Genomic DNA, 125,629 nt, shown 5'->3' on the forward strand with positions numbered 1-125,629 from the left:
CTACTGGAAAGGAAGAGTTGCATTTGTGATGTTTGTTGAAAAGCTGAATGTAGTTGGATGTTATGATACATGATTACAAATGTTGTAGAAATGAAGGGAACCTTTAGTGTTGCATAAAACTCCAGTTTACTCTATTGTTATGGAGGTGTTATCTAAATGAACAGTAAACCCAGGAGCAGACCGATAGATAAAATGCCTGAGTAGGAGTTGAATGACCTTTTTAGAACTGAGTTTGGGACATCAGCTGCTACAATGATTGTTTTATTTTGCTATAAACTTGCCTTGATTCTGTTCATGAAAAGGTTCTGGCTGTGAAAACTCAATGGATTATTACTTTTTTGGAAACTACAATTAAAAGTAGTTTAACATACATTCGTCTTTTAGGTAGCCAGTGCAGTAGAAGGATCAAGACCCTTGGGCTAGAGTAACTCAGGTTTAATTTTACTGTAGTGCTTTCATGTTGAATTTGCTGGTTAAGCGTGGGATGTGTACCAACAAAAGATTGACCATAGTTATGCATGGAAACAAAGTTTAAGCTAAGGCGTGACGAATGTCCAAAATACAAGAGAAATAACTTAGTAGTAAAAGACTGTGGATAATAACCTGTATAGTAATCAGGGAATTAAACTGAGGGCTTGAGCGAATAAGCTTAGACGGTTGAAATTTTGTGACCTTTATCATGGAGCACTGCTGGTCTAATGAATACAGAGAATGTTAGATGCATAACTTAGAGCCTTATTCCCAAGCGGTTTGTTTAAATACCAGCTGAATAACCTTGCACGTGATACAGAAATATACATCTTTTTGGATTGAAGACCAACCACTTGACAACTGAAAACCAAGTAATTTGTATGCAGGTTTCTTTTTTTTGTTTGTTTTGGTTTGTTTTGTTTTTCTTTCTTTCTCCTGGATTAATGACTTCCATTTCAGTAAAGTTCTTGGTTAAGAAAACTCTTGAGATACATGGATGTTACATACTATACCACCTTTGCAGACTAATGTTTCTTTTTTGTGAGATAGACATGCCTCAAAAAATGTCTGCTTCACCTTCTTCAGTAGCATCAGTGTATCAGTTAAAGGACTGAGATGGAGGAACTGTTTCCAGTGAAGCCTAAAGTATTGAACCACATCTTCTGGCTGATCTGAGCATGGTGACATCCTGGCAGCTCTGTTGTTACCTGCAGTGGACCATGGGGTTGGTGCATGTAACCTGCTATCATAGAGGGACTGATCATAAAGCTTTAAGCGGAGACTATGCAAATTTCCAGTTGACTTCACTTTAAAAAGAGGGGTTTATGTCTTGATTTTACTCTTTGGATTTTGGAAGAATGCCAGACTAGTTACTTTTATTTATTCCATTCTGTATAGGTTCCTGTTCCACAGCCACCCCAATGGTATCAGAATGTCTTCCAGACTTCTTGCTGATAAAAAATATTAGAAAACAAGCCTAGCATCTGTCAAATGGGGCTCCCTCTCCATTTCTCTCTACACACCTTTCCTTTGGGGGGAGAAGAAGAGGAGAATAGCATGTGAGTTGTGTGAAATTTTAATTTAAAAAACCCTAATGTGTATGTTTTGTACATAAATTAAGGTTTCTTTTTTTTGTCATCTTGAGTGATGACATACAGAGTAGAAAAAGTTTTTTGATTTTGTTTTTTTTTTTTTCTTTTTCTTTTGGTGAGGCTTAGCTTATAGCTTCTGTCTTATGTGGGAGGGATTTTTGGAGCTGTTTACAGGAAAGTCTCGCCTTCCAAGGCAAAGATTTCATGTTGACAGTGATCTTGCTTTTTTTTTTTTTTTAAAAAAAAAAAAGTACAGCTTTTCAAGGCATTTAGGACCATCAAGGCTGAAGTTCTGTTTGGGGATTTTCTTAATTTTTTTCCTTTTCTTCTGGATGAATTGTTTAGTCATAAGGACTGAGATCTTTTAAACTGTATTGGGTCCTCTGCCAGCTATTTAAGAACAAAGAAATACCTGTGAAGCTCTCAGTGACCTTTTCCAGTGCAGGGTAGTTCTGTTGCATTTTGTGCCCATTTAAGTTTCTTGAATCTCAGTCTAAATTGCAATTTGCTGTAATCTAAGGAGGAGGTGATAAAGGCACATAACTTCTAAAGCTAAGCCCATGGGGATACCTTATGATATACTGGGAGCTGAAGATAAGCAACTGGTGCATGCATAGCCCAGCTGCATGGGGACTGATAAAAGCCTAGCTGTTGGGGAAGCACTAGACCCTTCCTGGTGGTATGTTCTAGACAGGTGGGCAACCACACTGCACAACAGCCCTTGAATAGATGAGCTGCAGCAGTTAATCTGCTTTAGTTGTCACCCTGCTCTGTATGTTGGACTCTCGCTATCACAGCCTGCTGGAGGGAGCAGGGTAGGGTATAAATCCAAATTTTGGAGTAGGGGAAGGTGATAAAGCTATATACACTTCTTCAGAGGAGGAGACCTAAAAGCATATGGGTTTTAAAAAATATGTCCCGCTTCAGTATATTTAGTTATCAGTGCCATACATTAATTATGTTTTATTTCTACTGCATTAATATTGTAGTAGCTTGTTTTATGCCAAGATCCATATCAGCTTACAGCAGCAGAAACTTCTGCAGGAAATTTAGATTTTGCTAGCAATCATATTTTAAGCATGTACATACATGACACCAAACTATCAAAGAGGCTTCTCATCTTGACACTAACATTCAAGGTGAAAGGTGTTGAATTCCTCCTTCCTAAATGAGATGATAGTAATTTTCTGAAAAGAACTTACTAAAATTCTGGTGTTCATATTCTTTTACAAAGGCCCCCACAAAACACAGTATAGCTGCCAGATAGACCCAAAGAGATCTGAAAGAAAAACTTGGAATTCTGTTTAGGTAGGAGAAAAGAAAAGTAAAGGATTCCCCCCCCCCCCCAAAATCAGATTCTGTTTCCTTTAAGAGAAAGCAAGTGATCTACTGGGAAGTATTAATGAGACCAGTTCTTTGGCTTAAGGCTTTTAGGTTTTAATATCGAAGAATGCGTTTTTCAAACTTTAGTTTTTGGTTTAATACTGTTAAATATAAGGGCCTGTGTTCAAGTATTCCATCACTTTTTTTGTATTTCTTTTTCAGGAAAAGTGCAAAATGTTTCAAATTCCTGTTCAAAATCTTGATAATATCAGGAAGGCTCGAAAAAAGGTGAAGGGCATTCTTGTGGATCTTGGGCTTGACAGCTGCAGGGAATTGTTGAAGGTAAAGCATTTGAAATAATGTAAACGAATCTGAAACATAAACCCTTGGAAAATATTTCACTTTTTAGTGTATATATGATACTCCTCTGCCATAGATCTTCATGGTGGGGTCTTTACTGGGAGGATTACTCATGATTGACTACTCGTATGCCAGCGGTGGAATTAGCATTTTAGTACATAACATTGAAAGAAACTCTGTTTCTCAACAGGATGTGTCATAGATGGTGGTGCATATTTTCTGGTAGTAATATTTCAACAAGAGGAAACAGTACAGCTTTAGGAAAAACACCACAGACTAATGAAATGTTATTTGTGTCCTACGCAGCAACTTTTGTGATTCTTTTAAAATCACAAGCGGATGAAGACTTGAGTCTACTCAAGGCATCCTGTCACATATCAAAGGCAAGCCTCTGAAGGATATACAAATTGTCAGTATTTCTGAAAATGGACAAGCAATTAGACTCAATAATCTTGTTGTACACCTTTAAACTTTGTGTCCAGGGAAGAATACCAAACTTACTGAGCTGGGGTTCAGTTCTGCATCTTAAAAAGTATATGCAAATGTACTGGGCAATCAAGATGAACTTAGTACCATTGTTGCTACTTTCAGGAGAAAGTGTTGTGCAACAAGCAGGAGGAATTCACACCATCAGATTGGCAAGCCTAATATCAGAAAAAGTACAAATGCAGTAGTGCAACTCGATGACTAAACACTAGTGGCTTTCAGCCAGCTGGCACACAGGTTTTTTTGGCTGTTTAGTATGTTTGTGAGTTCACGTTGACTGTAGTCAAGAGTTTGGATTAATTCTATATGATAGTACTAAAGTAAGTTAACTCTGTAGGGGTGCTGCTGTGTCTTTTGTGGTGTTTTTTCTGAAACTGTGTAAGTAAATGACTGGAAAAAAACCCACTTAAGATGTACATGCATAAATAATTCTGGAACATTCTTGGTTATTGCAGTTGAATGATGTTTGATACATCTAAATAAATGTTCTAAGAGCTCAAGGAAAAGTGTATTTGTCTAGTAATTTCCATTTTTTTACTGTTTTTATTGTGTTGTGTACTGTTTTGTAATTAAATCTCTAAGTCAGAAACTGTTCTGCCTTGACCCTTCGAAGTAGAAATGTTTTGTTGGTGCTATTTTTTTTTGCTATGAAATTGATTGCGGTCTAACTTTTTGATTGCAGTATGGAGTTTAAGGGTAAATGAGGAATAAGGTGTTTTGTGTTTGGTTGTTTTTTTGGGGGTGGTGTGTGTTTGTTTTGTTTTGCTTAATTTTTAATAAATGGTGGTGGTGGGGAACGCAGCGAACATTTCCGTTCTGGAAAAAGCTCTGTGTGATGTAGGCCAAAAAAATACCATTTGAGGTTTTTGCAAATAATTCTCCCTCGGTCAAGTTCATAACTTCAGTTTGTTTTTTTTCTGGGTAACCTAGGGCTGGTTTTGCTATAACGTTACCAGCAAGAAGAATGGTTTTTAGAACTTAATTTGCAGTTGGCTCGTATGATGATGGTATTTCTTTTTGGTAGAATAGGGTGTGTGATGTTTTAGTAGGTGAGAAGTAGCTTAAGGTTGTTTCCTTTTTCCTCAGCTATTAAGACTGATTTCTGGACATTGTCCTTGTGAGGAGGTTGGACAATTTAGGAAACAGTCTGAAATGATGTGATCCAAACTTGACCTGCCATCTGGTCTTAAAACTGGTCTTAAACTGTTCTAATAAGGCATGATAAGGGACAGTAGTTTGTGAGGAAGGTGAAGGAATTTCACATGTAACTGGTATCTCTTTGTAGCTTGGAGACCAAATGGTTTAGTTTTTAGGGTAAAAGTTGTTAATTGATCTCTGCTAGGAAGAATACATGAGCTTTTTCAGCTAGATTACTAGTTTTATTCTCAGAGTAGTACTTTTAAGTACACTAATATCAGAGGCTTTTGTTTAGTGTAAACTATTTTAGCTTTAACATGTTGTGATCTTTAAGTCTTCATTTAAACTGAGCATTTTATCTTTTTGTTCTGAAAGACACTGATGGTTTTAATAGAGGGGGGAGAACAGTTCCTAGTTTTAAAATGCTTTTCTCTTAAACTTAGAAATACCCTCTACGCATCAGGATTAATCAGGCTTCTCGGAGGGTTTTTATTCCCTTCTTGTTAGCTTTCCCTTCTCCTGTTTTCTTCCCCTTCTCAAAGTGAGAAATGTGGGAAAGGCATAACAAATTAGCCAATCAAAACTTGCTTCTGGGATGTCAGAGTGGATCTCTGTTTAAAGCAAGAGTTCAGAATAGCCATTCGCAGCACTGACCGATTGTAGTGATAAGAATGGTTATCTTTTTTTTATCAGTGAGTACTTCGCTGTAGGAAATTACCATTTCAGCAAAACTATCTAGACTTACTCTTAACACACACCTGGCTTGTGGGAATCTGGTGTTCAAGGTTAGGAGCCTCTGTTGGTGGAAAATACTCAAACCAAAAGCAGAACATATTTGGGGTAGGCCATAAACTTAAAGAAAACTCTTAACTGTGTAATTCACTCCAGTGTGTTCAGCTGAAGAACTGTTAGTAAATCTTGAGTCTCTTTGTCTTCTCTATCAAACATATGTAAGAAAACCATTGTGTTCTCTAAGGCTGTGGGATTTCTCTTGTTCCATGCAACGGTCCTTCCTAAGTTGTTTTTTTTTTTTAAAAGAAGGTTTTGCTGAAAGGCAAATAGGTGACTCATCCAGTGCCTACATGTTGATTAGAATGGAAGGGGTTTGTTTATTGTTGCCCTGAGCTCTTCAGGATTCTCCTTGGGGAAACTTGAAGGTTGAAAAAGGTAGGAAGCTTATTGTAAACTTAGCTACAATTTTTTGAATTCTTGAATAATTTAATTTAAATCAAATTATCACTGGCATGACCTTCTGGCTCACTGTAATCTGTTATACATACAGGGATGCTCACATTTGCATGGTATGGGGAGGAGCCTAGTGCAGACAGCCTGCATTAAGTAGGATTGTGTATTTGTTTGACTGCTAGAGGCTTTGTTTCTTTTTGTTGCTCAGTATATCCTGTGTTGCTTGTAAATTTCACATAAATACTGCGTTGTCTTTTTGACCATGAAGTGGTCAAAAAACTTCTCTTGGAAGATGATCTAATCTTAAATGGTCTTTATTACCTGCTTCTGCTGTTCCAATGAGGTTTGGTGCAGAGGTGAAAACAGCTTACTCTCTCTAAGCATCTTGCAGAATTTTGAGTGAAGAGGGGTTTGTGAAAGGAAAGGAGAATGTGAGGGGACAAGCGATACTAGTTTTCTGAGGGTTAAGCCTGGATTTGTAGCCTCTGTTTCATCTAAAACACTCTAGTGTGCTGTTGAAGCTAGCCTAGGGTCTTCAGAAATGCCTAGCAAACAGGAATCTATTTTATTTTTTTTTTCATTAAGTTTGTGTTTGAATACACGTGGACCTCAGAAAATTGGAGAGGAACTTAGGACTTTTAGAGTAGTAGCTGGCTTTGGCTTGAGGAACATAAACTGCTTTGGTGGGATTGATTAGAAGAATGCTATAAGGGAAGTTGTTTATCCTGTCATGGTTGTTCTGGACACGAGAATATTGTTGCTTTTACAGCTTGAGGAAAAATACTGCTGCTCTTTGAAATAAGCTTCTGGGAATGTCTTTGTTTTTCCAAGTTAAAAGCATAGCAGTGCTATGAAGATTTAATACTAAACTTGTTGCAAAGTAAACCATAGTGGTAAGTTAATAAATGGAAGTAAATAGTGAAATATTACAGATTTAGGAGGAGAAAGGTAGAGGGAGAAAATACATTTCGGTGTTCACTGTGAACTTGGCTAGAAGCAATGGAATTAAAGTGTAATATTTTCACTCCTATATTATTTTCAGTAACGATGAAGTATTCAAAATTCCTACTATTTTGTGAGGCAGTCGTATGAACAAGTATCTGAGGTAAAATAAATCAGAGGGATCAAAAAAGTAATATTTTTGAACTGAGTTTTGAGACCTGTATCCGAATACTGTATGGACTTTCCATTCATCCTCTGTTTGATTGGTTTTTCCTTTTTTTTCTTTTCCCTTGCTCTGTATTGAGACTGTTTTTGTATTCAGAACAGACTGCAAAAGGAGATTATTTCTTGTTTTCTTTTTTCTTTTAGAATCTTAAAAGTTTTGACCCAGGTGAAAAATACTTTTGTAACACTTCATGGAGTGATGTCTCTCCTTGGGAGTCTGTGGGCAAAAGGAAGGTATGTATGTTTGTGTTAGAAATTCTGGGTAGATGTGCATGTGGAGTCACTGAATTTCATCACTTTCAGAAGTCCTGTAAAAGTTTAAATACACCTTTGTTATGGTAAAAAAAAAAAAGCTTTAACATCTGTTTTCTAAGTACTATTAGTCAGGGAATAATCTTTCTTTTCCTCTGTGTTCTTCCCTATAGTGCAGCTGGTTATAAAGACTATATATGCAGTTTGCTGTCTTTAAGGATACAACCTTGAACATAAGTATTTAAGATGTGACACTAATATTCTGCCTTTTTAGCCTAATCTGATATGTAGTCTTAACACGCTCTTGTATACAACATGCTTCTTGTTTCATTGAAAGGGTGAAAATCTAATAGCGTAGATGTGAGTGGATTAAGCCGAAATTACCATTAGCATCTTGGGATAGGGTTGCAGTGGAAAACATATTCCAGTTAGCTTTGTGTATATGAAACAGCTTTTAGTTCTATATAGCTGGAATCTTGTGTGAAGCTAGAATCTAAAAGAAAGGCATGGTTGAGGTAAACAAACCAAAGGAGTTCTATAATTTTGTATTCTAGCAAGTTTCTGAGATGCTATGTAGAGCATAGGAGTATATAGAGAAGAAAAGGTAGTCTTTTCTTAGTCCTGCTGAAGAGTCTTAGGGCTTCCGATTGCTTCCATGAGGAAGGCCTGTCAACAGCATGTAAACAGCGGTGGGTCTGCTCTTTTCATCCTGAATACAAAAATTAATGGTTTAGAATAGTGTGGTGGTGGTTTGCAAGGATTTTTTAATCTTCCTTTGCCATCTTTAAAATAAACTGAGGCTGCCAAGTGCAACAGTTGCATTTTTTAACAAAGCCTCAACAGTCCTTGCCAAACTGGCATTTTAGTAGAAAGTGACCCCTCTTGCCCTTCAGGACCTTTGTCTCCTTTCCTGAACTTGGGTTCACATGTTTAAGGCTGGAGGTTCATGTGAATTTGTGGATGAAAGAGTCAAATGTGACTTGACTAAGTCTGTAGAGACAGATTGCATCGAGCCTCTTAGTGCCACTTGCAGCAAGGCTTACAGTTACGTTCAGTCAAGACTACCTTTACTTTAGGCGAATGGAATAAATCCTGTTCGTGGTGATGACGTGGTTGTTTTTTTATCTGTTCTTTATGCAAGTGGAAAACCTCTTTTATCAGGTCTCCTGGCTCCAGTCAGCATGTTATCTGAGCTCTAGCCTTGCTGATTTTGTCTTTTTTTGGCTTTTCCTGTACCTTCTGACTAAAGAAAGAAATTCAGTGGTGGGAGATCTTCTGTGTTAGATGAACGGGGAGGTTCCCCCTCCTCTCCAGACATGAAACAGGGAAGAGGAGGCTGAAGACAGAGCAAGTGAAGCTTCCTGTCTAAAACTTAAGATGAAGGGTTTAAGGGAGAAAAAATATTCTTTCTTCCACAGTCCTTTAGAAAAAATGATTAGCCATTTCAGTGAAAATGGAAAAGAACTAAAAATCATGCACCAGTGAGGTAATCTTCTTTCATCCCTATTGTCTGCAGAGAGACCTGATCCCTTACCAGAAGGGAGAATACAGATCCTGACTCAGCTAGTCAGCACAACCAGTAGTATCTATATCTGTCAAAAAACCAAGGTTGGAATCTGATGTGATGAACTTCAGTGTAGAGTTTGCAATGTGTTGCTGTGGAACAGATTTGCCAAGCCAAGTCTTTTGGATACTAAACTTTTCTTTAAACAGCCGTGGTTCCTTGATCTATATCATTCACGAATCTTGGCATCATGCTGCCTAGATTTGGGAGAAAAGGAGTTGGTCCTTCAGGATGTTCTATTCCAAAGTTGTTGCCATAAGGGGAAAATAAGTTGTTTGAGTTACATTGGAAACTCAGAAGGCTGGAGAAGATGTATATTTCGATGAGTTGGTGGTTTCTACTGTTGGTACTATTTTTAGGGAGACATTAATAATTTGGAAGAACTTCGGGTTTTGGAGGCTATCGTGTCTTTCTGCTTGTCTCTAGGTTGTGGGGAATGTGAGACTACACAACGGAAAGTGTTACTGCGTTCTGGGGTATGTTCTTTGGAGTGGGACTAATTAAGTTTTCCTAAATGCCTCTAATAGGCCTTTTTGGATTCCATTTGTACAGTTAAAGATTGTGTTGGTCAATCTTCAAGATGCTTCATTTTTCCTGAATGGCTTAGAATTCTTATTTTTGTCAAATTTTCTGTAAAACTGAGATGCCATTAGTAGACTGTAGTAGCACTTGCGAACATAAAAAGCAGCTTAGATGTGTGTGCAAGGAGAACATGCTGACAAAATGATTTTCTAAGGTATCTGTGTGGAAGACCTCTATTTTATACAGAAAATATCAAAGTAGCAGACTTCCACATACTTCTGTTCTGCTGAAACAGATTTTTTTTAATTTATTTGTTGTTGGGGTTTTTTTTTTGAGCTAAGTAGTGGGACTTGAAGATTTGTCCTAATTTGATAGAACTTGAGGAACATAACTTTTTTATTCTTTTGCTGAAGTCTCATGATTTTTACCTCCATCAAAAAATAAATATCTAATAAGGCACAGAACATTATCTTTCCTAGACTTACCAGTGTGCAGGTACTGGGGTGGTTTTGTAGTGGTGTACCGCAATGCTTGTTTGTGTAAGAAATGAAAACATTGTTACTATGGAATAGTAACTTAATTCAGCACTTGGACAACTTGTAGAGTGTTCTCACTGCATCTAACAACAACTGTTCAGGCTTGGCAGCAAGGAAATATTGACTGTGTATTACACTATGGTATAAGTTTATGGGGACAGAAAGACCCAAACCAGAAATGGGGTGGGGGAGGAGTAGAGACTTGTATGGGCCCAGTATTTAAAGGCATATAAACTTTTCTAAGCTTTGGACAACCAGTAAAAATAAGCAGTCGCCTTTCTGTCACCTGACTTCTTCAGAAATAAGGCTAGCGAGGCGCAGCTTTTAATAATGCTCTGTATGCTTCATTAGTTCAGTGGTGTCAGTGGCCTTTCTCTACTCAGTATGCTTTAAAAGTAAGATTGAAGCCTCTCCTAATTTGCTGCAGTAGTGTTTACTGGCAGTTGAGACCAGACACCTAGAGAGTATAAGTAGAGGATAATTCACTGATAACTTCCCAGTGTGCTCTTCATCAGCCTTAGCCAGCCAGTGGCTTTATCTGACCCAGTCTTTTGAATTTGGAGGTTAGATTTTGGTTACCATCAGGAGACTCTTCTAGTACTGCCAGCAGATGACACCTTCATGGCTATATGAGATGATAAAATAACTGCGCAAATTTTTGCTACAGTTCTTCATAACACGTCTGTGACATGTATGTGGGTGATCTAGCTAGGCTGGGTGGAGCTGCTTGTTCCCTTTGGATGGTGTTTCATAAGAGGCAGAAGTCAGTAAGGTGAAAAACACATCTGACAGAACAGACAAGTTCACTAGATGTTTGAGAGTGCAGATTTGTCACCTGGATGTTGCTGTGACTGAATCTGTAGTTTTTGGCAGGAGCCAGGGTTAACTTCCTATGGGAAGTTGATAAGAAAAAAATGGTTGACAAGGCTACCAGTTTTTCAGAAAGAGCAAATAATGTTCATATGGATAGAAAAAGTAATGCTATCAAGTGACATGTAATTGGGGGAGCAAGCCACAGTTTTGTTGAAGATAGGTTTATTTTCATACAGTTAAAGTATTTTTCTCCCTTTAAGTATGTCATCTTTAAGCCTGCTTTTCAAAAACAGAAGAAACTGAGAAGATACATGCTATACATCCAATGAAGGCATTTTTGACAGGTGATAGTGCAGACTTACTTTCAAGCAGATGACAGGGATTTAGGAACTGGCAGTTTCTAAGCGGATGTTTTTGTTTTGTTTGCAGAGATACAGAACAAAGCCGTACTGCTGTAGCTTATGCAAGTTCTCGTCAAAATTGCTTACTTCATTCAAGAATCACTTGCACCGTTACCACGAGGATGAAATGGACCAAGAGCTGGTGGTTCCTTGCCCAAAATGTGCATTTGCTTCTGATCCCAAAATAGTGGGAAAACATATCCGGATGTTTCATTCATCTAATAAAAGAATACAGAACTATACAGTCAGCATTTTGGATGGCATGAAACAATTCAGGAGTGACATCATAAACTTTACATGTCTAAAATGTCACTTTACAGACACATTGTATTACAATATGAAGAAACATGTGCTGATGAACCATTTTCAAAACTTAATAAGTACATATTTTGGCCAGAAACCTCATGAAAGTAAAGAGAATTCTATTGAGCACTACTGTAAAAAATGTAATGCTTCTGCAAACAGCCAAGATTCTTTAATGTATCATGTCTTGACAGCTGAAACACACCGAGACCTGGAGAACAAACTTAGGTCTGTGATTTCAGAACATATTAAGAAACCAGGACTCGTGAAACAAATGCATATTGCTCCAAAGCCTCCCCAAGGTGTGGCAGTGGCTGCTCCATCTGCAGGGCCTGTCGCTGCCCCAGCAGGTTCCGTCACAGCTCCAGCTTGCGTCCAGCTTGCATTTCCACAGAATAATCAAACCCAGAGTGCCGTGCAGCCAACAGCAGTTCAAACCCAGGGTGTTGGGCAGCCAACAGCAGTTCAAGCCCAGGGTGTTGGGCAGCCAACAGCAGTTCAAGCCCAGGGTGTTGGGCAGCCAACAGCAGTTCAAACCCAGGGTGTTGGGCAGCCAACAGGAGTTCAAACCCAGGGTGTTGGGCAGCCAACAGGAGTTCAAAACCAGGGTGTTGGGCAGCCAACAGGAGTTCAAAACACAGTCAGATCACTGACTGTTCCAAGTGCCTCTGGTAGCCTTCCATATGCAACTTCTGCTCCGGTTGTTACCCCATCACATGTTACTCTGGTATCTAGTAATCTTCCTGTAGGCCAAAATAACCTTAATATTCAGCCGTCACCTTCCCAGCCTATCATTGTTTCTCATAGGCTCCCCCTTAATCAGCCTGTGAGGGCTGGAGCTATTCCTCTTAATCATTCTGTTGGGACCATAAATAGAACTGTGGCCCCTGCAGTTCTTCCTCTTAATCAACCTGTCAGGCCTGGGCTCTTTCCTATTAATCAACCCATTGGTACTATAAGTGGTCCAGTTGCAGCTGCAACGCTACCTGTAACTCAACCTGTCAGCCCTGTGAATCGACCGGTTGCACCAGGAGTTCTTTCCGTCAACCAGTCGCTTGGGAATGTGACTGGACCCATTGGTCCCAGGGTCCTTCCTGTGGCGCAGACGGTTGCGTCGGGCGTTCTCCAGTTTAACCAGCCTGTTGCCTCGGGGGTTGTTCCTGTCAGACAGCCTGTCAGACCGGGCTTTCTTCAGTTTAATCAACCTGTTGCCCCAGCAGTTATCCCAGTAAATCAGCCAGTTCAACCTGCAGTTTCTCAAAACACAACTTTTTTGACTGCGGGTTCTATACTTAGGCAGTTGATTCCAACCGGTAAGCAGGTTAATGGGATACCTACGTACACGCTTGCCCCAGTTTCGGTTACTTTGCCTGTACCTCCTGGTGGTGGAGTAGCAACCGTTACGCCACCACACGTGCCCATCCAGCTAATGCAGCCTGGGGCAGTAACTCAGTTGTCGCAGTCACCGGCTAGCGCACCCTCTCCTCCCGTGGTTTTGACGTCTCAGAATATAGCATTACAAGCCTCCCCGCCTGGTCCCGAGACTAGTCAGGCTATCCGGCAGGCTAAGCAGTGGAAGACTTGCCCTGTTTGCAATGAGCTTTTCCCATCAAATGTCTATCAGGTGCACATGGAGGTGGCCCACAAACACGGTGAAGTAAAAATGGAGGAAGTGCTGGAACCTGACAAACTTGCAGCTTGCGCACCCTTTCTAAGGTGGATGACAGAAAAGACGGTCCGGTGTTTCTCCTGTAAATGTTTTCTCTGTGAGGAAGAGCTGATGAAACATCTCTTGATGCATGGCTTAGCTTGCTTGTTTTGCACAGTTACTTTCCATGACTTAAAAAGCCTCGTGGAGCACAATAAAACTACACACAATGGGAAAAAGCAGTTACATGCGGATTATAGCAACAGAGGATTTCAACTAGGTAATGATGCTCAGGGTGACCTTGTATTTCCACACTTTGATTTCAGTACAGCGTTACCAAAAGAAGACATCGGTGAAAGAGAAGTACATTTGGCAGTGCTCGCTGGACTAAATTCAAGGACACTTGTCCCTGTTTACATCAAAGTGAAACCTCAGACAGCAGAAGTGAACAATAGATGCAACAAAAAAGTGTTAACGTGTCCCTTTTGCTTTGGTACGTTTGTTAGTAAAGAAATCTATGAAATGCATTTGAAAGAGCGGCATCATATAATGCCAACTGTACATACAATTTTGAAGTCTCCTGCTTTCAAGTGCATCCACTGTTGTGGTGTGTACACTGGAAATATGACTCTAACAGCTATTGCTGTACATTTGCTCCGTTGTAGAAGTGCTCCCAAAGACAGCAACTCAAGCATGAAGATGCAGCTTGAGCGTACTGAGAAGAAAGAGCTACTGTTTGTGAATGGTGAAAAGCATGACTCTCTGATACTGAAAAGAAAGCAATCGGATTCCTGCTTTGTTGCAGAAGACCAAAGGAATAAGGAACAGCAGCCTCTGAGCTTAAGTACTGGCATAGCTCTAGCTCCAGAAAAAGAAGTGAATTCAGGGGTAGTGCCTTTCAAACGACAAAAGATTAATACTAGAACTGAGCTGAAGAAGCTTCCTTCGAGTGAGGATCTTCGCATTCTAGCAGTAGATCCTAAACAGTATGATCACAATTCGTATGAGGCTCAAAAACAGTTTTTGACAGACTACTTTCACGAGAGGCCATATCCTTCTAAAAAAGAGATGGAATTACTTTCCTCGCTGCTATATGCGTGGAAAATTGATGTTGCAACATTCTTTGGAAAAAGGAGGAATATATGCTTAAAGGCGATAAATAGTCACAAACCATCTGTGCTGCTGGGTTTCAGTATGTCTGAACTAAAAAATATTAAGCACAGTTTGAATATAAAAGATGAACCATTAGATATGTAAACAAGCTTTTTATAACAGCTGAAAGCAATCCATAATTGCATACTTATCGATTTAGCAGTTTATTGTATTACTTGTTTTAACTTGCAGACTGGCCTGTTGAAGGGTGCAGTAGTACAAAAAGTCTCGTTCAGTTGTGACTGTTATTGTGAAAGGCACACGTAGTTGTGTATTTGAAAAAGCTAAAACCTTCAGACTTACACATCTGGAATTTGTTTTAGCTTTTTACTTTTTCTGGAGTAGTGGGTTTTTTTTTGTTTTTTTTTGTTCTGTTTCCCTTTCTTCCCCTCCAGGCTCCCATTACACTTTTTATACCACCGTGGAAAACATTTGTCCTGTTAAAACCAAATTTTATTTTATTTTTCTGCAATGTCATCATCTTTTCTAAACAATAAAATGTGTAATATTGGTTAAAATACTGAGGTAAACTACGTGAAAAACATCTATTTGATTATTTGTGTTTTCAAGTCCTCCTAATTTTTTTAACCTATTTTTGTTCTGTCTACTCAAGAAGTGATTGTAGCCTTTACAGCCATTGCCCCTTCAAATTCCCAATGCACTGGTAGCAATAAAATACATGGCAATCTCTTTTTTTTTTTTCTTAGTCAAAATACCTGTGCCAGTTAAGTCTGGTGACTTGTAGTATCTAACTAGTGTTAACGTGGGGATTGAGGGGCTTGGGGTGCCTACTGAAGTGTTATAATTAACTGACTTCAGATGGTTGTGTTATTACCTGTTAAATAGATCTTGCTAACCAGAAGTGTTTACTCTCTTTGTTGGTGTTGAAGCCTGGTTGTTTAAATACCTGTTGTTCAAAGCTCGGTAGCAGCATCTGGTTTCTTTTTCAAAAATCAAAACTGCTTTGGAGAGTGTCAGATTGTTTTGATACATGGAGTATATGACTTCTGTGCACATCACTTATCTGTAGAAGCCCTATCCAAATATCACCGTAGTTTGGTAAAAAATCTGATCTTTATTTTAAATTGCTGTTGGCTGAGGTAGTAACTGAGCAGTGCCTCCTCCCCAGCAAATTAGATACATGGCTTGAAGTCCTTTGAGTCCGAAATTGTACAGGCTGAAACTGGATGACTGGGTAACATCAAGACTTTAAACTGTTGAGTACCTGAACCAATGATACTCATGTAGTGATTGTTTTTAATTGTCCTGTAGAGAGCATAAGAATAGTATAAAACCCAAGTAGACTATCTGGTTCAATATGAGCTAGCATCTCTATTACAGATTACAGAAAAGCTGTTGGGAAAGTTCACGGAGTTGAACAAACTATAGTACTGGCGGCCACATTGAGGCCTTGTTTAGTACTGTCCGTCCTTTCTGGATATGCTTTGTTTCATCTGGCTTGTCAAACAGTGCCTCTGATATTCATTGATAGCCAGTTATATAATAAATAACCTATAATATGCATTATTTTTTCTTCCTCCTCTTCATCCCCCTCTCCCCACCCTTCTTTCCCAGAAATAAAAAAAAAAAAAAAGAGCAGGCTTTTCTGTCAGTTCACTTGTGCCAGTGTTACACGGAAAGGGTGATATGCCCAAGCTTATTTCTATTTTTTTAGGTAGTAAGCATACTTTTGCCTTGTGCAATAGTTTTTAAAGCAGATACGGAATGTTTTTTGTGCCATTTCTAAAAGGGCATGACATTTTTAGCAGAATTTGGTGACTGTCCACCTGAGGTTCTGTAAGCTGTTTGAAATTCTATTTTGGATACAATCTTGATATTTTCATATTGATCACTTCAAAGAATTTTAATGTATATGTAACGTACAGTTACTTAAACTGAGAGAATCTGCTATTTGGAAAAACCTAGTCATTTAATAGCAGTGTTGAACAAAGATAAGTACCATTTATGGGATTGTCCGCATGCCCCACCCCAAAGAGTGACAGTAAGAAGCAGTGTGTTCTTATAGCCTAATAATAGCTCATTAAAAATAAAAAAAAAGATATTTGGGCATAGCACAGTTCATGAACCAGTTGGAAGGGCTCTGAGTGGGCAAGAGGGATGCTCTATAGAAGCTCTGAAATCTAGGCACTCATCTTCACTCTTAAAACCTCGATACTGTGAGCCTTGTCATCTTTGGGGTAGTTCTGCTGGTATTGGTGAAACTCCAGCAGGGAGGAATTTGGCAGCGTGCATCTGGGGAAGGCTTGCCATGAACGGTTAAAGATTTTTCTTGAGATAACAGCATGGCTTGGAGTGGGGAGCTGGGAAGTCATTTCAGGGTTCATCCGTGCTTGGGGCACCAAGGGAGCAGTCCAGTCTTGCCAGAGTTTTCCTACATAGTGTCCAGTGTTGATGTTGAGCATTTTATTTATTGGACTCTGATTTCACAGTTTCAAATAAATCAGCTTTCTTACTTTCTCTTAGGTGTGTGTGCAAATGATTGCCTATCTCCCCTCCTCCCTGCCCTTTTTAATATATTCAGGGAACTTGATGTGAAAATTTCTTTTGGTGCAAAATAGCTATTAAAAGACACAAAAAGAAAGTAAGACCTAGAACTTAGATCCAGGTGCTTTAGGTAGACCTTAGTGCATTATAGTAATATCTTTTATTATCTCAGATACTGAGAGCTGCATATTTTCCTAGCGACTGATGTTCTTAAGTCTTGGTACTAATTTGCTAGCACTAAATGCCCCTGCTCTCATTAAAAGAGGACTGTAGAAACAAACAAAAACCAGGTGAATTTTGAAATGTGAAAGCAGTGACTGAGACACAGTATGGTCATGGTTTTCAGAAAAGCCCAGGAGCCTGAAAACAGCCAAGTTAAATCAGCGGCTTTAACGAAACTAGGCTTTTGCTGTAGGCTTCTCACCTGTGAAGTCATTTGGTTAGAAAGTGTTAGTCTGGAAAGATACTGCTGCCCCTGTCTAGGGCGATGTGTGGGCAGTAATGTAAATTTCTCTGGTGCTTTTCTAAGGGCAGAGCCCAATGCTACGGGTGGATGCTGTTGGGGAAGACAAATCTAGCAGTGGAGCTGCCCTCTGCAGCAGACTTTCCGAATGCAAGTCCTTAAAGCACGTGGATGAAGCTCTGGTCCACAGTAAAAGAAGTCCAGTTGGGAAGAATACTGGTCGGTTTGCAGGATGATTGTAGCAAGTACTTCGTTCCTTATGGGAACAAAAAAAAAATCCCTGCCATGTGTTCTGCTTCTGAAATGTATTGGTCTGGAGAAGTCTGTGTTTGAGAAATACTTTGTTGTGGTGTCTTGAATTTATAAGCAGAAAAATTGTGCTTGTGAGATAGTGTGATAACCTATTATTTGAATATGTAGTAGGGAGGATTATTACTATAATGTGACTTGGTCATCTTTCTTCTGTATATGTTCATATGCTGGGAGTTCAGTTAATACTGTTTGGTAAACTGACATTGTGGGAGGGGACAGAAACCGAAACACCCTTGTGATTGGTTTTCAGTACCGTATTCTTGGATAGAATGCTACAGTTCACCATTGCATCAACCTTTTTTTTCCCTTCACGGTTTTAAGTTGTTCAGGAAAGCTTAGGGGCTTATCTAAGTAGCTGTTAAATATAATTTTGGGTGTGCAGTTCCCAACAAATTTCTCTATAAAACTGTAATTCTGCTGCAGCTGCCTGTGCCATTTTCAAACATACATTTGTCACGCTTAAGCTGTGGGCACATTTTTCTAGGAAAGATACTTGACGCTAAGTAGCAAAGTACAGATACATGGAGAAAAAAGCTGCAGCCTAAGAGCAAGGGGAAAAAAAAAAGACCAAATAAAACCTCAGAAAATGTGCCTAGCTTGCTTTAAAGGTCAGAAGAATATTCACTCCTTCCTCTGCAAAATGTACATGAAAAGGACAAATTGAGGGTATTCATGAATGAAGCAGAACTTTGTGGTGCTGCATTTAAAGTCTTAACACCTTGCTTGAGTGCCTACGTATCTCGTCTCTCATTTCAGCTGTTCTGACTTTTGACAGGCAAGCCACAGTCGTGACCATTTCTCTTTTTACTTAGGTACCAGCTCCCAAAACACGTACAACATAGGTTTTTTTTGCTTTGAATCTGTCCGAGTTTAACATACTGAGTTAGAGGGAATGTGTGCTTACAGTACTGCCCTGCGTGTTTGAGAAGAGTGTAGGTCTGCAGGCATCAGGAACGCGAACGTGGGCTGGGTGCTCGTCTTCTAATTCCACATAAACTACTGTTTATTAACACAGCATTTGACCTAGTAGGATGTTGAAGAGCACCTTATAATAAAATCAGGGGAATGTAGAGGCCTCAAGTGTCTTTGCAAATATAGTTCTTGCTTTATTTTGGCTGCTCGTCCGTTCAATGGGAGTAATAGCAGTTCTTGCCATCCTAGCATATAATGTGGGCGAGTATCTTCCCGAGACTGGTAGGTGTTTTATGCATCGACCCGCACCAAGTCAGCCGAGTATGGAACAGTTGATGGTCCGTATGTATGATTGAAAGCCATTGGGCATGGACGTTTCTGAAGAAAGATCTGATTAATTGTAGTATCGGAGTCAGTGTCATTTTGGCTTACGATCTGTTTGGAAGTGAAAAAGGTACTGAATTTTGAACAAAGTGAGAAGTCTATAAAGCAGTATTGCTATGCCTCTGCTGCATGCGTATGAGACAGGCTTGCTAAGGAAGACCTCGGCGGCCTTCGGCAACTGGGCTGTAGCGAGCACGGCGCAGTGCACAGATCTATAGTGACTGAAAGGGCTACAGTGAGATTTGGGATGTGTCCTGCTGTGATTGCTGTAGTCTTTGCTGCTCGCTGTTTCTCGCCTGGCCTGCGTCTAACCGGCGTTAGAGCAGCCGTTGTATGAATAACCGAAGAAGAATGCACAGTTATGGATGGGTGGAAAAATGCCAAGACACCAACTCAAGCAGAGTCAAGTAGTATTAATAAATGAGTAGCAGAAGAGAGATTATAGAGAGGCACTGTAGATTTTTAGTTGTTCTTTGCAGAAAAACAGTGAAAGGGGTGGGAAGTTCCCCTGGCAGTTTCCAGTTTCCAGGGCGATGTGGAAGGCTGTCTCTTACGGACTGGCCTTGTTAGCTGTACTGTCACGCTTGTGGTCTGCCAGCAGCGTCACCTTTTAGAAAAGGTGATGCAGAAAGGATGCTGCTGGAGCCTCTGTGAGATGCTCTTTGGCTCGTAAGGACCTCGTTCTGGAACACGCATTGTGGAATCGTTTCCAGGTCGTGAAGGACAAGTGCCCTTAACTTCATTTATTAAATCATCTTGCATAGCAAATACATCGTCACCCACCTGCCACGGGACTGGCATCACGTGCTATGCTGGAGACCGAGGACTGAATTAGAAGTTTTTCGGCGTTCTCAGGACAGTCTCCTCTCCTGAGCTGGGTAGAGAATTAGGATTGCAAGGGCATTACTTACCCCAAAACAGGTAGTTACCTTTGAAAGCATTGGCGGTCTGCTGTGCACGTGAACAGGTTCTGATTAATGCTACGGTGATCCTCGGCAGAGCTAAAAGCATGAGGCGGGCTGGTCAGCAACCATCCCACGTGTAGTGGAGATGGAAGGCTGAGCGTGAGCAGTACAGCCGAATCGAGTCTGTCTTGGCTTCGTTATTTTACAGTAGGAGCTCGTTTTAAGGTAGCTTTTGGGACTGATCTTAATGTTATTAACGAAGCGAAAAGTGCGAGTCTATTAACCAAACCCGTTAATGGAAGAAAAGCTGTCGGGCAGCGCTGGCGTAGAGAAGAGCCAGTGTCACGTTTGAAGAGCTTGGGTGCTGGGACTTAATACAACTCCATCGTGGTTTATAAACGCGCGTGCCTGAAGGTTTAGCCGCGGAGGCGGGTTCGAGGAGGTCCCTGCAGAAGCGAGGAGCGCGACGAGGAGCTGGGGTCCCTGAGCGTCTGCGGGAGCGGGCAGTGCCCTGGGGATTGCTCCTCCGGAGCCCCTCCGAGGCACGAGGTCAAGGTGGCCGGTGCCGCCGTGCCGAAGGGTCCTGGGGCGGCCGGAGGACCACGTCTCCTCGGGCAGAGCAAAGGTCCTTCTTGCGAGCGAGACCTCTGCCACCGGATTCTTCTGATACCGTTTCTGTTCGTTATCAGGTGTGTTAGAAAGCTTGGACCAGAGGCTTTCTAATGCAAATTATTCCAAAATATTATTCTTCTAAGAAATAAAATGTAAAATATATATAAAACTTTAAAATATTCTAATAAAAATTATTCAAAAAATTGCACATGCAATTCTGAATGCTTTAGTTTGGGGGAGGTGGGGATGACCCAGAACAACAGCAAGAAAAAGCTCTTAATAGTCCAAAGGCTCCCGGGGGAACAGAACTTGGCAAAAAGATGCATTTTAAAAAAAAAAAGACATTTTCTCGGAGCAGATGCTTCTGTGTGCTTCCTACTCTCTCTGCTGCCCCTGGGGCAAGGAGGTCAACTGCTCATAGAAATACCTGCAAGTGCTGATGTGGGTTTCGCACTTTCTATCTACTTTCTGTCTGGTTTTGGAGTAGGTGGAAGAGAAGTGGTAACTGTCCACCAGATCGCTCTTATTTGCATAAAGTTTTTTCTTTGTACTGCTTTGTGACCAAACACTGTTAGATCTACTTGTGTTTTTGCTGGCCAGATTTTCATGCTGTAGATGGAGTGTTTGCATCATGCTGAGAAATACAGATTTCTCTTTGGGAAATCTGCAGCCATAAAAACTTTTGATTACAGCGATGTTACTATTAGAAGATGTTTAGCTGCTGGGGCCAGCCCTGTTCCCTCTCTGTGGGTGGAAGGAGATGGTTTTTTTAACGGAATTAGAAGGGCAAAGATCGACACAGACAGTTTTAGACAAAGGAATTCACAAACCCTACAAGCAGACCCAGCTGAGATAGGAGGGGTAAGCTGTGCTGGAAATACTGTGTTGGTGACGAGCCCTGAGCGGGGCGATAAACCCTGCAAGGGAGATTTTTTTTTTTTTTTTCTCTCCTCCATACTGCTAGATAAAAATATGCGATTTTTCCTTGTGTGACAAGTCAGCTTCCCCTCACCTACCCCATGTCCGTGAGGGGTCTGAGCTGCGGTCCCCAACACCGGCGGTGTGCCGTCTGAGACCTCCAGAGGTTGGGTCGGAGGTCCCTGAGAGGAGAGAACGTCTCGAGAACGCGCCTGAAGGATGGGTGGGAGCAATACTGGGGGCTCTTTTAATCTGAGAATCCATGTGCACGTGGTTGGGTGGGGGTTCAGAGCAAGAACAACCCACCGGTGCTGCAACCAGTGCAGGGAGCCCCAGGAATCACACGGAGACCTGCAAGGGAGAAGCAGAGGGTCGGGTCAGGCTCAGTCCGGGGATGTCCGTGCCTCAACTGACATCCTTTTTTCTTTTCGACAGCAGCTGATAGACACTGTGCCCAGGTGGTTGCACCTCAAACAACTCAACGTTGCCGTAACTGGAGCGAGGGGGCAACTGTCCCCTGATGGTCATCAGTGGGGGTGGGATGTTCGCTCCGTGAACTGGGGCTGGATCTCGTGCACCTTGGCTCGTCGCCCATCTTCCCGGTCCTCCCCTTGCCGAGGCCCCCAATATCAGACAAAAAAATGGTGCTGACATCTGCTGGTTATTATTCAGATGGTAATGTCCTAGTTGTACATAATGTCCTTTCTGAATGATGGGCAAAACGGTCCAGCAGCTCGCGACATCGCCAAACACGCTGTGGAAGGTTTAGCTTCTCTCGTCCTTTCTGGTCGGCTCCGGTGGCATCTCCAGCTATAACTTGGGTTTCTTCATTTGCTGGTTTTCCCTCTTCTGAATTAAGGCAATGATGCTGTACTGGGTTTGTGTGGCAAGGTTTTGGTAATGGAGAGGGGGTTATGGGGTGGCTTCAGTGAGAAGCTGCTGGAAGCTTCCCCTGTGTCCAACAGAGCCGATATCAGCTGGTTCTAAGAGGGACCTGCTGCTGGCCAAGGCCGAGCCCATCAGTGACAGCGGTAGCGCCTCTGGGAGAACAGATTTAAGAAGGGAAAAAAAGTTGCTGTGGCACAGAAACGGCAGCCGGAGAGAGGAGTGAGAACGTGTAAGAGAAACAGCCCTGCAGACCCCCAGGTCAGTGCAGAAGGAGGGGGAGGAGATGCTCCAGGCGCCGGAGCAGAGATTCCCCTGCAGCCCGTGGTGATGAAGACCACGGTGAGGCAGGCTGTCCCCCTGCAGCCCAGGGAGCTCCACGGGGGAGCAGATCTCCACCTGCAGCCCAGGGAGGACCCCACGCCGGAGCAGGGGGATGCCCGAAGGAGGCTGTGACCCCGTGGGAAGGACCCACACTGGAGCAGGCTCCTGGCAGGATCTGTGGAGAGAGGAGCCCACGCTGGAGCAGGTTTTCTGGCAGGACTTGTGACCCCGTGGGGGACCCACGCTGGAGCAGTTCATGAAGAACTGCAGCTTGTAGGAAGGACCCACGTTGGAGAAGTTCATGGAGGACTGTCTCCCGTGGGAGGGACCCCACGCTGGAGCAGGGGAAGAGTGTGATGAGTCCTGCCCCTGAAGAGGATGAAGCAGCAGAGACAAGGTGTGATGAACTGACCGTAACCCCCGTTCCCCGTCCCCCTGTGCCACTCGGGGGGTAGATAGAGAATTCAGGAGTGAAGTTGTGCCCGGGAGGAAGGGAGGGGTGGGGGAAGGTGTTTTGAGATCTGGTTTTGTCATTACCCTACTCTGATTTTGATTGGTAATAAATTAAGTTAATTTTCCCCAAGTGGAGTCTGTTTTGCCCGTGACGGTAATTGGTGAGTGATCTGTCCTGTCCTTATCTCGACCCACGAGCCTTTTGTTGTATTTTCTCTGCCCTGTCCAGCTGAGGGGGAAGCGATAGAGCGGCTTTGGTGGGCACCTGTCACCCAGCCAGGGTTAATCCACCAACAGATGCTGAGTTTACTGTAATTTGTGATATTTTCATGTCTGTGCACACGAGTGCCTTCAACAACTGGGTTTTTCTTAAAAAAGTCTTTTAAAATATTCACTTCTTTGTTCTCAAGGGTTGAAACCTTGAGTGTGTCTGTGTATGGGTCTATGCCTGATTAGCTTCTTGAAACGCCCAGTTAAATGAATTTTGTAGATTGCTAGTGACAAAATTGTGCTTATGGATTTGGCTCAGTTCCATGCCAGCAATTTAATACATCCCTACATGTCCATGATATCAGGTATGCTTCTCAAAAAACATTCAAAAGCGACATGCCAGTTTAGATACTGGAAAATTACATTCTTGGGGCAGTCCTGAATACTTCCCGACGGGCATGTGCAGGAGAAAGTAAGTTTATGTAAAGCAAGAGAGACTTACGAGGCCTGTGCAGATTTGATTTTGAGAATGAAGTGGCACAGAAGATAGAGCTGAAGCTGTAGAAAAGCACTATCTTTAAAACAAACAAACAAAAAAAAACAAACAACAAAAAAAAAAAAGGAAAAAAAGTCCCAAACCAGCTGCATTCCTTCTAAATTAAAAGCAGCTGGAATGTAATTAAACTTATGCTGTGATGCCACCTATGGGATTTCTGTGGGGAACACAACCCTGGCCACAATGTTTATATTTTTAAGCTTAGGGTTGAAGTTTTGTTTTAAAACCACAAGAGCATGATGTCCCCCTGAGTCTATCAAAATAAATGTTTCCCACACTGTACCTAGCTATTTCAGTATTTAATTTAAGGAAAGTTATAGTCCTTCTCAGAAACTTTGGTATACTGCCTTCAGCAAATACGAACCTGAGCCAAACACCTCGTACAACTTAGGAACCACTTCCAGTTCCTGTTACAGTCCACAGAAGCATTTCTAAAAAGACCCTTAGCACATACTAGGTCTGTCTTGTAAAAAAAAAAATAAATAATCAAAGTAATACAATCTATGAAAAATCTTTTGAGTTACTGAAGATATACCAGCAGTGATTTTTGAACCTGTGAAATTGATAAAAGTTTTGGGAAATAGAGGATTTCTGTATTAAAAGATTAGCATTTTGAAGCCATAAATAAATACAAACTTCAAAAAATAAATCCAAAGCTTTAACGCAAATAGTCCAAAGTGAACATCCTAAGCCCTAGACAAGTGATGTGGGTGTTAAACGTTCAACATAGAGACATCTGGGTTATGGCTGTGAGTCTTTCACTAACCTGTGAATTTTGGGCAAGACCTTTCATTTCACAATGCAGGAAAGGCCATAATATATGAGGAAAAATATGTAGCTTTGAGAAATATGTAATATGTATACAATACCTTTTCAATTCACTTGACTCTCTTCAGCCACAGCACTATTGTTCCCAAATTGTGGCTTGCCTTCCCCAAGCAATACACGGAGCTTTTCTTCAGGTCAAGGGGGCTGCTGGACGTTTCGCCACTTTTATTCTGACAGGTAGGGACTGGACAAATGCAACCTTCTTGCTGAGTCGATGATGCCATTTTTTTTCTAAGGTGTCAGATACGTGCCTGGGGGATGCAGCACAGCGCTGTGGAATGGCGACAGGTGGGTTGGATGCACAAAAAGTAAAATATTTCAAATATATTTGGTATTTGTTATGTGATGTGTGTTGCTGCAATGGAATTGTTGATCTGGAATTAACTTGCAAAGAGAAAATACAGCGTGGATCAGAGCTTCGAATACTGGAAGCAGCCACGTTTTAGAAATGCAAAATAAGTAAGGAGAGCAGCAAAATGGTGAGCATGTATAGTGCTACTTTTCAGCTACTCGGAGCAGTATTGCAGAATCGTGGAGTGGCTGAGGTGGGCAGAGACCCCTGCCCATCATCTAACCCAACCCCTGCTGAAAGCCGGGCCACCCTAGAGCCCAGGACTGTGTCCCATCACGTGTTGGATATCCTCAAGGATGGAAGAGAGATTCAGCCTCGCTGGGCAACCCGTGCCAGCGTTTCACCAATCTCACGGGAAAATTGTTTTTCTTGCGTTCAGACGGAATTTGAGGTTTCTCATTTGTGCCCGTTGGCTCTTGTCCTGCCGGCAGGCTCTGCTGGGATGAGCCTGGCTCCCGCTTCTCCGTTCCCTCCCTTTGGGCATCCCTTCCCGTTGATGTGACCCCGCCGCCCCGAGCCGTCTCTTCTCCAGGCTGAGCATTCCCAGCTCTCTCAGCCTTTCCTCGTACGCAAGCTGCTCCGGCCCCTTCGTCGCGCTGACGTCTGCCGGCTCCCCCCACGCTCCTGCCCGCAACCCCTCCAAGCCCACGGGCTAACGAAGGTCCACGGCCTTTAGACGCGCCCCAACCGGGTCCCCCTCCACCGAGGGGGGACTTGTAGAAACTTGTAGAAACCTTTGTGGCTCCCTTGCCAGATTATGAACGTTTTCCTTGGAAAACGGGCATCTATCAATAATAATGTAATTAAAAGTCTATTGCAGCGTGCAGTAAAACTTTATCAAAGATCACCATCAGCTGCACGTGCGTTTGCTAAGCATAAATGTTCCTGCTGTGGTCCGGTATGAAACGTCTACCCTGCTGTTAAAAATCAGCGTATCGGGGGATGACACCGTTGCCTCACACACGCTGCCAACGCCTTTATCTTCATCTGGCTCAGTTCATGTCTGACATACAACACTGATGTACAAAGGAAATTGGGGTGAACTATTCAGTTTTGGAACTTTTATTATGGCATTGAGAACAAGTACTGAATAACTAGTTCATTTCCAGAGTTTGTTCCAGTGATGCTAACTCAGTCTGCTTATTAATGCGGGTATTTTCTAATTTATTTTATGTACTTGAGTGCCAGTGTGAGTGTGCTGCTTCTGACTGCATAACAGAAAATGAATACGAGGTGTAATGGATCCCGAGTTACACCATCAGAGCAAGAAGAGCCGCAGTAATGGTAACATTTTGTGCTTCAGGCAGTGTTTCTGTACTACACGGCTCCTTGATGCAATAACAACGATGTGAAAAGTTCAAAGAGAATGTCTCAGTCTCTGCCCCTTGCCCACACCCATGTTGTTTGCCTCGGAAATTTTTTAAACGCTTGCCAAGAGAAACTTCTCCCCGTGAACATGACGGATGGATATTACTGGACCGTAATCAGGCCTTTGCGTATTTTTGAGTGTGCTTAAACCTGACTAAAAACCATGCCAAGAATAACGAAACGCAGCCTGGTTACGTGTAGCACTGTCGAGGAGATACCCCGTGCGCTGTTCCTTAGGTCAGGGAGAGCAGCCAGGCGTTCCCAGAGCGCAATCTTTCTTACCTACAACATATACTGAAAACACAACAGCTGACTCATCCTGAAAGTGCTTATTTTGTTCCACGGGCAATATGGGAACCGTAGCCGGTGGCTAGTTCAGCTGCAGAGCTGTAGGGTTTGAACAGCGAACCCGTAGGCAGGTTAACCCAGCTTCGGGTTCAGCGGTGCTACTAGAAAGCAGTCGATGATTAAAAAAGAGAAGTTCACCCCGGACTCGCAAAACGGCAGCCGTTAGGAAAGAAAAGTAACGACAAAATAGCGGAGGAACACAGCTCGGTATTGTTACCGTCAAGACGGCATTCGCTGCTTCGGCATCGCAACCAACAGCTGACGCGGGAGACTTGTAACTCGGCTCCCCATCGCGCACCGCCACTTGCCCCGTTACCGAAGCTACAAACTTCTGCTGTTTTTGTCACCAGGGCTGCCTTGCCCCTCCGTCTCCCAGGGCAGGGCTGCAGAAGCCCGTGCTCGAGCTTGCTGCTGGTGGCACATCCCCGTTGCATCACGTAGGGATGGAGAGTTTCCATCTCTCTTTTCTGTTAGCCTTTGTAATAAGCGTTCTAATAATTCCTCTGACTCTGCCTGCACGGTTTCTCCCGCTGCAGTCTTCTAAAGCTAGAAAGGCAATATTGCATAATTAATGCATTTCACGATATGATGAGAGACCATAATTTCACCGGCTTTGACTGAAGAGCTAAACACGGGTGAGATGATTGTGATTTGGGTGCTTAGAGTCACAACTCCATATACCCTGATGATAATACCGTGGTGGTCATTAGTTGTGAAATAAGGAGAGCAAACCTTGTTCTACACAGAAGGAGTAGGTATCGGTTACTGCGATACCATGTTTTAAATAATACATTACGGATCGCTAGCTGGGTTGAGATAAACACTGGAAGAGAGTTTGGATAGCTAACTGAATTCTTTTGTTTTTTTACAGTGTATCATAAGCAGGGGAAGTCTACATCTGGCATCAGAATTCAAACAGAAAGTTGTGAAACCATGGCAGTTGTTTTGTTTGGAAGAAAAAAAAAAACCAGAAAAACAACAAAAAAAAGAGACTTGGAGAGCTTAATTTGTGACTTGCAATGTGGGATTCAACAGCAGAATATGCCGTGCCATGCAACCACAGATACACTAGCAATGCGAACACGCGAGCGTACATTGCAGTTTGGAGGTAAGCTAGGGATTTTAGTTAAATATTCTGCAATTTTCTAATTAATTTAATGGGGGACAGGAAAAGAGCTGCTCTGTTACTAAAACATTTCTGTACACGCCAGTGTGTACCCAGTTAAAAAGGCAGCGCTCATACACGCCAGATGCATAGGGGATATCCGTTATTTATACCGTAACATCAGGTTAGTTAACTCATGTAAGAGAAAGTCATGGAGCACACAGTTGTATTTCATCAGAGGAGTGTACCCTGCCGAAGAGGAGATCAAAAACTTATTTCTGTTTTTAAAGAACAGGTTTTTTCTAAATTGCTATAAAAACCACATAGCCAAAGTTTTTTGTCATTTTTTTTTTTAAGTGCTGTGTAAGAAAGGTTCATTTGTACTGGCAAGTAAATGTTCAAGTCACAGCTACTGCAACTAATGGAAAAAACAAAAATAAGCTGGCAGTGATGGTGGGGAGCTATGTGATGATAGAAATTGTGGAAGCTTCCAAGAATAGGGAAAAAGAGATACCCATCTATTTTCATATTCTTAAAATGACTATAATGAACCCTGTGAACAACTCTCCAAACTTTTCCAGCTGTGCCCGTAGTCTTCGCTGTGCTGCAACAAAGCACACGGCAACCAGGAGAAGCGATTAAGGGACATGGCGTGTAATTTACGTAGTGCCAAGTGCATAACTCTGTGTTAATCATAAGCTGAAGAAATAAGCAGCAATTCCAAATAACATTTTTGTTTTGGGGAGTAAAAAGCCCAAAACAAACTACCCTAGAAAAATTCAGTTATAAAAGCTTTGTAAATGCCAACTTACGGTTTGGTGGTGGTATCCTGTCCCTTTAGGAAAACCAAGTTTTATTCAAATGAGATTTGTGAAAACAAGGAAGCTAAACCTACTGGTTTTCCATTGCACAGAGAGGGCCACGTCTGTTAGTTTTTTCAAATATAATATTCTATCCAACACGAAACTTTTATAATACAGTGTTCACAACATAGTTACTTGACCAGACACTGACAAGTTCCATGCCGAGAACTGCGGAGGGTGCAGTTCCCGTGTAGCACAGCGCTGGAATTAAGAATCCCCGTTGTCTCAAACTGCACTAGAAGCATTCAAAGAGGACACACATCCTCTCCATAATATTTGGGAAAGTTAAAACTAAGTTACTTTGTCTTCATGACTGTTCTGACCTGACTTAGTGTCATGGTTTAACCCTGGCCAGCAGCTAAGCACCCCGCAGCCACTCACTCACTTCCACCTGGTGGGATGGGGGAGAGAATCTGGAAAAAAAAAAAAAAAAAAGGTAGAACTTGTGGGCTGAGATAAGAGCAGTTTAATAGAACAGAAAGGAGGGAACTAATAATGACAGTACTAACAAAAGGATTGGAATATACAGAACGAGTGATGCACAATGCAGTTGCTCACCACTTTCCCACCGATGCCCAGTTAGTTCCTGAGCAGCGGTCACCCCCGGGCCAACTCCCCCCAGTTTACATACTGGGCATGACGTCACACGGTATGGAATACCCCTTTGGCCAGTTTGGGTCAGCTGTCCTGGCCGTGTCCCCTCCCGACTTCTTGTGCCCCTCCAGCCTTCTTGCTGGCTGGGCAGGAGAAGCTGAAAAATCCTTGACTTGGTCTAAACACGACTCGGCAACCACTGAAAACATCGGTGTGTGACCAACATTCTTCTCATCCTGAACCCAAGATACGACACTATACCAGGTACCAGAAAGAAAATTAACTCTGTCCCAGCCAAACCCAGGACACTTAGCTAGAACGGAGTTAAAAATACTATAGTTTGGGGTTTTTTCTCCCCCTCTACTTTTTGAAATGTGTATTTGCATTTCTCACACCTTCTTTTTTGCTTCACCTGGGTCGTGAGTGAGCCTTTAAAGCTGTCGTGTAAAGCCACGGGCAGCACTTAGGACAACCCTACAGCCATGAGCTGCTGATCCAGAGTTTACGTCGCCACTGCAAATCTGTTAAAAAAAACCCAAACCACCCCAAAACGCACAACCTAACAGCTTTAACACATGCCCGGAGAATGTTTATGTCAGCATTTGTTTTCCAGCATAAAAACCAGACAGGCTGCTCGCTGTCTCTTGGGTTGTGGCCGTCACGTGCCTCCGCCTGGTCTGGATGAAGTTAGCACGCAGAGGAGCTGGTAGCGCACACAGCCATCGCTAACGCCAGTACGACCGCAGCCTTGCTGGCAACAGCTCGGCTTCTGCAAGGAATTAATGGCTGCAAATATTTAAACTTGCTTTCTTATGCCAGAGGAACTGAACTTCTGCCGGCGGTCGATCGCTGCTCCTGACTAATCTCAGCACTTGCCCTGGTTGTCAGAACCTGCTCTTCTTATTGCCGGGACCGGAGGGTTGCTAACTCAAGAGAAAACCGAACTGCTGCTGGTGGGCGCACTTGAGAATGCAATAATCCAGAGACATCTTTTTCATCTTTTCGCACGCTTACAGCTAGACAACACCGTCTATAAATTACATAACAAATCAAAGTTTGATCCTGCATCTTCGATTGCCATTTGTACTCGAAATCCACATTTAAAAGCATTAACAAATGCCCAAAATCTGGATTCTTTACTAAAATAAATTGCTAAGTTCTCTACGATGGCCAAATGTGCTCTTCCTGAAGAGCCTGATACAGGGCACTGTGAGATAAATATATTTACACACACACGTGCATATATACATGCATGTGAATATATCTTTATATATATTTACTGACGGCACTCCTGCTGCTCTTCAAAAATTGATTAAAAAGTAAATTTATACAGCAAACAGTAGCAAGAAGAGGTAATCCACTCATTCCACCATCAGCGAACAGTGCAGAATCGCAGATCACCAAGTTGAAGAGCAGGCTTTAATTTGAAACCTGCCACACTAGCACTGGTGAGAAAGCTTTGCAAAAAAAAAAAAAAAACCCTCTGGTTCCACTGTATATCCTAACCTGCTAATTAAATCATTTAACCCTCAGGATCATTCAGAAATGCTTCAGAAGAATGCTAGCTTAGAAGGAGAATCAGAACTGGAAAAAACAGATTGAAAACCTTTGCGTGTACTGTAGCTGATGCTGAGCTCCAAGCACAGAGAAGTCAGCTGAGAAACCTCGCCAAACGCAACAGAGAGCATTTGCCAAAACACAAGGGTGGCTCTTTACGGCAAGAATCTGTAGGATTATTTAAGTACTGTCAGAGTACTCATATATACGTTGAAGACCACAGTTCTGATCACCTAACGAAAAACACAGGGTTAACAATCTTTCTTTATATAAGTGATGATAAGGTTACTGCATTATTTCACAAGTTCTTGCATCCTTGGGGAAGATTATCCTTTATTTCGTATTCTCCTTTATGTCCTAGGAACTGCAAGGAAAAAACCCACCCTTTTACAAGAGCTTTTACCTTCTAAACCTTTTACTGTTGCCCTTTGGGTAAGTCTCCTTCAAAACGCCTAACATGAATATGGTTTGGACCATAACTTTGTTCACGTTGAAGAATGCAGAAGCTGGGGTGTCAGCGCATAGGATGTTGTAGCAATGATGCGCTACAACTAGATGTGCTTAAAATACACGGATCTATTTCTAAATAACAGTAGCCAGTAGTTTGAGGCTAATGGACTAATGGAATGGTTTGCTTGTTCCTCCTCCCCCCAATAGCACTGGAGAGATAATGAACGTAGTGATCGTAAAAGCTGTTGCTATGTTATGCTTGCAGAAGTCTGTTTTATCATTCATAATTTAAATAAAACTTACATCAGTGTAAAGTATTTAAATGTATTCTAAAGGCTTTAATGTATATATCATGAAAAAGGCTGTTTGAAGTGGGAAATATTAGTTATTTTATATGTTATTTTGAAAGCAATAATCAATGAATCCTAACAGTGTTCACAAGATCTCAAAATAACGTAATAAGCCAAAAATTTCCACGTACTGCAAGTGAAAGTATTTCTTTAATCATAGAACAGCCCAGGTTGGAAGGGACCTCAGAAGATCATCTGGTCCAACCTTTCAGTGCTTTACCTAGCACTGTGTCCAGTCACATCTTGAAAACCTCCCGTTGTGGGGACTCCCCGCGTCCCTGGGGAGGGTGTTCTAGCAATTGATTCTTCTCACTGTAAAAAAATTGCTTTCTTACACAGAAATGAAATGCACACACTTTTTTCCGTTTAGCAGTGTATGTACAAAGCCCAATAAAATTAAGAAAGGTTGTTTGAATGTTCCCTCAATTTTCAAAGTAATCACCTTTGCTTTAAATACCGCATTGGCTGCAATAATGCAAATGTTGATAACATTGAATTTGTATAGGATTGATCAGCTTCAGATATAGTAACCCAAACCTTCAACTTCATGGTATTAATTAGCAAAAGTTGGTGTCCTACTTCATGCTAAAAGCGTATCCTTTTCACTGTAGTGTGATAACTTAGGACAAACCTGCTAGGCCTTGGAAACATTTTTCTCAAAGAGGGTTTTTGGGTCTTTTTAAGCTCAGCGTCAATTTGGCTGATGCAATGGGCTCTGCAAAAGCTTGCAGCCCAGAGAGGAGTGGGAGAGAGAGCACAAACAAGCAGCGCTTGTGGTAAAAAAAGTGGTAGGAGGTAAAAAAAGCACTGCTAGGAGGTGAGGTTGTTCCCGGCAGTTCTTACCTTCATTTGTACTCCACGTGGAAGAGCTGGAGCTCCTGGTCTCATTGCGTAAAAGCACCAGTTCAAAGAACACGTGGGAAGTTGCAGTCAGGTCTAACGCAACTGTGGCACAGACATCTTTTTTTCCCCCCAATGCTACTTTTTTCTTTTTTGGGATTCATTTGACCAGAGGGTCACCTTACAGTCCAGACTTCAAATATGAAACGTCCAAGCCACAATCTTTCAAAGCACTCACATAACTTATATTTGCTCATGTAAACGCTCCCAGGGCTTCCTAGAAATAGTGATGCTGCTGAAAAGCTTTGAAATATACTTTGACCTGGAGAAGCACCATACAACTCAGTAAGGATGTATAAGTAACACTTTATCAAGATACATACGTGCAAATCTCCAAGTTATAACACTGGGTAAAGTAGCGTAAAAGTAGAGCATGAACGAAGAGCGGGGCTGGGAAGTGGCCCTGTGGTTCTAAGTGCCGATTTCGTGCCCTCTCACAGAACTGACTATTGCCTTCTCTCAAAGTCAGAGATCCCAGGTCCTGCTGGACTCGGAACTCAGCAGAAAGCGTAAGCCAGAAATCTCTTGCTCTCATTCGCTCCGATATTCACCCTTGCGGCTGATCCGCTCTGAGGGGTGTACCAACAGGCACTGCCGGCACCTCCGCTTCGCTGCCACCCTGTTGAGAAGAGCTAAACCGAACAAACCGAAACAGAACTGAAGCACCTCGCCGGACCCAATTATTGCCATTAACTCTGGTTTTCAGCAGGCAAGAAAATAATGTTTTGTAAATGTTTCAGCTGGGTCCTGTTGCAAAAGCAACAAACAGGCTAGTGCTGTCTCCGTGGCTTCTTAAGTGAACCCAGATTTCCACACAGATGGTGACAGAACATCATGAGCGCTTACATGGAAAACTCATCTGAAACCTGTATCCAATTTGTCCCCATTCGGTTCAAATTTCATAACTTGCAAGCAAAACTGGGCTTGGTTCCTTCCATCTTTTCTCCTAGTTCAATTGAATTCGAAACCCGTCAGTAAATAGTTTCTTCATGCCTTTGAGGTAGTCCAAGGCCTTGAGAAAACCTAGAAAACACTTAAGTACTTTTGTTCATCTGGCAAAAAGAACCTAAGCCCTGTACACTTCGGGTGCTGGACTTCAGTTCAAGAATTTAGGGTTATATGAAATGTCATTGCTTCTGTACATATTTGACATAAGCACTCAAAATATTCACTCTTTTTTAGCAAGTACTGGACACTCGCATGTGAATTCAAAAATCTCTTGGCTTAAATTCTGCTTTTTCCAGATTCATCATACAGAGGCAACTTTTTTTGTATTATCTTTCATCGAAGAAAATCTTCACAGGAGTAAAAACCAAACCAAAACAACCCCCCCGAACACTATATATTGTTTCACAAAAGATGTTTTTAAGCTCTTAACTAATTTTTCCAGTGTGGCATGTATGTATACATGTATTTAAGTATTTTCTTAAGACATTTATAATTCCTTTCATTGTAGTAGGCATCGGATTGCTTCAGCTAAATGCTAAGCAAGTAAACAGGCTACACGTCGAATAGATACTTGCTAATGATTTGGAGAAATAAGGAAGTCAATAAACCATCTGAATTGCTTGTAGTTTCTGGGGAGACCACCTAAGCCATTTCAGGTCAAAAAGCTTTTCAAATGCATTCATTACACTCGTGTCCAAGTTTCTAAAGAACCCACAGAAGAAATTTCAGAAACAGATGGATTATAAACATAGTCAACAAATTTTTTGTACCCAGACTTCGATGATTATGCGCATGAGCCTTTCTGGATTTATTCGGCAAGAACACTTCCAAAGATTACCTGCATTTGTACTCCTCTACCAAAAGTACTCGGAAACTATATACAAAGTACAACTGCCCTTAAACCAGAAAAGTGTTCTTCACTCATTAAGAGGCAACAGAGATATGCTTAGAAAAGCAACAGATGGAGGTTTCAAAGAAACTCACTCTCAGCTTGCATCTAGTCACTCTGTTTGCTTTGGAGGAGGTTGAGCCTTAAAGTTTGGGTACAAATAAGGTACCAATTCTGTCCTGAACATTTGTGCAGACTTCCAACTGTAGGAGAGAGAAGTCTTTTCCAGATCCAAACTGAGGATGACTGTAATCTTACCCAAGAGGGTCCCATAAAGACATCTACCTTCTTCTATACTTAATCAAGTCTGAGACTCATAGCATAAATTACATGCCTGTGACAAAGATTTGGTAGAAAAACTCCACCAAAACAAAACCCCCAAAAACCCCCCACAACAAACCCAAAAAACCAAACAGCTCCCAAAGTCCCCTTGAAATGTACTTTACTTGGAAACAGTAAGCTGTGTGAGTCATGAATGTATGTAACTGCAGTGAGTTTTAAGTGTTGCTTTGATAGAGAAAGAAAAATATATGCTGTATTGCAAAATTCTGTAAAGTCACATGCATTCGTATACAAGGACACATGACAAAGTGTTTTATTAAAATAAAAAGCTTTAATACTTTTGCATTTAAAAGATTTAGCAGAAAATAATTGCTACAAACATGCTACAACAACATACATGTTCAAAAAGTTTTCAGTGCTTTCTTTCAAAGTTCAGCATTTTGGCAAAAATAAGTTTTTCTGTATATACTTCAAGAGTTGGCTATCATAATACTGATATAAAATACTTCATGTAGACTAAGGTCAGGTGCATAAAATACAATAAGTAATAAAACATACTGTTTGTATAAACATTTAAAGTATAAATTTCATTAGATAACATGCAAATACTGCAATATTTTAAATGGCACTTAAATATAGATACTGAGATTCTTTATAATTTTGCATCCAATATGAGATTCTGAAATGTACAAAACTATAAAAAGAACATATTTCTTCACTGAAGTCAGGTCCTAGTATAGAGCTTGATTGTCATTTTACAAGCATTGAGCCCAATGTCCTGCAAATCTTCACTAGTCCAAGTAAAGACATCTACTGAAATAGGCCCAGGGCTAGTTAGTTTTCTTCATAATAAAATATGAAAGCATATTTACATGAGAATAAACTCTTAAATTTTTGGTAAGGTAATTAAGTAGCAGCAATTAGTTTCTTCCAAAAATGATGTTTAAAATAGGTGCGTGCTTTTCATTGTCACTGATATGCATCTGAATAATATAAAATTAAGATTCTTCAATGAACTCCAAACACCGTTTTGTTCATTGCTGAAAAAAACCCCTACACGATCCCTTCTTGCAAAAATCATACCGGCATAATGTCAGAACCTTCCAGAGTATTTTATGTTTCCAACCAAGATCAGTGGAAAACCACCTAACTGTGCTGAAACAGTCATCTGACTAGTAACGAATAAAAGAATAATCTTTTCACATTATTCCAAATACTTTTAGTTCTTCATTGAAAAAATATTAGTTCATCACATCTTATACAATTTTTTTTTTTCTGGTTCAGTGATCAACAATTCTGAATGTCCTTCACAATATAAAACACCGCAATACTCATGCATATTTTTTAAGCAGTTATATAAAATATATTAATGCTGACAAGGTGAATAAAAGGCTTATGAACAGGGAGTGCAGAACAGGCACCACTTTAACAGAAGGAGAAGAAATGCTAAACGAAACTTGTACTTGAGATGCAATTAGAGCTGACAGCGGCACATGTGATGCTAATGTTGGACTGTCTGAATTTATCAGTGACTCTATCTTTTCTGCTTCTTTATTGCAGGCTTCAATCTAAGGGAAAAAAAAACACCTTTTATTTCTCTTCTTGCCATGTAAAATGCCAATACAAAAATGTTGCTAGATGGCAAAATTCAGGAAAGAAAATCTGAGTTATTCCCATCAGCATGTAAGATTTATACAATTTTTGGGAGTATTTCTTAGAAAACGTTGGAGCTCTTATCATAGACTTTGGTACTATGAGAAGTACTGTAGAAGCCCTGAGTAGTAGCAAAAGGGAAGGAAGGAAGCTACATAAAAGTTGCCATGGGTGATGTGTTTTGAACGTTGATGCCAAAAAGCTCACAGTAAAGGATAACTAAAGTGCCTCTAAAACTGAGGACTTCCTTCCTGATTGACCAAGATACTGCCTTGAAGTCTGCAACAGTGGAGAAATCAGGATTTTCCACTTACTGGGCTTTTTCTTCCAATCAGGGAAAACTGATTTCTTTTATGGGAAGAGAAGAATGGAAGTAATAGGAAAACATGAGAAAACCCAGGTTTCCATTGCCCCACTAACTTGATGATAATTATGAATTTATGTTAGAAAATCCACTTTTCTACCTTACCTTCTGCAACCCAGAAATCAATTTAGCACTACGTCTCCTTAACAGCTTTGAAAGGTCCTCTGGTGAAGTTTTAACTTGACAAATTTAGTATCAGGAGGCCCAAAGCTTTGCAAGTTGAGGAACTTCTAAACTCCGTCATGGGTGTCACCAGCGAGATGAGCAGCTCTCCCTGGTTTCAGGTGGCCTCTCTGCTTCCAGAGAGTCCATCCCTCCCCAGGAGTCAGACAGCACCTGCTGCAGATGGAGCGAGAGCCGACCACGCTGGCAAGGCTCCAGACCTTGTCTCCTAACTCCTGGTAACATTTTGGGCTATGTCTGCTAACGGTGGAGACGTAAGTTGGAGGTGAGCTGGACATAACAGGGTTGCTCTAGTAGCACGGGCGAGCAAAATACACACAATATATCTGCCTGAGGAACAACTACCCTATTACATACTGCAGCTTGACCAAGTTTATGGCAGCGATTCTATCCCCTCACACTATACCGTAACTTTAGCCAGTCCCAGAAACAATACTGAGCATGCAAAATGACGACTGTAGAAGTAAAATGGAAGTGGGAAGCAGCAATCAATATAAAATAAAAAACAAGGAAATGAACCTGCCTGAATTCTGTTTGTATTGTCAAAGATAAGAGAAAGATCGTGGGCAGGTTTTCTCTCCCCTTCCTTATCAAAGCTAAATCCTTCATTTTGCGCTAGTACGCATCAAGATGTCAGGTAACAGAATGAACCTGTCAGAGCACCTAACGTGCAGAGGGACTTCGTTACAGAGTGCTGTCAGCAGGGCCAGGCAAGACTATTAGAAACAACTATAAAAACGGCAAGGAATTACGTTCCTTTTAATAGGAAGAAGACGCCCTCACTGGTCTTGCAAAGGTTAACAAGCAGAAAGTAAAAATGAAGCAACAGCTCCAAGACAGTAATAATGCAACACATAGCCAAAGCCTTACTTCTATTGCTCTGAACTGCTCCTAAGAAAATACCGTAAGAACTTTGAGCTGCATTTGTTGGTTTACCTTTAGAGTTTAGCACTGTGAGCATTAGGTTCTTGTTTGCTAGCATGAACTAACTATGAGACAGCAAGTTGGGCAGCTTATTGGAATATGATTTCCCTTTTAACTGGGATCTCCCAGCACTTTTTTCCATAAGGTAAAAAGGAATATCAAAACCAGGATGGTCTCAGAATAGTCTCAGCAGATCCTCTTTGGTATGAATTACTGCTTAACATCAAGATGCGTGCAATGGAGTAATATGATATCAATATGTATGATGTGCTTCAGCCTACTATCATATATACTTCAATCTACTTTTAACCCTGACACTGGAGACAAAGGAGTACCGTTTCATATGCTAGTACGCATTTAATATACAATTAATTTAAGAGGTCATTCAGTAATTTATTTATTTTCATCAGTTTATATTTTCTGTTATTTTAGCCATAGAAAGTTGAGGGTTCTGCATTTATTAATTTTAAAACAAAAGTCATACTACTCTATCCTTGGCCCTCCTTCACCTCCCCCCTCTAATTACCCACACTCAAAAGCCTCTTACCAGAAAAGCAGGAGTCTCAAGACACTTTTTACTATCCATAATACATAGTCCATACATAATACATAGTTTACCTGCAATGGTTTGGGGTTCTGATCCACAGGAATGATGAGAATCACAATTTCGGATTCTATGCTTAAGTATCCAAACACATCACACTGTGGCACTGAGACATGTAGGCGGATTTTCTCAAGTATGTCAAGTACTGTTATAGGCTTTTTGTTTGTTACCTGGAAGAAAACAAAGAACTTTGTGGATGACGTGGTATTATGCAAAATTACATTTCTCCTCTTCAGTTTTAATAACTTGATGTCATGCCAGAAAATTTGTTTCAGCCATTAAATTACTCAGTTCTAATCTCTAGCAAAAACCCTAAACAATTCAATGATTCTATCATTCTAAAACATAATTCTAAAAATGAGTTTATGATTTAAAAAAACCCCAACCCAAACCAACTCCCCCAAAACCATTAAAAAAGTGAAAGGAAGAAGGGGAAAAAATTATTTATTTTTTAAATTAACCACGGTTTTGATATGTGGTGTTGACCACCTTCACGGTTATGCATCATGTACCTCAAAATAATGTAAATGGTTATCTGTTACAGTGGCTTGTACTCCCATGCTGGGAAACAAGAGGCAGGGCAGCCCTACCAGCTGGCACTCCTTTACTACCACAGAACCTGTTCCAAGAGCCACCAGAAATGAAGAGTTATGGCTTTGTGATGACAGGGCTGCAACAGCAAGAAGAGCCAGCAGAAGTCACGGTCCCCCTTTATTTACGCCCTGCTCCACTTCCCCAGGCCACCCTGATGAACTGGAGAGAGTCCAGCGGCGTTCAGCTTGTAGAACCTCCACTCCTGGAGGTTTTAAAAACTCAGCTGGCCAAGGTGATCTAACCGGAGTTAATCCTGCTTTGAGTTGAGTTGAGGGGGTTGGACTAGACGATCTCCACGGGTCACGTTCAAGCTAAGTTTTCCTGTGTTTTTACAATCATAGCTAATTATCTCTCCTTCTAAACATATAAACTGGTTAATGTAATTTTATACTGTTTTGGTGAAATTCTCTGTCGTCTTGATATTTAGAAAATGAAAATCACATGCAGATGCAAACATGAATTGTTTTGCTTCACCAGGCATGACTGTCATACTACTCTATTTTGTTGTGATGTTGTGCCAAAAATCAACCGTTCTGCTCTGTTCCATATACCGAAGCATAAAAGCAGGGGTCAATAAAGTGCAATCCTTTTATACACCACATAGGGAGTCTAGGCCTAGTATGTTGTGTTCAGTGACAGACAATCAACACGAGAAGATCCATCTTACACTGGAGGTTTTCAAAGAGCAGCAATGAAGGATGCTGGTGTCTAGCTTACAGAGATATTAAATTAAAATCCAACATTTTAGCTGATGAGCAACAAAATCAGTGACAACTATCTACATAACCCAAAGAGTGTAAAACAAACCCATTTAAACATAAGACAATGTCAGAACTAAGTTACCTACATTAGGAAATAGTGAGCTACCAGAATAATCTTAGCAGAAAGGCCATAAATAACCAATATACACTGTATTATTACTATGAGATAGATGCAGATCCCGTGTCATTTGTCTTTACTATTACAAGTCATTTAAACTGCAAAACTGAATGTACTGCTTTGTACCTACTCTAATTCTGTTTTGCTTTGCATCGTAATTCAATTTCTACACCTGATATTAAGAAATAGAGGAAAGTATAAACAGTATCAAGAAAAAAAACCAAAACACACTACAAACTGAAAATAATCGGTTTTATAATGTGTTAACTTTTCAGGAGAGAGTATACAGTGACTTGACTTTTCCGTGTACCATTTACCATAAGGCATGATTAAGCTGTTTACCCTTGCAAAAGTATCCAGCTTGTCTTTGTCATATAAGATTCTCAGCATTCCAGCACATAGTGGACAGCAGGCTCCTATGTGGAGAAAAAAAAAAATAATCTCAGGAATAAAAGCAAATAGTCTTTTCACTTTTAAGTAAGCAGAGGTCAAAAGTTGAACATTAACCGAGAATGAAAATAGCAAAACTACCAAAGCAAAGTAAATGTTTCAATTTGATAGCAGAATTGCACAATTTCTAAGATGGTTTAATGTTGAAAACATTTACAATGCAAAAGCAGTCACTTTTCAACACACATTTACTACTATCAACATGAAGCAACAACACGAATTTTCATTTGTTTCAAGGTGATACATTACTGAAAGCTAAAAAACACAGGCACTTTGTGTACCACAAGCCAAGATTTTGTATGGATGCATGCATATACAACCATAGAAATGAAGAATTTCAAGAGCTGAAATAGCTAGGATGTGACAGAAGCAGTTATGCATATGACAAACATTAATTTATGCAGTTATACCATGTTGGAGCTTAGAATTTTTGTATAAGGGGGGGGAAAGGACTTGTCTCACAGATTCGTGTTTAACAGAGGCACATCATGTTTCTTCTACTGTTTTTCCTCACCGTCTCGGAAACCAGAGCTAGTATTTCAACTTTCCACCCATGACTGTATATTTAATTCACCCCCCCAACTTATTATATATAATTCACACTCACAGAGTGACTTTTACAATATTACATGTAATACCAAAGGAAAAAGACCCTTTTTCAAACCTGTGAATGAGAAAAATGCATAAAACTGTTTCTTCTTAAAAACGGAGCTTTCCTTGCTCTGTATATTACCTGTGATTAGTTACTGTTTCATAAAGCAAGGACTTGTGAAAACAATAAAAAACCAGTTTAAAATAGCACAACTGCAAAACTATTCCTGCTGTCTTCCCCTTTCACAGTACTGTAAATACATACGGTATCGCACTCTATCTTCTAATTAAATATCATCTTTGTTCTTCTGGGAACTCTGACGACAGTTTGGCATTCCAGTGTGGTATCTGTGCTGCCACTTCCGAAAAATTAGTCACCCGATTCCCAGCGACATTCTACCCTAGACACCACAGACCTCATTCCTTTCTCCCAAACCAGTCCTATGGGGACAGCTTCAAGTTTCTAAAGACCGAAGGAGTGTGACTCCTCAAGCCAAGGCCTTTCCACTTCAGAATTAGTCGTCCAAGTCCTGATATTGGCTTGTTCTAGCCCTAAGTAAAGATCTCTGCTTCATCCTTTCTCTTAGAAGGCTCAAAGACATTATGGAATATAATGTTTTAAAGCATAAGTTTTGTTCCAAATATAGGCCGATTTGTACACGCAGCCTGGAGAGGCTCTTTCCCACCTGCAGTAAACTCCAACAAATTAACATACCTGGTGCAATAACCGGTTTGCAGCCAGTAGTGGAAAGCTGGGGACACTTAACGAAGGCACACTCTGAATGAAAACCGTAGTCTGAGAGAACACCTACAGCCTGACAGTGTCCGTAATAGTCAACAGCCACACGGTCGGAATAGGCGGCACAGACGCTGCTGTAGGTTTCTCCGTTATGTCCACATACAGGTTCCACTGATTTGCAAAATGGCTGAAACACACAGAAATGTTTCAAGGATCAATTTATTCGTGCTACAGAAAGTTCAGAGTAGTTTTAACATTAGCAAAAACAAAGTTAAATGGGAATTTGCTGCTAATACTGTCAAACATTCAAAAAAGTAGGAAATCTAGAGTAAATAACCTGACAGTTTACAAATGGGTAATAAATGCAAAGAGTAAGTACTTAAAGAAGATGACAGAAAAATGTAAGTTGGAATCAGAAAAGTACAATAAGACGGGTTTTGGGAAACAATTTCTGTTCTGTGCCAATGCTTAAATAAAATGACCATGTCATTTAAATTAACTTATTTCTTAAAGCTAATTAATTTAATATTACTATAATTTTATTATATAATAAACAATGACTTTATTAATAAAATTATTTTATAAATAAATATTTGCTATTGTAGCATTTATTAACATTTCAATTACATTAATGATTTATTCATCTCTGTGGTTTTGTGTCCTTAAAATTCAGTGTGCGCCCATGTACTTCTAACACATTATTTGGGAAGTAAAATGAATACATTTACTTCAAAAGAGTAAACCCCACTACTAGACACCTCTGTCAAAAATATATTTATTGTTGAGATCTTCACACCTGTAAAAATATGTTTATCGTGTCCTTTTTCCTCTCAGATAAATCATATCTAGTGTGTCACTTGATTCAAGCACATATAAAAATCAAAGAAAATTGTCATGTAGTTTCCTCCTATCCCACCCGTGCACGTATATTAGTCCAACACACTCAAGACGTCAAATGCCAATAAACTTAAGCTTTTGACCATGGACAGAAGCAAACGGAATTGCTGACTCTTTGCAGACAAGATATGACTAATACTTGTGTCCAAAGTCTTGTGAAATGACACAACTCATTCCCTAATTTCTTGCTAAGGTGTAAGTATTTTATTAAACTAACTAGTATTTCAAGTAAATGACCATAGCTATACGATCACTGTATATCCCCTAAATAGCACGACAATTACAGTTTCTGTGTTACACACCTAAGCAAACAACAACACACAGAGAACAAGTAAATGTGAGCACCCCAAATGGTTTCATATCTTGCAGTCATCTCCCCTATAAAAGCGAGAAGGAAAACTTAAAGCTACCAGTGTCAAAAACTTCGTGAACATGGAGACAACTAGACACATAACTGCTGGAGGAAAAAAACCCAGCCATGCAATGTTCCTTTGATTCTTACTGTTCAAGGGCTGAACATTCTCTGAGTATCTCATGAGATATCTGATGTGCAATGAGAAGAATTATCTGTACTTAACGAGGTTGCTGAAAAAGGGCAAGAAAAAGAAGGTATAAAGACAGAAAGGCAGAAATTAAGTGGGTTAAAAGAGCAATAGCATTTATAATATAGAAAAACCCTGAAAAAATGTTCTGTACTTCTAAGAACATCCATCAGTTGAGACCAAAAGGAGGTATCAAATTAATCTTCATCATTTGAGAAAAACCTGGAGATGAACAGTCTATCAACAGTAAGGTAAAGCCAGCAACTTCGAAAAGAGTAGCTCCTGGCTTTTCTTGTGAAGCGATAGAAATAGGTTGTCTACAAACACTATAGGCAGCAGTGGTATGGAAGAACTAAACCTAATCCTAATCCTTTTTAGGGATTAGTATGAAGACTACTCCAATCCAGACTAACTAAAGAAAACACTACAGACTGCCCCATCTCCAACAAAACTTAAGTGTAAACAGATCCTGAACAATGAACTTGGTAAACCTGGGGCACTATCACACAAAATACTAAAGACTTGCTATGACAGGGCATTAATTTTTATTTAAAACAAGTTCAAATTGGTAAAACCCAGTGTTTGACTAACCAAGGAACTGTACTAATTACTGCAAACACACCTCAGTGCAAGCTTTAATAGTGAAAAATATAGGAAGCCTTAATATAAATATCAGAGCATTATCCCCAAGAAAGCATAAGTAAAGCTTTTGATTGGTTTTGAGACAACTGTTAACTAAAGCAGAGAAACACTTGACAAAATTCTGAATATAATTTTGTGAGAGTATTTTTTATACTAGTTCAAATTACTCTTTTAAAGGATTACTGTCAATGAAAACAATTTGTAAGCTATAAAAACCATTATATTGCAAAAACCCAGAATATTGCAAAGTTGAACATTAAAGAACAAAGATGATTTGATATTTAATGCTAGAACTACCTCCTACCTGGCAGGGTCCTCGGTATGCTAAACTTTTTCCTTTTTGGTACAAAGTACACAGGTTACTGTATTCCACATTGTCCGTGTCACAAACAGGATCCCGCGTCTGGTCACAATTTAACTGCCTTGGCACACATTCATGCTGGCTACATTCGAACTTTCCAAAACTAGTCAAGCAAACTTGTTTCTTTGGTATGCACCTGCATAAAGTAATAATAATTTCAAATCACATCATAGGATTTTTTTTTTTTTAAGTCTCAAAATATTCAGGAAAGTATTTTCAGTGAAATCTTCTCCAGTGCTTTAGAGCCAACTATGGTTCAGAGCTACAGGAAATACAAGTGATAAAATATTCTGAATAGCCAATTTCAGGTCTCATCACAAACCTGGAATTGCTTCACACCATGTTCAATCAATGTATGTGAACACAACTACAGTTTCAGTTTCCACTAAAATTTATCTTTTACCAAATATTTTTCAATGGATTTTCAAAAAAGGCTTCCATAAACTTCTTACCTAATGCCAAGCTTCATTCTGTAAATGCACATTTAAGGAAAACTAGGGAAAACATGAAAAGGGTGAACTGCAAGAGAAAAAGATTATACTGCAGAGGTCTAGCCTCACCCTTCCTTGAGAAGGTAGTGAAAACAAGACGTACAAGATTATATGGTTTCAGTTACAAATATCTAGCTTTGTAGGTTCAGGATATCCTATCACATCCAATCTTGGGGATGACTGCAAACAAATGGAAAAATCTAGTAATAACACAATTTCCTTTTGTGGTATGTCATCCCTCTCAAGCTTTCACAGATAAGTAAAGAGTAATAAACAGCAGAAATTCTTTCCCCTTTATGTTAAATATGTACCTTCCATGGTCTTCTCTGCAAAAGATTTGCCACACACCCTGCAAGACATCCCTCCGCTAGAGAAATGCCAGCCAGTAGAGTTTCATGAACAGACTGATGAAAGGTCAAACGCCTTTGTTAACAATCTCCTCTTTCTATAAATGACAACAATGCTACCACTGGATTGTGTACAATATGTCCTTATTCCTTCCGAGTGCTGCTGTCCACGTTTTCCTTTTATGTTAGGGGAGACTTGGAAATTCTGAGATTTGAACACTTTACAGGGGAATGTAAGATCTTAATTAGATGCTAAGAGCTTCAGAGTTGTTTTAAAATGAGCATGTTTAGTTTATGCTACATTATCAAACTGACCCAGAAAACCGTATTGTGTACAGTCCTTTACTGAAACTACAAGTTGAGGTTCTAAGCATAATGGTTATTCTGTAAAACTGAAAAACCTCTCTATACTTTCCAAATGAAAAATATAAGAGGTAAGAAGTGTATATCCATAATGCAGCTTTGAAATTCCAATTTTCAATGCCATAATGGCTATTATAGCATCAAGGGATTTAAAGTGCTGAAAAAGATAAAAACCAAAATTGCTATAATCGGTTTTCATGAAGGCACAGTATTACACAACTTCTTATGGTGGCTTTCTTTCAAAACAGAAAAATGTACAAATTCAAAGGAGACTGCAGTATTGCACAACACTGAGAAAATTGAAGACAGGGGCCAATATTATGAGCTACAGACTTTGATTTCTGTAAGAAAGGTCAGATTTTCTTTTCTCCTGACACTAGCACAGAGCATATTTTTGTTTTAATATGTTTGTCTATACAGATTTTGCTTTTTCCAACATTGAAAAAACAGAGATTGTAGAGACACAGTTTTCACAAGATATCAAGCTAATTAACTCATGTGTTCCAGAGTGATCAATATTTTCCTTTTTTAGAGATAAAAAGCACAGATTATTGACTGAGTAAGCAAGACCAACTCCAAGTCTTGAATACAGGTGCGGGTTTCTTTTAAACTACTAGAAGAAGGCGTGAAACAAAGTAGTAAAATGAAACTTATAGCCATTTCAACAAAAGGTGATTCTCTCACTTTTGAAAGTATACATAAATACCCTTTTACTGCTAAAACTGAGATCCACATAATGAATTTAAACGATATAACACTACATAAACAGAACAAAGAACTGGCAGTTATTATAGTCCATTACTAACTATGATAAATAAAAAGTAGCTACTACAGTTATTTTTATTGGAGTATCCCAAAAGTAGAACGTTACTACAATATACAAGACATTGAAAGAAAAAATAAATCTGCTTTACAAGTAGAAGATGCCAAAGAAAAGCTTAAAAACATATTCTGCTTTTACCTCTGATTTTTATTACAAGGGTTAGGGTTACAAGGATCCTTGGAAATACATGATCCAAATTCAAATTGATTGTCCTGGAGCCCAACACAACGAGCTATACATGCACTTGGATACGTGCGTCCATTTTGACCGCACACTGGTACAAACTGATCTACGCAGTTACATGGTAAACCTGTAAAAGCAAAAAGCAACACACAAAACAGGAATTTGGTGCACACTTCTTTTCTATGACAGAAGATACACAAGGGGTCACTAAGATATCTTTGCCTTCCAGTAAATGCAAAGAAGTGCCATATCTTCAGCCACTTCCTCCCTTGTGTAATTTAGCAATGCTGTAGCACATACGCACTTAGAAGTAGTAGGAAGGGAAGTTGGTGCCCTGCCTCCTGGCTAGTTCTACTCAGCTTTCTCCATTTTTTTCCCCAAACTCCTTATCTCTTGTCCTCAGTGGCATTACCCTTTCTCTACCCATTTTTTACATATCACCTGAGATTTTATTTTTCAGTACTGTGTGTTTTGGTTTTTTTTTTTTTAAAAAAAGGTGTGTGTTTTTTCTGAAGTGCAGATTGGACATGAGAAAAATAAATAGTTAAAAGAACATATTAATAACAAATTATCAGGTATTGTGCATTAATACTGTAGAAAGAATTTAGAAGATAATCCTTGCTCTAAGAATATGAAGCTTATGGTTTCCATAGTTCAGAAAGTTACCTGTAAACTTCCGACGTTCATCTTCTGAACTATGCTCAGTTAGACACTGACGCGTAGAACATATCAGGTTTCCAGCAAAACATGAACAGACATTACAATCTATATTGAAGGATGTTCCATGGCCTTAAAATAAAAGAAATTAGATAAATGGACACTATTAATGCAAATATACCAGAAGACTATATACTCATATGTATTACACAGACACTACATTTTTATTATTAATTGTTCCTCTAATTTCCCTTATTCAGCTTATTTTCCCACTGAAATTTCTATCTTTCTTTAGATCTCAGGTTTTACTTTATTCATTTAAAGTCTGTTCACATGTGGTTTTGATTATTTAGTTAAACAAGGAAGCAAGCACTTCATCCTTTCAAAGCCTGTATAAGTTAGGTTTTCTTTTTTCTTCTTTTTTTTTTTTTTCTTTTTTCCCCCCAGAACAATTTAAAGCTGAAAAAAGAAATACACTCAGAAAACTGAAGTAGTAATAGATAAATTCTGGCTAGCAAGCTCGATATTTTTTCAAGGGTAAAGCTTTTGTATAGACACATTCTCCTCCTAAATTAATTTTATGTAAGACTGCTAAACTTTCAGCATCACACATAATGCAAAACTCCTCTGTAGTGCTCATTTCATTCCTTTGTGTGTACTTTTTGTCAAGAGCGAAAAAGCGCCAATGCTTCGCTCCAGTCTTTACTGTTTTGCAACATCCATTATAGTCATAATTTCAGCCTCAACAAGCAGTACAAGTTACAATGCAGCTTTGTCCAAAGCAGGGAACAAGAAAGCTTGTAGCAAAGCTGCACAGAAACCCAGATCTAGATTCAGCGTAAGACACACACAAATACAGGGCTCTATGTTCACCCACTGGTTTTCAGAAAGGAGCCCTTAGTAATACAACTGACACCATCACAGCAGCTTTTTAAGGATGGAGCAACCTGCCGAATTTTTGCATTTTGTAAGTCAGTAACTTTTTCACGCCTGAATCTAAGATCCAAACTGCAAACTTCGGGAATTTTTCTTCAATTTAGCAATTTCAGTTTGGTTTTGTGAACTGTCCATATGACTGCCCTTCACTGTGTTGTATGTTTTATGTCAAATCAATTCATGTTGGTGACTACCAACAAATAAGGCAATTCTCTCTAATCTCTTTTCAAAGGCTTGAAATTAAGGATTAGAATTTTTGAAAAATATTACAGGGGCACAAGGAAAATCCTCAGCATTTGAGCAGTTTGGAAGAGGTACTCCTAGCCAAATGATGGCAGAACAAGAGGGGCTGGGAGAGAAAGCCTCTGTAGCACAAAAAGCTCTGTTTTAACTACAGTACTACTCAAGGAAGAAGGAATTTGTCAGCAGGGAAGAAGAAAAGTTTCCAAGGTTTGAAGGTAATGCCAAACACAAGATCTCTTAGGTGATTCTTCAGAGTAAATAGTAACCGACTTAGGATCCACTCAAAAACTTGGCAAGACGGGTTGGCTTTCACTATCAAAATGTGCGCGCAGCAAACTGTCCTTTTCATCAGCAGTCACTTCATTAACTGGAGTCAATTCACAACACAAAACCCCCAGCATTTGATAAAGCATTCAGGGTTGTTTGGTTTATAGAGAATGGTTTTAAAAACCACAGTTCTGATTTTATGACTAAACCCTGGCTGTTTGCAACCAACATATAAACCAATTAAATACAGTCACTACAAAAAGTCCATATGGTGACCATAAATTTTTCATTATTTGTTTTCAATACATCATCTAATCAATTTGGAATGTAGTAATTTCTATCTTTCATTATATAATACCTAGAGTCTTAATCACCCCACACATTTAATGAGTAATTATAGCAAAAGAGAGGAAGCTGTCTGGTTTTGGTTTTGTGGTGGTGGTTTTTTTATCTTTTTTTTTCTTAAAGGACTACACTTACTGAATACCTACCAGCTACACATATTGTTGTTAGTTACCACAACAAGTGACAGCTGTACACTGTGCAAACAAAATGCAAATACAGCTTCAGAAATTTTTGTGATTATTTTCACCAATAATCTGAAAAAGTGCAGGTTTCTTTGGACAGAATGGTCCATAAAAAGTTTCAGTCACCATTTAAATAATATATTTGCTAATGACTGTATTTTAAAAGCATCTACTTTCATCAGAAACTTTCTGTAACTGCCCACCAAATATATCATTAAGGTTAAGATGTTTTCAGTGTTCTGCTTGCATGAACAAATAGTACCAATATGGCAACTAAAAAAAAAGTTTTAATTATGTTTGACTGACTTTTATCCTCTTTGGATGAACCAAAAAAAACAACCCCAAAACACCCAAACCATTACAAGCTGCAAAAGCATGGAACATTGCAGGCAGACCTTCACGAGTGATGAAAATAATTGTATGATTGATTATTTAGCTCTGCTTGGTATCTTTTAAGAGAAAGAAATATCCCAATTAGCTACTCTTTCATGACTTCAGGGTTTGGATACAATCAGAAAATTATGTTTGTGACAAATGTAACTACAACAAGTGCCTTGCTTCTTAAGATTTACTTGATGTGAAAATAGTTTTTATTACATGGTAAAAAAAGTGACTCTTATTTTGGACTTATCAGGTATCTTTGACTTGCTTTAGTTATGCTTGGACTTCAGTCTGACAATATTTTAAAAGGGCTGATTTACAGACACTAAACAATGTCTAGAGCTGAAATCTGTAACTGTTCACTAGCAGAACATCTCTTCCTTGTCAACTCAAAGACATCAGCTTCAGACAGTTTGCAGCTCAGCACAGACTCCATTTTATACTCAAGACATTTCGGAAGATTTTTCCCTATCTTAGTAGTAGCTTTTTCTTTTCTTTTTCAAAGAGCACAGTGCCTGTTTGCATGACAAAAATATACCTTTAAAGCTCTCAAGCAATGAATAAATCAAAATAAATCCATATCATCTTTTAAGAAGCATCACTTGTCATGTCTCTTTCAACTACTTTGAATCAGATTAGGTAGAACCCAATTAACACCTGTTACCCATGCCAATTTAATCTCTGAAAAGTAACAGTAAAGTTATTTTAGAAAATTAATAATTTAAATCTAAGCCAAGAAAGAGAAAATTAGCATTCCTTTATTGTTAAAATACCAATGCAAGTGGCTAAAATAGATACTTTTTTTTTTAAAAAGGTTCTGTGGATGATAAAGAAAGGTAAACTTAAGTTTATGCAACATAAATGTAGTAAAAGTATAAAAGTTTGCATCAGTGGACACATACCTAAATACGATACATTGGGGGAAGGAATATCAGTTTTTGTGCAAGTCAGAAAACAAATCTTTTAGGATTATTTGGAGTCAATAAACATGTCAACAACAGAAAATCAGGTTGATACACTTTAATACCCAACAGACATATAATAGCTCTTTAACACAGGCTTTCAAGAAAAAAAGTAGATATAGGAAAAAAAGGTGCTCACATGGATAAATAACTGTGAAACAGAATAATGTACAATGAAGGGAGGTCACCTGAGGAGTCTCCACGATCTATGCAGTGGCTGTTCTGTTCAACATATTTTTATGTAAACCAAAAAACTGCAAGTATTTACATGACAAAGTATATCAATAACATTAAGGTACAAAGGACCAAATAATGAAGAACAGTAAGAAAACCTCACCACACTCAGTATCTAGGAAAGGATATATCAGAGGAAATTCATTGTACTGAACATAAAGTAATTCTCTACAATTCACACAATGAGCTATGAGCTGACCATTTCCACTTAAGAACTGGACCATGGTGTTACAATAGACTGCTCTGTCAAAGCATGACCTCAATAGAATAATTAGTAGCCAAAAAAAAATAACATTCAGCATAATTATGAAAGGAACATAATTTTGCTATTATATACACTTGATTGGGCACTTGCATTGTGAATGGTGCATGAAGGTCCAGTTCCCATTTCAAAAGAAAATATAAGAACTAGAAAAAGGTACACAGTAGGGTAATAAATATGATCAAAAGTATACAGCTGTTTTCAAATAAGGAATTATTAAATAGAATAGGAACTGGCTTGGAGAAAAACCCAGAAAACTGAGGAAAATATCACAGAGGTATGAAAGAGGAGGCAAATAGGTAACAATAATTCATCAGCTTTTTCAATACAAGAATTAGGGTGAATCTCATGAACTAAGAGGAACCAGATGAAGCAAACCATCTAGGCTCAAATTAAAAGAAGTCCCTTGCAAACCCTGCCAAAAAAAAAAAAAAAAGAAAAAAAAAAAGAGGGTTTTCAGGCACATGTATCTTAACATGTGGAACTTCTTGCCAGAGGTTATAGCTCATGAAAAAAGTTTCTGACTTTTTTTTAACACATATTTAAAATCCATAGAAGAAAAAAACCCCAACAAACAACAAAACCAAACCAAAACCCAAACCCAAAACCCCATTTGGAGCTAGTAAAGAAACCACTCCCTGCTCAAGGAGTCTGTGGTCTGAAGCACAGAACAGGTTCTGCGAGAATATTCATGGAAAGTATGATTAAATCCTCTCCGCCTTTTCTCATACCCTGCCCCAGACACCTCTGTTGGTCACTGGATATCCAATGCTGTTAAAAGTAGACTGAGAGTACCCGCAAAGTTGGAATCCAGGAAGCGGGCAGCAGTTTATAGTCAGTTATACTGTGCTTAAACCTCAGAACTATGGCATGCTTAGAGATCAATTTGGTTTGCTGTTGTTGCTTTATCCCTGCTGCCTACTGGCTCCTCGCAGAACTTTTTCTGTCCTCAATCCCCAGAGCTCCCACCAAGTTCTTCTACCAGAAAGGAAGCTACCCATTATCAAGCACCATAAAATGCAGGATGTGAGGCAAGTCAGTGACCTTTTGGTTGAAAAATGGTGTACGAAGAACACGCTTCACACAGGACTTTCACTGGCTGAGACAGACACAGTTCAGTATTGATTTAAATAATGGAACCCTCCAGCACATGCAAGAATGAAACAAGTATTATATATAGGGATGCAAACATTAACTTTTGTATTTTCTGATAAACTCCGCATTCAGATCCTCTGGATCTTCATATGTACCTCAAAATTCATTACTTAAGCAGGTGCTGTATAAAGATAAGATTACTGTTCTACTACTTACTTTTTCTTTGTCCTCCAACAATGCATGATTTTTGGAGGTCAACACAGCGCATTTCCATGCAGTTTTCTAGCAATCCACTGTGTCCACAGGTACAAATCTTGTAACAACCAACATCACCAGCTGAGGATGGAACCTGAATAAGTGTACCTTGACGGACAATAAAATCTGAGGCTTCTCCCAGTTTGCAACCTATATACAAGGAGAAATTTTAGCTCATATTTAGTAAATACTTTGTCAACTGCCACTACCAAAAATAACTACTGCTCTTTGACTTGTGAAAAAGCTAAGGTGTTCCTAAAGCAGCTCTGCTCTCACCCTTCAGACAAATTCACTCATTTCATAGAGGCAACAAGTAGTAGAAACAGAAGATAACTTGCTTGAGGCAATGTTCTGAAGTACCTGTAGAAGTGTCACTTCAGAAAAAGACTGGTAATTCCAAAAATTCTCAAGTAATTTCATTTTCCACAGTTCTGTAGTAGTATGAAATGTATGTGATATGACAAATACCACATAAGCTTCATCCTCTCCAATACAGAATCTGAATTGAAGGGTGTCACAAGCAAAGCCCAGTCATTTTCCCTCTCCCACGTATTTTATTGTGTCTTCCTTCCTTCCATGTAACTCTTATGTCAACACTGAAGGACTCTTACAGATAGATGTGGAGAAAGGGAGAAAAAGCAGGAAAACTGGATAAAAAAAGGAATGGAAAAGAAGAAAAAAGGTTTTAAAAATTGTAAGGAAAAAGTAATAAAAGAAACAGTAGATTAAAATTACCCTGGAAGTGATGAACTGCAACAAATCTCCTGAAACTTTAAAACCAATTAAAAATACTGAATTAAAACATAAAAGTCACCTTCCAACATTTAGAGGAAGTAAACTGCCTCTTCAAAAGCTCTGGATGAGCTTGTTTTTAGATCACTTTGAATGACTTTTGCAGCAAGTGAAGACAATACAACCTCTGTAGTAATAATGCTCAGCTTTTCAGAAAAAGAAAAATATTTTGTAAGGGTCACAGAAACATAACCAAAACAATGTCCCTAAGGCTTACAAAAAGAATGAACTGAAGCCTGTCCTCACTTCTAGAAGAGCACAAGCATAGCAGATGTGTGAGTGAGTGAAGCAAACCCCAGTTTTCTTCTCTGTAATTAAAAATCACTGGAGAAAACTGCTGATCAGCCACAGAACTGCTGGAACAAAAAGAGGCTCAGGGAACTGATGCAAGACATTACAGCAATGTTCTCTATCACTTCCTCTAGAGAGGAGGCTGCTTCATGCAATTCAGTTTAAAAATCAGCATTGCTCTCACTTGCTCAGTCTCAACACATGCATTTGAGCGATCACCAAATGCAAGCTTTCCTCTTTGCTTCAAGAACCATAGGTGATCCCTCAACATCACTGAATGATACTTTTTGCTTTAAAGGAAGAGGGAAAGTGGTGGCAAGCGCTACTGGCGTCTAAGGTAGAACAGTGAAAGGGCTGTAGAAGTTGGACATTGTACAGTTGCCCACCTCCTTTTGTAGATTTGACCCTTGTTATCAACAGCATCCAAGCCTGTGATTTCAAAGTTAGATAGCTGAAACTCAATCTACAGGAGGCTTTCTCCCCAGTCAGCTCACATCTATGCATGGTGCAGAAGTTAAGACAACACCTATGTTCTAAAAAAGTACTTCCTAAATGACCACTAATGCCCTTCTAGAGAGGTGCACCTACATTAAAAGTATCCGTGGCAGAAATGCAGTCAGGTGTGTACTGATGCATCCCCAGACATCATCTTTAACAAGAAGCGGTACTGTGGGTCTCGTGGAAGGACAAGGCAGCACAAGATCCATTATTCTTATTTTTGACACTGATTTTGGGAAACAGTCTCCTCCAAACTGTAAGTCTACATACAAATTTGTGAGGGACTCAGAGCTAATCTGCCTTGCAGTTCTGCCTTTTTCTCCCATCAGTGAACTCACAGAGCTGTCAGTCATTAAAGATGAAGTGCAGAGATGCTGCATCAGTGCTGCAAGCTCAAGTAGTAGACAGAAGAAAGGAGAGGCAAATCAACTATGTGCCACGTCCCTTCCTTCCCAAGCCCTAAACCTGGGCACTCTGAATCCAGTGGAGCAGCAACAATGAAGCTCTTTAGAAAGTCTGGGTATTAATTTACTCAGACCAGAACTAGTTACCCATGAGCTGCTGGAGAGATTCTGAGAAGCTGACCTGGTCTAAGAAGCAGCACTTGGAACAATTCCATGTAAGATACCATCTTGAACTTTAATGTAACACCGGAATTGCTGCCAATGCAAATGTCATCCCATGGCACCTTGCATTTGATCAGATTCTCAGAGCTCTCAAAATGTCCTCCCAAGACTGACAGCCTCATTTTCATTAATTTCAAGGCAAGACATAATGTCCATTTATTTCACCAGTAAGGAAAATACTGAGGATATGGGTAATAATGTATGGAAATACAGGGCAATACATGTCATGGTGTCTGCAGAAGCGGTGAGCTGCACTGTATTTGCAGTATTGCATGCTTATAATTTTAAATAGCAGGCAGGCTGCTTAGAGACTATATATGGACATATATTTCTTTTGAAGCAAAACAAGTGATATATCTTCTAATAAGACATTATGTTTCAGGGGACAATAAAAATAGAAACACATCAAGAAATGAAAAAAGCTAGAAGGCAGACTATAGCTTTTGAAAACACAAGATAATTGTGATAATAGTTCTTTTGGGATATCAGCAATTCACTTTAAAACTTTCAACAAAATTTCAGTAACATATGTTTATCAGCAAAATTCGGGTAAACAGAAGTCCAAAACAGCTTACCTGGCACACACAAATACGGAAGACACAGTTCTCCAGATTGACATCCTTTTCTATTTACTTCACATAACTGATTAGCTGCACATGGATTCGGATTACATGGATGTGTAACATCTTCTACAATGTTACCTAAAGAACTTGGGCCTGAAAACAGAATGTATAAGATCTATACTGATTTAAATGAGGTTTATTTTATTTCAGTAAAGCACGGCATTACTTATATTTAGTAAAATTGTATTTTTGACAATTTTGTGAAATATTTAACTATGTTGGTAGAAGCTCGACATTGAAAAGGTAGTTAGCTCGTTTCAAAAGTTTAGTCCTCAATCCTGGAAATAATGACCCAGATGATTCTTCACAAGCAAAATACATTTTCTGTCTTGTTTCTCCAATAATTTTCTCTATATGACAAAAATACAAATTGACAGTGACCACCACTTTAATCAAGAGAAGTCCCACAGTCAGTGACAAGCAATCTGGAAGTTTAAAGTACACTTGATGTTTAGCCAAGTTTGCTATCATTGATAAACTTTTGTTTCTGTTTTCCCTTTAACTCACTAGCAATGTTCTCCTGTTATAAGATTAAGAAATAGGAAGAGAGCATGGAAAAGCAGCAGCTACATGGAAAGAACCACCCAAAGGTTCAACACATTGTCTCTCTGGGAACAATGTCTTTGTTGAGGCATGCGTTCAGCTGCAGCTCTTCCTAACCAAAATTTTACTACTTTTCAAAGTTCCTGGGATTCTGAGAAAGAAATATCAAAATTTAATTTGGAAGGTCTAAAATGGATAAATCCTATAAAGCTAAAAAGGTCTAAATCCTACAGAGACAAATATGCAACAGGAAGTAGTAATAGGGTAGAACAGAAATTGGAAAATTATGTAAAAAGATGCATTTAAATGGAATCTAGAACCAAAACAAAACTTTACTAATACAGCTGTGTTCCACACTGAGGGATAAGACTTGCTAGAAGAAAACAGAATCACAAAACCTTAAGTCTTCCTTATATCTGCTAAACTCGTGTTCTATTGGCCCAAGAGTTAGTTTGGTTTTTGGTTATTCTAATTGCATAGTTAAAGAACAGAGTTTATGCATCAGGGAAAAGTGTAATTTTATACATCAAGAACTTGTGCTCTAAATCATGCTATTGTTCAAGTGACATTTATTTGAGATAAGTCCTCCCAAGCATGATCCAGCTTTTTTCCTGTAAATAAATAGTGCTAGTGGTTTTATTATTATAGTACTTTTTTGACATGTGAGATGACTTCTTGAAGAACAGAGTTTTCTTAAAGTAAGAATAACTAGTCTATTTTCAAGTAGGTAAAAATTGAAATTCAACAAGCCAGATTATTAGATGATACAGGTTAGCATACTTGCACTGAATAGATGAAGTCCCCAAAAGAGAGGCGTGGTGGGTTAGCCTTGGCTAACAGCCAAACTCCCACCCAGTCCCCCCACCCCAAAGGGATGGGGGTAGAAAACAGGCAGAACAGGAACAGAAAAGTTCATGGGCTGAGATAAAGACAGGGAGATTCTGTAAGAATTACCACTGCAGACAAAACTGACTTGGCTTAGGGAAAGTTAACTAAATTTATTGCCAATTAAAATAAACATCCAATTACAGATTCAGGTAACAGGAACAAAAAGACAAACATTACAGCAACTCCTTTCTTCCTCCCTTTCCCAGGCTCCCCTTCCCTCCTTCAGTCCAGATTTCTCTGCCCCTGCCCCAAATGATGCAGCGGGAATTGGGAAGGGGGCAACGATGGTGACTATGATCAGTACGCAGCAGTTTCTCTCTGCCGCTCATCCCTTCTCACACCTTTCCTCTGCTCCAGCATGGGCTCTCCAGGGGCTGCAGCTTCTTTCGGGTATACCCACCTGCTGTGGCACGGTGTCCTCCCCAGGCTGCCTTCTCGGTATCTGCTCTGCAACAGAGCAGCTCCTCTCCTCCTGCTCCTCTGACCTCCGTGCTACCTCTGTTGTTTCTCACTCTTCTGTTCCCTTCTCCTCCACCTGTCTGGCACTTTTTGCCTTAAACGTGTTTTCACAGAGGCACCACAAACTTTGTGAAGTGGCTCTGCTGTGGCCTATAGTGTGCCCACTGGCGAGTTGGCCGTGTGTGACACCGTGCAGATCCCTGACATCTTCCCACACAGCCCCAGCCCCTGCAAGCTCCACTGCTACGAAAACAACCTTGCCACATACACCCAGTACAAGAAGGAATAAACGTAATGAGCTATGGCAATTGGAAAAATCCCATTTTCTCTAATACGCTAAATAAAACATCTCAAATCCAATACAATTTTCTTTAAAAGAAATAATGAAAATTATTAAAAGTAATGATAAGCATTCAAAGTATCTTGGTTTCTAATTTTGTTGCATAGGTTATGTTGATACTTACTCAGGTATGTATCCAATGGGATACAGTTCTCCAAGTCATCTGTTGGAGATAAGAGCTCACAAATACTCTCAGCTGAGTGGCCTTCAGGGAATTTATTATGATCTCCACATTTCTTCAGTATTTCCACACAATCTGATCTTCAGATAAAGAAAGAAGCAGAACTTCATGAGCAGTACTTGAAGAAAAAACGGTCTTGTTCGAAAAAGATCTCTTTCCACAATCTTCCGTTCCCCAAATCCACAACTTTCCCCTCTGTGTCACAACAGAGTGTTTTTATATATGTATGTATATGCTACATTTTACATACAGGGGGAGGAATAAATTTGTGACACAAAGACAGGAACTATTGCTTGCACTACTCTTCCTCTACTTTGGGCTTGGTGATCTTAATTTTCTATGGCATCATATGTGTGTATCTTTCAAGATCAAGCATTTCCTTGATTTACTCATGACTAATATGGGTTGAACTCTACCTCACTACCTGTACTATTAACTGGTCTCTTTTCTACCCAATCACCTACTTTCAAAAAAAATTTTTGTTTTTAAAACAACTTCATTTTTTTAAGACCTTTCTGTCAGCCGAAAATCACCAGTAGGTCCCAAAACCGATAAAGAGGAAAGGTTTTATAGACAGAGAGCCAAAAACCCCAACAATAAATCAACTTTACAATAGAAGCATATGCATCCATCTCATTAACAGGCAAGCATCTTCCATTCAGTGATTGAGATTCAAGCAATGGCAACTACACAAGCTCATATTCTTTCCGCGTTTGCCTTGCCATGTCTTCCTAACATAAGTCAAACAGTCCTACAGCAGCTTTTTCATTCTCATTAAAATCCCTAGCAGAACCTCTAAACTGTTTTTTCCCCCCACAGTACTTACTTGCAGATAATACTTCCTCTTGATTTGCTGTGGCAAGGTTTAATCTGCAGTGAGCAGGCAATTGCCTTCCACATTTCTGGTTGGCATTTTTTAATATCAAGCACGGGAATATTTATAAAGGGCATCTTAATACTCCCTTTTTCCCATAGCTTCATGTCATTCATGGCTCCCTGGTCTGACTGAGTATTGCAGCTCCTAAAGAGTTCTGTTGGTCTTAAAAGAAGAAGATAAGATATGGCATGTATACAAGAAAAAAAAATAATACACCACACATTTTACCTTTCACCGTATGAATTCTACAACCTTGATATGGCTTGCTTTTTTTGGTATAAAAGAAATTAATCCCTTCCACAGATAAGCCAGGTAAAAATCAATTTGCATTTTGTCTTTAAGGAAAATAAACTCTTTAAGACTCAAGGCTGAAACTCCCTTCTCACCCCTACCTCTTAGATCAAATATCACCTAAATTTTTCTGAATCACCTAAATCACCTGAAGAAAGTTGACTTAAAAGCAAGAATCATAGATATCTGTGTGAATGTTTCCTGGTGAATCACTAATGCAAGTTGATTTATCATTTATATTTGCTCAGGCTGCATCTATCACATACGTGATTCTACCACTCATATAACACTCATGCCACTGTATACTATTTCAAAGAAAAGCCAGAGATCTCCAATAGCTAACAAAGTTTTAAATGTTTTTTTTTTGAAACTCAAACTATTTAATTTATAACCTTGCAATTACTAATTCAGACACCACTTAAATCATGCATTTTGCCCTATAGAGTATAAAACCACAGGAATATCTCTGTAAGAAAAGGAATTTTGAAAGAGTAACATGTAAATTTAACAAGCATTTTTACCTTATTTGTAATACAAAACATTCCGGTAATCATGGATTACTTGCCTATACAGTAAGACAGGGGACTATGCTGCTAATACATGAATGACATTTTACAAGTTCATGGGTTAGCTTTTATTCTTGTAAGTTTTGTTATGCCTGTTGTTAAATACATTTCCAAAAGTTTATTCTAAAGAAAAACTATTTATTTTTAAATTATCTAAAAAAATATTTGCAGAAAGACAGCTACATACAATCTCAAAATAAGCCTGAAAAACATTTTATTTTATTTTTTCAATCAAAGCACAGGAATTCCTTTAGAAAATATTCAGTGTCTCTCTCCTACCTGTTATTAAAATTAGTGCAGTAAGTAAGATTTCTACAGCCCAGCTGACAAGGTTCTCGTACATCTGCTAAACAGGTCAACATGGAAACTTCAACTGCATTATACTCACAAAAGCGATCAAATTCTTGCCAGCTCTGTGAATTGCCCCAGCTCGTGCTATAAAGTTTAGTGCAGAGCTCTCTGGGAAAAAAAAAAAATAGACAAAGAAAATAAAATTAAAATAACAGCAGTTGTTCAGATATAGCAGAGCCTATCATTTCTTTGCTGATCACAACAGCCACTTCACTGTTTTCTAAGTTTTCCAGTTTTGCTTAAGAATGCTAGCAAATCTTTAAGCTAGTAAGACTGAAAGTCTTCAGAATATAAAGCTGCGATATCCAACAAAAATGTAATAGCTGGAAACCTGAACTAATGACTTTGAGGCGAGAACTACCCCAGCTAATTTTACCTGTAATAAATCTAGGTTGACATGATAATGAACAACTTGCAATCCTATCCTTCAACTTCATATCACACCTTCTCCTCCTGCAGAAATGATTGGCAAGCAAAATACATTTCTTCTTTTGCCCTGATGTTTGAAACAGGTGTACCATTTATTGCTTGTGTTTGGGATGTTTCCTAGTGTCAGCAATACCCAAGCCGCTTTGATCCCAGCAACATCCTACGAGATACAACTGTTCCCATCCCAGCCGAAGGTATGGAACTTCACTGTACTACTACAGTCTACTGCATATCGAAAATGCGAGGGAACGATCAATTTTTAGAACTCATTGTCAAAGCAAGCAACTAAAAAATATTGCATCAACTGCCCTATGGTACAACGTTCTAAGAAATAACATAACTCCAGGGCTCTACTGCTAAACTCATTGTAAGATCCTGCTGCATTCAGGATCTGTTGTTTTGTTACTGGAAATTTTGATACCAAAGGAAGCAACAGCTCAAAAATCAATGTTTGCAATTTATTTTGACATGTTGATGCATTTAAAATGCAATAATGATCTATTTTTAAAGTGGACAGACAACCACTCTAAACTAAAAATGCTCCAGTTATGCTTATTTGCAAGCGTGCAACTATTTGCTGAAAACATTTTTTTTTTTTTTTTTAAAAAACGGAATAGTTAGTTCCATTACTTAGTTATTAAATAACCTATTTTTCATTGACAAAAATCCAAATAGCATCTAGTAAGGAATAAGGTTTAAACATGCAGCAACAAACTACTTGGGAGTTTGTGCAGTTCATTGTCCCCTCGTCTTTCTTTAGCATCTGGTTAAGGCCTCTTCATCTTGTTGCAATATTGGCTATTATGACCACAAGTAAGGTATAGGTTTCAGTAACTTAGTGTGTCTGCTATAATAAGCCAGTGCTAAATACGAGAAAAGTGTGATTCCTCTTATAGAATAGTATTTCTTGAGATACAAGGTAAGTATTGGACAGAATGTGACACCCATCTGATTACCTAAACCTGTATTTTTTCTAAGAATTTACAGAACTCTTTACTTGATGTACGTAGCAAGATTCGGGCAAAAGCCTGATACGAGACAAATTCTGAAATATTTTCACAATTGGAAATGAGGGTAGAGAGATACTGACCTACACGTGGAAGAATTTGCTTTAGAACAGCAATGGAGCTTAGCTCCATCGAGGCCTGTTGAAGGTGGAGGGTGCACGGTGACTCCTGGGTGAACAGATCTTGAACTCTCCAGAAAACATTGCCAAAGTGGATCCTGAGGGAGAGGCATTGTTTTACAGCCTTCTATAAGTCCATCAACAATTTCAAGCTCTGTTTTCATTGACATTAGAATTCTTTTACAAGCAGTCTGACACGCATAGTCTTCTGCTCTATCACAGCAATACAAACCTGTCAAAAAATTAAAGATAGTTAATGATCAAGCATACAACAACCACCAAGATGCACAACATAATAGCCCTCAGAGAAAGAGTGCTATAAGAAGGCTTCCTCTCCTGCCCCCCCGCCAATAATTTCAAATAACATTGCTTCTTTTAAATGCAAACAGAATCAACTCTAGAAAAAAACCAACATGTAGCATTAAAATAATAAAAAAACCAACGCACCTACAAACAAAACTTATCATTATATAAATTTATATAATTACAATTATTATAGAAATACATTAATACAATTTAGACAATAGACTTATACATTAACACATTTTACATAAAAAGTGCATACAATCCTCAACTGTTTTCAGTATTTTTTATAACTTTCAGTAAAGAAAAATTTTTTTTATACTTACTATCTGTAGGATTTCTCATTGGATACGACTGTGTATAGTTGTTCACACAGTGTATTAGCTGAGGGCTAATAGATGCACAATAATTTTCAACTGCTTTAATTTGTGAAGGACCAGGAGAAGAGTCTGTCCGAAAAATTGCTTGACAATATTCTCGACAGTTTGTATGATGACCTGCATAACTGCAACAGACTGACCCCACTGGGGAAACAAACACACACACAAACAACAGAAAATCTATGGGTTCCTACACAGAGAAATGAAGAAATGAACATGTCTGTACCACACTCAATGATGCTCAAGGTATTACTGTAAAAAAAAAAAAAAGAAAAAAGAAAAAAAAGAAGAAATTCTTCTATGCTCTATTAAAATAATCAGTCTACAGAATGACTGGGAATATCTGTAATGAGCCAAATTACATTTATTTGTATGGCTGGAGAAAAAGTCCCTAAAGCTGTCCTGAACTCAAGTTCAAGACACCATCAAGCCAGCTGAATTTTACCTTCTGCTATTCTGTTCTTACTTAAAGTAACCAGACTTGTCTTATAATTGAATTATTAGACAAATCTTAATAGTAAACAAATAAATGAGTAGTATCCTAAAACTCATTCAAGAAAATAGATGGTATTGTGATTCAGCCATTTTTGATAATATGATTAAATACAGTTCTTGAGAATTACGAGAATTACTTCTGAAACACGGATTTCATTCTACATATAGACAGACATCAGACAACAAAACACTTGCACGGTGCCAGACTTCACCTATGCATTTAATTTGGTTCCTTAACACTCATTAAATGAACAAAGCAGAAGGAAATAAATGAGCTTCTAAGCAATAATCAAAACAGGACAGAAAAAACAAACAGATACACAAATTAAGAACTGATACAAATTATATGAACAGCCCAATCCCCTTATCCCTTGACCAAGACAATTTATGCATGTGGGTTGCCCTTCTATGGAACTCAATCCACGTGATCTGTGTATATGTCCACCCACAGAATTTCGTACATTTTAGAGAAAAAAAGGATAGAACAATATAAAAGAAAAACAAAAAAGACAAACTATTCATTACATACTTACTTTCATTTCTGTTAATACAACTAAAGAGAGCATTCTGAAATCAAAACAAAAACAGCGTTACAAGCCGGAAAAGTTCAAATAAATATTTAAGTGTCCAGTCATTTCTTATAATGAGCTAATAAATCTAACTTCGTTATTATTTGTTCCAATTAGATTGGATTAAAACAAAGACACTATACAAAACCACTGAAAGTAGGAAATTAAAAGATCAGGGGTCACCTTAGCTCTGTGTGCACTCGTAATAAAATAGTTAAATATTCAAGCAAGTAATTAGGAAGGCTTCCCTGGACTAACTTAGAAACAGCATGCTGTGATAGGGTGTCCCGAAATGTTTTTGTTTTGGTTTTTTTTTTTTAATGACACTAATTTTAAAGACTCTATGTGGAAAAAAACCACCACCAAAACCCCCCAAAACTCTGAACAGATGCACACATGCAAATATAAAAATCTCAAACTATCTCAACAATATACCTCAAAAGCTAAAGCATGCCACTGACTCCCTCAAACTGCAACCAAAAGGTAAAGTTGTGGGATATACATGTTAAATAACAGAAGGAAAATACATACAACCCTGCTGTTTTGTTTCAGAGGACTCTAATCCACAGAGCAATCACAGACCCGTAGAATATTTCGGGTTGGAAGGGGCCTTCAAAGGTCACCTAGTCCAACCCCCCTGCCATGAGCAGGGACACCCACAACTGGATCAGGTTGCTCAGAGCCCCGTCCAACCTGACCTGGAATGTTCCCAGCCATGGGGCATCGACCACCTCTCTGGGCAACCTCGGCCAGTGGTTCACCACCCTCAGCGGAAAAAAATTCTTCCTTGCAGCTAGTCTGAATCTCCTCTCTTTTAGTTTAAAACCATTACCTCCCGTCCTACCACAACAGGCCCTGCTAAAAAGTTTGTCCCCATCTTTCTTACAGGCCCCTTTTACTGAGAGGTCACAATAAGGTCTTCTCGGAGCCTTCTCTTCGCCAGGCTGAACAACCCCAACTCTCATCTTTTCCTTGTAGGAGAGGTGTTCCACCCCTCTGATCGTTTTTGTGGCCCCCCTCTGGATGCACTCCAACAGGTCCAGGTCTGTCCTGCGCTGAGGACCCCAGATCTGGACGCAGTACCGCCGGTGGGGTCTCACCAGAGTGGAACAGAGGGGCAGAATCCCCTCCCTCAAGACTACTGCACTCTTGCCCAAAACAACCACGGTCTTCCCCACACTGAAACCCCCATATTTCTTCTTAAAAACCCCAGATACTGCATGTAAGCTTTCCAGAACTCCGTCACGAGGTTGAAATTCCGAAATGTAGCTGCCAATTATCAAAGACTTTAAAATTGCATGATTGTGAAAAAGAGAAATTTGAACCCCCTCCATGCCTGACCTCCATGCTTGTCAGAACACCAGATTATAAAAAGTGATCAAATACATTAATATAGTGAGAAAACACAATTCCCATCTTCATAAAGTTCCTGATCTCCTTCATTTCCCCTATCCCCATCATTAAACAAATTTGTATTTTACACAGCATCTAGAGAAGGAAACAGAAAGACTGTCATACTGATCCACAAACATAACATGGGATTAAAATCTTGCTCCAGTACAGCAAAATATCAGTTGTGCCACTACCTCTACCTAAGAAAAGGAAGAGACCTCAAAATGAAGACCTAACTTAAGATCAGTAGTTCACCAGATTCTTCATCCACATTAGTAATTAGTATTTACTGCATTGCAGAGAAGTGGGTATCCCCAGTAACCTTTGGGGTATTTTTGTGAAAATTTGTGAAGGAAATACAAACATGTTAGGAATCATCTTGATTTTTTTTTTTGTCTTAGAGATTGTTTAGAGTGCAGTTTGTTTTTCAATTCATATTCTCTACCTGCTTTCTTCTCAGAGACCATTTGAATCAATTAATCTGTTTTGCCAGCATCCTTATTTCCCCCACTACCATCTAGGCAGGATTACAGAGAAAAGCAAAGTAAATATCAATGTAATCAAATCTCCCAGTAACTCATAAAAATACCAGTAACTACAACATCTGAATGCTGAGGATTTCCTCTCAAGCAGCTTGCTCACATTCAGTTATGCCAAACACGGGAGGGTAAACGCAGAACAGCACTGTTCACAGGAGTGGTACAAACAGGCAGTCTCATCTCTACTAGACAGCTCCAGTATATAACCCACGCTTTTTGTGCCCTTTCCCTTACCTACTCACCTTCAGACATCTTAAATCCTGACACCAGGATCAGTAAATATTATAGAGTCTCAACTTCTTATTTCATTGAAGTGCTACTCATTAAGCACATGTATTCCACTAGAGGATCTTACAATCCCACTTTGCCTTTTCTAAAATTTTTTTCCTTCATGAAAGTTTTTTAAGTACCCAAGTAAGAACATGATTCTTTTTTAAATGTTGTTCTTCATTTTCATAGCTATCTTCATCCTCTTTTCTGTTGTTCATTTACGAATAAGCACTTCAGATCACACATTGGCTCTCTATGCGTGAATTAGCATTCAAATGAATTAACATTCCTGCATAGACAGTTCTGATGAAAAATCCAAAGAGCCCAAAGCATTACTTACTGTACCAGAAGATAGAAGACTCACATTTTAAGCTGGATTTGAAAAGCCTCAAGCCTTGATGTTTCAGTTTGTATCGCACCATTAATGATTTTATTCTATGCTGTAAATTAAATCACACGTTCCAACTTGCCAATTACTCTTTATGTCACGTAAGTCATAGCGCCACAAACCTGTTTTTACAGTCTCACAATTACATAATCTTTTGGATAATATATTTTTGGATAGTGAAATATGTTAACAGTCAAACACAAGATTTTAAAAAGGACAGTCCCAATACTGTAATAAGCAGTGTCATTTTCTTCTATTTACAGTCAGAAATAAATTTAAATCACGGGTAAACCATGGCAGACGTGGCACTGAAATAATGACCATAAGAGAATAAACACAAATCTAACTTGAAAATGTAAGTTAGTTTTCCATGAACACCAACTACTTGTAATTTTAGTGATCATGAATAAAAGCACAGGTCTATTGAGAACACCTCACACAAAAATTCAAGAGCCTGCCTTACATAAAAACAACACCCAAACCCTCACAAAGTAACAATTCAGACATTTTATTTTCATTCTTCAAATATCCTTTACCAAATTTTAGCTCTTTTCTCCCAAGAGCACAGATACTGCGCAATTTCTCTGAGACTGAGAATGAATTCGCAGCAACATTCTTCATTCCAGCAGCAAGTTTTCATCTGATTCACTTCAGATTTTTCCTCTTTACTACCCACAAGGCAAATCCTGCCACATGTTCATCTCTAACACGGACGAGGGACAATAGAACCCATGGAAACAGAACATGTAGAGAGAGTCACCATCCTATATCTGTAAAGAACCGATTTATACTGTTGCCTAGAGGCTCATGTCATTTTTATAGCACCATAAATCCTTCTCTATGGATGCCAGACAATGGTTATCAGAAAGTCACTGTTTCACTGTGCCCACCTCGTTTCTTTGGGACCTTCCATGTATGAAGAAAGAAACGACTGTCAGATAGGAACTGCCATACATAACATCACTCTGACCCAAAACTGACTGTCCTCAGAAGCTGCTGAAATTAGACTTCTCCACACCCACCCTGTATCAAGCACTGGAAGGTTGCATACAAACCAGCCAGGTAGAAAGCACCACTGTAATTTTATTAATTAATGCATTGGGATGGTAGAGGCTCCTGAAAAGGCTAAAGTCTGTCTGTCATGGTTATACCCAAGTAGTTGACCATACTGTTAGCACAAACAATACATAAAACCATGATGCAATGCTGCTATAAACCCAGCTAAAAGTTGTCATGTTATTTAAAAGTTGAATGTTACCAAAAAATTATTAAAAAGCAGTTCAGGCCTGCTTTTTAGTGTCACTAGCCCTGTTAGCTCAGATTGCAGTTTATAACCACACACAAACCAGAGAGGAATGTTGAGAAGGTTACAGTGTCTACCAATGCTACTCCTCTAAATAAGGGATCAAGTTGAGACAAAATTATCTTCTTACAGCAATTTTACACATAAGTTTTGGACAGGCAGGATGCCCTAACCAGATAATAAATCTTATTCTTTCTGTACTTCGAAACTATAGTTCCACAGACTGCTTAATCACTCTAATAATGCTCATTTCTGTTAAGAGGAGGTGGTCTTACTTCTCTTTTCCACCTTGTTTTCAACTCTTCTCTCCCTGTTCCCTCTTTTATATGCCTTTACACCAGCTCTGGCGCTAATCATCTTCTCATGACCTGATTCCTCCCAGTAACCCTATTGAAAAATTTTTTCTCACCTCCTAGGAATTTCAATCAGCAATTTCAACAGATGTAATACTAAGTTAGAATAGAATAATCTTTTAGATATCATGTTTTAGAAGGACCTGCCAGATGCCAGGGGCAGAGTAAGGTAAGGAGAACTATATTTGTATGGCTAGCAGTGGGAGGGAACGTGTGGACAAAGGGCAGTTGGAAAAAGGAAGAACTTCATCCGCATTGAGTTGTTAAAGCAACTCACCGTATTTCATGAAACGGTAGTGCCTGTAGCCACCACAGAATACAGTGCTAATTTGGGTGCTGACTTTGCTCTTTGTGTAGGTCTGGACAATTTTTCAGTTTCCCAGAAAGTAAGTACAGGTACACGTGTGGGGAGTGTAGCTATACAGACACGAGAGAATCTTAAAAAATAAATTAGTGTGAAGTCACCTGCTCGTAAGTAAAGCTAGTAAGAGCATTAGACAGTCAGTCTGATTGGAATTACTAACCATAACTTCATTACAGAACACAGGGTTAATGCCCATCTCTAGTGAAGTAGCACCCATATTTAAGAAATCAGCAAATTTTCTGCCCATTCAAGCTTCATTCTGAATCTGCTAGTGAGCTGGCAGAAGAGAAAGACAGAGAAAACAAAGCAAAAGATAAAGCAGAGATACAGGTAAAGGAAAAACAAAATAAAAAACCTCCACAAAAAAACCAAAACAGCAGAAAAGGATGTTCTCTTTAAAGGAAGAACTAAGACATCAAGATCTGGGAAAATGAGGATAAAAAGGCAATACTGTGTACACTCAGAGAGTCTGATACTCCATTTTCAACTTGTGAATAAAATATTAAGTGAACAAAGATGGCAATACTGAAATTTATAAAAAACAAGCATAATGATTTGTTTTACTTGTGCATTAATCTCATCTTTCAGACTTCTCTTTTTTTAAAACCGAATGTTGCTGAAACTGGTAATTGAAGCCATTGAGACTACAAGCAGAAGGAATGGAAAGTGGCAGGCAGACACAGGCAGACACAGGCAACACAGCCGTGTATGCCTTAAAGAAAAGTCTCAAAGACCTTTTGGTGTTATGGAAATTGAAAAAGGCAATTGAAGTTTATCCAGCAGAGAACATTGTCCCATCTTCCTCACCAGAAGCTCCTTGAAGAAAGATTTTAGCCAGTACTGCAGGACCTAACTGGTTTCGCTCTTTTTGGAGCTCATCAGCTGCAGGTAACGGCTCAAAAACCAAAATGCATGCACACAAACACAAATAGAGCAGAACATTTTGCTAAAGGAAGAAGTCTTCTGTATTGTAAGGCATGCTTTTATATTATAAGCCCATTTTTTCTAAACAGCTGCCTCTTGTGGCTTGAATGAAAAGCAACAGCGAAGGTGTTCCTTAATACCAGAAATCAAGAGTATTTTACTAAAAATCAAAGATTTTTTTTTCCTCCCTAAAAACTATCATGATATCTATATTTTCTAACTCTGGCAGAAAAATAAGTTTAGTACTGTTGTCCTGGGCAACCTAACCATGTTAAGTATTTGAATATGGATCCTATCCAATTAAGGCCATCTTAATTTAGAAGTATTACCTACAGTTAACAAATGCACTAGGAAACAAAATGCTTCACTCTTATGAGAACAGCAATGAAAGTCCTGTTAATCTCTCCTTGACTTCATTTAATCTTTTAATTTATCAACAGAAGATAAAGTCAGAAGGTAATGTACTTAGGTTTAGTGGAGTCAGCTGAAGTTTCAATGATGGTGCACATCTGTTAAGAACTTTAAAAACTTCCAGTAATTAACAAGTAAGGCCAAGATTTTCCTCAGTTATGTAAACTGGTAAAGAAGTGAGAACACTTGCACGGTAAGGTAGAACAAAATGACTGGAACTTGTATTTTGGCAAGATCATTGAGTGTTTTATCAACCTTCTTTAAACAGTAGAGAACAGAGACAAAAAGCACCAGCAGATACGATGACAATAATATTGGCTACAATGTGTAGTATATGATCAGAGTCCACCCGGAATTCCTTAGGTAGTACTTCCAGAGGTCACACACAGCCATGTGCCTCAGCAGTTCATTAAAACTGTTTTGGAACCTTTTCCTAACTGATGTCCTAAACAGCTCCTTGAGTTATAATCTATTGTCTCTGAGTAAACAGCACAAACAATTAAACTGCTGACTGCATTTGTCAGAAGGGGTAATTGGTAGCCAGCATTCACTAAAACCTCAGAATACGACAGGATCATATGACCCTAGAAGATACAACAACCCAATACTGTAGCACAGTGAATATTTTTCTGAATCCCTACTACAGCATTTGAAGCTGCAGGCACTGCATTTTAAATTTCTGTATTTAAAAACGGTACGAAAACAAAGTCAGATTAAAATAAACAGTGCTCAAATCTGAGAGCAAAAATACCTTTAACAGTCCAGGAATATCAGAAGTGCTTACTACATGTCAGAAACAGTTTTAAGAGCAGAAGCTAAATAATGGGCAACATTTCCAATTATATTTCGACTGCATGCAGATGTTAATAATGCTCAGCTGCAGCAAAGCTCTCATAATGCCAATTAACTAGAGAAGTTTGAATTTCTTATTTAGTACTCATGAAATAAGAACTGGAGTTCTTAATGCACAGAGGTGAACTCACAGTATGCAGTGTAGAGACTCAAGAACTGCAATCTAATGGAAATTTTAGTATTACCCTTTTCATGCACAGAAGAAAGAAAAGTGATCTTAATAAAGCCTTTACAGCTTATTTCAGGCTTTATAAGCTATTTTCAGTTACTCCTCCAAGCATGTATTCCATGCGGTCTTTTCAAAAAACGAACCTCAAACTTTACACAAAACTTTAAAAAATAGGAAAATCAGCAAATCCTACATACAATCCATACAGTCTCCACTTCTGTTTTTCTTGTTCCTTTGACTATTACCTACCTTCTTTATAGAGGAAGATGAACAGGATAGCAGAAAGCTGGAAGAAGCAGTGAAAGATAGAGAGTTGAGACACATAGAACTAGAGAAAAAAATGAAGATGACAAAATGAGTATTTGAGGAACAGAAAATGGAAAAAAGGACTAGCAGAATACAATCTTTCAAAAGAAGGCAAATAAAGTACATTCCAGTAACACTCAAAAATATTCAGCAAGTTGCGTGAAATTTAATTTCTGTATGCAGCGCTACTTGAAAATGAAAAATGTTTAATAGGCCATGTAATCTCCAATGCACTGATCAAAAAATTAATAGTTTATTACAACATGATTAATTTCCAAAATGTGTAAAGTCTCCAAATTAGAAGAATCACAAGCTCCATAAATATTTACAGTAAGTGTCATCCAGAAACAATCAGCAGAAAAAGCATCTTCAATTAATCTTATAAAAGCTGGCACATCAATGCTAAGGTGATTCTGCTACTGCAAAACCTAAGACTCTGCTTCGCAACTTCAAACTTTGTGACACCTACTGCTTGGAGATTTGTTTTTTTTTGGTTTGTTTTTTTTTTTCCCCACTGCTCTAAACCCTATGCCCTACCCTTGAAGCTTACCTCATTCTTCATGCTCACTAGCTCAGTGGGAAGCTGTGGTAACTCATGAAGTTGCTTCCCTAATCTCAAAAGACTACAGAAAAGTACTATGCACAGTTCAGTCAACTACTGTAAGAAGTTTGTGAAAATCCTCTGGGGAATCCTTACATCAGCATATAAGTAAGCTATTAAAGTTGGTAAGCTATGAGAGTATTTGCAAAAAGGGAATTATACTTTTATATTCTTATTTCAGCCAGTGTTTACTTGCATGTCATGTACTTATATATTCAATATCTCAGTAACAGACTTGAGAGCTGATGAACAAGCAATATGATCTTTATTGTGAACTAATTCTTAAATTGGATCCTCATTTTTAGGGAATGAAGTACGCGTTCTTAAACACAAAGGCAAACGCAGTATTGACAACATTGCATTTATGTGACTCACAGGCTGTTTCTGATCTGTCACCTCTTTCAGTTTTAATAGTCACTCCCTTCCCAGTTGCTCAGCTTCTTCCCCAGCCAACCCAGCTGAGTACAAAGTACGGTACTGGTCACAGACACAGAAGCTACTTACAGAGTACAGAGGGAGCAGGACACATTCAAGGCACCAAGAAATTTATTTATTTATTTATTTTTTAAAAAGGAGAAAGAATGACTAGGGTGTGAAAAACTGCAGGTTCCTTCCAGAAGTAGTTTTTGGAATCTCCTATCAGGCAAAACTTCCTTTAAATTTATACAACCAAGGGGTCTCTTCAGAGCATTGCAAGTACTATTTTTCATGAGTACCTATAAGCTTGGATACGTAGGAAAACCCATTGTCACACAAAATTCTGTAGTAACTGAAGAGCTACCATGTCAGATACTTAATTTCTGTCCCTAACAGTATCTGTATCTACTACTCCTAATGCTCATTAAAAAAAGCTCTTTTTCCTTCTTCACCAACCAGAAGACTGATTCCTTCTTCCATAATTTTTCTCCTTCTCCTTCTCTTTTAGTGTTGCACAGATAGAAAGAGTTAAGGTTTTCTGTACAATAACAGCAAGATCACTCTTGAGTAAGACTAAGGTACCCACTTTCCAAAATTCCAGATAAAAACTGGAAAAAGAAGAACTAGGAAAAGTAAATAAGATGACTATCACCATTTTGTAGTCATTCTTTAATCTCTTACCTTTCCTCTCCCGTTCTCCTTCAACCCATATTGGCCAACCTCCTACAGCAATGCAGAAATCCAGAAAAAAAGAAGGAAACAGACCAGCATAACAGAGGAGAAGCTTACAGATGTTGACAGTATAGCATATCATAGCACGAGAGGAGACAGAACTACTTACAATGGAAATTCATTTTTACAAGAACAAGCTATGGTAACTTCAACAGTGAAGAGTCTAGGAAAATACTCTGTAGATTATAAAGGACCAAAGGGGTGTGTGTGTGTGTGAGGAATTTAATGTTTCCTGGAAAAACAGGAAACCTGCTGTACTTCTGCCCAAATCAAGAGAACAGAGAATATCTGATATCCTGAACTGCTGATTATGAGCAGAATTTATGCAGGACTACCTAATTCAGGACAGGAAGAAATGAGATGAACGGGGCGAGGAAGAATCTGGCTTTTAATTAAGAAACAGGTTGAAAGAAAAGAAGTCCTAGCAGAACAGCATTTCTACAAACTGTGTTAAAAAGAACATAGGTAAAGGCAGATTTCTGAAAATATCCTGATGATTAATTTTAAAAGCAGAACAGTAAAAATAATTGCAAACACTTATATTTTCACTGATGTTACAAAAAATGATTCACATTAGGATAGGATACTTAAAAGGTTAGACTCCTGAGCTTATTTCTTTAGGTCACTTTTAAGCTGGCTCTCCCACTACAGAAGCTGAAATGTTTCTGACCAAATGAACACTCACAATGAATGCCAACTTTCATCAAAAATTCTATGAAACAAAAACTTTTGGAATCTATGTCTCCATTTTGAAAGTTGCATCTTTTTCATTCAAATTAAGATATATGCAAGTCTAAAAAAAGGCAAGACGTTTTTACAGAAAACGATTATACTTTTACAGAAAATGTAGAGAGAGGTAATTTACATTTGGATGAAAATGGGTATATCCAGAAATACAACTATAAGACTGGACTTCCCTCTTCTACAGGATACTTTTTACAGAATTTATAAAACAGTTGATTTTTAGTAAGATACATCCAGACACATATACACATACCTCATATTCCTTCCTGCAGACCTTTAAAACATCATTCTTTGCAGAAGCCTGAAAGACAGATAAATTTCTCCATTTGTAGTAGAAAAAATAAAAATCATGTTGCAAGTTAGTTGATACTGGAAGCACACAAAGCAACTTTGTTTTTGTGAAAGGTTTACCAGATAGAACAGAACACAGGAAACATTTAGCAAGTGGAAAAACTTGAGCATAAAAATCTCTCCATTTTGCATGCTCACTACCACTTATGTGCCTCTTTCCCTTCTCCTCCCTCTTTTATGTACAGTCCTACAGGTCCTATTGTCAAACTGAGTTGCAGAAATCCTCCCTTCAAACTGCAGATTAGTTTCTTCTGTAGAGTACCTCTTGCTCCTTTTTCATATGACAGATATTCAAAATTATTATTATTACTACTACTATTAGTTATTTCCCCCTCCAATAATTTAAAATACCAGGATAAAGTCTGATCTTGGACCCATCATATTTCCTTCTTCAAAATGCCTACAAAACCCCATCAACTTTCACAAATCAAAATTAAAATCCAAGTATTTCCCATTATCCCTAATGTTTGGCAAATATCTGTATTTTAGTTTAAGTGAAAATCAACCAGATTCAGCTAAAGTACAAAATATGGCCAAGATTCTGGGACAGAAGAGTCTGCAAACAATACAGCATCTGACTGAGAATAATAAGAAGTGATATAACAATCGTAAGATTAAATTAGCAGAATTTCACAGGATGCTGCAATAAACAGAAGTGTTTTTATCAGGTCTGGAAAACACTTCAACATCAGGATAAATTAGAAAACTTTGCTAAGAAATGCATTCAGGAACAGATACATGTATTTTCCTTTTCAGAAGATCAAAAGTACCCAGATCGTTTACTCACTCCTCTTTCCCACACTACTAATTTTTTGTACTCACTGGTCCTCTCTTGTAAAGTTGTTTAAACTATATGCTTTTGGGTGAAGGTAGCATCTTTTTTTTTTTTTTGCATGACAACAATTTGCAGTAGGCTGCTGGTCTAAGATTAAGATTACACAGATAATATGCAAGACACTATAGTGAATATTAAGTACACCTGTGCTCCAGAACTGAGTTACAAGGATGATGATACATAATTATATTTGAAGATTTTTTTTTAAGGTCAGAAGCATATATTCGGGGGGGATCACAAAATGCTTCATAGATTTTTAATAAAAGGGGGTTTTTTTTTTCATTGCTAAATTTATGTATTATGCCTAACATTGTCACTTGACAAAAACAATGATACAGTAATACCAGAACCAACTTTCTTCCATCTGATGAACAAAAATCTCTTTGAAGAGGCACAAAAATTTGGGGCTGTAACCACAACGTTGCATCACTAAACATTACACTGCAAAAAAAGAGAGCTTAGAAACAGCCACACATTGCCTTCTACTCAGCATTATTTTAAAATGACAACTTTCATGTAAAGATTGTGACAAAAAAATTTAAGAAATTAAGTTTAGCATAAGCAAAGAGAGCTTCAGAATCTTTACAGATTCAGTCAATAAATTACTATGAAGTAACAAACTAGAGCACATCAGCAATAATCACACGCCTACTGTTTGCAAAGCAAAACTAAGTGGATGCAGCGGTGCTAGGACATGCCTGCAGCCAGCTCGCTGGCTCTCACACCAGAACTTCTGTTGTGTCAAAGTTATAAAAACGGTTAGATTTCATCTTAACTGTGTCTTCACTACTGAGCAATTAAATGTGGCATCAGAACATACAAAAAAGGCACAGCTAAGCCCTAAGGGCTTAAAATTTCTTCTTCAGGCTCATCAAGTCATTGCAAGCAGCCTGGTCTTATTGCACAGTTGAAAATACATACCTCCCCCCCCCCCCCCCCCTCCGCTGAACCCACCACTTCTTTTTAAACTAGGTTTTCATCTCGGTAGACTTGAACTTGTACTTTTTTACTGAAAATTCACTTTAAAAACGTAAATTATATGTTTTGGTTTTTGGAATTTGGTTGCTGGCATTTATGACCAGTAGTACTTCCTGGGAAGTATCTAGTCATACTTTACAATTTTAAAAAGCGTTTACGTGATAATTTAATTTTGATGTAAAAAAATGCATTAAGCCTGAAGTTCCTAAACAGTAATAAATAAACGAATTCAACATGGTGCCATCTGACATTAAACACAGAAAAACAATTAGAAAGCCTTACCTGTTTACATGCTTGCCGACATTCCACAGCAATAGCTAGCTCACAGCAACCTAAACCAACCCACCCGTCAGACTTCTTCAAAACTCCTTTGAAAATAAGATGAAAGCGCATATTACAGTAGAAAGAGAAACCTTGCCATCATTTTCCCTTCCCTCCCCATGAGTCAGTTACTTTTCAAATTTGATAATCCTGTGATCATTAAAAAAAATAAATAAAAAACCTCATTAAAATTAACACTGCTATCTCCTACAGACACACCCTCCTGTTGGTTTCAATAGCATATTTTTCTACCAACTTTGTCAACACAGAGTATGTTTCTTACTTCAAACTTCCTGTACTGGTTTTGGCTGGAATACGAGTTAATTTTCTTTCTAGTACCTGGTACAGTGTTATGTTTTGGGTTCAGTATGAGAAGAATGTTGATAACACACTGATGTTTTAGTTGTTGCTGAGCAGTACTTATACTAAGTCAAGGATTTTTCAGCTTCTCCTGCCCAGCCAGCGAGAAGGCTGGAGGGGCACAAGAAGCTGGGAGGGAACACAGCCAGGACAGCTGACCCCAACTGGCCAAAGGAATATTCCAGACCATGTGATGTCTTGCTCGGCATGTAAAGCTGGGGGGACGGACATTCAGAGTGATGGCATTTGTCTTCCCAAGTCACTGTTAGGCGTGATGGAGCTCTGCTTTCCTGGAGATGGCTGAACACCTGCCTGCCCATGGGAAGTGGGGAATGAATTCTTCATTTGGCTTTGCTTGCATACGTGGCTTTTGCTTTCCCTATTAAACTGTCTTTATCTCAGCCCACAAGTTGTCTCAGTTTTACTTTTCCTATTCTCTCCCCCACCACGCCCGGGGAAGAATGAGCGAGCGGCTGTGTGAGGCGTAGCTGCTTACCGGGGTTAAACCACAACACTTCCTCTGTAGTTTATCCCCTCCAATAACATGGTTTCATAGCCAGAATTATCTTCAATAAAAGCTTCCCATCTCCTTGTCTCTCTTTTTTCCATTTATTTCACTATTATCCTCGTTTCTTACCATAAAGCTAATAGAAAAGTAAATTGCTGCCACAAGTTGTTTCATCCTCTTAATCTATTCACAAATACAGATCTTCTGATGTTTTCAAGACATCAGAAATCAAATAAAAGATGAATGCATTCCTTATTTATTTCTCATGTAACTTTAAAGACACAAATAATTAAAGGGAAGGTTTAACCTATGCAGCTGCCCAACAGCTGTGGCAAATTTGTTACACTTTTTTCTTAGGGTGGTGAGCGGAATTATTTAGCTCAAATGAACCACTCATTTTTGTTATGAGTATTTTAAAAATAAAGCAGTATTTTAGGACATGCAAAAATTATATCCTTTATGTAGAAATAAAAAGTATGAAGTAACAGAATCAACCACTTAATTTAAAAAAAGCCCTTAAGCCTAGTAGAAATGTCTATTCAGAAAAGTCACATGGGATGTCCAGCTTTAAAAAAGGGAAGTAAAAAGCTAGGAGTGAGAACAGTGAGCTTAAATTCAAATGCTAAGAAAAATACTGGGAAAACAGGAATTAAAAATCATTGCAATCAATGGAAAACAATCACCAGTAAGTATTTATCATGAACAAAACTGCCTTTAAAATACACTTTGTCTGCTTTACAAACACAGGTTGCATAGAAAGTCTTACCGGTATCGGTCTTTCATGACATTCTGATAGGCAAATTAAGAAAACACACTAATAGTAAATTTACAAAGGAGGAGCAAAATCTTTAGCTAAATTAACATATTTTCCCAGCAAATTAAAATATTAATTACATTTATTAAAATGCAAATTGAAACCTTAATGCTTGACACAAGCAAGGTAGCAGGATTGCATAGCAGATGGAGGGAGCAGAGAAGCAAAGGTGAAGAACAGCTTTTGGTTACAGCCTGCTTTTTGTCAGTCTGAAGTGGCTGTGTACCACCTGAACAGTCCAGAGCTTCTGGAAGCACTGTAGGCCAGTGATTTACTGGTCTTTTTGGAGACTGTCCAAATCCTCCTTACATCTATTCAGAGTATTGTCTCACCGTTCCAATTCAAACTAGTTCAAAGCATCTGTGAAGGCCACAAACACCTGCTAATTCACCTCACCTTCCACTTCCATAATTGGGGTACGGAATTAGTTTTTCCAAGATTGAGCATCTTTTTGAAAGTGTTAAAGAGCTGGCTGTTGTGCACGCATCAGCAGTAGTTTCTGATCAACGTTCAAAGATTCAGAACTTCATGCATTGTTTTAAACTAATTCCAAAAGTAAATGCAGGTCTACATGGAAGTTATGCACGTATCTTTAACTGTACATATGTTGTTAATTGCCAAATCAACTAATCACTATGTTCTATTTTAGGCCTAAAATAATGTAGCAGTTGTTTCTGCATAGCTTTCATATGTGGAGCTATACACAGAACTCCTTTCAATCAAAACAGTAATATTTGGTAGAATGTTTATTAGTAGGACTGATATTGTAAGGTTTAAGCAATCTAAAAAACATAAAAGAAATGCCATGTCCAATATGAAAACAAGATTTCCAGAAATCTCTGCTGCAATAACGAGCTATAACCAGGAGAAACGCATGATAAATACAGCTGTACAGCTTTAGGGGCAATGTCACCACTGAATAACCACTGAATAATCAAGCATCCATATTTTGTGCAATACAGAGCGTGTGGCTTTCAGACGTACTTCTACTGGAACTAAACTGTGCTAAAAGAATGAAGCAAGCTACAAATACATGCCAAATTAAGAACGCTGATAAGTTTCAGCCATAGTTAGTATTTTCTTGGCAAGTGGCCCTCTCCCCAGGATGTTTACGAGTAGCAGACAAGCCTGCAGAGAAAAAAATTGATGTCACATCTTCAAAAAACACTGAACTGCAATTTTAATACAGCAGCTGAAAAATTAATTTTGTAGTCAAGGTAATTAAAATGCATGTATTTCTAGATGAAAATATACCTTAAGTGCACAATTAATTGACTAAAGACCATAGTTCTGATTATTCACCAAATTAACTGATTCAAGTACAATACAGATCCTTGAACTATAAAAGATCATCTAGTTGCATAACACAGGCTCTTGTCCTACATCTCCTCCAAAAGTTTCCAGAAGCCACATCACATTAGTGAAATGACTTACAACACACACATTGTTCTTCCTTATTATAAACATTTTACTGCAGTCTCCACAAGACTATTGAAGTCAGAAACAGAGGTAAAAAGCTGCATAAACATGAAAAATTAGAATGTCATCTCTGATACATTTATTTTGTGATGAGAGAAACATTCTACATTCTGAAAATATCTAAGAAATGCTGGATCACCATGATACCAAGAAAACTGGGGAGGACAAAAAAAGGAAGATGGAAAAAAAGAGAAAACGAATTAGGCTTTCATGTTCAAGAGTTGCATGTGTCAAGAAGGGTGCAAGAAAGCCCAAGTCAATTTTTTTTGTCTCTTTTAAGTCTTCTACAGTTTGCTTAAAGAAAATGATAAACCTCAAAAAATCAGAACACAGTTTATCATGTAGAATTTCAGGTTGCTGGGTTTGCTTTCCTCTCCCTCCCCCTTCCCAGCTGGCTATCCCTCTATCATCTTTAGTAAGCAGTTTCTTGAACAGCACCATATGTGCATGGTCATAAAGAAACTTTAATTTCGTAGACAAGTCCCCCAAAATAATACATGTTCTGTAGACCTACTGGATTTAATAAATAAACACTGACAAACTAATGATATTTGCTTTCAGAAAACATGGAAAAATAATTTTCTTTCAGAGAATACTTACATTCCTGAACACCTCATCTTAAGTATTTAAGGCTTACAACACCGTCTTGGCAAGGACAATAAAACATGACCTACAGCGTTGTTTGGTGAGGATGAGCCATAAAAGAAAGTTAACAGAAGGCCATTATGATGGGTTTAAAGAAGTGGAAACAAATGTGAAAAAGAATGGTAGCTCAAGTGGTAGCTGTGAGAATATTAATATTTTAAGGTAACTATCATGATGAAGTCACCAGTAAATCAAACAATTCCAAAATTTTAACACAGATCATTAATATCAAGTTGCTGTGGGGATGGAATGGGACAGGAGAAAACACAAACTATAATGAAAATACACAAAGGATATATATCCAGCAGCAGATTATAAGGCAGATCCCAAATTATTTAGCATATATGTTGTGTTATGACAGGATGCCATTGAAATTCATATGCAAAGCAGGTTTCCACCTACATTCTTAACTAAACTGCCAGGCATGTCATACAGCTGTTAAGAAAGAAAATAACTACCAAAGTCATCTGTTTATCCAGTCAATATTCTGCAACTGTCCATGATAACACCGATGTTGGGAGGGCTGTATACAGTTTCATCAGTGTGTGTGTGTGTGTGTTTGTGTGTGAAAACACTTTGTGGATCCTGTATTACGAAAAATCAGAGATGCCGATCCAATCAAAACTCAGTTTGTGGCCCCATTCTAAACTCTGTTATGAAATACTTTCTGTACTGAGGGTAGTCGAAGGGGAGAAAAACCAGAAAGAAAACCACCGAATCACTGAGGTTGGAATGAACCTCTGGAGATTGTTCAGTCCAACCTCCCTGCTCAAAGCAAGGTCAACTAGAGCAGACTGCCCAGGACCATGCCCAATAAGGTTTTGAATACCTCCACAGATGGAGACTCCAAAACCTCCCCGAGTAACCTTTTCCACTGTTCAATCATCCTTAACAACAAAAAAGTTTTTTCCTATGTTTAAATGGAAGTTACCATTGTTCAGTCTGTGTTCACTGCCTCTTGTCCTGCCAGTGGTTCCCACTGCAAAGAGTATGGTTCCACCTTCTTTACACACTTCCATCAGATAAGTTATCATATTGGCAAGATCCACCTCCCTCAGCTTTCTCTTCTTGACAACAGTAACAGATCCCAGCTCTCTCAGCTTGTCCTCGCATATGTTCCAGTCCCTTAATCATCTTAAAATGGCTCTTTGCTGGGCTTGCTCCAGCGTGTTCATATCCTTCTTGTACCGAGACGCCCAGAACTGGACACAATATCCCTGATGTGGTCTCATCAATGCTGAGCAGGATCACCTCCCTTAATCTGCTGGCAACATCCTCCCTAATGCAGCCTGGGTGCTGTTGGCCTTCTTTGCTGCAAGGGCACATTGTTGGATTGTATTCCACTTGCTGTCCACTAGGATCCTGAGGTATGTTTCTACAAAGCTGCTTTCCAGCTGGTCAGCCTTCTGTGTGCTGTGGAGCCTGGGGCTTTCACCACGTGCAGGACTTTGCATTTCCTTTTCTGGAACTTTATGAGGTTCCTGCCTGCCTATTTCTCCGGCTTGTCAACATCCCTCTGAATGGCAGCACAACTACCTGGTCTAGCAACCTCTCCTTCCAGTTTTTTATCATCTGCAAATACACTGAGGGTGTGCTCTGTCCCATCATTAATGAAGATGTTAAATAGGACTAGACTCAGCATCAAACCCTGGCATACTGGCCTCCAGCTGGACTCTGTGCCACTGATCACAAACCTTTGAGCCCAGCACTTCAGCCAGTTTTCAATCCACCTCCACTGTCCACTTATCCAGCCCACACTTCATCAGTTTGTCTACAAGGATGTTACAAAAAACAGTGCTGAAGGCCTTACTAGAGTTGAGATAGACAACATCCACTGCTCTCCCCTCATCTAAGAAGCCAGTCACCTCATCATAGAGGCTTATCAGGTTGGTTAAGTATGATTTCTCCTTCATAAATCCATGCTATCTATAAGCAATCACCCTCTTGTCCGTTATGTGTTTGGAAATGGTTCACAGGAGCTTACCTGGGGTTTGAGGTGAGACTGACCAGCCCGTAGTTCCCCAGGTCCTCCCTGCCCTTTCTACAGGCAGGAGTGACATTCACTTTCTTCCAGTCCTCAGCATCCTCTCTCAATAGCCATGACCTTTCAAAGATTATTGAGAGTAACCTTGCAATGACATTAGCCAACTCCCTCAGCACTTGTAAGGGTATCCATCAGATCCCACAGACCTATGTTCTGTTTGCTTAAATATTACCCAACCTGATCATCCTCCATCAAGCGCAAGCCTTCCTTGCTCTGGACTTTACCACTGATCTCAGGGATCTGGCATTCCTGAAGGCTCATCTTACCAGTAAAGACTGAGGCAAAGGCGGCCATGGCCTTTTCAGTGTCATTTGTCACCAGGTTTCCTGCCCCATTCAGCAGCAAGCCCTCATTTTCCCTGGTTTTCCTTTTGCTGCTGATGTAGTTAAAGAAACAGGGCAGCTTTCTGGCTGACCTTCACATACCTCACCAGGATTAACTCCAGATAGGCTCTGGCTTTTCTAACTGGAGCTTGGATAAGGTGATCGCTGAACATCAACCAGCTCTCTTGGCCCCCTCTTGTCTCCAGGGTTGTATCCTATGGGATTCTTCCAAGCAGATTGCCTGTGCCCTCCTGTGTTGTCTCTTCAAAAGGTACCAGAGCAATTATAGTCGCTCATGAGCATCAGGGCCTGTGAACATGAGACTTCTTCCAGTTTGTTTTGGGTTTGTGTGGCAGGGTTTTGGTAGCAGGGGAGGGGGCTGCAGGGCTGGCTCCTGCGAGAAGCTGCTGGAAGCTTCCCCGGCTCCAAGTCGGACCTGCCACTGGCCAAGGCCGAGCCCCTCAGCAATGGCGGTAGCGCCTCTGGGAGAACAGATTTCAGAAGGGGGAAAAAAAAAAAAAAAAAAAAAAAGAAAACCCACCTGCTGGGAAACCTGCGGCGGAGCGGGGAGTTGGACATGAGAGGTACCCCTCTGTGGATCCTGAGGTCAGGGAAGGAGGAGGGGATGCCCCTGCAGCCCACGGTGAGGCGGCAGGCTGTCCTCCCCCAGCCTGTGGAAGGGAGCGAAGGCCACCCAAAATGGCCGGGACTCCGTGGGAAAGCCCAGGCTGACTACTTTTTCCTGATCAGGCAGTCTGTAGCTGACACCCACAACATCACCCATATTGGGCTGCTCACTAATATGTTGATATGCCCATACTATGCCACTCATATGCCCATGTGCTGTTCTCATCTGGCTCATCATTCATCCCCAGGCAGAGCTCCATGCGTGGCAGTTATGCTCTCACAAAAAGGACAACTCCCCCTCCTCACCTTCCTGGCCTGTCCATCACAGCACTCCTGCTATGGGAGCCTTCCTCCTATATCTCTGTGACCCCAATAAAATCATAGCCCTGTAACTGCACACAGACTTCCAACTCCTCCTATGTGCTCCCCACGCTGCGTGTGCTGGTGTACAGGCATCTCACAAAGGCGCTCAGTTCTACTGATTTCCCAGAAAGGGAATAACAGCTTCTCCTATAATGCTGTCTTATATACACACCATTAATTTACAAAATCCTACAGTTCTCACTGGAGAATACTTAAAAGAATTTTAGAAGTGGCTCAAGTTAAAGAAGAAGAAAAATGTAACCTAACTTCACATGCAAGAAGAATGAAAAGTGACTGGCTTTGTGCAGGTACAAAGTTCAGGATACGAGCTCAGGATGCTACAGGAAGATTTAACTTTTATCACACAGGACTAAACTATGGTTTACATCACCACTGAAGAAGTGACATTTTTTCTATAGATCAGAGGATAATAGAATCCTACCACAAAGGCACGGAAGAGGCCTCACACCAGTTTAGAAATTACAGGAAGACAATTTGGGAGTGGTTCATTAACAAAGACTTCCAATGCTTTTTCAGTTGCTTACACAAACCTGACATTCAAAATCCAATATGTATTTCTCACTTCCAGTAAAAGCATTGCCACCCATTTGTATATAGCTACTGAGCTTGTATATAGCTAATGAAGATTAGGTATTGTCTCCAACTAATAATTTATCAGTTTTATATAAGACAGAAGCACTGCAACTCCAAAAGATATTATTAAGTAAAACTAGCAAAATATAAGACAGCAAATCTCTTTGCACGCACTGGAATCAACATTTTGCCTCTGAAGCTGTGTGTGTGTGGTAATTCTGAGCAGATGTCATAAAACTATTACAGCCTCCTCTTTCCTCACTACCACTTTTTCAACCATAGCATGCTAATTTCACTCAGTCTTTTAGAAATTATGTATGATACAATAGTACTAGTTAAGTCCCAATTTAATCTGTTTCTGATCTCTCCTTTTAACATAACAGTCCTGTCTTGTGATTTATGCTTCAACTTTCTAAATCCACCTGTACCAAGCATTTTGGTTCTTGATCTGAGCCTCTGCACTTCTTAAATTGTTTGTCTAGTTCTATTTCCCCCGTTACTAATTTTTTTTCCAAATTGTACTGCATCTAAAGCAAAGTTGCAATAATCCATGATTTTATAGATCAGGCTAAGGTATACTGAAACTAAAAATAACAGAAAACCTTTAAAGGAAAGAAACTTTGATTATTCTTGGATGTGTCACAGAAGCATGCATGTTTAATCATACAAACATATTAAGCATTTTCTAAACAGGAAAAGAAGTGTTAAAAAAATGCACAGGTAACCCATTTTAGACTAAAGGGAACTAGACACCAAATACAGTTTATAATGGAAGCATAATGGAAGTTAAATCATCAAATCTATAGGTGCAGGTGGTAGACAACATCAAAAAAAATGCATATGGTGAAAAAGCAACACGATTCAATAGTAAACTAGTACTTCTTACCTGGCAAAGAAGAATTTATACAACCCCACACTTCTCCCTGAAAAGTAAAATGCAATTAAGCAGAAGTAAGTCTACAGAGTAAGAGAGTTTCTAGCGGACACAAAACAACATTTTCAGCATTTTTGCCCTGGGTTTTAAATATCCTACTGAAGAATCCTTACGTCTGAAACATCTTTTGAAGAAGTTCTACATAATGAAGCTGAGTACCACTTGCTTTGACGAGAAGGCTGCCATCTACAGAGTGTGGAATCAATAGCAGCGTTTTTTTTGTAGGTACAGAACATACTGTGATTACTTGGAATATACTAGCTAGTCAACTTTCTTCACCAGTGTTTAGAGAACTAAGTAGAAACTGTTTAGACACACACACACACAGGCAAGATTTATCTAGGACCAAGACCTGTGGAGAACTTATTGTCCTAGCACTCTTTTCTACTAGCTTAACCTGCCCCACTCCCCCCCCCTGCCAACACCACATATAACCGCACACAAAACAAAAGAAAGAGGTTTTAAGGTACCCCAGAGACCAGAGAAATGTAGCTTCAGGGAAAGATAGATACTCCGAAGAAAGAGTTGTGTAAGTGAAGTTTACAAACATGGAAAGTTACAATAGGGATCTGTTGGATTCACCCCAACTGCAAAGCACTTCTGGTCCCAAGCACAGGTCCTGCTAAATGACCTAAGTGGCTGGTGGTATTAGGCAGAAGAATTCTGTAAATGTTTCCCTTTTTGGCAGAAAAAACCCCAAGCAGGTGAAGAGCTTACCAAAGAGTTGCTGTCCCTATCTCTCTCATTACTGTTATTACCAAGACTACTATAACCAAGCTGAGTACGGGGTGTTCTTTACACTGGGGCTAGTATAAAAGAAATGTCAGCTCAGACACTGGTCTGCCACAGGTACTTATGTTACCCACCCAATAAAAGTTACAAATATCCTGGAAGAAGGAGGTCTAGGCAGCAGGGGAAGAATTCCGTCTAAGGTAAGAATTTTAGTTCAACTGTCAGAAACAACTACATATCGCAGTTACAGTGGGCGCACTTGTGTTAGAAGCCTGAAGAATTAAAAGCTATGGGAGTTGCTATACACTGTATGCTAGACATTTTACATCCTACAACTGGAGTCTTACAACACTTGGACAATATGATCACAGCATAGTACTTAAAATGACAAGAGTACAGAAAAGCCTTGAAGGATTACATGGATTTTAGTACAATGTTACTGAATTCAGTATTTTTTAAGCAAGCACTAGGAAAACCTTAATTAGATTAAATCAGAGGAAAATTCTGCAGAGAGTAAGAAGGCAAGTGACAAGTCTTAAGGGGTGTATTGGGTTTACGTGGCAAGGTTTTTGAAGAGAGGGGGGCTTGCAGGGGTGGCTTCTCTGAGAAGATGCCAGAAGCTTCCCCCATGTCCAACAGAGCTAGTTCCAGCCAGCTCCAAAATGGACCTGCTGCTAGCCAAGGCTGAGCCCATCAGTGATGTTAGTAGCACCTCTGCAATAACACACTTAAGAAACGGTAAAAACTGCTGTGCAACAGCAACTGGGAGAGAGGAGTGAGAATATGTGAGAGATGCAACCCTGCAGACGCCAAGGCCAGTGCAGAAGGAGGGGGAGGAGATGTTCCAGGTGCTGGAGCAGAGATTCCCCTGCAGCCCGTGGTGAAGACCCTGGTGAGGCAGGCTGTCCCCCTGCAACCCAGGGAGGTCCACGGTGGAGCAGATCTCTACCTGCAGCCCATGGAGGACCCCACGCTGGAGCAGGCAGGTGCCCGAAGGAGGCTGTGACCCCGTGGGAAGCCCACGCTGGAGCAGGTTTTCTGGCAGGACTTGTGACCCCACGGGGGACCCACACTGGAGCAGTGTGCTCCTGAAGGACTGCAGCCTGTGGAAGGGACCGATGCTGGAGCAGTTTGTGAAGAACTGCAGCCTGTGGGAAGGGCTCACGTTGGAGAAGTTTATGGAGGACAGTCTCCCATGGGAGGGACACCATGCTGGAGCAGGGAAAGAGTGAGGAGTCCTCCCCCCTGAGGAGGAAGGAGCAGCAGAGACAACGTGTGATGAACTGATCGTAACCCCCATTCCCCGTCCCCCCGTGCCACTGGGGGGAGGAGGTAGGGAAGTCAGGAGTAAAGTTGAGCCCAAGAAGAAGGGAGGGGTGGGGGGGAAGGTGTTTCTAGATTTGTTCTTATTTCTCATTATCCTACTCTGTTTAATTGGCAATAAATTAAATTAATTTCCCTGAGTTGAGTCTGTTTTGCCTGTGACGGTAACCAGCGAGTGATCTCTCCTTGTCCTTATCTTGACTCACGAGCCTCTCATTACATTTTCTCTCCCCCTGTCCACTTGAGGAAGGGGCAGTGATAGAGCAGCTTTGGTGGGCACCTGGCCTCCAGCCAGGGTCAACCCACCACAAGTGGCTTTAAACGAAAGAGTACCGAACATGTTCTTTAAAACAAAATAAAAAGTTTAATCACACTTAAAGAGCAATCCATATTGTCATGCAGTAATTCTGTCATCACAGGAATTAATGACTTTCTAAAGTTGCAATGGATCTGCAATACTTTCGACACACAGGAGGAAAGGACCTTTAAGCAAACACACTCTTGCAAAGTTGCTTATAAAATGTAGGAGTAGTAAATCTGAGAATGACATGTTGCCCATTTGAGGTGAGTATATGTTTTAGGCTAGCTGGAAACACAATTGACACCGTTTGGAAGTAACAAAAATTACAAGAATAATGCAGACCTTTCTGACAGCAAATGTGCTGAGATATTCTAAGTTGCCAAGAGATAAGACTCCAGAATTTACAATCTGAATGATAGTGCTTATCTCTTCCCCAGTTAGAACATCTCTAAGACAGGGAGCACATTACATCCTTCATTTTTTAGTGAGAACTTCTAGGAAACCATAAACTTACTTATCCAAGCAAAACATTACTTCAGTTTGTCAGATATGGCTATAAACCATTCAGAGCAGCTATGAGAGTCTTGTTGCCTTAGCCCAACCAAGACCTTACAGCTTTGTCCCACACACAAGCAGGAACACATAATCTAATTTAAGTCACTGCCATCAACATCCAAATGGCAATCACCCAGCACCATATCTTACAACAAAGGTCAGATTTTCATTGCATTTCGTAGCTTATACAACCAGGACAGCTAGCAAAACTGACAATGAGATGGGACTTGACTTGAAAGTAGCATAATATATGATGGCTTTAAAAAAAATAAAATACTACTTTGAGGATCAACTCTCACTGTAAGATTTTTTTCTAGTCCTCATAACAAGGAATAGAAGGCTTGAAGACAAACACACATGTTCTACCAGCTCAAAACTCAGTGAGTAAATGAAACACAAGTAATTTTAAAACCTTATTTTTGCAAGCAAAACTTTGGTAATATAAGATTAGTTGTTTTGTTTTCTTTAATTAAATCTAGCAAGCCTTACCATTGATTCTGGACAATACTCAGGTGCTCGCTGCAGTAAGTGCTTCAAACGGGAATCACTCTTGGAAGACAAAATCTGTTAGAAAGAAAACACACCTTAAAACATATAGAATAACTACACATTGGATACTTTTTTCAACTGATTTCATTTTAGTTTCACTACTATCTACTCTTTGACAACTTTGGCTAACAGTTAATATGTAAACAATGCAAAGTTAAGATTTGCTTTTATATATCTATAGTCTTTCAAATATGTTGCACTTTTTATGAAGAAGAAATTTTTGTAATTAGAAGTGAATGAGAACTTCCTCCTCAAACACTCCAATCAAAAAATTTCTATTGAATAGGCAGTGTGAAAAACTTAGATTTCTGCCCCACATATCAAAATATTATACAACTCTACTTAATTAACTTTCTGCTACATGTTACGTGACCTGAGGTAACTAAACTCCTTACAAAAAAAACCCTGAAACAAATAATTTTTGTGGAACAAAAATGAACAAAACCTAGACTACTTAAAGAGACTAGAAAAACTAACATGTGGATGAACACTACCCATGTGAGAGCAGAGCAAGATCAAGTTAAGCACCACCTAAGCAAACTGAACATCCAGAAGTTCATGAGACTGGATGGGATGCAACTGAGGATATTGAGAAGCTAGCTACTGTCATTGCAAGGCAGCTTTGCTACCGTTTTTGAAAGACCATGGTAATTGGATGAGGTTCCTGATGACTGAAAAAAGACAATCATCATACCCATTAGAAAGGCAAGAAAGATAACCTGGGGAATTACAGGCTGTTCAGCCTAACCTCACCCTGCAGGAAGACTGCAGAACAAATCCTCGCAGAAGCCATGCCAGGGCACACGAAGGATAAGAAGATGACTGGGAACAATCAGCATGGGCCTACCAAGGGCAAATTTAGCCTGACAGCTTTCCGTAACGAAAAGACTGGTGTAGTAAAAAAGTGGAGAACAGCGTTATGTTGCCTACCTTGACTCTATAAAAGGTTTTTGCATGGTCTCCCACCGACTCATTAGAGCCAAACTGGTGAAACATGGATGGGATGGGTGGGCTACAAGGTAGGCGACAAACTGCCTGGACAGTAGGGCTCAAAGACTAGCAGTCAACGTTCAATGTCTGTGTGCTGGCCACTTAGAAGCGGTATCATGTAGGAGTCAAACCAATATCGTAAATGCCTTTACTAGTGAGCTGGACAATGGGACAGAAAAAATCCTCAGCAGGTACGCAGATGAGCCTAAACTGGGAGCTGTCATCAATACACTGGAGGGTGGACCTTGCCACTTGGATGGGTTTCAACAGGCTGTAGCAATGGGCTGATGGGAAACTCAAGCAGTTCAACAAAGGCAAACACAGAATCTTGCAGCTGAAATGGAATAACCCCATGTAACAGTACAGGCTGGGTGCTCGCTGGCTAGAAACCAGCTTTGCAGGTCCTGGTGGATAAGCTGGACATGGGTCAGCAGTGCACCAATGCAGCACTGAAAGTTAACAGCATACTGCACTTCATTAGCAACAGCACTGCCAGCAGGTTAAAGGAAGATGTCTCTTCTATTAGGCACTGATGAGTCCACATCTGTAATACCAAACCCAGTCTTGTGCCACCCCTGTGCAAGGTATGTTATTGATGAACCGCAGAGTCCAGTAGAAGGCCACAAAATATGCTGGACTTTACGACATACCAAGACAAGCCAAGGTGAAAGATTCTGTTCAAACTGAAGAAGGGTTAAGAGGGAGCAGGGGGGGATCTAAATTCCTGTCTTGCAGTACCTGAAGATGGACTATAGAAAAGACAAGTCAGACTGTTCTCAGGGTTGCACAGTGGAAGGATAAGCTGCAAAAGTAACAAGTTGCAGCAAGAGAAATTCTGACTGGATGCAAAGGTGGTGGTGGTGAATCTTCACCATGACAGTAGTTAAGTGCTGGAACAGATTCCCCAGAGAGGCTGTGGAAAGCCCATCCTTGAGGATATTCAAAGCTTGACTAACAAGATCCTGATCAACTTGATTTAATTCTGAAGCTAGCACCTCTCTCAGCAGGAGGTTAGACAAAATGACTCTTCCAACTTAAATTATTTTGCACAGCTATACTTGGGAAGAAATCTTACCTTAACTCATTGACTTTTATACACAATTCCGAATCATGTAAATTTATCTTCCCCCCCCCCCCCCCCCCCCCCAGGTGTCTTTCAGACCATTTTGTAGTGCCGTTCATCTCATTTCCTTAGAACAGTAGCAATATTTTCAGTTTATTACAAGATGCCTTTACCTCATCAATCTTTTGGGTGTTGTTTTTGTTGTTGTTTTGGATTTGTTTTTTAAAGTTTCATGAAGTGTTAATGTAAGTTGAGCTCTCAGCACATTTTAAATTATTTTCCAGTCCCACATTAATCATGTTTTTAGTTCTTGGTCCTTTAGCAGTCCAATTAAGTAAAACACTTACAAATTAAAACAAGAAACTGGACAACAAAAGGGATGGAAACAGACCTATTATTGTGGGATATTAAACTGGAAATTACAGGAACAACTGAAACATGGGTGCACTTCAGATCTTTCAGAAGGAGAAATACATTACAGTTCTACTCTAAATTTGCAACACAATAAACTCATGGAAAGCAAAACAAGAGAAGGATAGTACTGGCTTCAGAAATAAGAGCAAGAAAAGAACTGCAGTAGTATTTGGGGTCCCTGTACAGTCTCTGTTTTTGTGGTGTAAAAGTTCCTCCATATAACCAGCTGGAACTCTCTAGTTTCAATTTATGACTGCTCTCTCTTGTCCTCCCACTATGTACCACTGTGAAGAGCCTGGCTCTGTCTTCTGAGCAATTTTATTACAGGTATCGGAAGGCTGCTCTGAGGTGCTCCTTCTTCCCCTGGCTAAAGGCAATTCCCACAGCCTCTCCAGAGAGGGCACGTGCTCCAGCCTCCTCATCACCTTGCTGACTCTCTGCGAACTTGTTCCAGTTCACCGATGTCTTCCTTGTAATAGGGGGGACAAAAGTGGACAGAGTATTCTAAATGTGGTCAGCAAGTGCTGACTAAATGGGGAGAATCATTTCTCTAGACCTACTGGCTACATTCCTGTTAACATAGCCCACGATCCCTTCTTTATTGTTGGGGCACACTGCTGGCTCATGTTCAGCTTGCTGTCTGTATACCAGTACCCTGGGTCCTTTTTCAGCAAGTCTGCTCCCTAGGGAATCAATCTCCAGCGCTTGTTGCAGGTGATTCTTTCTTCCCAGGTGCAGGACTTTGCATTTGTTCTTGTTGAATTTCATAAAGTTCCTGTTGGCCAATTCCTTCCACCTGTCCAGGTACCTCTGCATGACACTCCTGCCATTAAGATTATCAACTCTTCCTTCCAGCTTGGTATTGCCTGAAAACTCAACAAGAGTGGAATCTGTCCCCTCCTTCACGTCATTAATAAGGATGTTAAACAGGACAGGTCCCAGCACAGACCCCTTTGGTATTCCACTTCTTACTAGCCTGCAGGCAGACTAGGATCCACTAACCTCTATTTCTGAGTCTGATTATCCAACCAGTTTTTTACTCATCTAGTTGTTCATCCATCAAAACCATATTATCCTAAAATGGATACAAAAATATTGAGGGAGGCAGTGTTGAAAGTCTTGCTAAAGTCAACACAAATGACACCTACTCCTTTCTCCTCATCCAGAAATCCAGACTTATTATCAAAGGCAATCAGGTTTGTCAGGCATGATTTACCCCTCACATGCTCAAAAACGTGTTCCGAGAGGACTCTTTCTGTGATTTTCCCAGGGACTTAAGAGAAGATGACTACTCTGTAGTTTGCTGGATTGAGAACTGTCTTTTTTTTTTTTTTTTTTTTTCAGATGGGTACATTGTTAGTCCTTCTTCAGTCGCTGGGGTCCTCCCCCAAGTTCCACAACCTTTCAAAGATGACAGAGAGTAACCTTGCAGTGACACCAGCCAGCTTCTCAGCACCCTCAGATGCCGTCTATCTAGTCCCACGGTCTTATATGGTTCAAATTTTCTCAAGTAATTCCCCACTCAACCATCACCTATTAGCAGTAATATTCCTCCTTGAACCCTGTTCCTGTGCTCAGAGGACTGGCAGACCTTGGTAACAAAGACTCAGGAAAGAAGGCATTCAGTACCTCTGCCTTATCTGTGTTTGCTGACACTAAATCACACGCTGCATTCAGCAACAGTCACACATACTTTCTTCTTCAGCCTTTTAACTACTTCCATAGCATGCCTTGTTGCCCTTGACATCCTCTGCAGGTCTCAACTCCAGTTGAGCTTTGTCTTTCCCAATATAACCTTACATGCCTGGGCAAACTTTCTAAATTCCTCTTTTATAACCCTTCCCTGCTTCTGCCTTCTCTATACTGCCTTTCTGCATTGAAGCTTGTTCATGACTTCTCTGTTTAGCCACACCAGCCTCTTGAAACATTAATGTGTTTTCCTGAGGACTGGGATGGACTGTTCTTATGCTTGGAGGAGGATCTGGATAGAGATCTCTGGAGAGGTACAGAGATGAACGCTGCCAGAAACCTTATCATTGTGAAACTTCCCAGAAATAAACTTAGGAAGAAAATGTCAATTAAATAAAGACAGGCCTGCTTATTTCTTGCTACAGTATCTGACAGACTTAATCAAATGATCACAGAAAGAAGATGATACTAAAACTAAGCTTGGAATAATACTTACTAAGAATGCAAAATAATTAATGTTTGAATCATGTTAGTTGACAAACAAATCTGTAATCCAAGTTTTCTTTTTCAAAGGGCTCACTTAAAGTAGCTGTATTACTAGTTAGCAGAATTCCTTACTGTTAATCAAGCCTTTTCCTTAACTGGCAGGATCAAGGAGAATACCACCAGGTCTCCTGTGCCCTTCACCCTAGCCCCTGGGTTGTAGTTACCTTTTAGCCATGGAGGGCCTCCTGCAGTAGTATCACTGGTGTCCGTGTAGATGAGCAGCCAATGGGTCAAAAAACCCTTGCAATTTCTGTAGCATCCTAGATCTGAGCCCCTGAACCAAACCACCTTAGGCAGCAAGTCTCATCTGCAGATGAGTGCCTCCATCCTTCTGCAGAAGGGAGTCCTTCTCCTGGTGGCACTGTTTACAACCAGCTGATGAGGCCAAGATGGCTCCCTGATGGGAGTGTGTTCCTCCTCACCTGTTCTAAGGCCCCAAATCTCTTCTGCAAGTGCATATCCAAAGACAGGCCAAGAAACTTCTTCCGGCTGTCAGGAGTCACAAACTTTCAGTCTCCACTAAACATAGCCTCTGGCCATCCTTCTTTCCATGCAATGCATCGTTCAGGCTATTGCCCTTGCAGGTTCTCTGCAAAAAGCTTGACTAGCTCCCATTTACATCAAGGCAATGCTGCTTCTCAGCTTCTTTATCTGACAGTTCAGGAAGCTGACCAGAGCATGACTCCCACAGTTCCAGTGCCACTGACTCTAGGAGAGACACCATCCTTTCCCTGCAGCCCAAGACTTGGATGGACACATTTTTCCTCAAGAGCTCCCTCCAGGTCAAGACCTCCAACATGTCACAAGTGGTTGGCCCAGCCAGTGCCAGTGACTGTCCTGTTAGACAGAACAGATGCACGCAGTCCCAAGCAGTACATCTGCACCTCCTGCTGGCCCTCTCCACATCGAAGAAGAATCGACTGTGTTAACGCCCAAATTCCTGTCTGTGCACCCTAGTCACTGGCATTCCCTAAGCATTAGTTAAATAGAAATATGGGACACAAGACTGCTCTCTTTCCCTGACAACCCTGGCAAGCAACTTGAACATTTTATGGCTCAAACTACCAAGTCTAGAAGGAAAACATTTTTGGTTTTATTATTAAATAAATGATCATGTCAGGACAGTACAGTGTGGTGGTACAGACAAGGCAAGAAGTGCATGGCAAATATTTTAGAAAAGGCATTTGAAAAGATGGAAAAAGGCAAATCATTCAGCCAACTCTGTTCCCTGACAGTCACCCCCCACATAAGCAAACCTCCATCCTACAAATGTTGTTTAAGCCAAGGGGGTAAGTATCAAATAATACATTCCAAAACGGATTAAAAGACAAAGCATTTGAATTGTGCTGCACAAAACGGTTAACTTACAGAACATGAAAATCAGTAGAAAAATAGTAGACAGCCCCTTCAGCCAGTCTGCTGGCCTATATCAAAGGATCATTCAGAAAACGATGCTACCAGCCTGATGTGAGGTAGCTAAGACAGCTCCTTATAGAACAATTCGAGGGGCATCAGCCTTGCTTTTGACTTGTTCTAGACCTCTCACCAAAAAGACTCTGAATATGCTGATTATCTGAGAAGAGAGAGATCATCCAGATGAGGCAAGATCAGAATATCTTACAAAAACTCCCAAAACCTCTACACAATAATTAGAACCGGTATTAACAGAAATGGGATGAAATTTGACAGTAAAAAGCTCAAGGCCTTTCATGAAGAGCTAACAGGAATTCCCATGATAAACTGGGCACTTCAAACCAGCAGAACAGAAGAAAGAATTGGACAGATTATTCCAAATGCCCTCTCAATGAAGCTACTAAACCTGCCAATTAAATTTGTTTATATACAGGAATGGATATCTTTCTCTTACTTACACATAAGTTTCAACACAATTTTAAAGACTGAGTGCTATACTTTTGTTTACAATACCATGTACAGTTTTGCTTACCTGTATTCAAAGAGATAAACTTATGCTGGAAGGGCTGCAAGAATAATTATAGGAATTGAGAGAATATCTTATGCAAAGAGACTGTAAGACTTTTCCTTGTTTGGCCTAACAATAGGGAAGCTGAAAGGGGATTGGTTGCATTCTATAATGATATCAGGGAGGGAAAAATGCAATTTAAACTAAAAGTTTTGTTAGTACAATGACAGATAAATATAAACTTAATCATAACCAGGTTTAGTTCTTGAACAGCCCCAAAACAGGTAATGAAGACAAGAAAAGGGGGCAGGCATGATGCAAGGACACCATTCTAATATAAAAATTGTGTATATGTGTATGTATGCTTTACTTATGTAAATTTTTTATGTACATACATTTATATAAATACATGCACACAAAGCTATACAACATACTATCCAAAGGCACAAATCTAAACATAAGTTGTGGAAAAGTATTTCCCAAGCTTGCATTTAGCACAAACAGCTCTTCGTTATTACCTTATGAACAGGCTAAGTAAGCAGATTTTTGCTGGATTCACAAAGCCATATATCATAAGGAGTATCTCAGATGCCTAACTAAGAAACAAGAACTGGCAGGAAGAAGGAACAGTACCAACATCTTGTTCTTCATTTTAAATTCCCCCAAACCTGGAAATACACAAGATCTAGAAACTGGATATAAAATACCTTCACCCCTCCCATTTCCTAACATGCTTATCACTTCTTGACCAAATCCTGACCCCAGATTTGCATCTCTACTTCTCCTCAACTTCAGCAGAACCTGCTTTCCACTACGAAAGGAAAGATGACTACAGTTTTAAACTTTAAAACTCATTTAAGGTTTCATTTAAATAACAATATTACATCTCATGATTCACACATAGTATTCACACTTGCTTGTAACCCTAATCTTGCTACATCATTGCCTAAAGGCATGGTTTTAACCCTGAGGGATAAACCAAATTTAAAACAAGCTTACCTGTTCACAGACGTCACGGCACATTAAGTTGTCCTTTGCGTGGTAACAACAAGACAAGCCTATGGAAAAGCAGGAGGAGGGAAAAGATATTTAAATGACATGAAGCACATAATTATCACTTCTGAGCAGAAGCACCCACTTGATGGCCTGTCTGGTCCACACATGACAGTGAGAAATTTTCCTTCCCAGAAGGCAAAAAAAGGACTGGAGAAATTTTTGTTCCGAAGCCGAGGCAGATCTGCTCATCGAGTCTCACAGAACTACCCCTGAACACTCACTGCCACCAAAAGGAGATCTCACTCCCCTTCCTTCTGCTTCCAGCCACATTTCTGCTGTTTAATCTCCACTAGCTTGGCACCTGCCAAATTCCTTCATGAGGCAATTCAATTTATTAACCCAGGAGAAATAAAAAAAAAAAAAAAGAATAGAATAATAAAAAGTGAACAAAAACCCCACCAAAAAAACTCCAGAGAGACTATATGCTTTTGTAAATGGGATTACCTCACAGAATCTGAAAGGTACAAGAACCAGTTAGGAACAGGTGGAAAAGGAAATCAGAGCAGGATCCCCTTTTCACACAGAGGTGAACACAGCTGCTCATTGAACTCTGGCTTCTTAAAAACTTGGAACGAAATGTTGAATTGTTTCACTAGTGATGGATGATTAAGAGTGGTTTTGCCTGACTAGATGGAAGTCATAGAGCAAACACAGATGTGAACAGATCAACAGGAAAACAAATGAGAACCGAAGCACTGAGAAGTCATTAAACACCAAGGTTTAAAGCCACATTTTTAACATTGTGCTTTGTTGTGCTTTGTTCCTCCACCATCCAAATATTTCCTTCAGTCAGAGTTAAGCTTGGCCAATATAAAATGAATTGCACAACTCTTTGATATTCATTTTCATCCTCGCTGCCCAGTGTTTAGAACATTGTATCAGAAAACAGACAGACAGAGGTTTCCTTCAAAGCTTTTACTTCCATGCCTGTCTTCACACACAGGATCATTTAATGATTCCAGATTTCTGCTCAACTGTATCTAAGCTACATATCACGCTGATACAACACAATAAAGCAATACTGTACAATGATACCACACATATAAAGTTGTATTTCACAATACCTAGTTACTAAATAGATTTTGACTGAACCAATAAGAAGGATCTTGGGTATGAATTCCTTGATAATTTCACAGCTTACAAGTGTTTTCAGCTGAAAGCTTACAGCTGTTACAAGAAGATATCCAATTTAAAAAGCAAAAGAATCCACCACCACCTAAACCAAAATTCTCCAATGTTGAAATGACATTAAAAAAGAAAAGAAAATTTCAGCTTGAAAATGTCAAGGAACTGGGAGGGAGGGAGAAAATAAGAAAAATCCCTGAAAAGGTTGTCTGTAACAGTCACAATTTAAAACGGCTACTAGAGGGTTGAGCTATATTTTAATGCAGAAATCTACCATTCCTGAAGAGGAAAGAACAGAAACCAAAGTAGGACTTGTAACTGGTGAATGTTTTAATTAATAATTAGAAACAGCACAGCAAAATGCCTGTAACAAATGAGGACAGCACCAGAATCCTGCTTACAACATGATGAAATGAAAGGAGGAAATTGTAAAATTGACTTTAATGTTTTTTGCCAATTTTCTACCATCGCAGAAAAGGATGGCTTAAAAACCTTTCTGATCTGAGAGCTACACGTGGGATCTTGCAGGTCTTCCTGCACTATGTTCAGTAAGCCGATCCATGCCAAGAATCTCCTTCATCATTAGCAGGCTCCACCATGTTCAAACTTCAGTTATTATTTCACTTAACTGAAAATCTTTGCTTTAAACTTTCTTAGTCCTGTTACAAAGCCACGGTATTAGAAATATGGAACAACTATGAAAAACATTAACTTTTAAGAACAGACAGTTTTTCTTAAGGCAAGAGTTGCACTTACTTTCAGAAACGTTTCTGGATTTCAGTGCCTATGCAATCAGACTGCAAGCACATTAACACAGTGCTGGACAAAACATTCAGGTTCACAATAGAAAGATATCCAGCAAATTAATTGGCATAAGTAAAAAAATCCACCCAAATGTACTTAAACTAGGCTTTACTCACAAACAGAAACATTGGCTACTCAATCACGGTTTTGCTGTTTTGTTTCACTGTAAGTCCCACAAATTTTCCATTATATAAATTTTTACTGAGAGTAACTGCTACATTTAAGAGACCCAACAATTCAGAGTTCCCAACCTACACAGGGAATTTACATTGGCTTAGGTGACAATGCATATGTTTAACTGCCTATGTCATTATGATTTGAGTTCATGAATCTCTCAGGCAACATTTTATTAAATGCTCCTTCACATAGATTATTTAACACTCTGTGGCCTTTTACCCATTAGTTTTCAGTGGCGCTCAACCCTCCTATGATGAACTAACACACGTCCAGGATAGTTCTCAATCACTTCCACTGCTGAGTTTCAAGTCATTATCAATTATACCAAAGAGTGTAACAATGAAGTAATGATATACTGAACTTTATGGTAATTGAATTCCTTTTACACAGAATCCTAATCAATTGATGGTGTCTTACATTAGCGGCAAATTAAACTGGCCCAGAGTGATCTTTAGTGTTTAAGTGAGAAATGAAAGTTGTTAACAATATGCATTCCAAACACAATTCCTCAGTTCTCTTTCCAGTTAACCTCTTCTGAAACGTCTTACGATATCTCTTCCAGTCAGTTCTTACTCTCTCACTCCCACTGTCTCTAGTTTTACAAAAAAATTTCCAGGTTTCATTTCAAAATTTTATTCATGCCCAACTACGAAATACCTACACTTTCTTCTTTGGTTAAGATCTACTATCACAGCAACGCGAGTAGGTTTATCACGGGAAAGTTGGGCTAGAGTATGTCATATTTCATTCCACTAGCTTTTCACTGCCTTCCCCCTAAAACCGTGCCTCACTAGGCAGCAGAACTAGAAAACAACAATGAAAATGCCCACAAATGCCTCGACGATTGTAGCCTTTTGCTTCAAAGTATTACGTATTTTGTGATTTCCATTCCCATGACAGCGCTACCAACCCGACCTATTTAGTAAAAGCTGTTTGCCAGTATCTGTGATTACGCCGCTTTCTTTCTTCATTACCCTTTTTTTCGGCCCCGTCAATAAGTTAGCTGCTGTCACAACTTTACTGCAGGAAACTATCTTACCACGACCCTTCCCTCTATCAAACTCCTCGCCTCCGCTTTTCTAAAGGTTCAACACCTCGTTCAACACCCTTCTTCCTCCTGAAAACCTTACCCAAACCACAAGGACTACGAGCCCCGGCATACGAGGGCTGTTCTGACGTTTCGTACGGCAACCCAGGCTTCTCGTCAGGGTTTCGGGCCGGCCCTTCCCAGGGGCAGGGGACCGACCCCGGGAAGCCGTCCCCGACCCTCACCTACCGCGGCCCGGTGCCCACCGGCCTCCCGCTGGGCAGGTGCGGCCGCCGGCGGCTGCCGCTCCCCCTCAGCCCCGGCTCCGGGCATTCCGCCCTCAGCTACGGCGAGACGGGAGAGACCCGCGGCGCCGGGCCGCGTCCCGCTTCCCGCGGGCGACGACGCCGCTGCCTCAAGGCTTCGGCACCCCGCGGGCGGCCTCGCCCCTGCGCCATGTTGTCGAAGAGGAACCCGCCGAGCCGCCGCCTCGCCTCCCCCCCCCCCCCCCCTTCACCGCCCCGCGGCTCAGCTACTCACCGGCCGCCCCGGGGAAGAGCAGCGGAGCCGCCGCCAGGCAGAGCAGGGCCCAAGGCCACCGAGCGGCCGTTACCGCCATGACCCGGTCGCGAACCCGCCGCCGCCGCCCGGCTCCGCCTCACGACCCCCGCCCGCCAGACGGACGGGCACTGACGCCGACTGCGCCCGCTCCCGGCCCCGGCTCTGCCTCCCGCCGCGCCCCCATTGGCTGCCGCTCTCCAGCCAAGCCCCGCCCACCCACTCCCCCCCCCCCCCCCCCCCCCTCCGCTTGGTCGCCGCGGACATTCCAGCGGGCGAGAGCCGCCGCCGCCGCCGCCGCGGGGGAGCCCCGCCCCCGGCCCCGCCCCCCGGCCCCGCCCCGGCCGTGACAGGCCGGTGTCGCGCTCGGTCCTCTCAGGGCCGGCCGGCGCTGAGGGGGGACGCGGGTTCTGTGGTGCCCGGGTCGGTCTCGGTACCCCGCAGCCTCCCCGCCTTCCCTCCCGGTTCCACGGAGCTAGCAGGGGCGTGCCCCGGAGGGAGGGCTCGGGCGGGTGTGGCTTAAAAGCGGGCGGATGGGAGAGATAACCGGTGTTGAGGGGAAAGGTTTGGCGAAGGGGGCAGAGACCTCCGCTGAATGGGCTTGTTTCTATTTGCATGCCATTTGCATTATTAATACAGTTCTACGCGTTTCTTTTTCGGAGGGTTGGCTGTAAGCCTGCCGGAGAACGCTCTTTTCTGCCCGTAAATGACTTTGTGCGTCCAGGGACCGCGCGGGAGAAACGAACCCAACGGCAGAACGAGCGGGAACGACGCCTGAGGTTGGGAGGACAGCCTCCCCCCGCCCCGAGTACCGGGGCGAGGAGGCCGTCGTGGCCGCAACTCGTCGACGACTCCTCGAATCTCACCGCTCGCTCCAGGTCGAGCTCCCAGAAACGATGGCTCGTCTCCGGGTGGAAGGTGACAGGCAGGGAAGCTCGCCTCGGCCTTCCCGGGGACGGCGTGCCTTCTTCGCTGCCCGTGCCGTTCCCGCCGTTCGCTGGCGGTGTTCCCTGTGATGGGCTTCGTTCAGTTTGGGAAGGGAACCTGGAACGCTCGGCCGGGCTGCTGGCGCTTTTGCGCTTCTTGAACCTTGCGTTCAGGTTGCGTGGTGGTTGGCCGTTCTCTCGGTCTACGCCGCGGGCTGGGTCAGCGGCGAGACGGTCCGTTCCCTGGCCGCAGGAAGGCAATCTGACCGGTGGAGGTTTGGTCCACAGTGTAGATGGTTAGAAAGAGTCTGTGACTGAAGAAACCTCTGTACAGTAGGGCCACTACAGTTTCTTCTCCCTGTAGAGATCAAATTATGCTTTTTTATTTAGAATTCAAGAGCAATTAAATGTAAGCTATCCAAGAAAGTCAAAGCAAACTTATATTACTGCTCCTTTTGTAGTTAGTGACTATTTTGCCTCAAAGTCTGGCCATTCCAAGGCGAATGGATCGGCTGCTGACAGCTCCGGGCTTCTTGGATGAACACCCTAGCATCCCATTATCAGATTTTCTGCCAACAGTAAAACAGGAAAACTTTTAAGAACCCAGAAAATTCAGTGTCCCAGAGAGCGCTTATATCCGTTTTCCAATCTCTCATCCCAGTGAACTCCTTCTCCAAAGACAGTCTGACAAGCTGCCAAAGCTATTAATGACTCCGTGGTCTTTTACAGCCTGGAGAACCTGTAGGAACCCACTGCTCTTTAATTCCAGTATCAAATTCAGAAATGGTCCAGAAAAAAACTCCAAGGTAATACAGGAGAACACTTCAATGAGAGGAAAAAGGTTTGTATCTTCTCTGTCTGCCTATACACCAGTATAGAGTGATTAAATTGTACCTACTACTTTATGGACCAGAGCCATAAGAAATAACAGTACATTTAGTTGTATTTTAATTTGAAGTCTAACAAATTTGAAGTTGTTGCTGTAATTGTGAATTCAAGAAACTGAAAAGTGGCAAATGTAACCCAATTAGAAAAAAACCTTTTCACACCAGGAGAGAAATGATGCTTATATGTAAGTGGGCTTACATGTCAGTCAAATAGCTGGGCTTTTCCTCCCACACCTAAGGTTAACTTCTGTTAATTTTCTGCCTGCCTGCTATCTCGGGACTTAAACTTCATCCTGAGTCCACGAGGTGGCAGCAGATCCAAAAGCAAAATTAACCGGATGGCCAAATTTGCGGGCTGGTTTAGTTTCCCTGAAAATACAAGGGCCCTGAACCGATTAGATGCGTTTTTCCCCCCACTTATGCTAAATGGTTTAATTTGGTTTGATTTTTGGATGAGGGTGAACTGCTGTGCAGTCTGCTTCCCCTGAATGCCATTTATGTGCAAAGTCATTAGCAACAATAATTGACCCCACAAGCGAATAGGCAGAGGAAAGATGCTAGAATGTCTGGTAATTTAAAGGCTCTGCATTGTCACTCCAAGTCACCGCTTCAGTTCCAGAAGAAATAACTGAGACTGCTGAAAGTATTTCCTTCGCTTTAAAGAAGCAAACTGAACTTTGAAATAATACAAGCTTTAAAATTTGGCTTTCAGTCAGGCCACTATAAATTCTAACCAAATTGTTCTAGAAAGCAAAGACTTCTTCTGTTCCTTGGGAGTTTGGATGTTGAGTCTGCAGACTACTGTTTTCCAGTTAAACCATGCATATCCGTCTTTTTAAAACAGAACCCATTTGAAATTGATTCGTACCCAATGTTTAACAATGAGAAGTGGAATTTTGGGCCTCGAAATAATTAAATAACTTGGTGTAAAGTAGTTTGCTAGAAATACACTAACGGCATACTTTTTTTAAGTCTGGTGATAAGACAGAAACCCTTCTGCAAATGCATCTTGTTTTTTGCTGCTCCTGTCAACTGCTAAGGGAAAAAGAATACTTTATTCTATGTGCTGTATTTCTTGTTGCTTAGGCTGTAATAAAATTTGCTTATTCAGCTACACTTTTTGTATTAGCTTGAATAGTTAGTTCATTATATTTTGTTCTGAGTAGCGTTTGATCCTGCTTCCTTATCCTAAAAACTGCTGAAACGTTAAAAGGTTTGAACATTAGTCTATATTTTATGTTGAAGTCTCCCTCGGCAATAGGTGAAGATTCTGATGTAGCCATGGTCTGAATTACTGGTCCAGACGTACATGTTGCTGAGAGAGATCTGACCTGATCGGGATCCCCCCAGAAAGTAAAATGATGCCACATTTCTCTTAAATCCAGAGAACCGTATTGTCAATGTGGCGTATCTCTACACGTTTCAGCAGTGTACTTTCTGGACTGAAAATATACTCTCCTATATTTGAATTTAACATATTGTATCTGTTTTGAGATGTACATAAATTCTGCGTGCTGTAACAATTGGCTTTCCAGCCTTTTAAGACCTTCAACAACCAATGTACAGAGCTAACCCTCTCAACCCAGTACTTTATCAGGCAAAAGGTCGTTTTCACCTTGTATACTTTCTGTTTCTATGTTTATCTCACTACTGGAAGCCAGCAGCATTTTCTGCCTCGGTAATTTCTAAAATCATTGTATTGTAGCTATGAATATTTTAAAAAATTGCTTTGCTGTGATTCTTAGGATACCTACACCTTACAATTGGAAAGGTACTTCAAACATCTGTAGACTTGGCCTAATTAGCATTAATTTGTCTAATCTGTGTATCAACAACTAGATACCTGCATGATAAGCCAGTGCCAGATTTTTCACGCATGTTGAATAGCTTTCCTGTGCTGAGGCTTGTTCTGCCGCACCTCTCCGTTGGAACTAGGTAGGGCTTTATGGCTACCTCAAATGCGTCTGTGTGCAAACTGGTAGGAATTGCGGGACCAGTTGCGGTGCTGTCCCTAGCAAGCTGCTAGCTAGTAAGCGAGGCTGTTGCCTCTTTCTTCAGGCTAAGGATGGATTGCCACAACAAAGCCTCTTTCCAAGAGATTTTGTTCTTAAACAGGCAAACCTTTTCATTCAGGCAAGCCTTAGCTACTTAATTTTTTCTCCATTAGATCTTAGGCAGCACTTTACAGCTGACTTTCCAAATAATGAATAAGAAAGATTAATTTGTTTTCCAATTACTTCATTTTTTTTAAAACCAGAAAACTAGAATTATATTAAAAGGCAAAACACGAATACAAAAGCAAAGTTTGGTGGCTGCCATTACACACATCAGAAGCAGTGTGCAGTTACACTGATAAAGAAAGTTGTATAAAAAGCAATACAGATGTGAAATTAAAGACAATAAAGATATACAATAATGCTAAATACAATGTCTGCAATTAATTTTAAGCAAGTTGAACATGTGGTGCATATTAGAGTTCATAAAATCTCGCCATAGGCAAATAATTAATGTTGCATACATCAAGTCTGGAAGGATAGCCAACTGAAAGCGATTAAATGTGGAGTATATAATTAATTACAAGTTGCTATGAAGGTAATAAAGTAGTAAACAAGATTCTGGCACTGTCAGTGAGCATAAGTTAAGAAACTATTTTATTGTTTTGGAAAAGAATTTGAAATAGATCTCATGTTCGCTGAAAGAGGCAGTTCTGATGTTCATAAAACTTACCGTAAAAGAAAATTGGGCTCTGCTTTACATTGCGTAACTTTCCTCAACACAGCAAATGATCTGAAACTAAAGTCATCTGTCAGTCTAAATTTTAAACCCCTGAAATAAGTTATGGGATTAGAGACATGTCTGCTTCTCCTCAAATGAGAATGCTGAGTGAAGTAAAATATACTCCTTGGTAACAGAGCTTATGAAATGGATAATTTAAAAACAGGTTGTGGACCGATGGCAGCAGCACGGCCATTCTCTTTGACATAGAAAAACTGCATCAGTAAAGCCTAATTACCATGTCCTTCTGTGTTAGAGAAAGTGCTGCTAAAAAAAGTGCCTAAAAAATGTCACCAAGATACATTTATGCTATTTGGTCAGATGCTTTTTACTCTCTATGCTGCTTTGTGTGCTCTATAGTCTTTGTACTGTATACTTTCTGTAATAGAGTTACGTATTAATGTAACTGTATCAATCTGCTGCCTTCAGGACTACTATGTGTAAGCCAGGGTTGCTAGCAAGTGTGTGGAGAACCTTCATGTAAAAGGCTCTCTGATGGGACAGAAGAGAATTTCAGTTTGGTTTCTGGAATAACATCAAGGGATCGATAAAAGAAAAAAGTGTTATTCAGTTCGAGAAATTGGAAATGAGGGAAACTATACTGCAAGATTCTGGAGCTTGGGGAGTAGAAGATTGATCCCTTCAAAATATGGAAAAAGAGTATTTCAAATGGAATTTTGTTCAGTCCAGTGGAATCATTCAACCATCCTGCTGATCTGCATCTGAATCTAAAATCAAGTGTCTAAATCTACAGGCTGCCACACCGGTTACCACAGTAGAGACGGGCCGTGCTTGTGCCAGTCAAAATCCTATCTTCTTTCTGGTCTTGGCTCACCATCCAAGAAGACAAATAACAGCATTTAGCAAGTGATGACACATCTATGTCTTTGAATACAGATAAAATGGATATTCATTTTGCTTTTCAACTCAGGCTTCAGTATCAGCAGTGCATCTGCCAGCATGTCATAAGTATGGGTTGGAGATAGAAAAGGATGTGTTGAAGAACATTGAGAATGCCATATGGAAATTCTTCTGTGGATTATCCCACTGAATCACCTAGTCGTGTATAGGATTAGTTACTTCTCCATATGGTGTTTAAGGACCAGATTGCTGCTGGAATATTTTCCAAAGGCTATTTTTATGTTTTGCTGTACTATGGAATTGTGTGAAAAATTACATCATAACCTGCACCTACAGTGAGATATTTTAAAGCACCCAAAGAGCTTTATACATTTTCCTCCACGTTTTAGCAATTATAATACTCTCTCAATTAGTAATCTTTGAAGAACTGTGATTCATTCACTGCTAGATGTACATTTCCGTATGAAAGCAGTCTGCAAGCTTTGCAAAAATGGGTGTGGGCGGCATGAAATCGTTTATGCTGCTAATTGACAATTATGCAGTTGCTTCTAGTTTCAAACAGAAAAAAAAAATCAATGTAGACTGGCAGATAAAATAAAAAAGAAAGGGGAAGGAATAACATTCAATTTTTTTGCAACCAGATCGTGTCATGCTATTTAAATCAGTTTCAGTTAAACTAGCTAAAACTGATCAGTTTTAGCTAAAACAAAATTATTTATTCTTGCTATTCCATACACTAGCTAGCAAATTCTGTCAAGATGACTTTATGTGAACTAGAGATCAACGCCTATTCCTATTGGTACCTACACTTGCGTGACGAGTGAATTAGGGTAGAACTTTGCTAGTATGCATTAATCCTGAATACTTCTCAAAATACCTTAATAAAAGTGTCAAGAGGTACTTTATTTATTCTAACATCTGTAACTTTTTGTAATAAGAATACATATGCGTAATTTACATAGTAAGTTTAACAGTGAAGGAACTTTATTAGAGAACTCCGACGTCTCTGCGAGGAAAGGAAAAACCGCGCACGCCTGAGAAGAACGGAGAGAGGGACTCGGGTTTTTTGATGAGAACAAGGCGCAGCGCAGCGGGACGAGGCAGCGGGAGCAAGTGCTGCGTTGCGGTGAGCTGGTGGAGTTTATCCCGTGGCCAAGGGCCCAGTCCAGCCCAGTCCAGCCCAGCCTGTACCTGCTCAGGCACGCTGTGACGTGGGTGACCGGGTCCTCCGTGTGCAGTAGTCCTCACCGTCACGACACGAGGACACGAGGATCAACTGAAGCTTCTTTGGTTAGGCAGCTTTAAATAATATACGCTATAGCAAAATAGCTTGGTACTTTCGAAATTGTGTACAGGAGATAAGAATTCAGAACCTAAAGAATAATTTTAAAGCTCCCCCACCATATATTCAAAAATTCAGAGGTAAATTCTTACTGGCTTTGATAACTAAGACGGAAAATAAGAGGAGTTACTGTTCCCTTTAAAATGATTGTGTTTATTTTTCTTGGGTCCTGAAAATAAACCAGACCTTAAAAATCACTAAGCACTATATATTAAAAAATTCAGAGGTAAATTCTTTCTGTCTTTGGTAACTAAGACTGAAAGTAAGAAGCGTTACTTTTCCCTTTAAAATGCTCATATTTACTTTTCTTGGGTCCTGAAACTAAACCAGACCTTAAAAACCACTAATCACCTGATCTCTCTCATAACTGATAACCAATTTTTTTTTTTTTTTTGTGTGTGTGTGTGTATATATATAAATGTACACAAAACCTGGCAAGATCCAAGTAAAATTTAGTGACCTAAATCAAGACTGAAGATACATAAAACTAAAACTGAAATGGGAAAAAATACATTGACTGCTTGGAAGCATGTAAACACCATATATGCTTCATGCTTCAGCATCCTGGGTTCCTTCGGTGCCTGCTTCTTCCTAAATCCTCAGCTGTCCTGGTGGATTGCCGTCCTCCAAATCCCAGCTCTTCCAGTGGAACAGAGGCAGGATCGATCTGGGTGTCGATGCCCAAGACCAAAGCCATGAGCCCCTCACCTTTCTAGGTGCCTACATGCTTCTCAGGGAAAGCCTGAGAATAAATAACCTTACAAAAATGTAATGAAGTCCTACGCATAGCATCTTAAAAGGAGAACACGAAGAAGTAGCTTGGTTTAAAAATGTTCATACTAGTGCCCGCAATGTAAATCAAGTAATACTTTAGTGATGTCACAAATTAAATGGTAGAAGTGATGCCCTTTATGCAAACCTATATACCTTACATACACTACTAACTAATTTCATTTTAACCCAGTAAATAATAGCAAACAAGGAAGACGCAATAATGAGGTGAAAGCTGGGGAAGGGGGAACTGTCAGTGAACTTTGTCAAGCTGCATTTTATTATACCCCATGCACATTTGGAGGTGCAAGAGTATTTTAACAAACAGAACCAAAATTATAGCTTTAAAATACTTACAGGGTCTGAAAGTCATCTGGTGTGGTTTTGGCTGTTCCGTACATCCTAGCTTTGAAGATAAGAGAAAAACGGTGGAACGCAATCCTAAAATGGTACTTGAAATTGTTCTGCAATTCCTAAAGAAAAAGCTATTTTTAAATGAAAGTTTATTTTCTTATTTACTCAACAACTATGCCTACACCTATCCAGCAATACTAAGAACAGATTGCCAAGCCAACAACTGAACTTAAATTAACATCATAACTGTAGCATTAATAACAGAAGGGAAGCCTGCAAAATGCAAATATGGTCATTTTGCCGGAAGCTGAGAAAAACATTAAAAAAAACCAATAAAAAAATCTCATAAGAACACCACGTTGGGGATCTGCAGAACGTGGCAGCCTGCTGCAGGCTCCAGTAACTGGGCTTTGGCACGCAGAGCAACTGGTAGCTGGTCCTGCATCCTCTCTCTCCCCAGTTGCCTCCTGGGCGGGTACACACATACCAACTGGTCTCCCAGTCCGCCCCATACCTTATGGTCTCTCCAGCAGTCCCACCGGCAGAAAGGCCCACGCGTGCCTTGCCCTACTTGCCCAGAAGCCCAGCCTGACCTTCACCGGCACCCTGCCTTGCTCCAGCTGCCCCAGGCCAGAGCTGTGGGCCCAGCTCCGCTTGCTCGGAGCACACAGAAGACGCTGTCCCTTGCCCGAGAAAAGAGTTAGAAATGGAGTTTCATGAGACGACAGGACAGAATGTGCTGGTACGGCACGGGGTGCAGCCTTAACGTAACGGCCAAAGCGTAATGACCTTAAGTGTAGTGACCAGCCACCGCTTTATACACCACCAGCCCCTTTTGTCCCCTTTTCCCTCTCTTTTCCCATGCTCGTTCCTCCCCAAACCACCTCCATCCCTCCCTTTCCCCACCTTTGGTTCCCCCCATAGCCCTGCCATGGCAAGTCCGGCACAACCCAGATCCCGAGAGCCTCTCCAGCAGGTTCCTCGTCTGGGTCTCACAGCTGGACGGCGTAAGAGTCTCCCAGGACAGCACTGGGACGGGCTGGGACAGGGTCTCCGTTCCTCTTACTGGGCTACAGCGGTTCCCCCACCCGCCGCTGGGCCCCTGCGCTGCCTCGTGTTTGTGGGGATGAGCTATTTCGTCACATAAACCAACTTTGAACCAAATAATCTAATCCACTTTTAGATCTCTTAATGTGCTCCCCACAAACCAAAGAAAACCAGGACACGCCATCAGCTTGCTGTCTGGATCCCTAGCCGTACGATAACCAGCTTGAGATCCATTCCCTTGAAAAGGAGGTGAAGGATTTTACAGTTACGCTAGGAAACCAAACCAGGGAACAAATAAATTACAATGCCCATTGATCCATTCCCTTGAAAAGGAGGTGAAGGATTTTACAGTTACGCTAGGAAACCAAACCAGGGAACAAATAAATTACAATGCCCATTGATCCATTCCCTTGAAAAGGAGGTGAAGGATTTTACAGTTACGCTAGGAAACCAAACCAGGGAACAAATAAATTACAATGCCCGTTAAAAGTCACTCGGAATAGAAAATGAAGAAAATATGCAACAAAGGAAGTAAAACAAGTTGGAAAAAAACCCCAGTGAAAGGAAAAAACAAGAGCTGAAAACAGACCACATGTCTAGAGCTAGTACCCTATTGCAGGAGTTGTACGTTCCTTGCCCTTCCTCTGGCATTCCCCGAATTTTTCCCAGAGAAGCATATTATCGTTCAGGTATCCCTGTAAAGCACGCCGCAGCTTCTGAATACCTTAGGTATGAGCAAAACACGCCATCTTAAACAGCAGCGTACAATTTTGAAGGTACCGTTTCTACAAAATGCCTAAAGACTCCGCCTTGCTCCTAAAAAAGGGGGCATGCAACGGAGAGAGCAAACTCATTCTAGAAAGCATCGAGGGTGTGCTTCCAAAGGCATTGCAGGGAAGGGAAAAGAGCATACCGGTGTAGTGATTTTCTAGCTGGCTAAGTTAACTTACGTTATTTTTTCTGTGTTTGTTGTTGCTACAGAACAGATTTTATATTAGTAGTGCAATTCTAATGCTGCTAATTAGTCACTAGTCATTAGTATTTAGTATTATTTAATTTTTCTTCTCTTTTTTGGGGGGGGGCTTTGCATACTGACCGTTATTATTGCTTATAGAACAAGAACAAATGCCCACATGTCAATATGCTTATGGGCATCAAAGCCATCAACCCAAATTGAGTCATCAAGAAGTTCTGGTGCCACGTATACACCATTTTATGCCAAGCCTAGGGTTGTTTCCAACATCTGATCAGTTCTCTGTCCAGAAACGCATTACCGCAAGGCCTAAAATGAAGATAAAATACACTTCAAAATAAAAGTTTGGTTCACGTAGATTTGAAGTTAGCGTTATCACATTTCATTAATCGGTATTATCTATTTAATACCAAATCAGGTGTGTGCAAAAGCTGAAGTGCTACAGCAAAGCAGAACTGCTCTACTAGGAAGTGGCAGATTATTTCATCTATGCTAATTAAACCCTGAAATTACTCGAAGTTGTGAGCTAGCTGACTATTTCACTTAGTGAGAAAAAGTGAACACGGGTAGAATATTGCCTTCAAATTAGTTCGAGGTGGTTTGCTCATTACAGGAGTTTAAAGAAAGAGCTGAAGCAACATTGGGACTTGGTGTTACTTTGAGAGCTTGTGGAGGATTGGAAATGCGTGGAAAGGTTGGGATAGTGGGCAGTGATTCTTCTGAAGAAGAACAAAGAAAAGAGATAAGAAATTGTATACCAGTCAATCCTGGTTTGATTATTTGGGGAAAACCACCACACCTGGAATGAATCATCCAACGTTATCTTTGAGTACCACCACGACAGCAAGCAAGAGTCAACAAGCATTTTGTTACGGGCAAGTTCTGGCAAACGTATCTTATTTCCCTTCCCAACGACTGAAGCAAGGAAAATTCAAGCTAGTCATCAAAAAAAGCTTTCTAAAGATAAGGCTAGTGAAGTAATGAAATGTACTGCCTAGGGAAGTTGTAGAATAGGCACCAGAAAGAGTCTGGCCAATCTTTCAGAACTAGTCTGGGCAAATGTTTGCCAAGCACGTGGATATGGTTTATCTCGCTTTGGAGGAGTGTGAAAGGTTTGATGATTTCCAGAATCTTTTTCAAGCCTATTTTTCTCTGATTCTTCACGTGGACCTCCAGGCTATGTCTCAGGAACGAAGGGGGCCTTCACTAGCAGGGCAGAGACTGCTGGAGAGGACTTTTGGCTGCAAAGGGCAGACCCGAAGGTGCTCAAGAACAAAGGTGAAGGAGCTGCACGCACCCTTGTTCGGGCTGGACCTTTGCGAGGGACTGCCTGTAAGCGTGCTCTAGAAGAGAAACCTAGCGAAGGAAGCTGTCGAAAATTTTTCAGCCTTTCTGGGGATTAAAAACCAAAAGTGATGTTTTCAACCTCAGAATAAGACCTGTTCACCCCAACAGACAGCAACAAAAACTGTGTCAGCTCTAGGAAACACTGCATTTGAGAATGTTTTCTAAATGTCAAGACTCATCTCCCGCGTTCAAAACCTCCCGAATTTCATCTCTTTCTAGCACGAAGTTCAAACTCCCCATTGCATGCCTGTTAGATCCGTTTTCTGTGTGACACATTCCTATATTTTAAGATATGGTAGAAGCAAACTGGGATGAAGTATCATCGGAGTTGTGGCCTCAAATGCTTCAAAGGAGACGGAAAACGAGGGGTTTTTTTAACTTCACTTACTATGTAGATGCAGGAGAAGTTCTGTTTGCTCTCGTGAAATTAATTGCTAGATCTTACCAAGGCAACTTAAATTTTGTAAAAAGCTCATTCAACAGCCACTGAAAGTTCCCACGACTGGCTGTCGCCGTAGCGCGGCACTCTCACGGGCTGCAGCGCTGCATTCACCGTCAGCCGCTGCCGCGACCTCTTAACACCGCTACTCTCTGCTCCAGAATGCAAGGGGTTTTGGAAAAAAAGCTAATAAAAATAGTCTGTCCAAAGGAGTTCTAGATACTGTGACAGAAGCAAGAAATAACCCTGCAGAATTAATTCCAAGAAAATTAGTTATATATACCTTCCCTTATCTATTGCTACTGCAGATGCTTGAGTGTATGACTGACAACAGTAAATGTTGGCAAAATCTGTGCTTAAATATATTTATAGAACTATTTTCTCCAGAAGAACATATAGCATGGGTCTATCTGAGAGAGCACAGTGCAGAAAATACATAGCTAAATAAAACGACCTAGATATAAAAGAATGAGTTTTGCACACTTATGAATAGATGTGCAGTAGTTTATACTTTTTAATGTAAGATATTACAAAATTAAACAATATTTTATTGAATATTTCTATGAATCATTACAAAAGTATTAAAATACTCATTATTTAAATTAACTGTTAAGATGATTGTTCAATTATTTTATTATTTAATCTCAATTTAATCTCATGTCAAGTGGCAAAAATCAGGAAGGCTTCAAAATGTTAGAATAAAGGGAGTTTAGATTAAGAATCCTTTCTAGTAATATCTATAATTTATTGAGAAGTTATCCTTGCTAGGTTTATGCCTGCCTTCTGGATCATTGATTTTATAATCACCTCAACTATCAGCACTGGTAATTAAAAGACGTAACATTCTTTTGTGAAGTACAGTGCAACCAAACAGACGTTACATATTTTTCATCACAGTCTTTCTATCCTCTTTAGCATTTTCTGTGTACAAGTGAATAAATCATGAACCACACGTTATCAATTGTGAGGATTAACAGAGTAGGACTTCTGATCAGATTGATATTCCTGAGACTAAATATTATACAGTGTTTTGTATGCAACATGAGTTGTCCAATAAATGCTATATTTTCCTCATTCAGCCACATGGCAGATCTACTAATGACAAGGAGAACAGGTTATTTTTAATTTCTTATAAAAGAGATTATTTGGAAATTCCTTACTGAGATCAGCAATGCAGCATCACAATCCTTAGTGAAGATATTTTTACTTTTTATTGCCTACGTGCTGTTGCTGGTTTACATTCTGACCCAAATATTTTAATGTATAGATATACATGACCACTTGCAACAACAAGTAGAAAATCTAACCAACCATAAATTATCAACTGCAGGCTGACAGTCCTGACAGTGTGTCACTGCAGGTAGTTATACAGTGACTCATGTTTGTGGTAGCAAGGCTGAATTTCTACTGGAAATTTCTTGATGTCATACCTGATGCAATGAACCCTAAACCAAAAAGGAAATTCTTCTCATTAACTTGTGTTATTATGCTTGCATTTGAAAATTGATATGGTGGGACCGGACCAGTAAATCTATCAGTAGAGCTACTAATTAACTCCAGTGGTTTGTTTTTTTTAAGAAAAAAAAATAAAATCAAAACACAATCCCCTTTTCTTATCAAACCATCTTTTTTGTGCCAATGACTGTGAACTCACTGATCAGTAAGAATCGTACTCTATTAAGGGAGATCAATTCCTCCTACGTCTTATTCTAAAGACTACTTTTCTGTTTCACCAACTTAAGTAAAATTGGGTTTGATTAAGATTTAAGTAGATGAATAAACTATGAAAATGGTAATTTTAGACAGATTTGTAACGGACACTTTTCTCCAGTCCCATAAGATATAAGGGGGCCTGAATGTTTGTTAGTTTAGTTTACAAGAAAGGAAATTAAAAGCCTCTGTAACATATAGATCATGCTCTTTTCTAACCTCTCTTTAAGAAAGGGCAAACAAAACCAGAGAGATAACTATCTGCAGAATTACAGGCTTGTAAGAAAAAATATTTCAAAGCTATATAATTCAGATACTTCAAAAGTTCTTTTCGGTATAAAAATGTCAAATAAAGTATAGACTTGAACAAAAATTAAGTACACCATACCCCCCCCACCCCGAAAAGGACCCTAAAAAGACATGACTAAGAATTTTTTCCTTAAAAGATAAATATATGAAAAAATGAGTCCTTTTTACTTAGCAATAATGATACCAGTATACATGCGTGTTGAAGTAGTACGGTACTAAAAATGTCAGCTTCTTTAAATCATTATTTTTTTTATCCCTTGATGAAAAGATTCTCACAGCAACATGCTCTCGCTCTCCTTACCACTGAGCTTTCCAGACTTCTCCAGTGTGGCCTTTTCTTAAAAATAAAAATTAAAAAAAAAAATCAAAAATCAAGTTGTCGAATAACAATACATATTTCTTTTCAGAACTGGACACAGTTTAAGTAGGCGTGTATTAAGGACTTTGGTTGTTATTCTCTGCAGCATTTATAAGAAGATTAAAGACGGGAGAGAGTCTCAGGATTTTGAAGCGGTGCAGTGAGTCTTCTGGGTAGCAGACCATCTAGTTGCAACATTGCAATAGATTTTTGCAAACAAATTCACTGCTGTTCAGTTCTTAAGAAATGACTCTTAAAGCAAAAATGTTAAGTTTGGGGGAAGAATAAAGATAGTAGACTTCCACTCTCAGTTAAAAGATTTAGTGCTATCTCTTGTCTTTGATCTTCAGTAGGGAAAGCAGAGCTGGCAACTGTTCTTTCTCATTCTCCCTCTTCCAACAGTGCCGATCTTTCCCAAAATCTTTAATTCCGCTGCAGCAGAACAATAATTACTTGAGGTTCCAGCAAATATATTCTTATTCTTATAGGTCCGAATGGGAAGCTAAAGGAGTTGAGTGGTTCCCTAACCAGCCTCAGAAGAATGAAAAAATGACATGCATCATTTGTTGATGAGAAAAATAAACAAGCCAGCCAAAAGCCCAACAGAAAAACTCTCTCATCGGTCACCCAGACTAGCTCCACATTTCACCTCAATGAAATAAATACAACTCAATCGTGCAATGTATTGCAATTTTAGTAATTCCCTCCAGTGTATCTACAGCGATACACCACTGCATACTTTAAAATTAGAAGATGACTTGAGAAACAGAGATGGTTTCTAACACTAAATTACAGTTTTACCTCACCCGCGGTATAGGTGCATAGAATATGGAAGGCAGGTGAACAACCATTATTATAACTTTACAATTCATCGTCTTTAAATGTGAAATAGCACGGTTGTTTTGGAACCGTACGTAGGCAGATCACTAAAACCAGCTGAGTAACTACCAAACCCGACCTTCCTTCCAATGAAGAAAATGCGTATGAAATTACTGAAAGGTAGAATAATCTTATGTAACAAGACTTGGAAAGGTTTTAAATTCAGATGTGAATGCTTCACAAGTACAATGTAAGTTTTGACAAAGAGTTTTGATTTGGTGTTTTTACATTCTTGCTGTAAGACACGATTAACTCTTGACCTACCTACATCTACTAGCGTTTGCAGTAACAACAGCAGTGCCGAGCCACTTCCTGAAGCGCAAGAATAATTCAGCAATTCCTAAACATGGGGGAGATTTTTTTTCAGTTAAAATAAATAAATCCTTGAAATGAAGAGCAGCTTTTGTAAAGAGTTTCAGAATTCTTGACTGGCATCACCTACAATTGCCCCCTCTTCCCCCCTCAGTATTAAGAAAACCTTATTTTCCAAATGAACTAGATTTTGCAATGAGTATTAAATGCAATATTTAGAAAAGAAATATTTTATTTTACATGCTCAGCATCAACGTGCACATATAATTGATGCATTTGGGTCTGACCCAAAATTTTGTGACAGGCTGTGATAGCCAAAAATGACAGAAGTAGCAGCACTACAATAGGGCTTATGACAAACAAGAAAAGTATCTGTGCTGAATTGTATTGCATCAGATACTAAAAAAGAGAAAGCTTACGACCAGTTTGCATACCTGCTTTTACTTCACCTAACTCAGATTTTCTGCCAAGTCCATAGAGATATTACAGTTTGTAGAAGCTTTAGAACTTATTGCAAAGAAATTAATTGCCTCTAATTGCACTTTAACATGAAGTAGCCCCATAAAACAGAGGCAGACATCATTACATAGCAGCCTGTCTCATTCCTTCGAGGTACCAAATCAATCTACCTACGTGACTGTCAAGCTCATGCCTTTGAGACTAAGGAAACAGAAAAAACAGAACAGAGGCAACAAACACGTGTTGTCCGAACACGGCAGTCAAAGAAGAAAATGTAAATTGTTCCAATTTTTTATTAAGCTCATTGACAGAACAGAAAATTGCAGGTATCGCAGCGAGGAGAATAAAGGCATTTTTTTTTTTTAAAAAAAAAAAAAAAAAAAAAAGGGAAAAGAAAGGAAAAAGGTTTTTAGCCACAACCTGATTTCTTGGTCAGTTAAGTGACTCCTCCTTCTCTGTAAACTTTTTTTTAATATGTCAGTAAATAAGACACATATAAAACTGAGTGGAAGAAATGCCAAAATTCAAGCCTGTGTAGTGCAATGAAGAATTAGACTGAGACTAATAAAATAACTTTACAAGAACTGAATGCTTGTGATCCCCTGCGCAGAATAGTTCTTCGTCTTTGCAGATAAGGTTTTTTGGCAAGGAAGTGTCCCATTTTGATCTGAATAGCACAGTCAGTTGCAACAATACCAGAATCCAAATACCAAAAAACAGCATGAAAGCAATAAATCACATAGTAACCACGTCAAAATGCTTACTGTATCCAGATAGATTTGTAATTACACAACAAGCATGAAAAATAGTTTCATATTTACTGATCTGTTCATTAAATACATTAACCAAAATAATAGAAACTAAAGCCCTCGTACCTTGGAAGTAATGGCTTTTCACCGATCTTCCAACTACAGAGTTTTCCATAACAACATGCAACAACCTCACTTACCGAGGATGCAGTCCTCCATGTCGTTTCTCCATATTCCAAAACAGTAAGACATCTTTTCTGGAAAACATACGCGTCACCATTCAGGATGACTGAAACAATAAACTGCTGAACCAAGCAGCAATTCTGACAATGACATGAACTCACCTCACAAATGCATTCAAACAGCACGGATGTAACAGCTTCAGCTGTCGAAAAAAAAAGCATATCAAGTTTTTGTAAGCAAAAATATCTGCCTTTATACCAGCAGGAACTATCTAGCTATACACCAGCAGAGTTTGGACAGACTGATTAAATTACAAATGGGTTTTCTCTTGCATATTCTATTAAAAACTTAGTTCTTGCTACGAAATGAAAACTGAATTAGAACACTATAGATATTTGTGAGCTGTGGGAGCACAGAGGGTCTTTAACCTTCCTCCTTACTGCTCTTTTTGTGCTCATGCTTCAAAAAGGCTGCCACAAGTAGAATCGTAGAATACCTCCAGTTGGAAGGGACCCATGAGGATCATCGAGTCCAACTCCCTGCTCCTCGCAGGATTACCTAAAACTAAACCATACGACTAAGAGCATCGTCCCCACTTCCCTGGGCAGCCCTGGGACCGACCTCCCTTCTCAAGTGAAGAACCTTTTCCTAACGTCCAGCCTGAACTTCCCCCGACGCAGCTTCATTCCGTTTCCTCGTGTCCTATCGCTGTCACCAGAGAGAGGAGATCAGCACCTCCCCCTCTGATGGCCCCCTTGAGGAAGTTGTAGACTGCGATGAGGTCACCCCTTAGCGATGAGGTCACCCCTCAGCGATGAGGTCACCCCTCAGCCTTCTCTTCTCTAAGCTGAACAAGCCAAGTGACCTCAGCCTCTCCTCAAGTCTTGCCCTCAAGACCCTTCACCATCTTGGTCACCCTCCTCTGGACACACTCTAATGGTTTGATGTCCTTCTTCTATTGAGTTTATAAGTTATTTGCATCCAACAGCAGCAGCTCTTCCCTGCACAAAAGCAACTTAAAGTACCAGTGTCAGCCTAACCACAAGTAAGGTGAAAGTAATTTCCGATCTGTAGATTTGCTCTCCCCACAGGACGGGCCTACTGTTTCGGACAGAAGTCTTAATTCAAAAGGTCATTCTGTTCAGTTCATCTGTGGAAATGCGTTCCCTTTTCTCGTAAAGGACAGCAGAACGCTTTTCCTCCTGCTGCCTTGATTCTGATCAGTCACGTCTGCCCCACACTGATCTTCAAAGCAGAGAATATTTAAAAAATCATTATTAAAATGAAGCTGAAAGAGCCCCCAGAGTTAATCTTTATTAAAAAAAAAGATATCCCACAGCCTACTATTTTTGTTTCTACTTAAGGGGTAAAGCCATAGAGCAGCATACAATCAAAGGTAGGTAATATACAGAACAGCAGGTCAGAAAAGATCAGCATTGTAGTGTGATTTCTTGTTGTCATGAGCAGGAATTGACATTATCAAGCAAGCATACAGAATAATGACAATATTTGGCTCATTTTAGGCATTTCCTCAAACGGGGCCGGGGGGGAGGGGGGGGGGAAGGCACCTATAAAGCAAACAAAACAATAACTAAAACCCAAATTGATAAATTTCTATTGCAATTACCGGTTGCTCCCTTTATACACGTAGATATCGGAAGACTGTAATCTCGTACGTACACACATTCACATCATCCCACTCTAAGGACAGCTTTCAGTCTGAACACCACTAGTAATGCCATTTTAGACACTCATTTTAGCCAGCTGTCACTGCAGCAAGATGCACGTCTCCGTTGCTTTTGTGTTGTATCAGCCTGCTTCAGTAAATGCGTGAGATATCCCAGGACATTGTTACGGCAGTTGAAGCCTTTGTTTAGGCTACTGAACCTACTCTAGGTGTATAACTTAGGTACTTAAATTCTGTAAGTGGACTCAAACTATGTAAAACGGTGGAAAATGAATGCCTGAAAATGGAAGGAGAATCCAGACACTCTCCTGTCACAGTGAAACACCAGAGTTAGCTTTTGAAGATCGCTTCAGTAATGAACTTGAATATATTAAAATATCCCGAACGTCCATGCTGTTTACAAAACGGTGACTTTGAAGACAAGAGCAAAAACGTGCGAGAAGTGTCAGGCATGCCCGCAGCTGAACCTAGGGGACGAGGAGTAAAACACAAGCGTTTCTGAAAAATAAACAAACTTCCATTTCTCAATGCATCATCATTCCTGGACTCTTGGAACAAGACGGGAAAGCAACCTGCTGTAAACCTAGGGAAAACACCAGTAATTGTAGAGCTTCTGGCAGAAAAAGCTCCTCCTTCCCAAGAGATCCAAGTGTAGCTTTGCTAACTGCAGCATGCCATGACTGCACATGCATAAACCCACACTTGAATGGAAAACCTACTTTTTCAAGCCAGGAATGTAAAACTGTTAGGGTGGGCAGTCTGGAAACACTAGCAATGCTGGCATTTTCCCGACTGCAGTGAATCTCTGTCCTACCTACAGATACAGTCTTCACATTGCCTGATAAACTACTCGGCTACGATTGCGCTGTGTATTCGTACCACGTGAATTAACGGCGGTCCTTTTCTAAGTAACTGCGGGGCGAACCGAAGCGCGCAGTGGGAGACTAAAACGTGGACTGCGTCTGCTGACAGAAAGGTTAGAGCAGCCCAGTAGTAGTACTTGCTACAAGATAAAGCTATCGGTTCCTTTCTGTGAAAGCAAAAGAAGCCTCATCACAACGGACTAGGACGCCAAAGCTCACTGCTTTTTCTTGCTCCCTTAAGCCATCAGCAAGATGACCTTTGCAGAATGGAATAATCAGGAATAACTTATCCCCTACATTCACAACAGAAACATAATCGACTACATCAGTATTTTCCAGCTTGCTTTATGTCCTTTCACTATACTGGAGATGGCTGGCACATAAAAAGAATCATGGTTTTCCTCCTAGATAAGGAGCTTGTTTTCCTTCGGTGGTTATCGTTTCACTCCTCTTTTCTCTACCGGACAGCTGTGGTTTCTCTGTATCTCGGTGTTCTAGCTGCTTAGACTACAACAGTCCATGTTTTGGGGTCTTTTGGTTGTTGTTGTTTAAAGCCCATATGCAAACAAACTGATTCTGGGATGATTTTCTGTATGAAAGAACAAAAATAACACTACAGACAATGCAATACTTGTGTTATCTTCAACATCGCCTTCAAAATAGGATGCATCAGCAAAATTCTGTCTAGCACCTCCTCAATATGCACAGATGGCATGAGAACTGCTAGCGATACAGCTCGGTTTCTTTCTTTCTCACTTTCTTAGCCTTGATTTTGCATCCTTGATTTAATGTATCATTTTCACATCTTTCGAATTTTTATTGCATAAGACCATGTTTGTGGTCTTGCACAGCCATTTCTTTATTGAGAGCTTCAAAAATACCTGCATTATGTTCCTTGCTATGATGCTTTTCTTTCCATAATTATTTTTAGCTTGTCAGGTGACTCCAAAGCCTTCCTGAAGGAAGACGACTTCATTTCTCAGTCTGCGTGTCACTGTCTCGGGGCTGTTTTGAGTAGGGTATTGGAGATACTTGCCTGGGTAAAAAGCCATCAGGCCATACTAAATCGTGCCTACGCAACACCAAGGGACGGCAAGCTATCTCACCTCCTTTCTTCTCCATGATCATCTCTGATTTTAAACACCCTTTCCTTGCTTTTATGGAAATTCTCCAACGCGTTTCTTTGAGTAGGGCCCGGCACAAACAACTCTGCTTGATAATCAAGCTTTGATTTCTTCCATCGATTCTTCACAGCATTTCCTTTGTGAATACTGGATGAGCCGACGTCCCTTCAGCCTGGCCACCTCCTTCAGGCCCACGATCACGAACGCTGCGGGGACGTGGAGCTCCTGCTTCCCAAGCGTCAGGATTCACCTAGGGAGACAGGTTGAAAGGGGCTGCCAGAAAAAGCACACAAGTATTTGAGGGACTGATTCATAACCTAGTCAGTCACTCATATGTAAACCACCTGTAATCATTTATGAAGTTACGGTACTCCAGCTTAGACATGGCAAACAGATCATCTCAAGAGACGACAGCTTCCTGAACTGTGTGGCCTTTATAAATCACCTTCAACAGCGCTTAAGACTACAAAGGAAAACCAAAACACACCAAAACACATAAAAAGCCCCGTGACTAGGCCACTGCCTGAGCAGTTATGTCTTCGGAAAGGAATCAGTAACAAGAGCTACTCCTGGAAGCTCCTTAAACGCTACTGCTGCTTCACAAGTGCATGTCTGTCTATGCCTTGGGCAGAGCAGCTAATTTTTGCTATACCACTTAGGTAAGGCATACGGATGCAACTAAACCCCTCAGGAATGCAGAAAAAAAAAAATAAAAAAATCTCCCAGTTTCTTCTAAATCTCCTGGCTTTCTGATCAAATATGGAATCTGCAGGAGCTCCGTTGTCACGTGTAAGTATTGTAAACTGTAACCCGGGACTGCATCAACCTCTAAATGAGAAACTCAAACTAATTTAGATCTAGAAAGATTACAGTATCTGATAAGTTTTATATTTACCTCAGGGCACAGCTGCCTTCTTAATCAAGTCCAACAGATGGACACTGAAGGAAACTCATGTTGATGTGTATTGAAGGTAATGAGCTAATACTTCAAAGTGCCATCGCTTGTCTTTGGATTTGATTATTTTTTTATCTTTTTGGTTTTATTAAGGGCGGCTGTAAACAAGGTATTCTTTAAAGCACAGATTTTAAGAAATCCAACCAGAAAGGCTTTCAGTCTTTTTACAGTTAAAATAAGGATGACATGATAATGATTGTTTTTACTCAGAATAACACTAAAGGAGCCCTAGTCTTGTAACGCTCCTTCCTTTTTCTCCCAAGCAATTTCAGGAAAGAAATTATATCTAGCTAGTGTTTAGATATTTCCCAGGGTGATATCATAAACCATTACAAAAGTGTACTTTTGCCAAAGCAAAAATCGCCTGTGAAGTGTTCTGCGTGAAGGGGTGCACAAGTGAGAGAGCTCGTGTCACGAATGGTGCATGAAAATTCTTCCCCCCGCATCCAAGGGGATGGATGGATGGAAAGCCCTCCGGCCTGACTAGCACTCCCACTTACAACCCTCCTTCGTTGCTTTATCACTATCACCAAGGCAGTATAGCGTATTTTTAGAGGGCTGTCATACACGAAGACAGATTTGCTCCTGAAGCGGATGCAGGGCAGCGGTAACTCTCGATGACATTACCTGTCCTCAGCCAAATGTCCAACAGCGCGAGCAGCAGTTAGACGCACGGCAGCTGGAAAGAGCAGCCTGACGTTTCCTTTGGGTTGAAAAGGCCTGGAGAAAAACAGCTGGGACTGGGAGGATTTGCTTTTAAAAATTACATTCTATTTAAAAAAAAAAAAATATCATTTTTTTTTTATGCCAAGGGGCCAAAGTCCTTTTACAATGCAGCTGCTGATGCCAGGCAAAACCGATCAACACTGAAGGTAGGACTGCAGGGAGAGGGAGACCTACTGCTGGGATAAAACTTCTCACTAAAGGTTCCTTATGAAGAAAGTCTCCAAGAGCCAGACTGGCAGAAAAGCAAGAGAGTTGCTCAAGAAATTGCAGAGAAAGATTACCTTTTCAGGAGAGCTAAACCAATCCAACTGTCCCCCAACTTTCCAAGTGGATTTCTCACAGGGAGCAGAAAACGTAACTGGTGCCGTCTCTTCTGCAGGGCGACAGGGAGCGAGGCGAGCACGAGTGACTCGACAAGCATGCTAGCAAGCAGAATTTTGCATTAGCTAAAAAAGACGGGGGAAACAAGCAAGATGAGAGCTGGAATTGTCTTTCTTCATACTACAACACTAAATACACACAAAACACAACACAGAAACACCTATTTAATTATTCCCAGCAGAGAAGATCCTGCTGGGAAGATGGATGAAAAAAGACCCAAGCTGCCATTCACCTTCTGAAAATGAGACTAATGTGACATGAAAAACAGTAGTACTTAAACATTTATCAGTTGAACCGCATATTAAAGAAGTTTCTTTAACTTGAGCCACGTTTCAAATAGTCTAAAGAAACCATCTGTTTCTAATTTAAAATAAATGTATTGAATATACTGCCTTTAGCATAAATTCTTTCTTTTTAAAACAATTTGAAATTCTTTTCAGCTCCAGAATGCAACATCTTCGGAAGGGGAAACAACGAAACATATATCTGGCTACAGGAAACTGGAAAAATGGCTGCAGCCACACATCGTTACGGAGGAAGAAATCATTAAGAGCCTAAACTATATAGTTTTGCATTTGCATTAGAACTCAAAGACTAGTAGAACGATGAACAAAGCCAGGTGACTTAACTGGAACTTTTCTCCAAAATGTGTTATCTTTTGTACAGTTACACTGAGATGATCTGTAAGCAAGCACTCAGATAAATTTTACCATACAAGTTTCCTCACTATTGTACTTCAAGCCTCCTATGTGCAACTGTGGGAACAATAAAGGGAGCAAAGCACCCAATTCCCTTCTGGAGAATCCCCTTCACCACAGAACCAGAAGATCTGGACTTTAAAAGAGAGGGCTGTGAGCATACCGTACGTACCGACAACGTCACCTGACGAAGTTAATGAAGAAATGTTGTAAAACTTTCTTTTTCACGATATTCCCCCCTTCTTCTTCAAGTTCAATACTATTCCGAGTGTTTTAAGGACTGGGGAGTGCTTATCTGTGGCACCAGCAATGATGTGCAGAGCAGCCCCGAAGAGGCTGGAAGGCACCGCGACCGCGTGAGCCTTACCAGAAGGAGCCTTTGTAAGAAACTGAAATCAGCAGTTTGACAATATTATTGCAGTGAAGAGACCAACGGTCCATGGATCTTTCAGACCTGGGTAGATGGAAATGAGGTTCTCTGTAAGGGCTTAGGTCTGCCAATACAAAATCACAAAACCTTCTAACATCTAGCGTGGGAAGCACTGTCTTTGCAAAACAAGCATAGGCAAAGCAGTTTCCTGAAGAAAGGTATGAAAAAGGTAGTTCACTTCCATGAAGAATCGCCCAGAGAGGTTCAGGGACTGAATCTCGCTGACCCTTCACCAGAAGCTATTGTCAAATAGTGTCAAAAGACAATCTTCATGGAGTAAGAAAGAAGATGACAAAGCTTCAAAAAGCTTCTCTTTTAGGAAGGAGATGTAGGTCGGACAGCCCATTCCACAGTAGGGCATTAATGGAAGAAAGCACAGCTGCATTCCACTCTTTTGAAATATGTAAGAATTAGGCAGCAACTGTGGTATCAAAGACTTCCTATGTTGCCATTCCTTACTCTGTTCCTGAACGGATAAAGAACTTGACTGCTGGGACTATACTCATGAGTTTCCCAGGCCCACAGCATAGAAGAGAATGGGAATACGTGACTCGTGGAAAAACGCATGAATACAAATTTTAAAGTGGGAATGTCCAGAGCGATAGGTAAGCTGTAACAAGTCAACTTGGAATTTATCACCAATTCTCCCTTTACCTCATCTTTTCTTAAGACTGTTACTGCTTCTGTCTTGTAGTTTTTTAGATAAAACCACAGTAAAGTAGATGTTTTCTAAGTATGTTAGTCCCTGTGGGCAGATGACCAACGCCAAGAATCAAAATAGCAACCTCCAGTTCTGGAAGTACAAGCTTCTATTGCCCAAGCTACGAAAGGCAGGGATGTAATCTCAAGAACTGCACTGGGCCACAAATACTCATACAAAACAAATAACTGCGAGTAAGTCTACACCATCAGGTTCATTTGTTAACAGCAGGTTAATTGCTGTTAACGCTTGTTACAGGTGGCACCTACCGTATGAATAATCTATCAACTCCAAGCATGGTCACCAGCCAACGAAGGGCAACGTGATGGGGATGAGAAGACCTTAGGCTCGATACTTCCAGCAGCCACCCGAGCAGAACACCACATATGAACTAACCCTGACCCAGACTTTGTGTCCGAGGACAACATGCCACGTGGTTTTCTCGGCGTCATGACTTTCTGGGTCTCATCCCAGTGACTGCTTTGCCCTTGGCCCACCACAGACTCTCGGTACGCTAGATGAACTCAGGCTGGTGGCAACACGCTGATCTTTAAGACGTGGGATAACTGGCAAGAGTCACAAAAAGTTTCAGACGTGGACTGGCACACGCTCTGCTATGTCTTCACCAGGTTCTTCAAGGAGACCGAGAGCCTATACTCGCACCAGCAGCATGCCAGACAATTTTTGGTGGCCAACAGAGCCAGACAACTCTCTGTCCATCCCCCATGCCCCCTATGAGTAACCCAACCAAACCACATTGCTCAGAATCTCATTCAGTCAAATTCTGAAAGTCCCCAAGGACGAACAGTCCAGAATTGCCCTGAGCAACCTACTCCTGTGCTTAAGCACCCTCCCGGTGAAGAGCGTTTTCCTTAAAACGAGTACCGAGGCTGAAAACGTATTCCCAGTAGGCGTATGCACAGAGGACACGTACGCAACGTACGTGTACACGGCTGGCCACCCAGAGCGGCCTCCTCCTCCTCCTCCTCCCATCTGGCTGAGCAGGACAGAGGTCCGGTAGTGGGAACACGTATGTACGGGCACAGTCCGCCCAGTAGCTGCCCCAGAATCCCAGTCTCCCCAGTCGCTGGTACATGGGGCTCCAGTCCCACTCCAACTGCCGGCACTTGGGTCTGCTGACCCTGGTCTCTCCCATGGCTGCACCCCGGACACGCGGGACCCCCTGCCCGTGGTCTGGCTCCAGCTGCTGCCCTCGGACACCCCCATGTCCCCAGAACCGAGTCCCCCTCACTCTGGGAAAGATGCAGAAAGGGATTTAAAAAGAAGGGAAGACGGCCAGAACGGCACGCTGACCAGCCAACTCTGTTTACATGTGACCCCCCCCTTTTTATCCCTGTATCCCTCTATTTTCCCGTCCTCGCTCCTCTCCCGTCACCCAAACCTCTCCCTTTCCCCACCCTTTGTTCCTCCCCTACTCATCCCGTAAGTCCTGCACCCTCCTCAGATTGAAAGGCATAGTTCCAATCCCTTTCCCCCTCATTTAAAAACCTACACAACTGTATTTGATATTATGTGAAATTAAAAATGAGTATCAACTTACATACCTAATTTTTCAACAGCTTCCACAAACTTCCAGCCACTGGCAATTGCAGAGCTCTTTTCAGTTTCGTAATTGAGCTGATCAGAAACACATCTCAAGCACGTTGAATCTTCATCTCCATATACCTATTTCAATTCCCATAAACACTGCAATTCTGCACAGGACCCTATCAGCACAGCTTGCTCGGGCTTTTTTCTGTTCAAAAGGGAGGTACTGATTTCAGGTACCATTACATCTCAGAGACTAGGGATTTAAATCTTATTTTCAAGAAACTCTCAGGAAGACTCAAAGCTGAGGGTTTCCCAGGGACTTCTGGACACTTTATTTGCAGTCTAGTCAACTTAATGAAGGACATGCTGCGCCTACATTTTTTTTTTCCAACCTGGAAGACTTGGGAACAACTGCAGCCGCTCCGAGTCAGAATTATGAGACTCATAAAACCACAGCAGTCCATCACGTCAGCAAGGGGATTTGCAGGGTAAGATTTGAGTTAATTCTTCGCCAATGAAATGATGAGCACTTACACAAATTCCCAGACAAAAACATTCTCTAAGCAGTGCAAGCAAACCAATGTACCTTCCACATGTCTCTCAACTGACGGAAGACCGAAGCCCTGTCGCTCACCAGGAGCCCTCCCGCAGAATCCCACCACGCAAGCGGTCACCCAGACGTCTGTAACAGAGCGATGCTGTAGAGCGTTCCCCTACAAAACCTGCCCGTGCCCATGTGCTTCCCTGCTGTTAGTACCAGTTAAAACATCACGCCTTGATAGATAAAGCAAGCTAGGAAGAGCATTGAAGAAGAACTTTGGAATTTTTAATTTCCTATTTAAAAGGAATCTATTTTCTACCAGGACCACCCTTACGCTGTACTAGAATTCCCCGATACATTCCTGTACAGCAGTCACCCACTTGACAAAAATTCATAAAAGGAAAACTGCAACCCTTACTTGGTACTGCATAAAAGTGGCTTGTTTATACACTCTTTAGTTATGCTGCACCTACACAAAATATTCATTACTTCGGTGCAGCAGGTATTAAAAAGAACCTATTTCAACAGCCCCACACTTTAAAAAAACAATTTCTATCAGGCAAAACCTACCAGCTGAGAATCTGCCACTCTTTACACTGACTTGTAATCCAAACTAGCATGCAGACGTCCTGAATTCACCTCTCCTCTAAAATGGTAACTGTTTGCTGCTCATGGATTTTCAGTTGTTAGGTTCAGTCCCTCAAAGCGTGAATCGCAGAAGACTATTTAAGAAAAAACCAAGTTCGGTAGACAGCAACAT

The 125,629-nt window shown here is 40.2% G+C and overlaps 2 protein-coding genes across 7 annotated transcripts in view; one reads left to right on the forward strand and one right to left on the reverse strand.

The window, feature by feature from the left end:
• Positions 1 to 16,889, forward strand: part of ADNP2 (ADNP homeobox 2) — a 21,907-nt gene extending 5,018 nt beyond the window's left edge. For 2 of the 5 annotated variants that reach the window (XM_049824123.1, XM_049824126.1), the window contains exons 2-5: positions 1,369 to 1,529; positions 3,108 to 3,227; positions 7,365 to 7,454; positions 11,337 to 16,889. In XM_049824123.1, coding sequence (XP_049680080.1) covers positions 3,120 to 3,227; positions 7,365 to 7,454; positions 11,337 to 14,516 — 3,378 coding nt within the window. In that variant the 5' untranslated portion in view covers positions 1,369 to 1,529; positions 3,108 to 3,119 and the 3' untranslated portion in view covers positions 14,517 to 16,889. Of the gene's footprint in view, positions 1,530 to 3,107; positions 3,228 to 7,364; positions 7,455 to 9,462; positions 9,513 to 11,336 lie in introns of those variants that run through there. The other 3 variants (XM_049824125.1, XM_049824124.1, XM_049824127.1) reach the window with 3 other exon arrangements.
• An 18,106-nt stretch (positions 16,890 to 34,995) lies between these two features.
• Positions 34,996 to 98,673, reverse strand: RECK (reversion inducing cysteine rich protein with kazal motifs). Of its 2 annotated transcripts, XM_049824129.1 has the most exons (22): positions 98,515 to 98,673; positions 94,785 to 94,843; positions 87,103 to 87,177; positions 83,655 to 83,691; positions 74,973 to 75,058; positions 72,780 to 72,827; positions 71,732 to 71,773; positions 62,726 to 62,759; positions 61,644 to 61,841; positions 60,979 to 61,246; positions 59,388 to 59,567; positions 58,201 to 58,413; positions 57,318 to 57,454; positions 54,916 to 55,056; positions 52,095 to 52,283; positions 46,981 to 47,103; positions 46,270 to 46,441; positions 44,051 to 44,243; positions 41,642 to 41,852; positions 40,228 to 40,301; positions 38,427 to 38,582; positions 34,996 to 36,252 (listed from the first exon to the last, which is right to left on the reverse strand). In XM_049824129.1, exons 1-22 carry the CDS (start codon positions 98,591 to 98,593, stop codon positions 36,037 to 36,039), a joined length of 2,931 nt encoding a protein of 976 aa, XP_049680086.1. In that variant the 5' UTR covers positions 98,594 to 98,673; the 3' UTR covers positions 34,996 to 36,036. The 2 variants fall into 2 exon arrangements, with proteins under 2 accessions (XP_049680086.1, XP_049680085.1); XM_049824128.1 differs by lacking the exon at positions 71,732 to 71,773.
• Between the last annotated feature and the right edge of the window lie 26,956 nt (positions 98,674 to 125,629).

This window comes from Accipiter gentilis, chromosome 20, assembly GCF_929443795.1.
Source record: "Accipiter gentilis chromosome 20, bAccGen1.1, whole genome shotgun sequence".
In the NCBI taxonomy this organism is placed as follows: domain Eukaryota; kingdom Metazoa; phylum Chordata; class Aves; order Accipitriformes; family Accipitridae; genus Astur; species Astur gentilis.

Excerpts from the sequence above, each read along its gene's own strand:
- RECK (XM_049824129.1), bottom strand. The coding sequence starts at position 98,593 with ATGGCGGTAACGGCCGCTCGGTGGCCTTGGGCCCTGCTCTGCCTGGCG. Across the intron at positions 83,692-87,102 it reads AGTATTGTCCAGAATCAATG|GGAGAAGTGTGGGGTTGTAT; the intron begins GTAAGGCTTGCT and ends TTTACTTTTCAG. Across the intron at positions 58,414-59,387 it reads TGCACTAATTTTAATAACAG|ACCAACAGAACTCTTTAGGA; the intron begins GTAGGAGAGAGA and ends TCTTCTTTTAAG.